The following is a 144,179-nucleotide window of genomic DNA, read 5'->3' on the forward strand; positions in this document are numbered from 1 at the left end:
CAGATGTCCCATTTTAATCAGATTAAGTCTGGGGAAAGTTGATTAATTTTATTTAATTTTTTGTACAGTATGTTCAAAATGTTCTAGTTTAACCTAATATCAATTAATGATGATTAAACAAATTTTCTTTCAAATCTCAGGCATATTAAATTGCTGAAGATATTTTTAATTTAAAAATTTTGGGCCGAGCCTGGTGGCTCCTGCCTGTAATCCCAGCACTTTGGGAGGCCAAGGCAGGCGGATCACTTGAGATCAGGAGTTCAAGACCAGCCTGGCCAGCATGGTGGAACCCTGACTCTACTAAAAATACAAAAATTTAGCCAGGCATGGTAGCATGCACCTGTAATCCCAGCTACTCAAGAGTCTGAGGCACAAGAATTGCTTGAACTCAGGAGGTGGAGGCTGTGGTGAGCTGAGATTGTGCCACTGGACTCCAGGCTGGGCGACAGAGTAAGACTCTGTCTCAAAAAAAAAAAAAAGTCTTTAATGTTGTTTAAAGGGACTTAGGTCTACTCTAATCTGCTCAACCTGTGAATCAGTGTCAGGTGCCAAATTCCAATTTATTTTCAGGGTGCCTGCAAGACTTTTCTCTGCATAGTCTTTGAATTAAATTTCCATTAATAAGGACAGATTTCAGTACATTTAACCAGTTGCTTTTAGTACCTCCAAAGGTAGTATACAAAGAATTCTCATGTTACTGTCTAAGAAAACAGATTCTACTGTAACCTAAGAAATCAACTGGAAGGCATTTGTATAACCTTGCACCACATAAAAAAAATGCAATGTAGTACTAATAAATGCAGACTACATCACATAAAAAATGGTAATCAAGAATATCACTTTCAATATTTAAGTATTTGAAATTTTGGTAAAAAGTGTGGCAAAGTATAACTTTTAGTAAGCTTTGTGTAGCTAAACATCAGCATAAAGTAGGAAAAGATCTTTAAAAATGAAAACAAATGAAAACTGACACCAAAAAAAACTAACATCCACCATTGCATACATATTGATCTCTGTTTCAAAAAAGTCTGAAGCAGAACATTTGGTAAACTTCATACAATTATTTTCATTATGTTGGAATACTGATAAAATCATTTATATTTAATTTGAGTAAAGCATGTTCACATCTTAAAAACACTGCTTTGTAGCTGGGCATGGTGACTCATGTCTGTAATCCCAGCACTTTGGGAGGCTGAGGTGGGCAGATTATGAGGTCAAGAGTTCAAGACCAGCCTGGCCAACATAGTGAAACCCATCTCTACTAAAAATGCAAAAATTAGTCATGCGTGGTGGCTTGTGCCTGTAGTCCCAGCTACTCAGGAGGCTGAGTCAGGAGAATTGCTTGAACCCAGGAGGTGGAGGTTGCAATGAGCCAAGATCTCGCCACTGCACTCCAGCCTGGGTGACAGAATGAGACCCCATATTAAAAAAAAAAAAAATACTGCTTTGTACTATGAATAATAAATGTAAAGTCTTTTTATTTACTTATTTATTTTTAATTTATTTTGAGACAGTCTCGCTCTGTAGCCCAGGGTGGAGTGCAGTGGCAGTGATCTCGGCTCACTGCAACCTCTGCCTCAGCCTCCTGAGCAGCTGGGACTACACGTGCATACAACCACGCCCAGCTAATTTTTGTATTTTTAGTAGAGACGGGTTTCACCATGTTGGTCAGGTTGGTGTCAAACTCCTGACCTCCTAATCCACCTGCCTCAGCCTCCCAAAGTCCTGGAATTATAGGTGTGAGCCACCGTGCCTGGCTGTCAAGTCTTTATACTCAAGAGAATCCTGATTCTCAACTCAACATATATGGGCAACCCATTCCTCTGGTGTCTTTAAACGCAAGCCTCATTACGGCTCAAATATGGAGTGAAAGGGACTCAATAACAGCATTTGAAACAAAAAGGATGAGGTAGGATGGTCAGCTCTGAGGCTCAGGGGTTGCCTGGGGGACTCCAATATGATGTAACTATGAAGTTTACTGCGTACAGGTAAACATTAACAGCTGAAAACACCATGGCTTGAAATTGGTGAGATAGAATCTCTGAAGTCATAAACAGTTGCGCCAAAAAGATTGAGCCAGAATGACAAGTATCTAAGGATTACTAAGGGGGAATGTTTACAAGCACATAAGTTTTTGTTCCAAATCTTATTACGGTAGCAATATGCTTTTCTTTAATGTCAGCTTCCCCAAGCTACAGATGCTATAGACAAACTACAAGTGCCTAATATGTTGTTTGCAGTCAGTGTCTAAATTTAGAAAACTTTCAATAATTTCATGAATTTCATTAAACTCTGTTTCATGTATAAATCTCACTGAAAGGCATTATTCAGTAGCTATTTCCCTCAGTATTTTGGGGAATTTTCTATTGCTTGATTTCAAACCAACTTTATTTGAATCCTAGTCATTTCTAAAGCCCCAGATGTAATAGCACAAGGACAGCAGAAATGATGCCAAGTTACTCCAAACAGTTCACGTCTAATATATTTGGTTCCCCAAATGAACCAGAAACCACACAAGCTAAACAACAGTGGATCTGAAATTCAACCTAAATTCAATAGTAACAGTCAAAGCCCTATGCAAATATTAGTGCAGTCACAATGTAGAAACCCTTAGTCTTTTATTCCAAAGAAAATAAAAAAATTCTTACTTTGGCATTTTCTAGAAAGGATAAATACATTAAACATGACAAAATATAGCAACTTACATAATATCTTTGAAATATGAATTTATTCTTAAATATTTACTATAATATTTAGACAAGACTTTCAGTGAAAAATACTTATAGCTACCATGTGTTAATTAAAACAGCCCTGAGTGATATAGTACTTTTTATTAATAATGAAGATTGAAGCTTCAGAAATGTAAAATAATTTATCCTGGGCACACAGCTAGAGGAAGGTAACAAAGTATTTGAAAGATGTTCTCTAAGACTCTAAAATTATTTTGTTTTAGTTTGTATAAAAAATGTTTAAGCATTTTTAATTTTCAAAAAATTTAAGTGCATTCTGTCAGGATTTTCTGAAGAATTTAAATAGAATAGAGTAAAATTATACTTATCAAAAGGTAAACTTTTCTATTAATAGAGCAGTTTAATTTTCACACCCTAAGAGTAAAATCTTACATAATTTTATGCCAATTTAATCAGAAACTTCTATCTCACACTGGGAGAGATGACACAAAGATGCAGCTTTCATGTTGGGTGAGAGAGGAAATGATTACCAGGGGCTAGATAATTTTTGTTTCACTAATCAATATTGATTTTTATTGCTATTTTGTCTCAAATTATGTTAATAATTAAGTACTGGTCTTGATCCAAGAATTTTTTTTTTTTTTGAGATGGAGTCTCACTCTGCCGCCCAAGCTGGAGTGCAGTGGCGTGATCTCTGCTCACTGCATTCTCCACCTCCCGGGTTCAAGCGATTCTCCTGCTTCAGCCTCCCTAGTAGCTGGGACTATAGACGCATGGTATCACGCCCGGCTAATTTTCTGTATTTTTAGTAGAGACAGGGTTTCACCATGTTAGCCAAGATGGTCTCAATCTCCCGACCTCGTGATCCACCCGCCTCCGCTTCCCAAAGTGCTGGATTACAGGCGTGAGCTACCGCGCCTGGCCCCCAAGAACTTTTTTTAAAATTTATTTTTAAAATTAGCCAAAATATTATCCATAAGGCAGAAACATGAAGATATTTAACAGTCATAATTTGTATTTTAAATTAAAATACTTTTAGAAGTAAAAAAGAAAAAAGATATAAAAATCAAATGAAAGAGAGGGAAGGAAGTAGGTTACTCACAATAGCTAAGATAGAGAATCAACCTAAGTGTCCATCAACAGGTGAATGGATGAAGAAAATTTCGTGTATTTACACAATGGACTGCTATTCAGCCCTTAAAAATAAAGAAATCTTGTTATTTGCAACAACATTGATGAATCTGGAGGACATTAGGCTAAGTAAAAAGAGCCGGCACAAAGAAAAAAGGAAAACAAAAACATACCACATGATCTCGTTTCTTTTTTCTCAAAAAAGTTTCAATTTTATTTAGCTTTCTGACTCTGTACTTGTGCCTTCAACACTTTCACAACGATTTTCTGCTCCTCGATAAGGAAAGCACGCTTGATCCTGCCACGAACATATTTAGCACACATGGAGCCACCATAGGCCCTGCTGACATGTTTCTTTCTTTTTGACAATTTCATAAGAACTTTAGGTCTTACAGCACGAACCCCTCAAAGTCTGCCTGGGCACATGCCACTTGCAGATCTTGGTGCTTTCCCAAACTTCTTGGTATAAAGGTAAACAACTCTATTACCAGGGGTTCGGGACAGCCTAGTTTTGTTAGACGCTGTATTGTAGGAAAGCCTACGTTCGTAGTATGTCAAACGCTGGACCATTCTGAGTGCCTACAGACAACGTCACTGGAAGAGCCACATGATCTCATTTCTCTGTAAAGTAGAAAAAAATTCTAATTTGGCCGGGCGCAGTGGCTCACCTGTAATCCCAGCACTTTGGGAGGGTGAGGTGGGTGGATCGTCTGAGGTCAGGAGTTCAAGAACAGTCTGGCCAACATGGTGAAACCCTGTCTCTACTAAAAATACAAAAATTAGCTGGGCGGGGTGGTGGGCGCCTGTAGCTCCAGCTACTTGGGAGGCTGAGGCAAGAGAATCCCTTGAACCAGGGAGGCGGAGGTTGTGGTGAGCGGAGATCACTCAATTGCACTCCAGCCTGGGCAACAGAGCTAAACTCCTTCCCCCCGTTCCCCCCACCCCCGCAAGAAAAGGCCGGGCATGGTGGCTCACGACTGTAATCCCAGCACTTTGGGAGGCCAAGGCGGGCAGATCACCTGAGGTTGGGGGTTTGAGACCAGCCTGACCAACATGGAGAAACCCCATCTCTTCTAAAAATACAAAATTAGCCAGGCGTGGTGGCACATGACTGTAATCCCAGCTACTCGGGAGGCTGAGGCAGGCGAATAGCTTGAACCCAGGAGGCGGAGGTTGCCGTGAGCTGAGATCACCCCATTGCACTCCAGCCTGGGCGACCAGAGCAAAACTCCATCTTGAAAAAAAATAAAAAATTTAACTCATAGAAGCAGAGAATAGAATGATGATTGACTGGGGATGGGGATATTGGTTAAAGGTAATGGATCTTTCCTATATCTCTTACTTTAATAAATAAGTTATTCTTTTCTCAGTTTTGATTCACCAGGGAATTGTGTCATATCCTGAAGAATCAAAATGGGAGGAATAATATATTCATTAAAGCAATGCAAGTTGTATACTAAAATTTCAGAGGCTTAGTAAAATAATATATTTTATGGTCACATAACAATTTTTTTCTCATTAAGAGGACTTCTATATGATCTTTCAGGGATCATATCTTCTTTCATCTTTTTTCTGGGTCTTTCTCTTTCTTCAGCCAATGGATGAAAAAATAGATGCAGAGAAGACACATTTGGTTCCTATTCACACTTCACTTCCACTCACTATTAGTGTGGATAGAGCTGAGAATAGCAGTTTCCTGGCAGGACAGCCACTTCTCAGCAATAAACAACACACTGAAAGAAAAATATATATCTTTCATCAAAAGCTAATGGATTTTAAGCAAAATAAGCATATGCATCAATAATAAAATGCTTGTGGCAAAATAAAGATGAATTTTATTGATTTCTATTGAGTTCCGGTAATATTTGACCAAAAGCTAGCAAATATACAGCAAAAAAAGGAATATTATTTGAAATAAGAATATTGTGAATTAAGTTATCCTGTCAACAGAAGTAAATTATGGCATCATACTAATAATTTCATCTACAGTTGTACAACATCAAATGCTTTTTATTAAAAACTGTATTTTATATAAATATTCCATTTATATCACCCTCATTCACTATTTCAATGCCGTCTCCACTTTATATCAGTGGAAACAGGTCAGCCTGCTCACGGAGAGCATGTGGTGCCATTGCTATGTTAATGACGATGATGAGGAGCACTTGTTTGGGTGGTGCTCTCATGCCAAACACTGTTATTTGGCACAAAGTACTGGTTTTCTGTTTTTCTCTACATTTACGAATAAAATAAAATTCTTAGCTAAAAAGACTCTATCTCATTGAAATATGTTTTATGAAATTTGGTTGACATTTAAGTGCTGCTGATTTACCTGGAATATTGAAATTTTTATGAATCCAAATTGAGTACTATAAGCAATCTTTTACTAAAAGCCTTTTGTGAGTCAGAATAAGATTCATTTTTTTGTTTGTTTTTTTTTTTTGGAGATGGCGTCTGGCTCTGTCACCAGGCTGGAGTGCAGTGACACAATCTCAGCTCACTGCAAACTCTGCCTCTCGGTTTCAAGCGATTCTCCTGCCTCAGCCTCCCAAGTAGCTGGGACTACAGGTGCGCACCACCATGCCCAGCTAATTTTTCTATTTTTAGTGGAGACGGGGTTTCACCTTGTTGGCCAGGATGGTCTCCATCTCTTGACATCATGATCTGCCTGTCTAGGCCTCCCAAAGTGCTGGGATCACTGCAAGCTCCACCTCCCGGGTTCACGCCATTCTCCTGCCTCAGCCTCCTGAGTAGCTGGGACTACAGGCATGTGCCATCACGCCCAGCTAATTTTTTGTATTTTTTTTTAGTAGAGACTGGGTTTCACCATGTTGGCCAGGATGGTCTCGATCTCTTGACCTCATGATCAGCCCGCCTTGGCCTCCCAAAGTGCTGGGATTACAAGCCTGAGCCACCGCACCTGGCTCAAATGTTTTTTCTAATTGTTACTTTTATCATGTTAATCTAAGAGAAACTATATGCATACTGATTATGCATTCAAGACATATTAATATTAAAGATCTGCCCACCTAGGCCTCCCAAAGTGCTAGGATTACAGGCGTGAGCCACCGTGCCAGACCAATCATGAAATTTTTATAATATGAAAGAAATGTGTTAATCATGTTCCTAGTAATCACTTTGAACACAGCATTATCAGTTCACAGTATTCACCCTGAGTCACTCAGGGGAAATTGTATTAAACAATTAATATTAAAGTGTTTAAAGTTTAACATTATATGACAGCATAGAATCCTCTAAAATGAGTTCATTATTAATAAATTCATTATGTTTTCGAGGTTTTTCAATTGTGAAAACAAATAATAAGATATGCTTTTTCATGATAAGCTCAATTCTATGAAGTTACCCACTGGTCTCCACGTTATTTCTGTAACGTGTAGCATAACACCGGGCCACCAGAATGGTGTAGATATGCTGATTTAATGAGAATAAAAATGAGTTCAGCCTCCCTGGCTGACTATTGCTATCCCAGAGGCTGATCATTCACTACGAATTAGTAAATGCTGCTCCAACATGCCAGTGAGCCCTTTCAACCAGGTTGCCCTTTTCCTCCCATTGATTTGCTCATGTTGTGGTCTCTTCTCTTTATCTTAAGCTATCCCAGATGAGAGGTGATTATTTCTTGAATGAAGGATATCCTCTTTTTATCTCTGTCATGAGATCCTCTCTTCCTCCCCACTGGAAGCAACATGTGGGAGGCAGGAATGATGATAATATACAAATATATTTTCTTCCATGTGGTCACCATAAGCAGCTTACATGTTCCACCCAGAAGTCACTCACCTCCAGGCCAGCAGAGGGGTTTTTCTAAGATGTGTCTCTTTCTCATAAAAGCACCTCTGATTAAGTTTAGCCCAATCAGGATAATCTTCCTTTTGATGAACAGAACATACTAGCAGCCTAATTTCATGAGTGATTTTCCCCCACAGTAAGTCACATTTTTTTTACACTCCAAAGGAGAGGATTACACAGCAGGTGTGCAACAGATTGGGAATCCTGGCAATCATCTTAGAATTTTTTCTACCCACCTGAATAGACTATTAAAGTAGTCTTGTAGTTTCTTTTGTTATCTAAGTAAACAAAGATATCATTTAAATAATAATTAACTACCTTCCCATTTTATTACAAATGTTAACATCTTTTTTCTGGCTTCTTTTTCATGTACATTTTATACATTTACACACATATATAACAATGAAATGTATTCAATTATTCAATGTGCTAAATTTTATTAAAAATGATTGTTAGGCTGGGTGCAGTGGCCCATGCCTGTAATGCCAGCACTTTGGGAGGCCAAGGTGGGTGCATCATCTGAGATCAGGAGTTCAAGACCAGCCTGGCCAAAATGGGGAAACGATGTTTCTACTAAAAAATAGAAAAATTAGCTGGGCATGGTGGCGGGCACCTGTAGTCCCAGCTACTTGGGATGTTGAGGCAGGAGAATCACTTGAACCTGGGAGGCAGAGGTTGCAGTGAGTTGAGATCATGCCACTGCACTCCAGTCTGGGTGAGAGTGAGTCTCAAAAAAAAAAAAAAAAGTATAAATACACAATGGAATACTATTCAGCCATCAAAAGGGATAAATCCAGCCCTTTAAAACAATATAGATAAATTTGGAAGACATTATGTTAGCTGAAATAAGACTGACACAAAAAGACAAATACTGCATGATCTCATTTACATCTAGAATTTAATAAATTCTAACTCAAAAAAGTAGAAAGTGGAATAATAGTTACTGGAAGCTGGGTGTGGTGGGAAGGAAATAGGAAGTTGTTGATCAAAGGGTACAAGGTTTTAAATAGGATAAGTAGATTTCCAGATTTATCGCACAGCAGGATGATGACAGTAAACTATAAAGTTTTCTTTCTCTCTTTTTCTTTCTTCTTTCTTTTTATTTTCTTTCCCTTCCTTTCTTTTCTTTTTCTTTTTCTTTTTTTTTTTTTTGACGGAGTTTCGCTCTTGTTGCCCAGGCTAGAGTGCAATGGCACGATCTCGGCTCACTGTAACCTCCACCTCCTGGGTTCAATCGATTCTCCTGCTGTAGCCTCCCGAGTAGCTGTAATTACAGGCATGCGCCACCATGTCTGGCTAATTTTGTATTTTTAGTAGAGACAGGGTTTCTCCATGTTGGTCAGGCTGAGTCTTTAACTCCCAACCTCAGGTGATCTGCCTGACCCCCTCAGCCTCTCAAAGTGCTGGGATTACAGGCATGAGCCACGGCACCTGGTCAAGTACTGTATTTCAAAATAACTAAATTTCAAATGTATCACCACAAAAAAATGATTGGTAAGCAAGTTGATATGTTATTAAACTCGACTTATATTATATATATGCGTATATTGAAACATCACATTTTACCCCATAAATTATACAACTGTGATTTGCCAATCAAAAATACTATTAATATTGGGTTTTTTTTAAATGAGAGAAACTTTAAGAAATTGCACCAGAGAAAAAAGTGTTCATTCATCTTATAATTTCAGAAAACATATACATATTTTATTTCAATGGCTTGCTCAGTTAGTGATGTAAGTTAGTAAACTTTTAAAACTATGAATAGTCTGAACCAACCAACACTCAAATAAAATATGTTGATTTTTAATGTTCAAAATAATATAATACCTTAAAAGACAGACTCTAAACAACTGTTTGGAGTAAAACCTCTCTAAATTTGTAAATAATTTTTTTTCACTTGTTAGAGAAAAAAAGTTATTTAAATATATATTTTAAATACATTTAGGCCGAGTGCAGTGGTTCACGTCTGTAATCGCAGCACTTTGGGAGGCCGAGGTGGGTGGATAGCCTGAGGTCAGGAGTTTGAGACCAGCCTGGCCAACATGGTGAAACCCTGTCTCTACTAAAAATACAAAAATTAGCCAGGTATGTTGGCAGGCACCTGTAATCCCAGCTATTCAGGAGGCTGAGGCAGGAGAATTGCTTGAACCTGGGAGGTGGAGGTTGCAGTGTGTTGAAATCACACCACTGCACTCCAGCCTGGGTGACAGGGCAAGACTCTGTCTCTAAATAAATAAATGAATAAATAAATAAATAAATTTAACCAAATAAACATAAATCACAAGTTTATTAAACAAGTTATAAAACAATTTGCTTCATTCTCTAATTATAAAACTGACACTCAGCATTTAAGTGGTTGTATATCTAGTGTTACTAGTGTCCTAGACAGCAGTTCTCAATGAGACATTTTTTCATAATATTTATATCCATGCTGTATGTGAATATATGGGAATTTGCCAAGGATAGTGTTAGAAACATTCAACTACTATTATAGCCACAGATGGAAGAATTAGAATGAACATGGGTTACAAGCCAGTGGTATGGCCATCTTGTTTTCAGGCTTAACATTTGTCATGATCTAACAGAATCAACAAATAAGAGCTAATAAATTTCCTGTACACTAGCTATGTGCTGGGCATTTTTAGGGCTCCTTTATTTGCATTAACTGCTTTAATTTTACCAAAACCCTAGGATTTAGGCCCTATTATCCTCACTGTACAGCTGAAGAGTCATGCACAGAGAGGCAAGAAACTATGTTTAGGTCATACAACCGTTAAGTGGCCGAACTGGGATGCAATCAGGCACAACCAAACACTGAGTTTCAATTTTAACCATTATGCTCAACCCCATCTCAACCAATGTTTGTTTTTATTCTTGACCTAATATTTTGGCTTTAAATTTTAAATTTAATAGAAATACATAGGAACTTAAAAACCACTTCTTTTTACCATATTTTACCTGGGCAGGAGAATTGCTTGAGCCCAGGAGGTGGAGAATGCGGTGAGCTGAGATACCGCCACTGCACTCCAGCCTGGGAAACAAAGCGAGACTCCATCTCAAAAAAAAAAAAAAAAAGAAAAGAAAAGAAAAAGTACCCATTGCTAAGCTTAACACACTTTGGTAAATAGATACTAACAATGGTTTTCCTCTCATGATTTCTAGGAGCCACCAATTTTACTTTTGAAATATATTGAATTTTTATATTAAAGGCAAGAATGAGCCTATTATATAATTTGTGGTATCCATGTACATTATTATATATTGAGTGATCTACAGTTTCTGAAAGTGTATCTTTTTTTGATTGAATAAGAATATTGTCTTCTCAGTGAATAGATTGAAATTACTGACTAGTCACTTATAATGCGGCATTATATGTTATTTAATAAATACGTGAAGCTTTTTAAACTCATTTTAACAACTTACTTCTATTGCTGTTTCACTTTTATTAGAAAGAAATATTAACTTTACATCACTTACAGGCCTATGAATTTTATTCAAATCTAAACATAGTGCTAATTTTAGGAGATCTGTATGATTAGGATTACGGAAAGCCTTTCCTTTATTTACACGTAGAAGATAAATAACTGCTTTCCAGTAAACACAAAGAAGCAAATTTGATTCACAATTAAAAGCTATTAAAATATTAATACTATCATCTAGATGAAACTTTTAGCTATCTGCATTTTCAAGTTGTTTAACATATAACAATTCAGAAACTAGTTTTTATGAAATATAAATAACTAAAAATATAAAGTTATCAATTTTTTTTCAGTTTTGAAATACTGTCATTATTTCCAGTTGACATAACATTATATTTCAGAGCTGTGGCGTTGAAACTAGAAAGTCATGGTTGACTCTGCTTTACTTGCTGCCTTCTTATTTCACACAAACACAGCAGCCCAAAGATCAGAAATGTTACACCTTTATTGTAAACACAGCAGTCGCTTTCTATGGAGAATATATATGTGTGCACATGTTAACTTGAAATTCACGGCTTCTTTTGTCGAAGTACAGACTTCTATATGAAAAATAATGGGCTGGGCGCAGTGGATCATGCCTGTAATCCCAGTAATTTGGGAAGCCGAGGCATGTGGATCACCTGAAGTCAGGAGTTCGAGACCAGCCTGAACAACATGGTGAAACCCCGTCTCTACTGAAAATACAAAAATTAGCCGGGTGTGGTGGTGAGGAACTGTAATCCTAGCTACTTGGGAGGCTGATGCAGGAGAATTGCTTGAACCCAGTAGGTGGAGGTTGCAGTGAGCTGAGATCATGTTATTGCACTCCAACCTGGGTGACAAGAGCGAAATTCCATCTCATAAAGAGAAAAAAGAAAAAGAATGAAGCAAATATAGAATCAAAAAACTTCTAAAAATTCCTTCTGACCCATTATTGTTTTTTCCTGAGAATGATTGTGATGGAATGGTTGCAGCAGTGTGGTTTTAACACACAATCTCTGTTTCATCATTCTTCGGCTATGGTCATAAGACTTCTATGCTTTTTTTAAGAAAAATATTTTCTCTTGTTAACTCAGTAATTTAGCATGATCTTCACAGCCTCATATTTTCAAAAATGGTTCATTCTTTAAAAAAAGAAGTGACTAAATCACCTACCACTTTTCCTCAAAAAGAGTAACAAATTATATAGTCTAGTGTATAGTTAATACATAAAAAATACAGATGTAGAGTCATCTTTTTTTAAAATTATACTTCAAGTTCTATGGTACGTGTGCACAACGTGCATGTTTGTTACATATGTATACATGTGCCATGTTGGTGTGCTGCACCCATTAACTTGTCATTTACATTAGGTATATCTCCTAATGCTATACCTCCCCCTTCCCCACACCCCACAACAGGCCCCAGTGTGTGATGGTCCCCACTCTGTGTCCAGGTGTTCTCATTCTTCAATTCCCACCTATGAGTGAGAACATGTGGTGCTTGGTTTTCTGTCCTGTGATTGTTTGCTCAGAATGATGGTTTCCAGCTTCATCCATGTCCCTACAATGGACATGAACTCATCCTTTTCTACGGCTGCACAGTATTTCATGGTGTATATGTGCCACATTTTCTTAATTCAGTCTATCATTGATGGACATCTGGATTGGTTCCAACTCTTTGCTATTGTGAATAGTGCTGCAGTAAACACACTTGTGCATGTGTCTTTATAGCAGCATGATTTATAATCCTTTGGGTATATACCCAGTAATGGGATGGCTGGGTCAAATGGTAATTGAGGAATCGCAACACTGTCTTCTGCAATGGGTGAACTAGTTTACACTCCCACCAACGGTGTAAAAGTGTTCCTATTTCTCCACATCCTCTCCAGCACCTGTTTTTTCCTGACTTTTTAATGATTGCCATTCTAACTGATGTGAGATGGTATCTCATTGTGGTTTTGATTTGCATTTCTCTGATGGCTAGTGATGATGAGCATTTTTTCACGTGTCTGTTGGCTGCATAAATGTCTTCTTTTGAAAAGCGTCTGTTCATATCCTTCACCCACTTTTTGATGTGGTTGTTGGATTTTTTCTTGTAAATTTAAGTTCTTTGTAGATTCTGGATATTAGCCCTTTGTCAGATGAGTAGATTGTAAAAATTTTCTCCCATTCTGTAGGTTGCCTGTTCACTCTGATGGTGTTTTCTTTTGCTATGAAGAAGCTCTTTAGTTTAATTAGATCCCATTTGTCAGTTTTGGCTTTTGTTGCCATTGCTTTTGGTGTTTTAGTCATGAAGTCCTTGCCCAAGCCCATGTCCTGAATGGTATTACCTAGGTTTTCCTCTAGGGTTTTTATGGTTTTAGCTCTAACATTTAAGTCTTTAATCCAACTTGAATTAATTTTTGTATAAGGTGTAAGGAAGGGATCCAGTTTCAGCTTTCTACATATGGCTAGCCAGTTTTCCCAGCACCGTTTATTAAATAGGGACAGGTTTGTCAAAGATCAGATTCTTGTAGATGTGTGGTATTATTTCTGAGGGCTCTGTTCTGTTCCATTGATCTATATCTCTGTTTTGGTACTAGTATCATGTTGTTTTGGTTACTGTAGCCTTGTAGTATAGTTTGAAGTCAGGTAGCGTGATGCCTCCAGCTTTGTTCTTTTGGCTTAGGATTGTCTTGGCAATGCAGTCTCTTTTTTGGTTCCATATGAACTTTAAAGTAGTTTTTTCCAATTCTGTGCAGACAGTCATTGGTAGCTTGATGGGTATGGCATTGAGTCTATAAATTACTTTGGGCAGTATGGCCATTTTCATGATATTGATCTTCCTATCCATGAGCATGGAATGTTCTTACATTTGTTTGTGTCCTCTTTTATTTTGTTGAGCAGTGGTTTGTAGTTTTCCTAGAAGAGGTCCTTCACATCCCTTGTAAGTTGGATTCCTAGGTATTTTATTCCCTTTGAAGCAATTGTGAATGAGATTTCACTCATGATTTGGCTGTTTGTCTGTTAATGGTGTATAGGAATGCTTGTGATTTCTGCACATTAGTATCCTGAGACTTTGCTGAAGTTGCTTATCAGCTGAAGGAGATTTTGGGCTGAGACCAATATACCATCATGTCATCTGCAAACAGGGACAATTTGACTTCCTTGTTTCCTATTTGAATACACACTATTTCTTTCTCTTGCCTGATTGCCCAGGCCAGAACTTCCAACATTATGTTGAATAAGAGTGGTGAGAAAGGGCATTCCTCTCTTGTGCCAGTTTTCAAAGGGAATGCTTCCAGTTTTTGCCCATTCAGTATGATATTGGCTGTGGGTTTGTCATAAATAGCTCTTATTATTTTGAGATACGTCCCATCAATACCTAGTTGATTGAGAGTTTTTAGCATGAAGGGCTATTGAATTTTGTCAAAAGTCTTTTCTGCATGTATTGAGATAATCATGTGGTTTTTGTCTTTGGTTCTGTTTATATGATGGATTACATTTATTGATTTATGTATGGTGAACCAGCCTTGCATCCCAGGGATGAAACTAACTTGATCGTGGTGGATAAGCTTTTTGATGCACTGCTGGATTCATTTAGCCAGTATTTTATTGAGGATTTTTGCATCGATGTTCATCAGGGATATTGGTCTAAATTCTCTTTTTTCTGCTGTGTCTCTGCCAAGATTTGGTATCAGGATGATGCTGGCCTCATAAAATGAGTTAGGGAGGATTTCCTCTTTTTCTATTGAGTGGAACAGTTTCAGAAGGAATGGTACCAGCTCCTCTTTGTACCTCTGGTAGAATTTGGCTGTGAATCCATCTGGTCCTGGACTTTTTTTAGTTGGTAGGCTATTAATTATTGCCTCAATTTCAGAGCCAGTTATTGGTCTATTCAGGGATTCAACTTCTTCCTGGTTTAGTCTTGGGAGGGTGCATGTGTCCAGGAACTTATCCATTTCTTCTAGATTTTCTAGTTTATTTGTGTAGAGGTGTTCATAGTATTCTCTGATGGTAGTTTGTATTTCTGTGGGATCTGTGGTGATATCCCCTTTATCATCTTTTATTGCGTCTACTCTCTTTTCTTATTAGTCTTGCTAGCGGTCTATCAATTTTGTTGATCTTTTCAAAAAACCAGCTCCTGGATTCATTGATTTTTTTAAAGGGTTTTTTATGTCTCTATCTCCTTTAATTTTGCTCTGATCTTAGTTCTTTCTTGATTTCTGCTAACTTTTGAATGTGTTTGCTCTTGCTTCTCTAGTTTTTTTTTTTTGTTTTTTTTTTTTTTTTGAGATGGAGTCTTACTCTGTCGCCAAGGTTGGAGTGCAGTGGCACGATCTCAGCTCACTGCAAGCTCCACCTCCCAGGTTCACACCATTCTCCTGCCTCAGCCTCCCGAGTAGCTGGGACTACAGGCGCCTGCCACCACGTGCGGCTAATTTTTTTTTTTTTTTTTTTTTTTTAAGTAGAGACGGGGTTTCACCGTGTTAGCCAGGATGGTCTCGATCTCCTGACCTCGTGATCTGCCCGCTTCGGCCTCCCAAAGTGCTGGGATTACAGTCGTGAGCCACTGTGCCTGGCCACTTCTCTAGTTCTTTTAATTGTGATGTTAGGGTGTCAATTTTAGATCTTTCCTGCTTTCTCTTGTGGGCATTTAGTTCTATAAATTTCCCTCTAAACACTGCTTTAAATGTGACCCAGAGATTCTGGTATGTTGTGTCTTTGTTCTCATTTGTTTCAAAGAACATCTTTATTTCTGCCTTCATTTTGTTATGTACCCAGTAGTCATTCAGGAGCAGGTTGTTCAGTCTCCATGTAGTTGAGTGGTTTTAAGTGAGTTTCTTAATCCTGAGTTCTAGTTTGATTGCACTGTGGTCTGAGAGACAGTTTGTTATAATTTCTGTTCTTTTACATTTGCTGAGGAGTGCTTTACTTCCAACTATGTGGTCAATTTTGGAATAAGTGCGATGTAGTGTTGAGAAGAATGTATATTCCATTGATTTGGGGCGGAGAGTTCTGTAGATGTCTATTAGGTACACTTGGTGGAGAGCTGAGTTCAATTCCTGGATATCCTTGTTAACTTTCTGTCTCATTGATCAGTCTAATGTCAACAGCAGGGTGTTAAAGATTCCCATTATTGTGTGGGAGTCTAAGTCTCTTTGTAGGTCTCTAAGGACTTGCTTTATGAATATGGGTGCTCCTGTATTGGGTGCATATATATTTAGGATAGTTAGCTCTTCTAATTGCATTGATCCCTTTACCATTATGTAATGGCCTTCTTCGTCTCTATTGATCTTTGTTGGTTTAAAGTCTGTTTCATCAGAGACTAGGATTGCAACCCCTGCTTTTTTTTTTTCCCATTTGCTTGGTAGATCTTCCTCCATCCCTTTATTTTGAGCCTATGTGTGTCTCTGCAGGTGAGATGGGTCTCCTGAATACAGCACACTGATGGGTCTTGACTCTTTATCCAATTTGCCAGTCTGTGTCTTTTAATTGGGGCATTTATCCCATTTATATTTAAGGTTAATATTGTAATTTGGTCCTGTCATTATGATGTTAGCTGGTTATTTTGCTCATTAGTTGATGCAGTTTCTGCCTAGCATTGATGGTCTTTACAATTTGGCATGTCTTTGCAGTGGCTGATACCAGTTGTTCCTTTCCATGTTTAGTGCTTCCTTCAGGAGCTCTTGTAAGGCAGGCCTGGTGGTGACAAAATCTCTCAGCATTTTGTTTGTCTGTAAAGGATTTTATTTCTCCTTCACTTATGAAGCTTAGCTTGGCTGGATATGAAATTCTGGGCTGAAAATCTTTTAAGAATGTTGAGTTGGGCGTGGTGGCTCATGCCTGTAATCCCAGCACTATGGGAGGCTGAGGTGGGTGGATCACGAGGTCAAGAGATCGAGACCATTCTGGCTAACACAGTGAAACCCCATCTCTACTAAAAATACAAAAAATTAGCTGGGCATGGTGGCAGGCGCCTGCAGTCCCAGCTACTCAGGAGGCTGAGGCAGAAGAACGGTGTGAACCCGGGAGGCAGATATTGCAGTGAGCCGACATCGCACCACTGCACTAAAGCCTGGGCAATAGAGCAAGACTCTGTCTCAAAATAAAATAAAATAAAATAAGAATGTTGAATATTGGCCCCCAGTCTCTTCTGGCTTGTAGAGTTTCTGCCAAGAGATCCACTGTTAGTCTGATGGGCTTCCCTTTGTGGGTAACCCGACCTTTCTCTCTGGCTGCCCTTAACATTTTTTCCTTCATTTCAACTTTGGCAAACCTGACAATTATTTGTCTTGGAGTTGCTCTTCTCGAGGAGTATCTTTCTGGTATTCTCTGTATTTCCTGAACTTGAATGTTGGCCTGCCTTGCTAGGTTGAGGAAGTTCTCCTGGATAATATCCTGGAGAGTGTTTTCCAACTTGGTTCCATTCTCTCCATCACTTTCAGGTACACCAATCAGATGTAGATTTGGTCTTTTCACATAGTCCTTATTTCTTGGAGGCTTTGTTCATTTCTTTTTACTCTTTTTTCTCTAAACTTCTTTTCTCACTTCATTTCATTCATTTGATCTTTGATCACTGATACTCATTCTCCCACTTGATCAAATCAGCTACTGAAGCTTGTGCATGCGTCACATAGTTCTCTTGCCGTGGTTTTCAGCTCCATCAGGTCATTTAAGGTCTTCTCTATGATGTTTATTCTAGTTAGCCATTCGTCTAATCTTTTTTCAAGGTTTTTAGCTTCTTTGTGATGGGTTGGAACATCCTCCTTTAGCTCGAAGAAGTTTATTATTATCCATCGTCTGAAGTCTTCTTCTCTCAACTCGTGAATGTCATTCACCATCCAACTTTGTTCCGTTGCTGGCAAGGAGCTGCTTTCCTTTGGAGGAGAAGAGGCACTCTGGTTTTTAGAATTTTCAGCTTTTCTGCTCTGGTTTCTCCCCATCTTTGTGGGTTTTATCTACCTTTGGTCTTTGATGATAGTGACGTACAGATTGGGTTTTGGTGTGGATGTCCTTTCTGTTTGTTAGTTTTCCTTCTAACAGTCAGGACCCTCAGTTGCAGGTCTGTTGGAGTTTGCCTGGGTATCACCAGCGGAGGCTGCAGAGCAGCAAATATTGCAGAATAGCAAATGTTGCTGCCTGATCTTTCCTCTGGAAGCTTCGTCTCCGAGGGGCACCCAGCCATATGAGGTGTCAGTCAGTCCCTACTGGGAGGTGTTGCCTAGTTAGGCTACTTGGGGGTCAGGGACCCACTTGAGAAGGCAGTCTGTCCATTCTCAGATCTCAAACTGTGCTGGGAGAACCACTACTCTCTTCAAAGCTGTCAGACAGGGGCATTTAAGTCTGCAGAAGTTTGTGCTGCCTTTTGTTTGGCTATGCCTTGGCCCCAGAGGTGGGAGTCTACAGAGGCAGGCAGGCCTCCTTGAGCTGTGGTGGGCTCCACCCAGTTTGAGCTTCCCAGCCACTTTGTCTACCTACTGAAGCCTCAGCAACGATGGACGCCCCTTCCCCAGCCTCGCTGCAGCCTTGCAGTTTGATCTCAGACTTCTGTGCTAGCAGTGAGTGAGGCTTCGTGGGCATGGGACCCTCCGAGCCAGGCACGGGATATAATCTCCTGGTGTGCCGTTTGCTAAGACCATTGGAAAAGCACAGTATTAGGGTAGGAGTGTCCGATTTTCCACCTACAATCTGTCATGGCTTCCCTCAGCTAGGAAAGGGAATTCCCCAACCCCTTGCACTACCTGGGTGAGGTGATGCCCCGCCCTGCTTCGGCTCACTCTCCGTGGGCTGCACCCACTGTCCAACAAGCCCCAGTGAGATGAACCCAGTACCTCAGTTGGAAATGCAGAAAATCACCCATCTTCTGTGTCGCTCACGCTGGGAGCTGTACACTGGAGCTGTTCCTACTTGACCATCTTGGAACCTCCCTTAAATCCAGAGTCAACTATTTTAACTGCACACTTGGGAATAAAAGACATCTTGGGCTATAGGCCAAGAGCTTTCAGAGAAGATAGCTTGCAAAATGTGGGGAGACTGGGTATAGAAACATTTAATCCTCTGTCTTAAGGAGTAAATAATTCTGTCTTTCACTGCTAAGTCCAACTATTAACTTCGAACTACAGAAATATAACATTTCATTATACCACAAAACATCTTGTTATTTCTATTTTAGATTCAGGGAATACACCTGCAGATTGGTAGCATAGGTATACTGCATGGTGTTGAAGTTTGGACACTTTTAACTATCCCATTGCCCAAGCAGAGTACACTACACCTGATAAGTAGTTTTTCAGCGTTTGTCTCCCTTTCTTCTTCCATCTTTTTGGAATTCTGTGTTTATTGTTTTCATCTTTGTTTCCATGTGCACCCAATGTTTACCTCCCACACACAAGTGAGAACATGTGGTATTTGTTTTACTGATCTGTTAATTTGCTTACATTAATGGCCTTCTGCTGCATTCATGTTGCCACAAGGGACATTATTTCATTCTTTTCTGTGACTGCATAGTATTGCAGTCTCTAAGTACCTCATTTTTCTTATCCAAAGATTTATAGGCACCTGTTTCTCCTGAAGTCGGGATGAAGTTGAAACAGAAAGCTGTTTCTCCACATCTTCAACATGTTATTTTTTGACTTATGATAACAGCCATTCTAACTGGTGTGAAATGGTATCATATTGTCATTTTGATTTACATCTCTGATGATTACAGATGTTAAGCATTTTTTTTGAATGTTTATTGGCAACGCTTATTTCTTTGAGAAGTGTTGATATTTTCTGCTTTGTCAAATTAAATTTCTTATAGATTCGATATATTAATCAGTTGTATGCACTTTGCAAACATTTTATTTCATATTGTAGGGTGTCTGTTTCCTTTGTTGATAGTTTCTTTGGCTGTGCAGAAGCTCTTTAGTTTAATTAGATGCAAATTTTTGATTTTTATTGTTGTTGCACTTTTAAGATGCTATTCATAAATTCATTCCAGAGGCCAGTGTCCAGAACAGTCCTTTCTAAATGTTCTTCTAGGATTTGTGTAGCTTGAAAACTCACAGATAAGTCCTTAATCTATCTTGACTTTTATTTTCTATATGGAAAGAGGTAGGAGTCCACTTTTTTCTGCATATAACCAGTTTTCCCTGTACCATTTATTATTATTATTATAATATTACTTTTGAAACAAAGACTCACTCTGTCGCACAGGCTGGAGTGCAGTGGCGCCATCTTGGCTCACTGCAACCTCCACCTCCCAGGTTCAAGTGATTCTTCTGCCTCAGCCTCCCGAGTAGCTGGGACTACAGGTGCCTGCTACCACACCTGGCTGATTTTTGTATTTTAGTAGACAGGGTTTCACCCTGTTGGCCAGGCTGGCCTCGAACTCTTGACCTCATGATCCACCAGCCTCAGCCTCCCAAAGTTCTGGGATTACAGGTGTGAGCCACTGCATCCAGCCCCCACTTATTAAATAGGGAGTTATTTTCCCTTTGTTAATTTCTGTGGGCTTTGTGAAAATTAACTTGGTTGTAAAAGTGTAGATTTCAGGGCTTTCTCTTCTCCATTGATCTAAATGTATATTTTCATACCAGAACCATGTAATACTGATTACTGTAGCTTGTAGTACAATTTTAAATCAGGTAATAGGAGGCCTCTGGGTTTTTTTTTCTGAATTTGCCTTGACTATTTGGGCTCTTTCATTCTTTCATATAAATTAGTTTTCTTTGCTGGGCGCAGTGGCTCATGCCTGTAATCCCAGCACTTTGGGAGGCTGAGGCTGGCGGATCACGAGGAGTTCGAGACCAGCCTGGCCAACATGGTGAAACTCTATCTCCACAAAAATACAAAAATTAGCCAGGCATGATGGCGGGTGCCCACAATCCCCGCTATTTGGGAGGCTGAGGCAGAATTGCTTGAACCTGGAATATGTAGGTTGCAGTGAGCCCAGATTGTGACACTGTACTCCAGTCTGGGTGACAGTGAGGCTCTGTCTTAAAAAATAATAATTTAATATGGTTCACTTACCATAAACTCTCTAAAATTCTAATTTCTATATTTTCTAGGAAATTTTATATTTGTCACACTTTGGGTAAGAATCTAGTAAGACTCTTTTTCTAACAATATTTTTTATTTTTACAAAGAAAGAAGCACAACACTAACTGATTTAATCCTCTCGCCTGTGGACATGTATGCCTTTTATCTTAATTAACTGATCTGAAAGTTATATTGATAAGCAAACTCTCCAGTTAAAACCATTTTTTCAGTCCATTAAAAAATAAGAAAGTTCTCATCAAAACCCACAAAATACCATGTGAGATGACATGGCATGAAAAAAACAGTGGGAAAACTGCAGCCATTAACACAGAAAAAGAAGAAGGGCTATGATGTATACATGGGTGGAATACACATAAAAAGACAAAGCTTAAGATAATCAGAAAATAAATGAAGCAGAATTTCTTTTTAAATTCAGCAAAATTCAGCTTTGCAGCCTGAAAAAAATGTCCTCTCCACATGAAGAATCAATGTTATTTGTTTACCTTTGATATTTTCCACCTGACTTGAAGTTTGCAACTTTCACAGGAGTATTTATGCCTTATCATGGAGCATGTTATACAGCAAGCACTGTCATGTTTGCTACATTTATGTATAAAAACATTCTCATGACTTATGAAGCTTCCCTAGTACTTAACAAATTGCCTAATGAATAAATTTACTTATATCCATCACAAAAAGTGAAAACAAAAATAACATAAGAAAAGTAGGCTTATATAGCGTTCTCCAATTAAAAGAAATGGAATGTTCCAACTAAATAAAATATAATTTAATGAACTAATTTTAGAATTACAGCTAAAAATTATTTTGTGTACATGAATAAACTTATTTTATTTTGAGATGGAGTCTTGCTCTGTTGCCCAGGCTGGAGAGCAGTGGCACAATCTTGGCTCACTGTGACCTCTGTCTCCCGGGTTAAAGCTATTCTCCTGCCTCAGCCTCCCAGTAGCTGAGATTACAGGAGCATGCCACCATGCCTGGCTAATTTTTGTATTTTTGGTAGAGATGAGGTTTCACCATATTGGCCAGGTTGATCTTGAACTCCTGACCTCAAGTGATCCACTGCACCCAGCCCATAACTAAATTTCATTAAAATCATTATTATAATCACAGAGCAGCTCACAAAATGAATACCTCATTAACTATAAAACAACAAATATATATCAGAAACAAGGAAGTTATGGGTCTAGCATGAGTACCAGGCAAGTGAAAACAAGAGAATTTGAATGGCAAGATTCTGAAGCATAAGCCGTAAGATTGTACAGTAAAATTCAATACAAAGCAGAGTATAGATTTGCATTCATTTTTGAGGATTTTTGTTTTCTAGAAAAGTAGACACCTGACCAGGTGTGGTGGCTCATGCCTGTAATCCCAGTACTTTGGAAGATTGAGGCGGGTGGATCACCTGAGGTCAGGAGTTCAAGATTAGCCTGACCAAAATGGTGAAACCCCATCTGTATTAAAAACACAAAAATTATCTGGGCATGGTGGCCTGCGCCTGTAGTCCGAGCTACTAGGGAGGCTGAAACAGGAGAACTGCTTGAACCCAGGAGGCAGAGTTACAGTGAGCGGAGGTCGCGCCACTGCACTCCAGCCTAGGCAACAGAGTGAGATTCTGTCTCAAAAAAAAAAGAAAAGAAAAAGAAAAGAAAATTAGACACCTTATTAAAATGATGTCTTGTTCCAATATTATTCTTAAAATAGTTACAAACTCATACTCAAACACATTTAATCCATAATCTTCTTACATCTAAGGTTTATATTTAGACTAATAGATGTGTATATTTAACACTATGTAAATCAAAACTAAAAGCCTGTATGTGTTTGCAAGCAGAGAGGCCACATATTCAAAGAAAAATATACAAGAAATTATTTTTAAGTATTTATTCAGGACTCAGAAATGTGTAAATTTTATACTTGTATATAATTATTATAAAAATAACCCTGTAGTCAATAACAATCGTGTATTTTAAAAAAACTAAAACTGTACAATTGAACTGTTCATAATACAAAAAATAAATTCTAAAGGTGATGGATACCTCATTTATCCTAATGTGATTATTATATATTGTATGCCTCTTATCAGAATATGCCACATATAACATAAATATTATGTGCCTGAAATAACTAACAAAAGTAAATTTAAATGGGAAAAAATAAATAAAAATTTTACCTACAGAAACAACATTCCTTATTTGTAGTTTGAAGTCACTGGGAAAAAGATTAGTACTACAGATGTTAGTGCATTCTTTTACCAAATAGTGTATTGTTACCACCATTTATTTTATTTATTTATCTTTTGAGAGGGAGTCTCACTTTGTCACCCAGGCTGGAGTGCCATGGCATGATCTCGGCTCACCACAACCTCTGCCTCCCGGGTTCAAGTGATTCTCCTGCCTCAGCCTCCCGAGTAGCTGGGATTACAGGCATGCGCCACCATGCCTGGCTAATTTTGTATTTTTAGTAGAGATGGCGTTTCTCCATGTTGGTCAGGCTGGTCTTGAACTCCCGACATCAGGTGATCCGCCCGCCTTGGCCTCCCAAAGTGCTGGGATTACAGGCGTGAGCCACCGCGCCCAGCCTTGTTAAAACCTTTTACCTACACCCTTGAGTAAGGTGGACTAGGTTAAAGTAAGTGGAATAATGTGACTTGATTGAATGCACAATATTTAAACTGTTAAAAATGTTGAATTAAGAAATTAAGTTCACACATAATCTAAAATTTTTAACATGTACTGCATTTTTTTCATAAAAGTACAATTAGTAAAATGTACTATTTTTAATTTTAACTAAAACTAAAAATTTGTCTCTCAATATAACACAGAATATTACTCTGAACACCTACCTCATGCATCACTCAATACTGTAAGTGAATCACAAAGAACCTCTTTAGATTTTCATCATGCATTTTAATGTCCTTACTCTTTCATAAAAGAGGTCATAAATGCTCACCCAATAAAAAATAATCTCTCATATCTTTTGGTCACATGCTTTCACATATGAATACAATAGGAATAAAGAAACAGCATGAGCCAGGCGCAGTGGCTAACACCTGTAATTCCAGCATTGTGGGAGGCCAAGCTGGGCAGATCACCTAAAGTCTTGAGTTCGAGACCAGCCTGGCCAACATGGCAAAACCCTGGCTCTATTAAAAATACAAAATTTAGCCAGGCATGGTGGTGTGCACCTGTAATCCCAGCTACTTGGGAGGCTGAGGCAGGAGAATCACTTGAACCCTGGAGATGGAGGTTGCAGTGAGCTGAGATCGTGCCACTGTACTCCAGCCTGGGGGGCGACAGAGCAAGACTCCATCTCAAAAAAAAAAGAAAAAGAAAAACTAATTTCTTTAGCATGAAGTAATTTGAGAGTTAATTACAACATTAACATGAAGTAATTTGAGTTAATTACAACATTATTTGTATCAAGTAATTTGAGTTACTTTTAAAAAAATCTGTAATCTTTCTAAAAAAAGTATACTTGTAACTCTCCAAAAAATCTTCTACTCTTTTAAAGTTATAAACAAATAATTTTTCTACCAAGTTTAGTTTTGGATTATTTTCTAAACTCAGAACTCTGATTCACTGTAAAGTCTGAAGTGTCAGTGCCTTATATATTTCTAATGTAAATTCTCTGATATTTACATAGACTTACCATTGAATTAAATATTTTTTTCTATTTACTGTATATGCAAAAATATTTTAATATGAACTCTGGAGTTTTCTAACCTGTAGTTTTTGAATAAATGTTTTTTTCTAAATTTATTACATTTACAGGGTTTTTCTTTGATATAAATTCTCTGATGTTGAACAAAGTTTGAGCAATTGCCTCAGTGTTTGCCTCTAATACAGAATGAATACAACAAGATCTGTGTTACAAGTAAAGTTACCACAACTTTGTTTATATTTGTAATGTTTGTCTTAAAAATAAATCCTCTTCAGCACTTTAAATGCTTATATTTTCTGAACTCTTTTGACAGTAATTGCACTTTTAATGCTATTAAGTATAAACTCTCTGATGTTGAATAAGATGTGCGCAGGTATTAATCACTTTTTTACTTTCTTTATATTTGTACATTTGTTCTCCAGTATAAAGGCTTTCCTGTGCAATAAGGTTTGAGCATTGTGTAAGTTTTGCCACACTGTTCACACCTGTAGAAGTTTTCTCCAGAATGAATTACCTTACCTACAATCCAGTGTGATAACCATTTAAAGGCTTTGTCACATTCATATTTCTATGATTTCTCACCAGCACAATTTCTTTTATGTTTGGAAATGTTTGCAATGTTGTCACAAGCACTGTTACAACTTTCAGGTTTGTAGAGTTTCTCTCCAGTATGAATCATCTTATGTCTGTTAAGAATAGAGGAGTTGTTAAAGGCTTTGCCACATTCTTCACACTTGTAGGGTTTCTCTCCAGTATGAATCATCTTATGTGTAGTAAGGTGTGAGGACTGGTTAAAAGCTTTGCCACATTCTTCACATTTGTAGGGCTTCTCTCCAGTATGAATTACCTTATGTTTAGAAAGAGTTGAGGACTGGTTAAAAGCTTTGCCACATTCTTCACATTTGTAGGGTTTCTCTCCAGTATGAATTATCTTATGCGTAGTAAGTTGTGACGATAGGTTAAAAGCTTTGCCACATTCTTCACATTTGTAGGGCTTCTCTCCAGTATGAATTCTGTTATGTGTAGTAAGGTGTGAGAACCGGCTAAAGGCTTTGCTACATACTTCACATTTGTAGAATTTCTCTCCAGCATGAATTCTCTTATGTGTAGTAAGGGTTGAGGATTGTTTAAAAGTTTTGCCACATTCTTCACACTTGTAGGGTTTCTCTCCAGAATGAATTCTCTTATGTGTAGTAAGGTGTGATAACCGGCTAAAGGCCTTACCACATTCTTCACATTTGTAGAATTTCTCTCCAGTATGAATTATCTTATGTGTAGTAAGGGTTGAGGACTGGCTAAAAGCTTTGCCACATTCTTCACATTTGTAGGGTTTCTCTCCAGCATGAATTATCTTATGTGCAGTAAGGGTTGAGGACTGGCTAAAAGCTTTGCCACATTCTTCACATTTGTAGTGTTTCTCTCCAGTATGAATTCTCTTATGTGTAGTAAGGTTTGCAGATTGGTTAAAAGCTTTGCCACACTCCTCACATTTGTAGGGTTTCTTTCCAGTATGAATTATCTTATGTGTAGTAAGGTGTGAGAGCCGGTTAAAGGCTTTTCCACACTCTTCGCATTTGTAGGGTTTCTTTCCAGTATGAATTCTTTTATGTGTAGAAAGGTTTGAGGCCTCATTATAGGCTTTCCCACATTCTTTACATTTGTAGGGTTTCTCTCCACTATGAATTCTTTTATGTTGAGCTAAGTGTGAAGGCATGCAAAATGACTTTTCACATTCTTTACATTTGAAAGATTTCTTTCCAGTATGTCTTATCTTATGTCTGTTTGAATTTGAAAATTTATGAAAGACTTTCACATATTTGTCACATTGAAATATTTTGTTCTGGGTAGTTGTCAAACACTGGTTAAGTCCATTGTAACATTCTTTGTGCACCTTACACTCATCCATACTTTTACAGTACTTTCTTAACTGTAAATTTTCACGTCCACATTTTTTATATCTTCTCAGTATCACTTTTTGGAAATAATTTTTTATGCCCTGCTTTGGCCAAAGGTCTTGGGCAAAATAAGACCATACAACTGAAAGAAATAAAAATAATAAATTACTTCACTTACTAGACTCAGATGAATGTACTTTACAAATCTAACCTATAAAATTATACAAACTACATCACAAGATGGCACAGCAAAATATGACACGCTCTAACATTTTCACAGACATATAAAAGCATACAGAACAAATTACATTTCTGAAAAACTAAAGTAAGTGTTTGCAGTTTCCCAGGTGAGCCCAATGCAAAGAGCCACATAGAAGAAAGAAAAGTCTGTTACATTTACCCAATGCAGATCTTCCTGCTTCCCTATATAACATAGTGACTTTAGAAATAAATTGGCCAACTCCTCGTTTCATTTTTAAAAGACAAGTAAAATAATGGCTTAGACATCTTTATTTCTCAATGGCAGGTGCTTTTACAGACACTGGTTCCTGTGTCTCATTGCATAAAAGTTCTGAAAGAAATAGTGGTATTCTTTCAAATGACAGTTTGAGGCTGCTGAGATGAAAGGTAAGGTACCAAAACAGACATATAGACCAATGGAACAGAATAAAGACCTCAGAAATAACACCACACATCTACAACCATCTGATCTTTGACAAACCTGACAAAAACAAAATGGGGAAAGGATTCCCTGTTTAATAAATGGTACTGGGAAAACTGGCTAGCCATATGTAGAAAGCTGAAACTGGATCCCTTTCTTACACCTTATACAAAAATTAATTCAAGATGGATTAAAGACTTAAATATTAGACCTAAAACCATAAAAACCCTAGAGGAAAACCTAAGCGATACCATTCAGGACATAGGTATGGGCAAGGACTTCATGACTAAAACACCAAGAGCAATGGCAACAAAAGCCAAAATTGACAAATGGGATCTAATTAAACTAAAGAGCTTCTGCATGGCAAAAGAAACTACCAACAGAATGAACAGGCAACGTACAGAATGGGAGAAAATCTATGCAATCTACCCATCTGACAAAGGGCAAACATCCAGACTCTACAAAGAACTTAAGCAAATTTACAAGAAAAAAACAAACAACCCCATCAAAAAGTGAGCAAAGGATGTGAACAGACACTTCTCAAAAGAAGACATTTATGCAGCCAACAGACACATGGAAAAATGCTCATCATCACTGGCCATCTGAGAAATGCAAATCAAAACCATAATGAGATACTACCTCATGCCAGTTAGAATGGTGATCGTTAAAAAGTCAGGAGACAACAGGTGCTGGAGAGGATGTGGAGAAACAGAAACGCTTTTACACTGTTGGTGGGACTGTAACCTAGTTCAACCATTGTGGAAGACAGTGTTGCGATTCCTCAAGGATCTAGAACTAGAAATACCATTTGACCCAGCCATCCCATTACTGAGTATACACCCAAAGGATTATAAATCACGCTACTATAAGGACACAGGCATACGTGTATTTATTGCGGCACTATTCACAATAGCAAAGACTTGGAACCAACCCAAATGTCCATCAATGATAGAATGGATTAAGAAAATGTGGCACGTATATACTACAGAATACTATGCATTCATGAAAAAGGATGAGTTCATGTCCTTTGCAGGGACATGGATGAAGCTGGAAACCATCATTCTGAGCAAACTATCACAAGGACAGAAAACCAAACACCACATGTTCTCACTCATAAGTGGGAATTGAGCAATGAGAATACCTGCACACAGGGCGGGGAACATCACACAACGGGGCCTGTCGGGGTGTGGGGGGCTGGGGGAAGGATAGCATTAACCACCATGGCACATGTATACCTATGTAACATAACTGCACGTTGGGCACATGTACCCTAGGACTTAAAGTATAATGAAATAAATAAATACATAAGAAAGGTAAGTTTTATAGCAGCAAAAAGACTGTGGTACTACAGACAGGAAACAATTATAGCAAGTGATTATTGGTTATTAAGAAGGAGTTTGGTGGCTCAAACCTGTAATCCTAGCACTTTGGGAGGCCAAGGTGGGAGGACCACCTGAGGTCAGGAGTTTGAGACCAAGCCTGGGCAACATAGTGAAACCCTGTCTCTACTAAAAATACAAAAGTAGCTGAGCATGGGGTCACATGCCTGTAATCCCAGCTAAGTGGGAAGCTGCGACCAGATAATCACTTGAACCGGAGAAGTGGAGGCTGCAGTGAGCTAAGACCATGCCATTGCACTGCAGCCTGGGTGACAGGAGCAAAACTCTGTTTCAAAAAAAAAAAAAAAGAAAACAAACACGAATAAACTCCTCTGACTAAAAACTAAACACAAAATTTTAGACAAGGCTCATCCTAAGAACATGTTGGAGAGACTCCCAGAATCTCTAGCCAAGATAATTGTTTTCAGACTATTTCAGAAAACAAAAAAACATTTTAAAGACTGTGACAGGTAGCTATTTTTAATGTCCAAATCTCATTCCAAGATTACAATGTATACAAAACAGGGCAATATAATTTCATTAAAAATACCATATAAACTTCAGAAATAAACCATAAAAAAGATGTACACATTTTAAACACTAATAAGTTGAATAATATCCAATAAGTGAAACAGGAACACAGTCCACTATAGAAAATCACAAAAATGAGAATAAAACAAGAATATCAAAATATTTAAAAAAAAAACAATTTGGTGGTAAAAAATAGGAAAATAAACAACTGGATAATCCTAAAAGAAAAATGATGTAAAAATGACGTTCAACAAACAAATTAGGATACACACACAGATATTTATAACAAATACATATTAAGCACATTTTCAAAATTCACAGACAAGAAGAAAGTCTTAGGAGCTGCAAGATAAAAGTAATGTGTCATTTACAAACATAGTCTTATGATATAACCAGTGAAGTATCAACAAAAATTTTGCAGATCAGAAAGATACCGTGTGACACAAAGTCCTGGGGGAAACAAAAAAAAGAAAAAAAAGCTATCAAGTAAGAATAATACCATCAACAAATCTGTCCTGCCACATAAAAAAAAAACCTTCCAAAACAACCAAATTCTGAAAAAGTATATTAGCACTGCATATGCCCTACATATAAAAGATGATGAAAGCAGTTCCTTAAACTGAAAGTAAAAGGATTAAAAAAAAAAACACATAATCATATAAAAATACATTATTTTCCAGGAAAGATATGCATACATAAAAACAGAACCTTGTGGCATTATCATAAGGTGCAGAAAACATTTTAAATTATTCTCTAAATTTTGAAAAATAAAAGCACAGAAATTATAAACATATGTTAATGAATATACAATGTAAAAACATAATTAGCAACATCAAAGACAAATTTCAGGGCAGATGTAATGAGGAAGAATTTTTTATTCAACTGAGGTTTATTTTATACCAAATTAAAAATATACTATTGTTTCTTATAGAAGTTTTATGGAACCCCCAAGGCGCCACACAAAAAAAAATCTGTACAAATATACAAAAGCGAATTAGAAACAAGTAAAAGCATATCAATACAAAAATTAAAAAGACACAAAGAGAGAAAATGAGAAACAAAGATGCAAGAATCAAATAAAATAATTAAAAACGTAACAGTCAGTCATCAATTATTTAAATGTATATATAAAATTAACTTTCAAATCGAGACATACTTTCAACAGATTAAAAATTTTAAAAACCAAGATCCAACTTTTTTTTCTACAAGAGTCAGTAGAGATCTAATGACAAAAAACACTAAAAGGGGCAAGATGGAAGAATACATTTCATGCAAATATTAATCAAATGAGAGCAGAAGAAATCAAGATAGTATTATGCAAGCTATATCTTAAGTCAAAAACTGTCATATTTTACAAAATGTACTTGAAGTTAAAACTCCAAGGAGACAAAAAAGGACATTAAAACTTACAGATTTAGGCTGGGCATGGTGGCTCACGCCTGTAATCCCAGCACTTTGGGAGGCTGAGGCGGGTGGATCACTTGAGGTCAGGAGTTCGAGACTGGCCTGGCCAACATGGTGAAACCCTGACTCTACTAAAAATACAAAAATTAGCCGGGCATGGTGGCGGGCACCTGTAATCCTAGGTACTCAGGAGGCTGAGGCAGGAGAATCACTTGAACCTAGGAGGCAGAGGTTGCAGTGAGCCGAGATCACACCACTCACTGCACTCCAGCCTGGGACACAGAGTGAGACTCTGTCTCAAAAAAAATAAAAATTAAAAAAAACACACTTCAGATTTACTCACTGGAAACCTACGACAAATCTGTATATGCGTCTCTGTGTATGTGTGTGTGTGTGTGTGTGTGTATCTCACATTAGGGATCCAAACATATAAAGCAAACATTGACAGAATAACAGAGACACATAGAGAGCAACATAATTATAGCAGGATATTTTGACACTGCACTTTCCGTAATAAAAATTAAATGAGAATATTAGTAAGGGAATAGAAGACTTCCAGGCAGTGTAAGACAATTATTTCTAACAGAGGTATAGAAAATACTTCTCAACACCAGGACACACATGGTTCTCAATAGCTAATACAACATTTTCCTTGATAGACCTCCTCTTACTACAAAAAAAAGAAAATTAAGTCTTACCAAATTTTTTAAAACTGAAATTTTATAAATTACTTTCTATCACCAAAATGAAATGAGTATACAAGAGAAAAAAAACCTGAAAAATTAACAAATATACAGAAATTAAACAACACACTCTTAAGCATGCTCTTCTGAAAGGCTGAAAAAGGTAATACTGTAAAGATGTCCATCCTGCTCAATGCAATCTACAGATTTAATGCAATGTTTTTCAAATTTCTCATTGCATTTTTGAAGAAACAGAAACAGAAATCCCTTGAGTATACAGAATCTCTACAGACAATAAAGTACTCAAAAATATTAAAAACAAAACAAAACAATGTTGGAGGCATTACAGTTCCTGATTTCAAAACACATTACAAAGCTACAGAATTAAAACAATTTGGTATGAGTATAAAGGTGAAAAGGTAGACTAATAAAATAGAATGCAGCACATATATAAACTCTCACATATATGGTCACATGAAGAGTCATTTGCATACCCACATTTATTTTAGCATTGTTACTAAAAGCCAGTAGGTAAAAGCAAGGCAAATTTCAGTCACCAAATCATTCAGCAGATATAATTTGAAATACAAAAATGCCAAAATATTACTCAGTTTGAAAAAAAGCAGGAAATATTCTAACTATAAAGGTAAATCTTGATGACTTTATGCAAAATAAAATGAGCCAGCCACAAACAGATTTTATGAGATATATAAAGCAGTTATACTCTTAGAAACAGAAAACAAAATGGTATTTGAAAAGTGCCAGGAAATGGGAAAAATTGGTAGTTGTTTAATGTGTATTGTAAAATTTCTAGAAATCTTTTATAAAATAATGTAAATATACTTAACATGCCTGAAATGTACAGTGTTTTTGAGTCAGGGTCTTACTCTGTCACCCAAGCTGGGGTGCATGGCACAATTATGGCTCACTGCAGCCTCAAACTTCCAGGTTCAAGTAATCCTCCCTCCTCAATCTCCCAAGTAGACAAGACCACTTCACCATGTCTGGCTATGTTTTAAAATGCTTTACAGAGATGAGGTTCCCATATGTCTTCCAGGATGTTCTCAAGCTTTTGGGCTCAGTCTTCCTGCCTTGGCCTCCCAAAATCCAGGGATTACAGACGTGAACCACCACCATGACTGGCCATGAAATGTACATTTAAATAGATTTAAGACGGTAAATTTTAGGTTATATGTTTGTACAATTGTTTTTTAGAAGAATAACTGAAGAAGATCCAGAATTATAAATCTTTCCAAAAATTACCTTCAAGTCACAAAAGTGTTTCCCTCACACATAGGAAATATGTTTATTATTAAACACAAGGTGAAAATAAGACTATTTCCATGACTACTCATTTAGACAAGATAAGGCCACCATTAAAAATCAGCTAAGAAAAAATATATACAAGATTAGCCATAACAAAAACTGGGGCCATATTTATAGATAAAAACACACACACATATAATCAGATTGTAATAGAGATAAGGCTGATATATCTCTTAAACCCCACACCGACTTACATGTAAAAACACAATTGCAAATTGTCTAAAATTGTAAAACCAAAAAACACAATAAACTTATGTGAAGAAACCTACCCTGAAAAAACACATTAATATGAAACTACAAAATAATAATAAATGTTTACTCATAAAATCTGGTATGTAACTTGATGTAGCATTAACAAAGAATTTATGTAGATAACTGGAATATTTTACTGTAACTGTGTACTCATTGAAGGTGGCTATTTTGAATCATTGGCATGCACTGTAATGCAGTAAAAGTTTCAGATAAAATGCAGTGTAATCATAAACAGAAGATTCTAATGACAAACTGATAAATAAGCATTTTAATAAATAAGATCATTTCTAAGTTTTAAATATATGCTATTCTTACACAAAATAGAACTGCTGTAATCCAAATTTAGAAGCAAAAATAGCCTTACATTGCTAAATAAAGAAAAAATATATCTATTTTGCAGAATATGGTCAGGGCCTCTGATACATAAAACAAATATTTGGGAACAAATTATGTCATATTTTAGGTACTGGCTGACAAAAGTGAGTGAAAATCCTGTAATCTTTTTTTGCCTGTCTATATTTCCTTTTTTTCTGTCTACTAATTATCTAATTCACTTCAGACATGACATGTAAATTTTAGTATATTGTCCTAAATGTCTAAATCTAAAACTACTGACAAAATTGAAATAGAAAATAGAAAGTAAAAATGTACAGGAAGAGTGACATCACTAAGATGGAAAAATAAATGGTGCCTTATTTGCTTATTTTCTGACAGCAAGAAAATTCATCAGCCTGACAAAAATGCCTTTATGAGAGAAAAAGGAATCATGACTCAAACCTGTAATGAGAAATGCTTTAGGACAGAACTTCAAGATCAACCTGGGTTATGTAGCAAGAACCCACCTCCAAAATAAGTGCCCTTAAAGAGCTTTGAGATCTATGGAGGGAGTTGTGAAACTCTGCTAATGCCCAAGATTGAGGAATATTCTTTTCAGAAGGCAGGCTTTCATTCAGGTGGCAAACTACAGGACCCCTGTTCTTGGCTACAGACCAGAAAATGGCCCACCAAACTTGGTCCCACTGAGAATTCTGAACTTACCCTGCAATCATCCCAAACTCCTCCCAGCCACAGTCTGGGAGAGGTCTTGCCCTTTCAGAGGCCTGGAGAGAGACACCCCTTTATAGCCATGCAGCAGGCCTGCAGACCTTGGCCATTACTGTGGTCCCTGAAGCAGTTCCATGACTCAGTTTTATCACCCTGAGCCAAAGTTCATGGCAAGTTCTGCCTATGTAGAAACCCACACAGTGACCTTGGGAAATCCTCTCTGGTACTCAGTGAAAGCCAAACTCATCTACATCCTAATATAAAGCCTACCATATGCAGACCCAAGTGCAGAAATCTGCCCTAGCGTCTGCCCTACAGAGCAAAGTCCTGAAGGATATTCACTCTGTCCAAAAATAAAATGGGAATTACAACTACCTAAGCCCCTTGTAACAAGCCAACTAAAGGTGGACCCTAATGCAGACCCAGCAGCCTTTGTAAACAAGCTACTACCCCTCTCCACTACAAACCCATAGGACATCCCATCACCCTGGGGGCTCAACAAAAGATCTTCACTTTCTGAAACCAATTTATTAAAACTTGAAGAGGGCCAGACGCGGTGGCTCACGTCTGTAAAACCAGAACTTTGGGAGGCCAAGGCGGGTGGATCACCAGGTCAGGAGTTCAAGACCAGCCTGGCCAACATGGTGAAACCCCATCTCTACTAAAAATATAAAAATTAGCCAGGCATGGTGGCACACACCTGTAGTCCCAGCTACTCAGGAGGCAGAGGCAGGAGAATCACTTGAACCTGGGAGGTGGAGGTTGCAGTGAGCAGAGATCACGCCACTGCACTCCAGTCTCAGCAACAGAGTGAGACCCTGTCTCAAAAAAAAAAAAAAAAACAAGAAAAACTTTAAGAGGTGTTTGCTCCTTCAAACTCACAGACACCAATGCAAAAGTTTATTATGCCCATTATCAATGCTTCTATTTTAACACAGCACTGGAAGTATGTGGAATAAGTAAAAAAAGAAAAAAAAAAAAAAAATTTAAGTCACTGAAATTGAAGACAAATAAGTAAAAAGTTGCTTTTTGTAGATCATTTGATCTTGTATATAGAAAACCATAAACAGTACATTAAAACCTAATTACAGTAATAATAACACTCAATAAGTTAGCAAAATAGAAAATTAACATACAAGTGTAAGTTATGGTTCCATATACTTTAAACAAACTATCTGACAAAAGAGAAAGAGAAAGCAATCTTATTTACAATAGCACTAAAATAATAAATTTCTGAGAACAAATTTAACCAAGGAGCTTAAATATCTTTCAAATAAAAGATACATCAATAAAAAAAAATTTGAGAAGACAAAAATAAATTTAAAAACATTTCATGTCTACTGATTGACAGAATTTTTTTTTTTTTTGAGATGGAGTTTCACTCTTGTTGCCCACACTGGAGTGTAGTGGTACACTCTCAGCTCACTGCAACCTCTGCCTAACCAGGTTCAAGCGATTCTTCCGCCTCAGCCTCCCAAGTAGCTGGGATTACAGGCGCCTGTCACCACACCTGACTAATTTTTTGTATTTTTAGTAGAGACAGGGTTTCATCACGTTGGCCAGGCTGGTCTCAAACTCCTGACCTCAGGTGATCCGCCTGCCTCGGCCTCCCAAAGTGCAGGGATTACAGGCGTAAGCCACCATGCCCGGCTGAAAGAATATTATTGAAGTGCCGTGTTATCTACAGTGATCTCTAGATTCAATAAATTCCCTATCAAAATTCCAGTATTTTTTTTTACAGTAATAGAAAACATAATTCTCAGTCAGGCACGGTGGCTCACGCCTGTAATCCTAGCACTTTGGGAGGCCGAGGCAGGCGGATCACGAGGTCTAGGAGTTCCAGACCAGCCTGGCCAATATGGTGACACCCCGTCTCTACTAAAAATACAAAAATTAGCCAGGCATGGTGGCTCGTGCCTGTATTCCCAGCTACTCAGGAGGCTGAGGCAGAAGAATCGCTTGAACCCAGGAGGCAGAGGTTGCAGTTAGCCGAGATGATGCCACTGCACTCCAGCCTGGGTGACAGAGACAGACGCTGTCTCAAAAAAAAAAAAGAAAGAGAAAAAGAAAATATAATTCTCACATAGACTTACAATAAACTTTGAATAGCCAAAGCAATCTTGGAAAAAAAAGGACAAAGCAGAAGAACTTCATACTTTATAATTTCAAACTATACTTCAAGACTATAATAAGATAGAATGCAATGTGCAGAAAAATTAGCAATAAAAAACCAATGGAACAGAAACCACTGCTCTCACACATTTAGGACATGATGTAAAAACAGAACTTGAAAAACAGTTTAACACAGAGTTTCTCAAAATTATGCAGATTATCTATGTGTTTTCAAAAACAATGAAAAAGCAGTCAGATTTCACAGTCTCTTATGTGCCATGAAGAGGACTGTATTGGCTGTCACTGTAAACTTGAAGATCACCAAAGGGAAAGTAAAATCTTTAGAGATTTTAAAAAGATAAGACAGAAGATGCTTCTACGTGAAAGCAAAATTTAAAAAATTCAGGCTTCCCAGAAACTATTTCCTTTGGAACACAGATTTCAAATCATTTTAAGGACTGGCTTTTTTTTTTCTACTTTGGAGCTCTCATCTGTGTCGTCTGTTGTATTCACTTTCACTCTCACCTACCTGGGGGTTCAGCTACCATCTCATGTCTCTTCACATTCCAAGGTTCTTTTCCTTGCTCCAGACAGGTGATCAGGTCTGGCTTAGAGGCAGCAATACCTGTTTTATTACAAATAACATGAATCTTGCTCATATTCTCCAATTACCAACTTAGTAGTGTGTTCAGTAAAAAGGATGAATAGAATATTCTAGTAAATTAATTCCAAAATACTAATACACAACAAAAAATTTTAAATATTTAGCAAATATTTTAATTTTCTAAGTTCTTAATTTCACTACCTGATACTACTAAATCAAAAATTGGTAGTGGCAATTAGATTTTAAGATGTGGGCAACAGTATGTTATGCCACTAAATTTCTAAAATTAACACTAATCTAGAGTGAAGGACACAGATCAGCTCAGGAGTGTGGAAAGTTCAGATCAAAATGAAACATCTTGAAATTCTTTTCTACATAGACAAATCTTGAAGTTAAAAAAAAAACAAAAAACAAAAACAGAGATCTGAAAGCACAAATTACCAAAAACCATTCTACAAAAAAGAGAAATAAAATTTATAGGGTATATTAGGGAATTGTATATTGAAGTTATCCTCACCCACGAAGACCAGGTTTCTGTAGTTCTCTAACATCATATTCCTATATAAATTCTGCTGTGCAGTGTCCAGGCATTGCCACTCCTCCAGAGAGAATTCTATGGCCACATCCCTAAATGTCAACACTTCCTGAAAAACATACACAAACACACACACATATTTACCAAGTGGCCATGAACAGAATTTTTAATTTGACTCAAGGTAAAACAAGAGTAAAGAGAACTGGTTCTTACTTATAGGAGTGACTGATATATTTAATAAATAACTTTCAGCACAGAAGTATTCTCTAATGTATTCTCTAACTCTGAGAAAAGAGAGTGGCATAAGATCCACAACATCAAGGTATAGATGATACTTTTTTGGATGATGAAGTATAAAACTGAGGGCATTAACACTAACATGTACATTTTTGAGTGCTATATTTACATCATACAGAATAAGTTGTGTAAATTTTTCAGATGGAAAAGACATATTCAGGTAGAAAATACTGCTCACATGTTAATGTGTACGATAAACTGGAGATCTTGTTAATGCAGATTATTTTTTCAGAAAATCTGGGCTGGGCGCGATGGCTCACGCCTGTAATCCCAGCACTTTGGGAGGCTAAGGCGGGCGGATCACGAGGTCAGGAGACCGAGACTATCCTAGCTAACACGGTGAAACCCTGTCTCTACTAAAAATACAAAAAATTAGCCGGGCGTGGAGGCAAGAGCCTGTAGTCCCAGCTACTCAGTAGGCTGAGGCAGGAGAATGGCATGAACCCCAGAGGCGGAGCTTGCAGTGAGCTGAAATCGTACCACTGCACTACAGCCTGGGTGACAGAGCGAGACTCCGTCTCAAAAAAAAAAGAAAAAGAAAATTTGGAATAAAATCTGAGTTTCTGAATCTCTAACAAGCTCACCAGTAATGCCAATGTTTTTGGTCCAAGAAAACTATTTTGTCAAACATCCAGTAAGTGGAAGAGCCTGTGTGTTTTTCAGTTTTTCTGGCCTGTAAACAAAGATGAGAGCTTTCATTTTCCAAAGACAGATAAATGCAAAGAAAACCTAACAAAGGTCAGCTGCCAGATTAAATGTGATTGTTTATGCATATCTGCTGAATAAAGATACTCAATAATGAAGAGAAAAATAATGAACTCTATAGAAAAAACAAAATCTGTCACAGAGTTCATTAACCAAGTTCTGCATAGAGTTAATGGAGAACAGAGATGGAACCTCAACATTACATGCTCTCCATCTTTACTAAGGACTCCAGCTTTTCCCCAATAGGAATATTAAGTATCCACCCTTTCCATGTTCCACAGCCAGGAAAGAAACATTCTCAATATTGCAGTTCATAAATTCATGGTGAGAATTCTTTATGACATGTAAGAAGCCATGATGTTGACAATGTAAAGAAGACTCTGGTATATAGGAAAGAAATATTTTTCAGACACCCTTGACTATTATAAGAACTAAAAAGTAGTTAAAACAAACTCATTAGGAAGAAAAAGCACAAGTAGAAAAGTAAAGCTTTGCAAGTACTGAACACATGGCATTCCAGGACGCAGAGTGGACACAGCTCTTCATCTGAGACATGCTTAGCTTAAAAAAAAAACAAACATTTTTTAGGGGCAGGGCAAAGATGGCCAACTAGAAGCAGCAGCGATCAGAGGTTCCCACCGAAAAGAACCATAATGGCCTGTGAATCCTGCAGTGGCACCTGAGGTATCCAGGTTCTCTCATCAGAACTGACTAGGCAGCTGGCATGACCCACGGAGAGGAAGAAAGAGCAGTGTGGTGCAGCAACCCACCTGAGAGCCACACGGGGCAGGGGAGCCCCCACCCCCCAGCCAAGGGAGGCGGTGAATGAACGTGCTACTTAGCCGACAAAACCATGCTTTTTCCATGGAACTGTGCAACCCATAGACTGAAAGATTTCACTCGTGAACCCATGCCACCGGGGCCTAGGGTCCCAACCCCAGAGCTGTTCAGATTCTCAACAACCTCTCAGCTAAAATCTGTTTAAGCCTGCTGAGTTCCCAGGGGAGGGGTGACCAGCAGACAAATGGCTGCCTGTTGTCTAAGCCATTTGAGCTCCCTGGGGAGGGGCAGCAACCAGCACTGGGACTGATAGCTGCCTAACACACTAGGCTCCCTGGGCAGGGGAAGGGCGGCAGCCATCTCTACAGCTCCTGGTCGGCTTGGTTCCAAGAAGTGTCCCTCACAGCCCAACACACAGGCTGTGCCAGACTACAGCTACAGCACCTCTTCAGGCCTGACCCTGACCCATCCCTCCTCACTTTGTGGGGCCATCCTGCAGGAACTCCAACAACTCCAGCCCTGCGCCTGAGTCCCTAAGGGGAGAGGTGATCGCAGTCTCTGTGGACCAGCAGACTTAGCTTTTCCTCCTGCTAGTTCTAAGGAATCCAAGCAGCCCAGAGGAGTGGTTTTAACCCCAGTGAAGCATACCCCCTCCACCAAGGGACAATAAAAGTGCTTCATTAAATGGGTTCTGTTCCTCGTGTCACCCAAATGGGTGAAATACTCCAACTGGGGTTGTCAGACACCCTATACAGGAGTGTTCCTACTGGCACCAGATTGGTGTTCCTTGAGGTCAGACACCCCAGAGGAAGGAGAAGGCATCCGTCTCTGCTGTTCTCCAGCCTCCTTGAGTATTATCTCCAGGTGCAGGAGTGAACCACACAAATAGGGCCTGAAGTGAACCCCCAGCAAATCACAGCAACCATACAGAAGAGGGACCTGACCACTGAAAAAAAACAGAAATGAACAAAAGCAACAAAGAAATCCCCACACTAACCTCATCCAAGAGTCAGAAGCCTCAAAGATCAAAACTAGACAAACTCATGAAGATGAGAAAGAATCAATGAAAAAAATGCTGAAGCCGGGTGCGGTGGCTCATGCCTGTAATCCCAGCACTTTGGGAGGCCGAGGTGGGCAGATCATGAGGTCAAGAAATTGAGACCATCCTGGCTAACACGGTGAAACCCCGTCTCTACTAAAAATACAAAAAAATTAGCCGGGCATGGTAGTGAGCACCTGTAGTCCCACTTACTCACTCGGGAGGCTGAGGCAGGAGAATGACATGAACCTGGGAGGCGGAGCTTGCAGTGAGCCGAGATCGCGCCACTGCACTCCAGCCTGGGGGACAGAGCAAGACTCCGTCTCAAAAAAAAAAGAAAAAAGAAAACGATACTGAAAACCCAAAAGGCAAGAGTGCCTCTTCTCCAAATGATTGCAATGCCTCTCTAGCAAGGGTGCAGAACTGGATGGAGAATAAGATAGACAAACTGACAGAAGTAGCCTTCAGAAGATGGGTAATAACAAACTCCACTGAGCTAAAGAAGCATGTTCTAACTGAATGCAAAGAAGCTAAGAACCTTGATAAAAAGTTAGAGAGAGGAGCTGCTAACTAGAATAACCAGTTAGATAGAGTCTCACTCTGTCGCCCAGGCTGGAGTGCAGTGGCGCGATCTTGGCTCACTGCAACCTCTGCCTCCCGGGTTCAAGCGATTCTGCTGTCTCAGCCTCTGGAGTAGCTGGGATTACAGGCGCATGCCACCATGACCAGCTAATTTTTGTATGTTTAGTAGAGATAGGGTTTCATCTTCTTGGCCAGGTTGGTTTCGAACTCTTGACCTCAGGTGATCCCCCTGCCTTGGCTTCCCAAAGTGCTGGGATTACAGGCGTGAGCCACCGTGCCCAGTCCTATTTTGTTAATTTTTTCAAAAAACAGCTCCTGGATTCATTGATTTTTCTTTTGGAGGGTTTTTCATTTCTCGGCTGGGCACGGTGGCTCATGCCTGTAATCCCAGCACTTTGGGAGGCCAAGGCGGATGGATCACAAGGTCAGGAGTTCAAGACTAACCTGGCCAACATGGTGAAATGCTCTCTCTACTAAAAATCCAAAATTTAGCCGGGTGTGGTGGCTCACACCTGTAGTCCCAGCTACTCAGGAGGCTGAGGCAGAAGAATTGCTTGAACCCAGGAGGCGGACGTTGCAATGAGCCGAGATAGTGCCACTATACTCCAACCTGGATGACAGAGTGAGACTCTGTCTCAAAAAAATAAAAATAAAAACAAAAACAGAAACAAAACAAAACTGGCAAACCAAATCCAGCAGCACATCAAAAAACATACACCAGGTCGGGCGCGGTAGCTCACGCCTGTAATCCACCACTTTGGGAGGCCGAGGCGGGCAGACCACGTGAGAACAGGAGTTCGAGACCAGCCTGACCAACATGGAGAAACCCCGTCTCTACTAAAAATACAAAAAATTAGCCAGGCGTGGTGGCGCATGCCTATAATCCCAGCTACTAGAGAGGCTGAGGCAGGAGAATCACTTAAACCCAGGAGGCGGAGGTTGCAGTGAGCCGAGATCATGCCACTGCACTGGGCAACAAATGTGAAACTCTGTCTCAAAACAAAACAAAAAAAAAAAACTGATCCACCACGATCAAGTCGGCTTCATCCCTGGGATGCAGGGCTGGTTCAACATATGCAAATCAATAAACGTAATTCATAACATAAACAGAACTAAAGACAAAAACCACATATTATCTCAATAGATGCAGAAAAGGCCTTTGATAAAATTCAACTTTCTTTCATGTTAAGAACTCTCAATAAACCAGGTGTTGATGGAACATATCTCAAAATAATAAGTGCGTTTATGACTAACCCACAGTCAATGTCATATTGAATGGGAAAATGCTGGAAGCATTCTCTGAAAACCAGTACAAGACAAGGATGCCCTTTCTCACCATTCCTATTGAACACAGTATTGAAAGTTATGGCCAGGGCAATCAGGCAAGGGAAAGAAATTAAGAGTATTCAAATAAAAAAAGAGGAAGTCAAATTGTCACTGTTTGCAGATGACATTATTCTATATTTAGAAAATTCTGTCATCTCAGCCCAAAAACTCCTTAAGCTGATAAGTAACTTCAGCAAAATCTCAGGATACAAAATCAATGTGCAAAAATCACAAGCATTCCTATAAGCCAACAATAGACCATCACAGAGCCAAATCATAAACATCACAATTGCTACAAAAAGTAAAATATATAAAAATACAGCTAACAAGGAATATGAAGGACCTGTTCAAGGAAAACTACAAACCACTGCTCAAGGAAGTAAGAGAGCACACAACCAAATGGAAAAACATCCCATCCTTATGGATAGAAGGAATCAACATCATGAAAATGGCCATACTGCCCAAAGTAATTTATGGACTCAATGTTATTCCCATCAAAGTACCATTGACATTCTTCACAGAATTAGAAAAAACAATGACTTTAAATTTCATATGGAACCAAAAAAGAGCCCATATAGCCAAGACAATCCTAAGCAAAAAGAACAAAGAGGCATCACACTACCTGACTTCAAGCTATACTACAAGACTACAGTAAGCAAAACAACATGGTACTGGTCCAAAAACAGACATACAGACCAATGGAACAGAAAAGAGACCTCAGAAATAACACCACACATCTACAACCATCTGATATTCAACAAACGTGACAAAAACAAGCAACGGGGAAAGGATTTTCTGTTCAATAAATGGTCCTGAGAAAACTGGCTAGCCATATGCAGAAAACTGAAACTGGACCTCTTCCTTACATCTTATACAAAAATTTACTCAAGATGGATTAAAGACTTAAATGTAAAACCCAAAACCATAAAAACCCTGGAAGAAAACCTAGGCAATACCATTCAGGACATAGGCATGGGCAAAGACTTCATGACGAAAACGCCAAAAGCAACTGCAACAAAAGCCAAAATTGAAGAATAAGATGTAATTAAACTAAAGAGATTCTACACAGAAAAAGAAACTACCATCAGAGTGAACCGGCAATCTACAGAATAGGAGAAAATTTTTGCAATCTACCCATCTCACAAAGGTCTAATATCCAGAATTTACAAGAAACTTTAAAAAATTTATAAGAAAAAAACAAACAATTCTATCAAAAACTGGACAAAAGCTGGACGTGGTGGCTCACACCTGTCATCCCACCACTTTCGGAGGCCAAGATGGGTAGATCATTTGAGGCCAGGAGTTCTAGACCAGCCTGGCCAATATGGTGAAACCCTGCCTCTACTAAAAATATAATAATTAGCTGGGCATGGTAGTGGACGTCTGTAGTCCCACCCACTTGGGAGGCTGAGGCAGGAGAATGGCTTGAACCCAGGAGGTAGAGGTTGCAGTGAGCAGAGATCACGCCACTGCACTCCAGCCTGGGAGACAGAACGAGACTCTATCTCACAAAAAAAAAAAAAAAAAAAAAAAAAAAAAGTGGGCAAAAGATGAACAAACACTTCTCAGAAGAAGGCATTTATGCAGCCAACAAATATATGAAAAGATGCTCAATACCACTGATCATTAGAGAAATATAAATCAAAACCACAATGAGACACCATCTCACACCGGTCAGAATGGTGATTATTAAAAAGCCAGAAACAATAGATGCTGGTGAGGCTGCGAAAAAACAGAAACGCTTTTACACTGTTAGTGAGAATGTATTAGTTCAACCATCGTGGAAGACAGTGTGGTGATTCCTCAAGGATCTAGAACCAGAAATATCGTTTGACCCAGCAATCCCATTACTGGGTATATACTCAAAGAAATATAAATCATTCTGCTATAAAGACACATGCACACGTATGTTTATTGCAGCACTAATTACAATGGCAAAGACATGGAACCAACCCAAATGCCCATCAATGACAGACTTGACAAAATATGGTATATACAAGCCATGGAATACTATGCAGCCATACAAAGAAATGAGATCACGTCCTTTGCAGGAACATGGATTAAGCTGGAAGTCATCATCCTCAGCAAACTAACACAGGGATAGAAAACCAAAAACTGCACGTTCTCACTCATAAGTGGTAGTTGAACAATGAGAACACATGGACACAGGGAGGGGAATAACACACACCAGGGCCTGTTGTGAAGTGGGGGGCAAGGGGAGGGCACCCAGAAGGGTCAATACGTGCTACAAACCACCGTACCACACATATACCTATGTAATAAACCTGCACATTAACTAAGCACTGCCTCTCAAGCTTTAATGAGCTTATAAATCACTTGGTAATGTTGGTCTCACTCTATGTAATGTGATTCTGCAGGTATGGAAAGGGTCCATGAGTGGGTGTTTTAAATAAGTCCCCTGTCAAGGCTGATGTTGCTCCCCCTAGGCTCATTATTAGCATTAGTTAGAGAAAGCAGGCACAGCACAGAGTCTCTTACACTTGGCACTCTTGTCACAACACAATTACTTCTGGAACAAATGAAGACAACCAATCTCCATCTTAAAGTATCATAATCTTTGTTGGCTTTTTAAAGTTTACACAGAAAACAGAAAGCAGCAATATCTGACTGAGTCTGCATTTATTTTTATTTATTTACTTATTGAGTCTCGCTCTGTTGCCCAGGCTAGAGTGCAGTGGTGAGATCTGCACTTACTGCAACCTCTGCCTCCCAGGTTCAAGCTGTTCTTCTGCCTCAGCCTCCCAAGTAGCTGGAACTACAGGCATGCGCCACCATGCCTGGCTAATTTTTTTTTTTTTTTTTTTTGTATTTTTTGTAGAGCCAGGATCTCACCATGTTGGTCAGACTGGTCTCCAACTCCTGACCTCAAACGATCTGCCCATCTCAGACTCCCAAAGCGCTGGGATTATAGGTGTGAGCCACCGCGCCCAGCCCTTGCTTTTGCATTGTAAGTACTTCAGCCTGCAAATAATTACCTTGGATAATCAAGTTTCTGTCAAAGGAACTTACTCTGTATCTTTTAGTCTTTATCATTCTGTATTGCTAAATTTAATTCTACCTTTGTGTCCAACTTTCATGTGCTCTTAAAATGAGCTTTACTCTGAACAAATCTGTGCGTACTTTTAATGACCGAAAATTAAAAAAATAAACCTTTGCCAAAGCAAAAACAAAGCAATGAAATCTCAGGTTACAAATAAAGACAATCCTGAGTCAAAAAGAATGACAAAAGGTTTATTTAGCTGTTAATATAATTTACATATATTTCAAAAAAGCAGAGAAAAATATCTACGTATAATCTAAATGCTTTAATAAAACAGAGATAAACAGAATATCCTCCTTTATTTTCACATATGTGAATAAATCCTCTTATTTTTAATTTGCATTTTCTCCTAAAACAACCAGGTCACTGGACATGTTCTTGAACTCTTGGACATCTGAATTGTGAACTTGAAAGAATGTTTATGGTAAAAAAGCAGAAGAGAGAAAGGTGTTATAATAAATTGATGGGTACACACAAATAAATCAAGTTGTTAGAGACCTATGAAGAGAATAAGATACTGACACAATAATAGTGAGAAACTACAACACCCATGGGCACTAATAGACACATTATTGAGGCAGAAAATTAACAAAGATATTAAGACCTAAACTCAACACCTGACTAAACAGTCCTAATAGATTTCTACAGAACTCTCCATCTAAGAAGAACATAGTATACAGTCTTCTCATCATTACGTGGCACATACTCTAAAACTGACCACACAGTCAGAAGCAAAACAATCCTCAACGAATTTAAAAATTCCAAAATTATATGAACCACACACAGAGGCCACAGCTTGATAAAAGTAATTCAATACAAAGAAAATCACTTGAATCATACAATTACATGGAAATTAAACAACCTGCACTTGAATTACTTTTGAGTAAATAATGAAATTAAGGCAAGAACCAAGAAGTTCTTTGAAAAAAATGAGAACAAAGATACAACATACCTGAATTTTTGCAACACAGCTAAGGCAGTGTTAGGAGAAAAATTTATGGCATGAAATGCTCACATTGAAAAGTTAGACTTCAGTTTAACAACCTGACATAAATAAGAGACTGAGAGAAGCAAGAGCCAATCAACCCCTAAGCTAGCAGAAGACAAGAAATGACCAAAATCACTTCTGAACGGAAGGAGATTTTCACATGAAAAACTATACAAAAGATCAAGAATTGCAGGAGTAAAATCTTAAAAAAAAAAAAAAAAAAAAAAGATAAATTCTCAACAAAATATTGGCAAACCAAATTGGGCAGGACATCAAAAACCTAACCGACTATGATCAAGTAGGGTTTATTTCTGGGATGGAAGGTTAATTCAACATACACGAGGTGGGGCACGGTGGCTCACACCTATAATCCCAGCACTTTGGGAGGACGAGGCGGGTAGATCACCTGAGGTCAGGAGTTCAAGACCAGCCTGGCCAACATGGTGAAACCCCATCTCTACTAAAAATACAATAATTAGCTGGGAGTGGTAGCTGGCACCTGTAGCTGCTTGGGAGGCTGAGGCAGGAAAATCACTTGAACCCGGGAGGCGGAGGTTGCAGTGAGCTGAGATGGTGCCATTGCACTCCAGCCTGGGCAACAGAACGAGAGTCCATCTCAAAGAAAAAAAAAGAAAAAAGAAAAATCACAGGTGAATTAAAAATGTGATTCATCACATAAACTGAACTAAAGACAGAAAGCACAAAATTATGTCAACAGATGCAGAAAAGGCTTTCAATAAAATTTAACATTTTTATGTTAAAAAGCCTCAACAAACTAGGCATGGAAGGTGCATACTTCAAAATAATGAGTTATCGGCCGGGCGCGGTGGCTCACGCCTGTAATCCCAGCACTTTGGGAGGCCGAGGCGGGAGTATCACGAGGTCAGGAGATCCAGACTATCCTGGCTAACATGGTGAAACCTCGTCTCTACTAAAAATACAAAAAAATTAGCCAGGCGTGGTGGCGGCTGCCTATAATCCCAGCTACCCGGGAGGCTGAGGCAGGAAAATGGCGTGAACCCAGGAGGGGGAGCTTGCAGTGAGCCGAAATCGCACCACTGCACTCCAGCCTGGGTGACAGAGCGAGACTCCGTCTCAAAAAAATAAATAAATAAATAAATAAATAAATAAATAAATAATAATAATAATGAGTTATCCATCACAAACCCACAGCCAACATACTGAACACACATAACTTGGAATCATTTTTCTTTGAAAACTGGCACAAGACAAGGATGCCTCCTCTCAACACTCCTATTCAACATAAAACTGGAAGTCCTGGCCAGAGCAATTAGGCAAGATAAAAAAATAAAAGGCATACAAACAGGAAGAGAGGATGTCAAAACCTATTTCTGTTTACAGATGACATAATGCTGTATCTGAAAACCCCTATAATCTCGGCAGAAAAGCTTTTCAAACTGACAAAAAACTTCAGTAAAATTTCAGAATACAAAATAAATGTACAAAAATTAGTAGCATCCCTGTAAATCAAAAACATGCATGCCAAAAGCCAAATCAAAAATGGAATCCAATTCACAATCACTACAAAAAGAATAAAATATCTAGGACTATAGCTAACCAGGGAGGTGAAAGATCTTTATGACAACACTGTGAAAACACTGCTTGAAGAGGTCAGAGATGGGCCAGGCGCGATGGCTTACACCTTTAATCCCAGCACTTTGGGAGGCCGAGGCAGGCGGATCACCTGAGGTTGGGAGTTCAAGACCAGCCTGACCAACATAGAGAAACCGCGTCTCTACTAAAAACACAAAATTAGCCGGGGTGGTGGCACATGCCTGTAATCTCAACTACTCAGGAGGCTGAGGCAGGAGAATCGCTGACAGCAGTAAACAAAGCAACATGGTACTGGTACAAAAACAAACTCATAGACCAATACAACAGAATAAACAGCCCATAATAATACCACACACCTACAACCATCTGGTCTTTGGCAAAGCTAACAAGAGGAATCTGGAAAGAATTCCCTGTTTAACAAATGATACTGGAATAACTAGCTAGCACTATGTAGAAGATTGAAACTGGACCCTTCCATTACACCATATACAAAAATCAACTAAAGATAAATTAAATTAAAGATTTAAATGTAAAACTTCAAATTATATATTTAAAAACATCCATGAAATACCATTCTAGACATAGAAGCTGACAAAAATTTTAAAATAAAGATACCAGAAGCAATTGCAACAAAAGCACTAATTGACAAATGGAACCTAATTAAGCTAAAAAGCTTCTTTACAGCAAAGGAAACCATCAACACAGTAAACAAACAACACACAGAATAAAAGAAAATATTTGCAAACTATGCTTTTGACAAAGGTCCAATACCCATAATTTATAAGAAACTTAAACAAGTTTAGAGAAAAAAAAAAAAAGACCTCACTAAATGGTAGACAAAAAACATGAAAAAGATGTTTTTTTCAAAGAAGACATACATGTGGCTAACAAGCATATAAAAAATGCTCATCACTAATCATTACAGAAATTCAAAGAAAAACCGTAATGAAATATCATCTCACACCAGTGAGAATGGCTAGTATTAGTCAAAAGATAACAGATGCTGGCAAGGTTACAGGAATGCTTATACCAGTGGGAGTGTAAATTAGTTCATTATAAAAAGCAGTGTGACGATTCCTCACAGAACTAAAACAGAATTACCTTTTGACCCAGCAACCTCATAATCAGGCATATACCCAGTAAAATACAAATTATTCTATTATAAAGACATATGCATGTTCATTACAGTACTATTCACAATAGCAAAGACATGGAATCAACCTAAATGCTTCTCAATTGTATACTGGATAAAGAAAATATGGTATGGCTGGCCATGGTGGCTCACACATGTAATCTCAGCACTTTGGGAGGCCGAGGCAGGTAAATTGCCTGAGCTCAAAAGTTTGAGGCCACCCAGTGGAACATGGCAAGACCCCATCTCTACAAAAAATACAAAAAAAAAAAAAAAAAAAAAAAAAAAAATTAGCCCAGGTCTGGTGGTGTGTGCCTGCAGTCTCAGCTATGTGGGGGGCTAAAGTAAAAGAAGATTGCTTGAGCCTGGGAGGCTGAAGCTGCAGTGAGCTGAGATCATGCCACTGCACTCCAGTATGGACAACAGAGTGAGAACCTGTCTTCAAAAAGAAAATAAAATAAAAGGCTTAGGCCAGGCACAGTGGCTTACGCCTGTAATCCCAGCACTTTGGTAGGCCAAGACAGGCGGATCACAAGGTCAGGAGTTCGAGACCAGCCTGACCAACATGGTGAAACCCCGTTTCTACTTAAAAAAAAGAAACCACACACACACACACACACAGAATTAGCTGGGTGTGGTGGCAGGTGCCTGTAATCCCAGCTACTCGGGAGGCTGAGGCAGGAGAATAGCTTCAACCCGGGAGGCGGAAGTTGCAGTGAGCCAAAACCGTGCCACTGCACTCCAGCGTGGGCAACAGAGCAAGACTCCGTCCCAAAAAAACAAAACAAAACAAAAAATTTAATAAAAATAAAGTATGGGCTGGGCGTGGTGGCTCACACCTGTAACCCCAGCACTTTGGAAGGCCAAGGCGGGCGGATCATGAGGTCAGGAGATCGAGACCATCCTCGCTAACACGGTGAAACCCCATCTCTATGAAAAATACAAAAAATTAGCCGGGTGTGGTGGCAGGCATCTGTAGTCCCAGCTACTGGGGAGGCTGAGGCAGGAGAATGGCGTGAACCCGGGAGGCAGAACTTGCAGTAGCTGAGATCGCGCCACTGCACTCCAGCCTGGGCAACAGAGCAAGACTCTGTCTCAAAAAAAAAAAAAAAAGTATGGGGTCCGGGTACAGTGGCTCATGCCTGTAATCCCAGCACTTTGGGAGGCCGAGGTGGGTGGATCACTTGAGGTCAGGAGTTCAAGACCCTGTCTCTACTAAAAATACAAAAATTAGCCAGGCGTGGTGGCGTGCGCCTGTAATCCCAGCTACTTGGAGGCTGAGGCAGGAGAATCACTTGAACCCAAGAGGCAAAGGTTGCAGTGAGCCAAGATCGCACCATTGCACTCTAGCCTGGGCGACAAGAGAGAAGCTCCATCTCAAATAAATAAAATATGGCACATAAATATTATAAAATACTGTTTGGCCATTAAAACACACACACACACACACACACACACACACACACACACACACACACACACACACACACACACACACACACACACACACACACACACACACACACACACACACACACACACACACACACACACACACACACGATCGTGTCCTTTGAAGCAACATGGATTAAGCTGGAGACCATTACTCTTAGAAAACTAACACAGCAGCAGCAAACCAAATGCATGTTATTTCTAAGTAATAGCTGAGGCTGGGCGCAGTGGCTCACGCCTGTAATCCCAACACTTTGGGAAGCCAAGGCGGGAAGATCACCTGAGGTCAGGAGTTCGAGAGCAGCCTGACCAACATGGAGAAACCCCATCTCTATTAAAAATACAAAATTAGCCAGGCGTGGTGGCACATGCCTGTAATTCCAGCTACTCAGGAGGCTGAGGCAGAAGAATTACTTGAACCTAGGAAGCGGAGGTTGCGGTGAGCCAAGATCGCGCCATCGCACTCCAGCCTGGGCAGTAAGAGCAAAACTCCATCCCAAAAAAAAAAAAAAAAAAAAAAAAAAAAATTAAGTAAGAGCTGAATAATAAGAACACATAAAAACAAAGAGGGAACAACAGACACTGAGGCTTAGTTGAGGTTGGAGAATGGGAGGACAAAGAGGATCAGAAAAAGTACCTGTTTGGTGCTATGCTTAGTACCTCAGTGACAAAATAATCTGCACACCAAACCCCCATGACACAAATTTAGCTGTATAACAAACCTGCATGTGTACCCCTGAACCAAAAATAAAAGTGAAAAGAATAAAAATCTATGAGTGGGAAACAGTGCAATGTAGGTGGAAGAACTGGTTTGTGCTACAGATAGCGGCTCAGGTAGAGGTATATTCTGATGGATTTTTGTGTTTATGCAGGCAGATGAGATTATGAACAGGTTGTCCAGAACCCTCAGTTGGTGGGGAAAACAGTTTGCTGTTGCAGATTCAGTGTCTGGGGGTTGGGATATGCCAGGAGACTTGTAGACACTTTTGTAGGTTTTTGCCAGGAAACACTAGAATCAAAAATGCTGTTGTAAAATTTCTCAGCGTGGTGCCTAGTCCTGGGAGAGCTCTGGACACATTAGTATCTAGTGGATATGCTTGTGAGTGAGTGGGAATCCTGTGGTGACAGCTGTGGGAAAAGGGGGTCTGCTGTCAGAGTTTCTTTCCTCTAAGTTTGGATCCTCTCTCATCCTGGGAGACCTGGAATCACAGGACAATGGGCAGTGTGACAGCCTGTGTACAGGAGAGCAGAGCTTCCCATTCCCAGACACCCAGAGTTTTATTCCAGGCCAGGCCTCTGTGGTATCTTTTTTCTTGTACCAAATCTGTAGAGTTTGCTGAACATCAAGACGTTCTCCAACACCAACTCATTGTCTAACATTTGAATTTGAATTCTGACACCACCCAGAGTCAGCATAGACCCTGATTCATGGCTCATTTTCACAATATTGTCCTAATTGCAGATGCCAGTCACAAACCCCACAGGCCCATCTATGCTTCTGAGCTACTGTTTAAAAATTATGGACTCCTGTAACCTCCCTCAAGTTTCATAATTTGATAGAGCTACTCCTCACAGAACTCAGCAAAACACTGTAGTTACATTTACCAGCTTATAAAAAATATAACCCCCAAAAAAGTCAAATGTAAGAAATGTATAAGACAAAGAAAAAAAATGGGGAAAGATGAAGCACACAGATAATCCTGGTAAATAGCTGTGATTAATAAAATTATCTATCCTTTGTGTTCTCCAGAAACAGTTTATGGAAAGAAACATGCTTTCCATTATGACTTAGTGGGTGCTCTTTTTTCTTACCTATCACATAACCAGACAAAGACTCTGCACATTTTCTTCTTCTTCTCATTTTAAAAAATCAGCTGGCCAGGAGCGGTGGCTCACGCCTGTAATCCCAGCACTTTGGGAGGCTGAGGCGGGTGGATCACCTGAGGTCAGGAGTTCGAGAGCAGCCTGGCCAACATGGTGAAACCCCGCCTCTACTAAAAACACAAAAAAAATTAGCCAGGCATTTTGGTAGGTGCCTGTAATCCCACCTTCTTGGGAAGCTGAGGCAGGAGAATCGCTTGAACCCAAGACGCGGAGGTTGCAGTGAGTGATCGCACCACTGCACTGCAGCCTGGGGAACAGAGTGAGACTCTGTCTCCAAAAAAAAAAAAAAAAAAAAGCTGAATTTTTCTTCAGTGGTCAAAATAAAACACTTTTTAATCAAACTTCACTTAAGTTTATTTCCTCCCCACAGGCTCCTTAACATTCGGCTACACTCAATCTGAGTCAAAATACAACCCCATTTTATGTCCTTCCTAAGGACATGCTGACTTCAGGGTAAAACATCAATCTAGAATCTAACTTTTTCACCCTCCATTTGCCATTTCCCTCCCACCTTCGTTCTAATCTTGTTTGTTCCTTCCTTGTCTGCCTGAACTTGCAATTTTTAAAGATCTTATAGTAGATATTTTCTTCTGTTACAATACTCCTTTGGAATTTAATTTTTACATTAATCTAACTTTGGTTTATTTTAAATAGTCTAGAAACTGCTTCAAAACAATAACTTCATCTTCACAAGAATCCTGCCAGTTCTTTTCCTTCTTAACCTTAACCGCATCTGTCTGTGGGTCCCCAGTTTTCCAGGGCTCTGTAGCTTCTCTCACTATAAAGGTTTCTTCCATGGCTGGGGTGAGCAGGCTGGGACATCTGCGAGAGAGTTTCTTCAGAAAAAAACTAATTGGGCCGTTAATAACCTTCTTTTGCAGGCTCAATGTTAATTAGCCTTAGCTTGGAGTCACTAGGCTCATGCTTTGATTTCCATTATCAGAGTTATTAACTTGGTTTTCAAAACTACGTGTGTGAAAAATTCAGTAACATTACTCAAACACAATGTTCACATAAGGGGATGAAATTATAAGGCGCTTTAATTTTATACCTCAATGAGAAAAGCAAAAGTATCAATTCCTTTCAGACAATACATGTCTTATTGTACTATTTACATTAAAAATCATGTAGTACACAATTAGTCATATGGGACCATTTCTAGGAGGTACCAAGTTTTATCTCATAAAATTAAGCATGAAACTCAGAAGATAACAGGATACAGAACAGAGATATTCATTGTCACAAATTTACCCTGCAATAAAAGGAAGTGATATTTTACGAATCTATGTAACGTAACTCACCAATTATCTATCAAATTTTCTTGTGGGAATGTATTCTGTTTTTTGTTTTTTTAAGACGGAGTTTTGCTCTTTCACCCAGGCTGGAATGAAGTGGCATGATCTTGGCTCACCACAACCTCCGCTCCCTGGGTTCAAGCGATTCTCCTGCCTCAGCCTCCTCAGTAGCTGGTATTATAGACGCCCACCACCACGTCCAGCTAATTTTTGTATTTTTAGTAGAGATGGGGTTTCACCACGTTAGCCAGGCTGGTCTTGAACTCCCAACCTCAGGTGATCCACCGGCCTCGGCCTCCCAAAGTGCTAGGATTACAGGCATGAGCTACCACGCCTGACTGGAACGTATTCATTTTCTACAGCCAAAATGCAGGAGAGATTTTCCATATTGTTTTTCTTGGTAGCATTTTAAAAGCAAAGCCTTGGAATTCTGCTTGAAATTACCCAGTCATAAAATCACACCTGAAAAAATTCCTAAACTCACTTTGGAAAAGAAAAGATAAACAATAATTTTTAACAAATGGAATACATAATTTTTTTCTGATCACAACTTTTATGCCGTATGAAAATACTATAAGTATTTTCTTACCTTTTAAACTCTACTAATAAAATGGAATTTACAGTTAAAAAACTAAAGTCAATATAAGCGAACAAATCTTTTCAAGGTGAAAAACCCAGGGAGTGGCAGCGCTGATTAGAAAACAGATGTGTAGGCTGGGCACGGTGGCTCAGCCTGTAGTCCCAGCACTTTGGGAGAACGAGACAGGCAGATCACCAGGTCAGGAGTTCGAGACCAACCAGGCCAACATGGTGAAACCCGTCTCCACTAAAAATACCAAAAAAAAAAATTAGCCGGGTGTGGTGGTGCATGCCTGTAGTCCCAGCTACTTGGGAGACTGAGGCAGGAGAATCACTTGAACGTGGGAGGCGGAGGTTGCAGTGGGCCAAGATCGCGCCACTGCACTCCAGCCTGGGTGACAGAGCTAGACTCCGTCTCAAAAAGAAAAAAAGAAAGAAAACAGATGTGTCTGACTCATGTGTCAATTCAGATCATCCAATCTACTTGAAAGATTCTCCCACTCCAACCTGCTCACTTAAGTGCTCAGTGACCACTCTCTTAGGAGACAGTGCACTATGCTCAAGTGAGTGCCCCAAGTGTATTTTACTTTGCAAGTTTTTGTACCATCTCACTGAAGTCAGGTTTTTTTCTTTGTCTTTGGGGATACTATTTTTTCTTTCACAAACCTTAGAGCATTTTAGGGGGCAGAAATTATTTCTGTTTTCCCCTCAATATCAGCATGTGATTGGTGGACCAGCAATCTGTCTCCAAGAAATGGAAGCTGGGTTGGGTGAAGACAATTTTAATGTCTCAAGGGGTTAGCTTTACAAAGGAAGAGTACACCAAGAGATTCCATCTTTTCCCCAGGGTATCCACTGGGGAGGCTGCACTCCCTACCTCAGGTTGTCCTATGAAAGAAAACGATTTAGGAGCTGATATTCACTAGATACTCTAGCAGACATAGCCACAGCAGTTATCTTGGTTTATTCAGAGACAGTACTAAAACCCAGGACCAAGAAAAAACGACAGGGTTGCTGAGGACAAATCACCCCATAACGTTTGCAAAATAAAAACATCTTGACACTAAAACATTATCATAAGACCTTTGTGCCTAGGGAAGACAAAAGAAAAAGAAGCACAGAGACTTTTTACAATTCACTATCAGGGGATTATTCTTTGCTTTCTTCTCATAGGAAATATTTACAAACAGAAAACATTCTTTTTCTTTTTCTTTTTTTTTTTCAATTTTAAATAGTTTTATTTAAGACATTGCATTTTCCACTTACAATACAGTGTTTATAAAGTGCAATACTATTTCCTTCCCCGGTGCATATGTTCCATATTCAAATACTGAGAATGCCCAGTAACTTACTATAGCAGCTTAACTTTTTAAAACTGCCACAGAATTTGCTACAAATTTAGGTCCTTCAAATGAGAAAACATCTTTTTCAATATGCCATCTAATGTTTTGTCAAAAAATGATTAAAATACGGTATATAAAATGTACACTAAAAAAATAAATAATAAATAATGTAAATTAGGGAGAGGAAGTTGGCATTTGAGATTTTCAGAAGAAACCGAAAATTCAGTATTTTACTGCAAGCCAGAGTTAGGCTGGAGAAATGGGGTGTGGGGGGTTGCCTTGAGACCCTGCTTGGGACCCATGTGAAACATGCAAAGGAAAATCAGTCCCATGTGGCGGCAAACAGACTGAGGTGGCTCCAATCCCTGGATTCCTGATTTTAAAAAATCTAACTCAAATGCATTTTTTTTTTTTGTATAGAAATTACTACATTGGGGGAAACAAAATTCAGGCTTAAAAAACGATAAACTGCCAAGTAAGCTCTGATTACACAACCAGGAAATTTGTAGGCTCAAGGTGAAAATTAAGAAACTACGTAAATGTACCTGACCTATTACTGAATTTGGGTATTTTCATCATGCATCTTTCCTTCAAGATCTTTTCATGGCTCACAAACTACAACCCATAGCTGGGAGCTCTACAATTTTTGAACCGCTCCTTGTTTAAATTCGTAAGTATTTTCGCGATAATTCCCATACATTTTTAATAGGCGAAAAGAGGAACTAGGAAACCCATAAACCAAACAAAAGCTCTTTCCATTCATGAACCCTCACCCCCAGCACCCCGAGTCAGGATTCTCCCCCGACGACCCTCCCGTGGTCCCTGCACAATCCGGGAGAGACGCGGCACTGCGGGTGCAGAGCTGCCCAGAGAGGGATCCAGGTCAGGGCACAGTCACTGGGCAGGGAAGAGACAGGACGCCCGGAGCCTGGCTGTCAGCGCAGCCGCCATCTTATCGCTGAAGGGGACTGAGGCCGAGCTAGGCAAGGAGAACTCGGGGCACGGGTTGTGGAGCTGACTGCGGGGAGGCCTGAGTCCCGCCACAGCCTCTTCCCACCGGTTCCAACCAGCCCCTTCTCCTCTCTAGGGATGTTGCACTCGGTACTCTCACCATTTCTAGGCTTCCAAGGGGTCCTGGCATCTTAGCTGTGGATTCCCAATACCTGCAGGTCACAAGGCCACAGAGGCTAGGCCTCTACCAGCAAAGGACACAGAACCGCGAAGACGAGACCAGGAACTCCCGCTGCAGCGAGAGACAAAGACTCCGCCACATCCCGGAAGCCGCCCTTTCCGCTCCAGCCGCGTGCCTGATTGGACAGTTCCCAGGCCAGCGTCGCTGACTGGATAACGTTTAAGACCCCGCGCCCTCACGCCCTGAGTGACAGAAGATGTGACCAAATGCTGGGCTGAATGAAGAAAGAGTGACAGCCGAAGGTGCAGCCTTTTCAGGCAGGGCTTCCTCCCTGAGGTGAGCTAAGCACACCCAGAGGGTGTTTGCGTTAAACCTTGTATATAAGGTCTCATGTATTTGTAAATAATATACTATATGGCTGCTCACACATGAAAAGAATAGAATAACAATTATTTTTAAATTTCTGCTTTTTTTTTTTTTTTTTTGAGACGGAATCTCGCTGTGTCGCCCAGGCTGTAGTGCAGTGGCGCCACCTCAGCTCACTGCAACCTCCACCTCTCGGGTTCAAGCGATTCTTCTGCCTCAGCCTCCTGAGTAGCTGAAATTACAGGCGCGCGCCACCACGCCCTGCTAATTTTTGTATTTTTAGTAGAGACGGGGTTTTCACCATGTTGGTCAGGGTGGTCTACGGTCTCCTGACCTCGTGATCCGCCCGCCTCGGCCTCCCAAAGTGCTGGGATTACAGGCGTGAGCCACCGCGCCTAGCCTGAATTTCGGCTTTTATAACCTTCCTGTCTCTGGTCCTTTGAACAGGCAGCCTGAGATAGTTTTGTTTTGTGTTAAGATGGAGTCTTGCTCTGTCGCCCAGGCTGGAGTGCAATGGCGCGATCTTGGCTCACTGTAACCTCTGCCTCCCGGGTTCCAGTGATTTTCCTGCCTCAGCCTCCCGAGTAGCAGGGATTACAGTCATGCGCCACCATGCCCGGCTAATTTTTTTGTATTTTTATTAGAGACCAGGTTTCACCATGTTGGCCAGGCTGAACTCCCAGATGATCCGCCCGCTTTGGCCTCGCAAAGTGCTGGGATTACAGGCGTGAGCCACCGCGCCCAACTAACCTGAGATTTTTAAAAGGACACAATCCTTCTAAGTAAAATGTGAGCCACATGTGAATTTTAAATTTCCTATTAGCCAAACTTTAAAAACAAGAAACACACGGGGCATGGTGGCTCACGCCTGTAATTCCAGCACTTTGGGAGGCCAAGGCGGGCGGATCACGAGGTCAGGTGTTCGAGATCAGCCTGCCCAACATGGTGAAACTCCGTCTCTACTAAAAATACAAAAATTAGCGCGGTGTGGTGGCGGGCCCCTGTAATCCCAGCTACTCGGGAGGCTGAGGCGGGAGAATGGTTTGAACCTGGGAGGCAGAGGTCGCAGCGAGCTGAGATTGTACCACTGTACTCCAGCCTGCATGACAGAGTGAGACTGTCTCAATAAAATAAAAATAAAAGTACTTTGGCCGGGCGCGGTGGCTCACACCTGTAATCCCAGCACTTTGGGAGGCTGAGGCGGGTGGATCACGAGGTCAGGACATGGAGACCATCCTGGCCAATATGGTGAAACCGCGTCTCTACTAAAAATACAAAAATTATGTGCGTGGTGGTGTGTGCCTGTAATCCCAGCTACTCAGGAGGCTGAGGCAGGAGAATCAATTGAACAAGGGAGTTGGAGGTTGCAGTGAGCCAAGATCGCGCCACTGCACTCCAGCCTGGGCGACAGAGTGAGACTCCATCTCAGTAAAAAAAAATAATAAAAACGCTTTTTGATATGTGTGGGCTATTTATGATTTTCAACACTGATTAAAAGTACTGTGCGTGAACCAGCCTCTTACCTTGAAATCAAGTGACTAGAGACAGATCTGTTAGGAAGACATTTCATTTCTTTCTTACTTTTTTTTTTTATTTTTTTAGAGTCTGGCAGTGGCGTGATCTTGGCTCACTGCCACCTCAACCTCCTGGCTTGAAGCCATTGTGGTGTCTCAGCATCTCGAGTAGCTGAGAATTCAGGCGTGCACCACCATGCCCAGCTGATTTTTCTATTTTTAGTAGAGATGGGGTTTTGCCATGTTTGCAAGGCTGGTCTCAAACTCCTGACCTCAGGTGATCCACTTGCCTTGGCCTCCCAAAGTGCTGGGATTACAGGCGTGAGCCACCCCGCCTGGCCTGTATTTTGATTTTTAAAATAGCAGAGCTGCTGTTGAAGATTTCAAAGTCAGAAGCAGCCATGGGACAAATCTCAGAAGCACGCGTGGAAATCACACACAGTGAATGCATCCCTCACCCTGAACCAATTGTTTTCACCCAAGTCTGCATGTAAAAATCACTTGGTGGGGGGAGTCTTTAAAAATCCCCCAAACACAAGTTGCCACACCCCAACTAAATCAGGATTCCTGGAGTGGAAACTGGGCAACAGTTTAGTTTAATTACCTCTAGGTGATGACAGTGCAGCCAAGCTCAAATGCCTCTGCTGTAAACCAACACTTTTAGATGACCTAGTTGCAAATTATTTCTCAAATGAATGAAAAAATGTTTGTCCCTAAGTCATGGCCTTTCAGTCTTGCCAATATTACGAAATTATTGTTCTTTGCAGAACCAACTTTACTATTGGTTTTGTTCCTGAATCAACCCAGTTCCATATACATTGAATGCACCCTATGTGCAAGGCACTGTGCTAGGTGCCCTGGCATTGGTGATCCTTACTGTGGGGGAAGAATTTTCTGGAATAAAGGTTGCATTCCCCCAAAATTAAAAACATGCCATGAACCGAACTGGGGCTAAAATAAAAAGACCTATGGTCTCATTTAAGAGTTAGGGCTTGTTCGGGTGCGGTGGCTCAGGGCTGTAATCCCAGCACTTTGGGAGGCCGAGGCAGGTGGATCATGAGGTCAGGAGATTGAGACCATCCTGGCTAACACGGTGAACCCCTGTCTCTACTAAAAGTACAAAAAAATTAGCAGGATGTGGTGGCACGTGCCTGTAGTCCCAGCTACTCAGGAGGCTGAGGCAGGAGAATCGCTTGAACCAGGGAGGTGGAGGCAGCAGAGAGCTGAGATCGCCCCGTTGCACTCCATCTGGGCAACAAGAGCAAAACTCCGTCTCAAAAAAAAAAAGTTGGAGTGGAGACTGTCAGAAGTTTGCACCTTATGCAAAGGACACAATGACACACCTAGTCCTGACTGGTTTGTCGCACCTTATGTAAATGAAGCACCTCTCCCGATCAGCTTATTTATAAAATCCCTTGGGCTTTTCACTTTAAAATGGCAATCCTTTTTCCTGGGAGTCCTCTCTGTGCTGGAGAGCTTTCTTCCTTTCACTTATTAAAATTCTGCTCTAACCTCACCTTTGGAGTGTCTGCACCCTTGATTTCATTGGCTCTGAGACCAAGAACTTCATGTGACATCCCAGATAATGAGGACAGTTTCAGTGCCTTCTCAATAGTGTCCCACCAGTGACCCTCACAGCCAAAGCACATATGGGGCAGAAACACCAATCACCTGCCTGGGATGGCCAGGTGGGCAGGAGCAAGCAGGGACTCAGTGAGAAAACCAGAATGTGTGTTCAAGGGCAGGGGCCGAGGGTTCAGCTGAGATAGAAAATTCAGATTCTCTTTCAGAATGTGCTCCTCTCCTGGGATCTGCTTATCTCCTGGAATCTGAGACACAACACAGAGCAACCCCCAGGCCAGCCATGACTGGAGCCTCCCAAGGTGCAGGGAAGGGCCCTGTGCTAGGCCAAGAACCTATCCTTGACCAGTTCACCCACCCTGTCCACTAGGTGGAGGCAGAGGCCAGGGACCCCAACTTCAGACAGAGGTTGGCAGCAGGGTCACTGCCTCCTGCAATACCATGCTGGGGATTACAGGGTCCCTGGGGAGACCTGTGGCTGAGTTGAGAGATTCAGGCAGGGGGATCCCAGGCGAAAAAATAAGGGACTGGGCATGTGTGGGGACTAAGAGAGAAGGGTGTGGCTCTCCCTGGAGAAGTGACAGCAAGGCACAGACAAGCTGAGTACCCAGATGCCACACCCAACTGTCAGGTACACAAGCCCCAGAATCCCCTAAGCAGCCCCAGGAAGGGTTTTATTTAATCAAGAAAAAAGGGGTCCCACCTCCACTCACACAGGCACTGGTCCTTACATACATTAGAGAACAGAACTCTTGCTCTACTCAAGGCCAGGGAAAGGGGGGACAATGTCTCTCTACCCCATGGGTCATAGACCTTGTCCTGCCAGCACACCCACCCTCGCCCCCAGAAAGGTACAGATGACAACCAGGGTGCACATGCCAACCACTGGTGCAACCCCAAAGGGGTTGAGTCCTGTAGGGACTTTGGGCCTGGGGAGTGTTTCCCAGTCACAGAGTCTTTCTAATTGTTTCACTCACTGGCTTTGCGCCTCAGTTTCCCCCACTGTGGCAAAAAGTCAAAATTCCATCCTGCAGGCTAGGGGACCCTGAGAGGTCACCACAGCCCATTAAATGGCTGCCTCATGTGAAAGTGGGGGGCGGTGAGAGGCCTCCCTGCCCTGGGTCTTTTGCCCTAGGACTGATTTTTATCAGGCCAAGGTCAGGCCAGCCTGCTGAGGAAGGCAATATGCCCTGCCTGGGAAACCTTGCTCCCAATTCCAGGTCACTACATTTAAGGACTCCAATGCACTAGGGCAGGAAAAGGGGTGGAATGGGGATAGAGCAACACTTCATCATAAAGGTCTTGGGTCAACCAATTGTTTTCTCAATTGAGAAAAACAATTCAGACTCCTGTCTGAAGCTGACCACTCAAAGAGATTTCGATTTTCGGATAAGAAAAGGCCCTTGGGTCAGAAAACAAGATCTTCTGGTTGTAGACTCTGCAGCTGTCTTGGGTAGGGGACTTTTGCCAGCTTTGTGCTTTCATTGAGCCTAAGGGGGTTGCGGGGGGGGCACGCGGAAGGGACTCTGAAGCCAAGGGTGAGAGTCCTGCCTTCCTGCCTCCCCAGCCCACTTTCCAAGAGCAGACATTGGGCAGCAAAGTTTCTTAACAAAGTCAGAAAAAATAATATCCAGACCAGGCAGGCTAATAAACGTTTACCAGGATTATCCGGCCTAATCATCAAAACAGCCCTGCCATATTCGTCCTCTGGGACAGGTGAGGAAACTGAGGTTGGAGGAGGACACCGGGAGCCTGGCCGGGCCACTGGCAGCCTGGAGCCCCAGAGGTCCAGGCATTCACAGCCCTCCAACCCCCTCTCTCCCTCCCTCCCGGCCCCAGGTGACTTCATTCCCAACTCATTCACTTGTCAATAATTCAGGCCCGCGGGGCCACCAGCCCTCCCTCAAGCCCCCCCTCACTCATCTGGTGACGACCTCCCTGTGTGTGGCTGCCAGGCTGGGGGTGGGGGTGTCTGTGCTTCCGTCGCCCAATCTGCGAGTGGCCTGTTCCCAGCGGGCGGGCTTCCTCTTTGTTTGGCAGCCAGGAGTCTGGAGCGCAGGTGCCGGGCAGGCAGCACTCGGAGCGCTCGGCGACTTGGTTGGAGGCCGAAAGTGCCGCCCCTTGGGGGCCAGAGCGTCTTTGCAAGGTGGGCTCGGCGCACACTGTCCTACCCTTCTGTGGCCCCCGGGCCCCTCCTAGAAGACCGTCCTCATCTCCGAGGACCTTGACCGCCAGCAGCCCCACACCCGCTCCCTCTGCCTGGCGTTGGGTGCGCACTTCTAGGGGCAGACGGATCTAAGGAGCCCAGCGGGCTTGACAGGCAGTGGGGCCTCCAGAGACTGTCATCGCGTTATGCTGGCTACTGCCGGGCAGGGGCTGGTCTTAGCTGACACCCTCACCTCCGCCCTCCAGATTCCAGCCTCTGACTCTGGCCAATCTGGCCAGGACCTGGGGTCTGGGGCCGAGACTGTGGACGCCCCTGGGCCGGGCTCCCCGCTGGTGCCTCGCACTTGAATGGGGACCCTGAGGCTCCAGGCGCCGCACACACCAGTGCGCCCTCTCTGGCCGTGAATTTCGGGGAGGGGCGGCAGCAGAGCCCGCGGGCTGGCCTGGTGGGGACGATCACCCGCCAGCGCCTTTTCCCACCCAGGCGCCCTTTCTAGACCCCGCGTCGCCTGCAGGGCCGCCCCTCCTCCTCCCGCTGGTCCCTCCCCACCCGCAGCTCTCCAGTCCCGCGCGGCTCGGTGGCCAGGGCTCCAAGGCGGGGCCGCCCACGACGGCCACTGGCAGGGACAGAAGGGGCAAATTTCCCAGAGCGAGAAGCCTGCTCCAGCCGGCCCCACGGCAAAGACGGCTCTGAATCCGAGCCCCCGACACCCGGCTCAACCCACTCCTACAGCACCCTGCGTGGCTGGCTGCCAGCCCGTCCGGTACCTGCTCGGTCCCTCGAGCTGGGGGCCCCGGCAGGGCGGGCGCGATCCAAGGCCACCGCGCGGGGCCAGAGCCCAAACCCCAATCCCAGACCGCAGGGACCCCGCCCTCCGGGTACCGGGACAGGACGGCCTGGCAGGTGGCTAGGGACCGGGGTGTGTACCTGTGGGGGATCAAACAACTGGTCAAAAGTGGCTTTTTGATTTCCCAGAGGTAAAGCCTCCTTCGTAATTATGTTTTTTTTTTCTTATTTACTTAAAACGGATATAATCCAGTTAGATTTACCCATAATTCTGTCAGTAAATTTGAGCACACTTTTATTAATTTTTCTCAGTTTAACTAGTTCTTTTGTTTGTTTCTATGTTAAGAATTTTAAATTCTCCCTGTAATTAGTAGTGTGAATTCCAACGTATCTGAGACAGGTCTCAATTTAGAAAGTTTATTTTGCCATGGTTAAGGACACACCTGTGACACAGCCTCAGGAGGTCCTGACAACATGTGACCAAGGTGGTTGGGGCACAGCTTGGTTTTATACATTTTAGGGAGACAGGAGTGATCAATCAATATATGTAACATGTACATTGTCCAGAAAGGTGGGACAACATGAACCTAGGTGGTAGCTTCCAGGTCATAGGTAGCTAAAGGACAAATGGCTGTTTTTTTTTGGTTTGGTTTGGTTTTTTGTTTTTTTTTTTCTTTTTTTTTTAGTTTCTGATTAGCCTTTCCCTGAATATGCAATTTACAGGGATAGTCACTTATGCGTTAGTCTGGCTTAGTGAAACAATGGGGCAAAGAAAGCAATCAGATATGCATTTGTCTCAGGTGAGCAGAGGGGTAATTTTTGAGTTCTGTCTGTCGTTTGTACACAGGGACTTTTTTTGTGGGCAAATTGTGAGGGTTGTATGTAGCCTTTTTACCTTTGTAGTCATCTTATTTGGAAATAGAATGGGAGGCAAGTTCCCAGACTGGCTTTTCCTTTTGGCTTGGTGATTTGGGGATCCAGAGATTCATTTTCCTTTCATATTTCTTCCCTTTTCTTTTTAAAATCTTTCAGGGAAAGCATTTTAGAAAAAAATAAGTCATTGGTTTCAGATTTTGCCTGATCTCTTATGGCTAGAACAGTTTATTCTGAGAAGGGTAGGTACCACATTATTATGAAAGATCATTTTTAGCAGGTTGTGAAGTCTCACATCCTTCAAAGAGAAGCAGGAAAAGGAAGAAAGAAAAACAATAAAAACAAAAAAAAAAGAATAATTTTGGAAAATCAATATAGGTCATATTACTCTGAAGTCTTTACATCAATAGGCAGGTATAAAGGTAGTTTGTATGTTTAAATAAGTTGTTTTCTTTTTTTTTGAAGTTTAAGTTTGTCTAGCTTCAGTTTGCAGGGCTTTAAGAAAGCACAACTTAGGTTTTAGTTATTTGAAATCAGAAAAAAAAATGAAAAAAGAAATAAAAAAAGGAAAAAAACATTTTTGAGATTTGTAGCCAGGGACATTTTAGAATTTAGTCCAAACTGTAAAAAATAATAAAAATTGAAAAAAAAATCAGGTAAGACCAGAAACTAATTACAGGTGTACTAGAGTTTATTCTGACATAGAATTTTTCTCTCTTTAGTCCCATTTTCACTAAAGACAAATCATAGGACGAACTCATTTGCAAAATAAGTTTTAGTCTTATCATACTTAACCAGAGAATTTGAATCAAGTCAGCAAGAATTATTATTTCCCTTATAGGCTCCACTTTTTTTCTTATATTGGCCTTGCTGGAACTTTATTTTATTACGGAAGCTCAGATTCAACTTTAATGTCTTAAGCCCATCGTGTGCCTGCAAATACCTGTATCAGTGGGGTGAATATCTCACCTCATTTAAAGAATTTAAAATTGTATTAGTCTTCTTCAGGCTTCAGAAGCAATGCTAGGCTTCTGACCAATACATAAACTCATGTGGGCTAAGCACCTACATGGAGAGTAAACACCCATCAGTCATGAGAAACTTCAAATAAGACAGGGCGTATGCTATAGAACTTCTCAAAACTTGGGAATCTGACCAATTCTCTGTGTTTCAGAACATCCTGAGAGATACAAACTAAAAGATTAAGCATTATTGACTAAACCTTAAAGGCTGCACATTTGCATGCTAGCTGACAATGTCAGCTACTGGCCCGATAATGTAAGCTGGGAGCCTCCGACTGCTCTCTTGAAGTCTCACCTGTAGAGTAGATGCACTACCCAGGGATTCTTCTAACTGGAACTCCAGATGGCTTTTCTGGAACTTCCCAGCACTGCTTGATCTGGATGTAGGTATCCTCCCAAATTTGGTGAATATATATGCGTATATACCTACATATTTTCCTTTTCTCCCACTTTAGGCTTTGCTAAGTTTACCATTATACTCTTTTGCTACATTAATCATTAAAATTTTCTCTTAACTGCATTTGAGTGTAATATCGTGGTTTCTTTTGCTCATAAATCATCGAACCTATGATGAAGGTAAATCTTTCAGCAAAACACCCCCAGATTACAAAAAACTTGGGCTCCTCGGCCTGTCAGAAAGTAGAATTCTTTACTCACCACAGGTAAGGAACCTACATGGGAACTGTGTAGAAGAGGTGTAAGGCCAGCTTGTTCAAAGAGCTTATATTATTTCTATAAGCCAACTATGATACCTTAAAGGGGTCTGCATCTGAAAGCATGCCATTCTAGCCAATACCTTGGTAAAACAACCAGTGTCTCCAATTGTGTTCTGTTACAAAAAAAAAAAAATAGATTTTTTTTTTGAGACAGTGTCTTGCTTTGTCACCCTGGCTGGAGTGCAGTGGTGCAGTCTCAGCTCACTGCAACTTCTGGTTCCTGCATTCAGATGATTCTCCCACCTCAGCCTCCCAAGTAGCTGGGACTACAGGTGAGTGCCATCATGCCTGGCAAATTTTTATATATTTTTTGGTAGACAGGGGGCGTCTCATAATGTTACCCAGACTGGTCTTGAACTCCTGGGCTCAAGCAATTCACCCACCTCAGCCTTTCAAAGGGCTGGGATTACAGTTGTGAGCCACTGCACCCAGTAAGAAAATAGATTTTTTATTGCACTTATACAAATAACTATATTGTTATAAGTTAAGAATATTCACGACAGGGCACGGTGGCTCATGCCTGTAATTCCAGCACTTTGGGAGGCCGAGGTGGGTGGATCACAAGGTCAGGAGATTGAGACCATCCTGACCAGCATGGTGAAACTCTGTCTCTACTAAAAATAGAAAAATTAGCTGGGCGTGGTGGCACATGTCTGTTATCCCAGCTACTCAGGAGGCTGAGATAGGAGAATCACTTGAACCAGGGAGGCAGAGATTGCAGTGAACCAAGATTGCACCACTGCACTCCAGCCTAGTGACAATGTGAGGCTCCACCTCAAAAAAAAAAAAAAAGGAATACTCACAACTAGTTTTCAAATTTTGGAGAAATCAGGTGGAGAGAATTATGCTCCAAATTTTGTTTCTAATAGTATATTTTACTCAATCTAATTCTCTGTTCAAGTTGCCAAGAACCTGGACACCCTCCACTAGTAACACTTCCTCTATGCTACATAACTTTTGTAGCACAGAGTTGTATATCTTTTAAATAATCTACATTATCTGACTTTTTCCATGATACATTTTGTATTTTGTATCCAGTTTGAAAAACATTTTTATTATCTGTACAAATAAATATATTCTCACTTATTTTCAGCTGTTAACCTTAGCCACATATTTTTAAAGTATTTTTTAATTATCTGTAAGACAATATAATAATCTTACTTTATATGTTCTGAGTGAACATGTAAGTATCTGGACACTATGTAATCAACTAACTTTTATAGTACATTTCAAATGCTTCTTTTATCAGACACTCTACTTATTTTAAATGCATCCTTTTAAAATACATTCTATGAATGGAGAAAGAATGACTAGGCAGATGTCATAAATATATGCGAAGGTAAATGTAGATGCAAATACACATCTGTTTAGACAATGCTGCTTTCAAAATCACAGAGAATGGCCACTTTTTAATCTTTTATTGTAATTAAATAAAATAACAGATTTTCCATCTTTTTTTTTTTTTTTTTTTTTGAGATAGAGTTTCTCTCTGTCACTCAGCCTGGAGTGCAATGGTGAGATCTCGGCCCACTGCAACCTCCCCCTCCCAGGTTCAAGTGATTCTCCCGCCTCAGCCTCCCAAGTAGCTGGGATTATAGATACCCACCACCACGCCCAGATAATTTTTGTATTTTTAGTAGAGACGAGGTTTCACCATGTTGGCCAGGCTGGTCTTGAACTCCTGAACTCAGGTGATCTGCCTGCCTCGGTCTCCTGAGTGCCGGGTTTACAGGCATGAGCTGCGGCATCCAACATGTTTGGGGGTTTTAAAAAGCCCCCCAGGTGATTTTTACATGCAGGCTGGGGTGAAAACAATTGGTTCAGGGTGGGGGATGCATTCACTGTGTGTGATTTCCATGTGTGCTGCAGAGATTTGTCCCATGGCAGCTTCTGACTTTGGGATCTTGAAAAGCAGCTCTAGCATTTTAAAAGTCAAAAGACAGGATGGGTGTAGTGGTTTACGCCTGTAATCCCAGCACTTTGGGAGGCTGAGGCGGGCAGATCACCTGAGGTTAGGAGTTTGAGATCAGCCTGACCAACATGGTGAAACCCCATCTCTACTTAAAATACGAAAATTAGCTTAGCCTCAGCTACTCGGGAGGCTGAGGCTGGAGAATCACTTGAACCTGGGAGAGGGAGGTTGCAGTGAGCCGAGATTGGGCCACTACACTCCAGCCTGGGTGACAGAGCGAGACCCTGTCTATAGTCACTTGATTTCAAGTTAAGAGGTTGTTTCAGGCAAAGTACTTTTAGTAAGTGTTGAAAATCATAAATACCCCACAAATATCAAAACTGTTTTAACTTTTCTTTTTTTTTTTTTTTCAAGATGAAGTCTCGCTCTGTCACCCAGGCTGGAGTGCAGCGGCACCATCTCAGCTCACTGCAATCTCCAGCTACTGAGTTTGAGCGATTCTCCCGCCTCAGCATCCCGAGTAGGTGGGATTACAATCGCCCACCACCACGCCCGGCTAATTTTTTTTATATTTTAGTAGGGACGGGGTTTCACCATGTTGGTCAGGCTGGTCTAGAACTCCTGACTTCAGGTAATCCAGCCATGGCCTCCCAAAGTGCTGGGATTACAGGCGTGAACCACCGGGCCCAGCCTATTTTGAGTTTTTGTTTTTTTTTCAGACAGAGTCTCTCTCTGTTGCCCAGGCTGGAGTTCAATGGTGAGATCTGGGCTCACTGCAACCTCCGACTCCCTGGTTCAATCAGTTCCCCTGCCTCAGTCTCCTAGGTAGCTGGGATTACAGGCACATGCCACCAGGCCCAGCTAGTTTTTGTATTTTTAGTAGAGATGGCGTTTCACCATGTTGGCCAGGATGGTCTCGATCTCCTGACCTCGTGATCCACCCGCCTCGGCCTCCCAAAGTGCTGGGATTACAGGCGTGAGCCACTGCGCCCGGCCCTACTTTGAGCTTTTGACATAATTGCCAGGCTTCCCGAAATCAAATTTCAGCTTAAAAATTGTCTTCTTTTTGACCCCTAACTTTTGGATGCTACAGAGTGCCAACACAGCATCCAAAAGAATGATAAATGGAATTACTTGATATGTTTAATTACATGGGAAGCATTGTCAAATTAAAAACAACTTTTGGGTCAGGTGTGGTGGCTCATGCCTGTAATCCTAACACTTTGGGAGGCTGAGGCAGGTGGATCACTTGAGGTCAGGAGTTTGAGACCAGCCTGGATAACGTGGTGAAACCCTGTCTCTACTAAAAATACCAAAATTAGCTGGGTGTGGTTGCCCGCTCCTGTAATCCCAGCTACTCGGGAGGCTGAGGCAGGAGAATCGCTTGAACTCAGTAGCTGGAAGTTGCAGTGAGCTGAAATTTTCCCACTGCACTCCAGCCTGGGTGACAGAGCTAGAGTTCCTCTAAAAAAAAAAAAAAAAAAAAACCCCAAGAATTAAATAAAAATGATAGTTGACCTTCAACTTATATTTTAATAAATATGTGATTAATACTTATATCAAAATTGTATGAAATTTCAAAAATTTTATATATCTGAGTATATTCTAGTAGTCATAATTATGGTGATTTTGATAAATTATTGCAGGCCACAGATATAATCAATTTTTATTTGTTTCTTTATAACCATTTTAAGTTATTTCCACAGTTAATGGTTTAATTCTGATGTAATTTCTAAAAACCTCAAAAGCTTGCAAAATCCTAGAGTATTATGTCTTTAAGGAGGTTCATGAAAAGTTGGAAAGGGCCCACACAAATTGAGTACAGGTTTCTGACCATTTTAGGATCATATTGTTTATTCTGCGTAAGGCTTGTGGGAATTCTAATAAACAGAGTAACTCTTATAAAACTGCTAACCTAGGCAAATCAAAATTATTTGAATATTAGGAAAATACTCTGTGTAATCTAATGTGGCAGAGTATTTTAAGATGCTATGCTAAAACAACCTGTACAAAAATTTTTTAGATATACCGTTATAGTAAACTCTGTGGTCTAAGTCAAACTACCTATGATAACCCCTCAGTTATCAGTGCTATGCTCCTAAATTGGAGAAACAAACCTAGTATTTAAGAGGACATAAATTTAATAAGTGTGGACTCATTAAAAACCTAGACAACCAACAGCCACTTATTCATTCCTAAGTTATTAAAGCTTCCATTATTAACAGCTCTGCATTCCATTACTCATCACAGAAGAGATAAAATAATCTAAATTGAATATAAATTAAGTGTGTGTGTGGTGATTATTCTATAATAAATTACCAAAATAGGTTAAGACCAATGTTTTCTCATCACACATTTAATCCTGAGAAGACAATCAAAACTTCATGTACATTTCTGCTACCTGATGGGCTATTTAATCATGGATACAAAAATTTTATTCAATTATCATTTTTAATACATATTTTCTGGTAATATAAAAGCTTTCTTATGCAAGAAAACTGATGTTATAACAGTAGCTAAAAGGATATAAAGAAACATATTTTTCTCATGGAACATTTCTGAAAAAGCCTCCAATGATAAAGATACTTATTTCACTAGAGAAGTTGTAAAACTGTTAAATAAGGAATTACAGATACAATAGTATTGTGCAAAGCTAACTACATTGACTGGCTTGCTTTTGTAATTGCAGATTGATGACAATCAGATCCACTGAGAGAGGAAAAATATGTTGGCCTGGAGGGTGTGGTTGCTCATGCCCGCAATACCGGCACTCTGGGAGGCCAAGGTGCGTGGATCAGGTTAGGAGTTCGAGACCAGCCTGGCTAATACGGTGAAACCCTGTCTATACTAAAAATACAGAAATTAGCCAGGCATGGTGGCACGCACCTGTAGTCCCAGTTATTTGGGAGGCTGAGGCAGAACAATCGCTTGAACCCGGGAGGCAGAGGTTGCAGTGAGCCAAGATCGTGCCACTGCACTCCAGCCTGAGTGACAGAGTGAGACTGCATCTCAAAAAAAAAAAAGTTGGCCCATATCATATACTCATTGGAAGGCCTATGCAACTATTAAAAGCTCATGTATCTTCTGCTACTGAAGTCCAGTGTTTATTTATTTATTTTTTTAATTTACTTTAAGTTCTGGGATACATGTGCAGAATGTGCAGGTTTGTTACATAGGTATATGTGTGCCATGGTGGTCTGCTGCACCTACTGACCCATCTTCTAAGTTTTGCACCCTTGCCCCCCACCTCCCAACAGGCCTTGGTGTGTGTTGTTCCCCTTCCTGTGTCCACGTGTTCTCATTGTTAAACTCTCACTTATGAATGAGAACATGAGGTGTTTGGTTTTCTCTTCCTGTGTTAGTTTGCTGAGGATGATGGCTTCCAGCTTCATCCATGTCCCTGTAAAGGACATGATCTCATTCTTTTTTATGGCTGTGTAGTGTTCCATGGTGTATATGTACCACATTTTCTTTATCCAGTCTATCATTGATGGGCATTTGGGTTTTCCATGAAAGTCTAATATTTCTTTTTTGTTTTAGACAGAGTTTCACTCTTGTTGCCCAGGCTGGAGTGTAATGGCATAATCTCAGCTCCCTGCAACCTTGGCCTCCTGGGTTCAACAGATTCTCTTGCCTCAGCCTCTCAAGTAGCTGGGATTACAGACGCCCACCACAATGCCAAGCTAATTTTTTGTATTTTTAGGAGAGATGGGGTTTCACCATGTGGGCCAGGCTGGTCTCAAACTCCTGACCTCAGGTGGTCCACTCACCTTGGCCTCCCAAAGTGCTAGGATTACAGGCGTGAGCCACTGCTCCTGGCCAGAAGTCTAATATAGCATATTTTCACCAAGTAAAGAAAGTCTTGAAGAGTCTATTGACTGAGGATAGTAGAACCCTTTATAATCTAGAATCCAGAGACTGAATCTTACTGCCATCTACCCTGAAGCAAGACTTCAAGACCTTGAACATTGGGTTCATAGTCTCACAGCTTAGAAGGGCCTCTCCAAACTCTTTCAACTGTAAACCCATAGGAGATCTTAAGCAAAGGCAAGCAGGAAAGTTTCTCTTCAAAAGAAGATAGCAATCTTGATCTAGGCAGCTTTCTTTACAATATCAAAAATCAAGGCCAGGCGCGGTGGCTCACGCCTGTAATACCAGCACTTTGGGAGGCCGAGGTGGGTGGATTACGAGGTCAGGAGTTGAAGACCAGCCTGGCCAACATGGTGAAACCCTGTCTCTACTAAAAATACAAAAATTAGCAATTAGCCGGGTGTAGTGGTGTGCGCCTGTAATCCCAGCTACTCAGGAGGCTGAGGCAGGAGAATCGCTTGAACCCGGGAGGCAGAGGTTGCAGTGAGCCAAGATTGCACCACTGCACTCCAGCCTGGGCAACAGAGCAAGACTCCATCTCAAAAAATAAAATAAAATAAAAAGTATAAAAATTAGCTGGACATTGTGACATGTGCCTATAATCCCAGCTACTCAGGAGGCTGAGGCAGGAGAATTGCTTGAATCGGGACCCGGGAGGCAGAGTTTGCAGTGAGCCGAGATTGCACCACTGCACTCCAGCGTGGGCTACAGAGCGAGACTCCATCTCAAAAGAAAAAAATAAAAATAAAAAATCAAGACATCTCTGCTATCATAGCAGAGTTTGTTCACAGTTTTCTAATGGCTCTACAAACAACAGAAATAAAAAAGGAATCTCTTGTATGCACTCATGGGGTATACTCATAGGTAGAGAATTTTGCTGACAACATTATATATAACAAAACTTTTGCCTTGATAGGTAAAAGATGAAGGGCTAATGTGGGTGAGAAGTTTTAATGAAACATTTGTTGCCTCATAATTTCAGAAACAGAATATTGATCCACTGCTTTAAACTTACTTCATAAGTTAAAAATAACTTCTTCAGAATGGGTTAAAGAGCATTGCCAGCAGGCCATTACTCTTCTGAATGGGCATCATTTATTAGATCATTTTTTCCATGGCTTAGCATAAATGAAGCAATGGTAAGAAATTTATCCCTGAAAATAGGGCTCTATAGCAGATTCTAATGTAAAGACTATGGTTACGCAACAGGTGTTAAGTGTTGTTACTAAAGTTGTGCTAAATAATAAAATTTCTTCTGATTACTTACTGGATAAACAGAGAACTACCTGTGCCGTTGCTGACACCTGTAGTTGCACATGGTAGAATACATTGGGTATTACAAAGATGCAATTGTAGGGGAGTAGTGAACAGGCTGCTTGGTTGAAATGAGATCATTTATCTAGCTAATTATTTAATCTATTGAATTTTAGTTGGTTGTTCATGGGGACCCTGGCTAACAAGCATGGTTTCAACTTTTTTTTTTTTCCTGAGACAAAGTCACACTCTGTAGTCCAGGCTGGAGTGCAGTGGCATAATCTCGACTCACCACAACCTCCACTTCCTGGGTTCAAGTGATTCTCCTGCCTCAGCCTCCCGAGTGGCTGGGATTACAGGTGCACACCACTGCACCTGGCTAATTTTTAGTATTTTTAGTAGAGACAGGGTTTCACCATGTTGGCCAGGGTGATCCTGAACTCCTGACCTCAGGTAATCTGCCCTCCTCGGCCTCCCAAAGTGCTAGGATTACAGGCATGAGCCACTATGCCCGGCTGGTTTCAACTCTTGGTATTATCCTCCTGAAAATCAAAATAGTAGTCTCCCTACTGCACCGTATTCTCTCAAAAGTTATAAAGGTTTGCATGCAGTCATCTCTAGAATGTCAAATAGTGTCTTTTTAACGGGAATGACAGAAACTCAAAGACATATGTGACTATGAAGACACCATAACCTGTGAATAACATTATAAGGACAAAAACCCTAAATAATGGAAATTGAGAGTGGCACTAAGGCCCTGAGTTTTAGTCACACTCTGACCTACGTAAGAACTTTACCAAAAAGGGAGAGTTTTAAAAACAAAGTTGGCTCAGCGCAGTGGCTCACACCTGTAATCTCAGCACTTTGTGGGCCAAGGCAGGCAGATCACAAGGTCAGGAGATTGAGACCATCCTAGCCAACAGGGTGAAACCCTGTCTCTACCAAAAATAGAAAAATTAGCTGGGTGTGGTGGCGCGTGCCTGTAATCCCAGCTACTCGGGAGGCTGAGGCAGGAGAATGGCTTGAACCCACGAGGCAGAGGTTTCAATGAGCCGAGATCACGCCACTGCACTCCAGCCTGGCGACAGAGCGAGACTGCGTCTCAAAACAAAAAGTTATTGGAGTCCATCATTCTAAACTGAGCTTGTGCACTAGTTCCAAACAGACCAAACCAAACTGAACCAAAACAAGTCACTTGTGCTAAATGTGACATAATCAAACCGAAAATTCAAGAAAATAGGTAGATCCTAAAACAGGCCAGATTTATATTTTTCTTCTGGAAACGCAGATTTCAACACAAGGAAGCCCCTTCTAACCTTTTAAAAATAAATAATAGGCCTGGCGCAATGGCTCATGCCTGTACTCCCAGTACTTTGGGAGGCTGAGGCAGGCGGATCACCTGAGGTCAGGAGTTCGAGACTAGTCTGGCCAACATGGTGAAACTCTGTCTCTACCAAAAATACAAAAATTAGCCAGCAGTGGTGGCAGGCACTTGTAATCACAGCTACTTGGGAGGCCCAGGCAGGAGAATTGCCTGAAGCCAGGAGGCGGAAGTTGCAGTGAGCCAAGATCACACCATTGCACTCCAGCCTGGGTGACAGAGCGAAACTTCATCTCAAAAAATAAAAATATAAATAAAATAAAATAACCTGAATCCATGTTTCCACTTAAAAAAAACCCCACAGTTCTGCTTTTTTACAGTAGGATTTGACACTAAATAAGTAAATTTTTATTTTTATTTTTTGAAACAGTCTTGCTTTGTCGCCCAGGTTGGAGTGCAGTGGTGCGATCGCAGCTCATTATAACCTCCGCCTCCCCAGTTCAAGCGATTCTCCAGCCTCAGCCTCCCAAGTAGCTGGGATTATAGGCACCTGCCATCATGCTCGGCTAATTTTTGTATTTTTGTAGAGACAGGGTTTCACCATGTGAGCCAGCCTGGTCTTGAACGCTGACCTTAGGTGATCTGCCTGCCTCGACCTCCCAAAGTGCTGAGATTACACGCATGAGCCACCATGCCAGGCCAATAAGTACATTTTTGATGGTGACGGAGTGATATGAATATCTAAAGTTTTTTTTTTTTTTTGAGATAGAGTTTTGCTCTTGTTGCCCAGGCTGGAGTGCAATGGCGCGATCTCAGCTCACCACAACTTCTGCCTCCTGAGTTCAAGCAATTCTCCTGCCTCAGCCTCTCTAGTAGCTGAAATTACAGGAATGCACCACCATGCCCAGCTAATTTGTATTTTTAGTAGAGACAGGGTTTCTCCATGTTGGTTAGGTTGGTCTTGAACTCCAGCTCAAAAAAAAAAAAAAAATTATGGGAGTCACCACAAAAATATTAAAGAATTTAATCAAAGAGAGTCGTTCAAAAATTACAGAGCACCCCTATGGGTTGTAGTTTGTGGTCCATTACAGGGGCTTTAAGAAAAGACTTTTATAAGGTGCATGATGAAAAAATCCAAATTCAGTAATCAGGTATAATTACGTAGTTTCCTAATTTCCACCTTGAGCCTACAAATTTCCTGGTTATGCAATCAAAGTTTAATTGGCAGATTATAGTTGGTTAAACTTGAATTTTGTTTCCTCTAATGTAGTAATTTATAAAAAATAAACTCATTTGAGTTCGATTTTTTTTTAAGTAGGAATCCTTGTTTTCTCTTCTCTTCTCTCTTCTTTCTCTTCTCTTCTCTTCTTTGCTTCTCCCTCCCTTCCTTCTTTCTTTCTTTCTTTTTTTTTTGTTTTTGAGACAGAGTTTCGTTATTGTTGCCCAGGCTGGAGTGCAGTGGCGCGATCTCGGCTAACTGCAACCTCCGCCTCCCGGGTTCAAGCGATTCTCCTGCTTCAGCCTCCCTAGTAGCTGGGATTACAGGCACCCGCCACCATGCTCGGCTATTTACATGTTTTTCAAGCAGGGTCTCGAATGTACCCCCCAATAACTTTTTTTTTTTTTTTTTTTTTGAGATGGATTCTCCCTCTGTTGTCCAGGCTGGAGTGCTGTGGCTCACCGTAACCTCCACCTCTCGGGTTCAAGCAGTTCTCCTGTCTAGCCTCAGGAGTAGCTGGGATTACAGGCACCCGCCACCATGCCCGGCTAATTTTTTTTTTTTTTCAGATGGAGTCTTGCTCTTGTTGCCCAGGCTGGAGTGCAACGGTGCGATCTTGGCTCACTGCAACCTCCAACTCCCGGGTTCAAGCGATTCTCCTGACTCAGACTCCTGAGTAGCTGGGATTACAGGCATGCGCCACCATGCCCGGCTAATTTTTGTATTTTTAGTAGAGGAGTTTTACCATGTTGGTCAGGCTGGTCTTGAACTCCTGACCTCAGATGATCCACCCGCCTCAGCCTCCCAAAGTGTTGGGATTATAGGTGTAAGCCACTGAGCCCAGCCTTTCTTTCTTTTTTTTTTTTTTTTTTGAGATGGAGTCTCTCTCTGTTTCCCAGGCTAGAGTGCAGTGGCATAATCTCAGCTTTGCCTCCCCAGGTTCAAGCAATTCTCTTGCCTCAGCCTCCCCAGCAGCTGGCACTACAGGCGCGTGACACCACATCCAGCTAATTTTTTTGTTTTTGTTTTTGCTTTTGTGTTTTTTTTGAGTTGGAGTTTTGCTCTTGTTGCCCAGGCTGGAGTGCAATGGTGCGATCTCAGCTCACCACAACCTTTGAATCCCGGGTTCAAGGGCTTCTCCTGCCTCAGCCTCCTGAGGAGCTGGGATTACAGCCATGCACCCCTATGCCCGGCTAATTTTGTATTTTTAGTAGAGATGGAGTTTCTCCATGTTGGTCAGGCTGGTCTCGATCTCCTGACCTCAGGTAATCTGCCTACCTCGGCCTTCCAAAGTATTGGGATTATAGGCATGAGCCATCGTGCCCGGCTTTTTTTTTGTATTTTAGTAGAGATGGGTTTTCACCATGTTGGGCAGGCTAGTCTCGAACTTCTGACCTCAGGTGATTTGCCTGTGTTGGCCTCCTGTTTTTAATATTTTCATCATAAAATCTTTGTCAGTTTCTATGTCTAGAATGGTATTTCCTAGGTTATTTTCCAGGGCTTTTTTTCCTTATAATTTTAAATTTTACATTTAAGTCTTGAATTCATCTTGAGTTTATTTTTGTATGTGGTGTAAGGATGGGGTGCAGTTTCAATCTTCTACATAGTATTTGCTAGTTATTTCAGCATCACTTATTAAATAGGGAATCATTCCCACATTCCTCTTGTCAGCCTTGTCAAAAATCAGATGGTTGTAAGTGTGAGGCATTCTTTCTGGGCTCTCTGTCCTGTTGCATTGGTCTATGAGTCTGCTTTTGTACTAGTACCACGCTGCTTTGATGTCTATAGCCCTGTAATATAGTTTGAAGTTGGGTTGTAGTGCCTCTAGCTTTATTCTTTTTGCTTAGGATTACCTTGGCTGTTTGGGCTCTTTTTTGGTTCTATATGAATTTTAAAATAGTGTTTTTTAGTTCTATTAAGAATGTTGCTGGGTGCGGTGGCTCACGCCTGTAATCCCAGCACTTTGGGAGGCCAAGGTGGGTGGATCACAAGGTCAGGAGATTGAGACCGACCTGGCTAACACAGTGAAACCTCGTCTCTACTAAAAATACAAAAAATTAGCCAGGTGTGGTGGCATGCGCCTGTAGTCCCAGCTACTTGGGAGGCTGAGGCACGAGAATCACTTGAACCTGGGAAGCGGAGGTTGCAGTGAGCCAAGACCACAACACTGTACTTCAGCCTGGGTGACAGAGTAAGACTCTGTCTCAAAAAAAAAAAAAAAAAAAAAAGAAAAGCAAAAAGAAAAGAATGTCTTGGTAGTTTAATAGAAATAGCACTAAATCTGTAAAAAATTTTTAGGCAGTATGGCTTTTTTTTTTTTTTTTGAGACTGGGTCTCACTCTGTGGTCAGGCTGGAGTACAGTGGTGCTGACTTGGCTCATGGCAACCTCTCTCTCCTAGGTTCAAGTGATTCTCCCACCTAAGCCTTCCCAGTACCTGGGACTACAGGTGTGTGCCACCACATCATCTAATTTTTGTATTTTTTTGTAGAAACAGGGTTTCACCATGTTGACCAGCCTGGTCTCAAACTCCTGACCTCAGGTGATCCAGCCACCTCAGCCTTCCAGGCTATGAAACAGTTTTCCATTTGTTTATGTCATCTCTGACTTCTTAGCAGTGCCCTGTAATTTTCGTCTTAGAGATCTTTCACCTCCCTGGTTAGCTATATTCCTAGATATTTTATTCTTTTTGTGGCGGTTGTGAATGGGATTATGTTTTTGATTTGGCTTTTGGCTTGGATGTTGTTTATGTACAGGGATGCTACTGATTTCTTTACATTTATTTTTCATCCTGAAACTTTGCTGAAGTTGTCAGTTTAAGAAGCTTTTCCAGGCCAGGCATGGTAGCTCACACCTGTAATCCCAGCACCTTGGGAGGCCAAGGCAGGTGGATCACCTGAGGTCAGGAGTTCGAGATCAGCCTGGCCAACATTGTGAAACCCCCGTCTCTGCTAAAAATACAAAAATTAGCTGGGCGTGGTGGTGCATGCCTATAATTCCAGCTACTCGGGAGGCTGAGGCAGGAGAATCACTTGAACCCAGGAGGCAGAGGTTGCAGTGAGCCAAGATCATGCCATTGCACTCCAGCCTGGGTGACAGAGCAAAACTCTGTCTCAACCAAAAAAAAAAAAAAAAAGCTTTTCTGCAAAGATTATAGGGTTTTCTAGATATAGAATCATGCCATCTGAAAACAAGGATAATTTGATTTTTTTTTTCTTTTTGGATGCCTTTTATTTCTTTCTCTTGCTTGATTGCTCTGGCCAAGACTTCCAATTCTATGTTGAATACAAGTGGTGAGAGAAGGCATCCTTGTCTGGTGCCAGTTTTCAAAAAGGAATGCTTGCAGCTTGTGTCCATTCAGTGTGGTATCTATGGATTTCTGATAAATAACTCATTATTTTGAAATATGCGCTTTTAAGGCTTTTAGTTTTTTGAGGGTTCTAAACGTGAAGGATGCTAGATTTTATTGAAATATTTTTCTGCATCTATTGAAATAATCGTGTGATTCTTGTCTTTAGTTCTGTTTATGTGATGAATCAGATTTATTAATTTGTGTACACTGAACCAACCTTGCATCCCAGGACTAAAGCCTAATTGATCATAGTGCATTAGCTTTTTAATTTGCTGTTGGATTTGCTTTGCCAGTATTTTGTTGAGGATTTTTGAAGCAATGTTCGTCAATGATATTGGCCTGAAGTTTTCTTTTTTGTTTTGTTTCTGTCAGGTTTTGGTGTCAGAATGATGTTGTTCTTACATAATGAGTTAAGGAGGAGTCCCTTCTTTTCAATTTTTTGTAATAGTTATAGAAGGTATAATATCAGCTTTTCTTCATATATCTGCTAAAATTCAGCTGTGAATCTGGTCTTTTTTTCCCCCTGTTTTTTGTTGGTAGGCTATTTACTACTGATTCAATTTTGAAGCTTGTTATTGGTCTATTCGGGCCCGCAATTTAGTATTTTTTTAGTCTTGGGATAGTTTATTTGTCCAGGAATTTATTCACTTCTTTCAGATTTTCTACTTTGTGTGCATAGTGGTGTTCATAGTAGACTTATAGTTATTTGTATTTTTGTGGGACTCAATGGTAATATCCCTTTTGTCATTTCTAATTGTGTTTATTTGGATCTTCTTTCTTCACAAATCTTGCTGTGGTTCATCTCATTATTTTTTCCAAAAGATTTAACTCCTGGATTTGCTGAAACTTTGTATAACTTTTCATGTCTAAATCTCGTTCAGTGCAGAGCTGATTTTGGTTATTTCTTGTCTTCTGCTAGCTTAGGGGTTGGTTTTCTCTTGCTTCTCTCATTCTTTTATTTATGATGTTAGGCTTTAAAATTTATTTTTAACTTTTTGATTTGAGTTTTTAGTGCTATAAATTTTTTTCTTAAGACTGCCTTAGCTGTGTTGCAGAGATTCTGGTAGGTTGTATCTTCCTTGTCATTTGTTTCAAAGAAATTCTTGATTTTTGCCTTAATTTCATTATTTTCCCAAAAGTCATCCAGGTTCAGATTGTTTAATTTCCATGTAATTATGTGGTTTCAGGTGGTTTCCTATATATTGAATTATATCTTTGTCAAGCTGTGGTCTGTTTGTGTTTTTGGTTTGATTTTGGGAAGACTGAATTTGCTGAGAATTGCTTTATTTCTGATTGTGTGGTCAATTTTAGAGTATGTGACACATGGTGATGAGAAGAATGAATACAATGTTGGTTTTAGATGGACACTTCTATAGATGCCTAGTAGGACTATTTGATCAAGTGTTGAGTTTAGGTTTTAAAATCTTTGTTAATTTTCTGCCTAATAATCTGTCTAATAGAGTTTGTGGGGTGTTGTAGTCTCCCACTATTATTTTTTCAGAATCTAACTCTCTTCATAGGTCTCTAAGAAATTGCTTTATTCATATACACCCATGCATTTTTTAGAACACCTTTCTCTCTTCTGCTTTCTTGTTTTTGAGTTGGAATCTTGCTCTGTCATCCAGGCTGGAGTGCAGCGGTGCGTTCTCGGCTCACTGCAACCTCTGCCTCCTGGATTCAAGTGATTCTCCTGCCTTAGCCTCCTGAGTAGCTGGGACTACAGGCGTGTGCTACCACGCCCAGCTAATTTTTTGTGTTTTTAGTAGAGACAAGGTATCACCGCGTTAGCCAGGATGGTCTCGATCTCCTGACCTCTTGATCCACCTGACTCGGCCTCCCAAAGTGCTGGGATTACAGGCGTGAGCCACCACGCCCGGCTATAAGCATTCTTTCAAGTGCACACTAGGCACTGTAGGCACTATAGTCCTACTAGGCATCTATAGAAGTGTCCATCTAAGGAGTATGCCCCAGGCTGCTCCTTAGATGTCTGAATACAGTGTCGAATTAAATTCAGATGTCCAAGAGTTTCAGAACATGTCCAGAGACTTGGCTGTTGTAGGAGAAAATATAAATTAGAAATAAGAAGCTTTATTTTGTTAACTGAAAATAAGGGAGGATATTGTGTTTCTCTCTTTTCTTAAAGCATTTAGATTATATGTAGATATTTTTCTCTGCTTTTAAAAAAAATTTGTAAATCTTTTTTTGTTGTTGTTTGTTTTGTTTTGTTTTTTGAAATGGAGTCTTGCTCTGTTGCCCAGGCTGGGGTGCAGTGGCATGATCTCAGTTCACTGCAGCCAATCTCTGTCTCCCGGGTTCAATCAATTCTCTGCTTCAGCCTCCCAGTACCTGGAATTACAGGCGTGTGCCACCACGCCTGGCTAATTGTTTTGTATTTTTAGTAGAGACAGGGTTTCACCATCTTGGCCAGGCTGGTCTTGAACTCCTGACCTTGTGATCCACCGGCCTTGGCCTCCCAAAGTGCTGGGATTACAGGCGTGAGCCACCGCACCTGGCCAGTATTTGTAAATCATATTTACAGCTAGATCAACTTTGTGGTTTTTTTTTTTTTAACTCACAATTGTCTTAATCAAGAACCACAGAACCATTGCTTTGTTTTTGCTTTGGCAAAGGTATATATATTTTTTTTAGTCTTTTAAAGTAGACATAGATTTGTTTATATTAAAGCTCATTTTAAGAGCACACAAAAATTGCACACAAAGATAGGATTACATTTAGCACTACAGAATGATAAAGATTAAAAGATGCTGAGTAAGGTTCTCTGACAGAAAATTTATAATCCAAGGTAATTATCTAATATTTGCAGGCTGAAGTACTTACACTGCAAAATCAAAAACTGTTCAGTGTATAAACTGAACAGTGGAGTCTGTAGTTGTATTTGGTTTCTATTTGTTACTTCAGAACAATTAGCATGGTTATTTGTAGTGTTTGTAGACAACTTGCATTCATATAAATTATGCAGTATTTTCTACAATAGTATGAATATAAGACACAATATTTAGTTAATTCTTTTTTTTTTTTGAGATGGAGTCTCACTCTGTTGCCCAGGCTGGAGTGCAGTGGTACCATTTTGGCTCAGTACAACCTCTGCCTCCTCGGTTCAAGCAGTTTTCCTGCCTCAGCCTCCTGGGTAGCTGGGATTATAGGAGCATGCCACCATGCCTGGCTAATTTTTGTATTTTTAGACGGGGTTTCACCAAGTTGGCCAGGCTGGTCTCAGGCTCCTGCCTCCCAAAGTGCTGGGATTTCAGATGTGAGCCACCGCACCTGGCCACAATATTTACTTTCAATTAATTTCCTTTTTTTTTTGGAAGCAGAGTCTCGCTCTGTCTCCCAAGCTGGAGTGCAGTGGCGCAATCACGGCTCCTTGCAACCTCTGCCTCCCAGGTACAAGCGATTCTCCTGCCTCAGCTTCCCCAGTAGCTGGGATTACAGGCACGCACCACCATGCCCAGCTAGAATTTCTTAAATAGTTATTTTAATATTGTTATTCATACTTTTTAAATATAAAATGTTTTAACTGAATTATGGTTACAAGTAATTTTTAATAATTCTACATTATGACTAGTACATTAAAATTATTTATCCTTAGATATTTATATCTAATATCCAAAGAAAATTCACTACAAAATTGTTATAGTAGATATGAGTCTGACATGCTTATTAGTTTATCCAATAGGGATAATTATAGGTAAGCATGATTTTAATGTCTTTTATGTCACTAAATTTGAATGCTGCTATTACAGGACAAGCAAACATGACAAGTGATGTGGCCATGCAAAAATTGTAATAGCTCTTCAGTTAGCTATGCTGCTGCAAGCTCAAATATATTCCAGTATGTAAACAAAGCCAGATTCAAATTCTTCATCTAATGTCCTGGTGGAAATTGTCAGATGTGTTTCAATATAGCTCCCCCATTTAATGGTTAGGAGATGAGACAGCAGCAGAGATGAAAGAGAAACCTTATAAAATTTTGCTGAGAATTTGTCCCCCCTGCTTTTTTTTTTTTTGAGACAGAGTCTTGCTCTGTTGCCCAGGCTGGAGTGCAGTGGCACGATCTTGGCTCACGGCAACCTCCACTTCCCAGGTTCAAGCGATTCTTTTGCCTCAGCCCCCCTGGTAGCTGGGATTACAGGCACGCAACACCAGGCCTGGCCAATTTTTGTATTTTTAGTAGAGACAGGGTTTTACCATGTTGGCCAGGCAGATCTTAAACTCCTGTCCTCAGGTGATCCGCCCTCCTCAGCTTCCCAAAGTGCTGGGATTACAGGCATGAGCCACCACGCCTGGCCCGTCCCCTTTTTAAATAATGTTCATGTTGCTCATGCTGAGAATAGTTGTGCACTTTGGGTATTTAAAGAGAAATTTTTAACTTTTTATTTTCTCTCAATATAATCTTGCTCAGATAGAGAGCTGTTTTTTGCTCGAATCCTTTGGGTATCTGTTTCAGAAGCCCTGTTAGTATCCCATGGTGTCTGTGAATGAGGTGGGCTGTCACAGGGAGAACTCTTAGACCTATCTCTATCCGGACTCATGCTGGAAATCCAGCAGTATTTTTTTCATGTCACCATTATAAATAGAAGCTGAGGCTGAAACACTGCTCCCATTCCCATTATCATGAAGGTGCAATTTCACTCAGGAGGCCTGCAGGCTCTCCTCCTGCAGCTCAGGCTTCACTGTCTGATGGGACACTGGAGTGCTGCTGTGGCAACTGGGGTTCATGTAAGATGTGAGCTGCCAGCTACGAGCTTTATGTTGTGGGCTCTGCGTCAGTGGCAGATGGTAGGCATCAAGAGAGGACACTGGCCATCAGGAGAGGGCAGGCAGGGTGCTCTAGCCCAGTTGTAAAGGAGTAAAGAGCCATTGCTTTAAAATATAAATAGCCAAAAAGATAACACCCTATTCAACCATTTCTGTAGGAGAGTGAGAGCCTACCTTCAGCAGGCACCTGGCTTCAAGTTGCAAAATTACCTCCTGTTATGAAGATGTGAAAAGTTTATTTTGTCATTGAATATAACCAATTAGCATACACGGATGGCCTTGCCAATTAGCAGGTGAATTTAGGATGAACTACGTATGACATGGTGCTGTAAATTTTTCTACTTGTGGACTAACTGTGGTGACTGTCTTTCTGTCTTTGCAATCTGTTGAGCAGATTGACTGTGATGCGTGTCACATTCAGGTTAAATTGTGTAATAGAACAGTTTTCTTTCTATTCTATCATTTCGGAGATTTTCTGGGGCTGGAGAAAATTTTTCTGTTAATTATATTTTCCACACACTGTCTAGAATTAGCAGACATGATATAAACACATAAGATGCAAACCAAGCTTTACTCTAGAGAGGATTTTTCCTCTCAGGCTTCCAGTCAGCTCATAGATTTCTACAAACTTCACAGGATGGCAATCAACCATTTCACCTCTTTCAGTGACTCTTGTATCTTCAGACCTGAAACTGATTCAGAGATCGGGGGCCCAGAAACCCAATCAGAGTAACATGTGAGTGTTAAGTAGACATGTAGACATGAGAATCTCCACTTTCCCTTTCCTCCTATTGCTAAAATACCCACAAATATGCAAGTAACACCTGCTGCAGCTCCAAATTCTAAATCTAGGTCTTGAGATTTGGGAAACAAAACAAAAAAACAAACAAAAAACCTTTCATCTAAGGAATGCAAGTTCTTTTAGTTGTCAAACTCAGAGAGACATTAAAATGACAACACAATTTTGTCTTTTTCCCATCTTTAAATTATGGTTTTTTTTGTTTTTGTTTTTGTTTTGAGACAGTCTTGCTGTGTCACCAAGGCTAAGGTATAGTGGCACAATCTCTGCTCACTGCAACCTCCGCCTCCTGGGTTCAAGTGATTCTCCTGCCTCAGCTTCCCAAGTAGCTGGGATTACAGGCATGTGCCCTGACTAATTTTTGTATTTTTAGTAGAGACAGGGTTTCACCCTGTTGGCCAGGCTGGTCTTGAACTCCTGACCTCAAGTGATCCACCTCCCTCGGCTTCCCAAAGTGCTGGAAAATTACAGGCTTGAGCCACTGTGCCCGGCCCTGAATTATGTATTTATCTCTTAAAACTGTTAGCTACTGCCACCAGTAGCTATAAATTAAACTAATAATGCCACACTGGACACTATAACCACACTCTAAATTTTAACGATGTATATCCAATCAATAATCAATGTCATTTCTGTAAATTAATGAAAATTTCTGATAAACAATTTTATATCAGCCACCTCTCTGTCCTTCTCTTTTTGCCTTTTCACATCGACTTATAACTGCTCCTAATCAAAGTGTAGATGACCTGCAACTTGAAGGTTTGCTCCCAGGTTACAGTCCTCAAGCTTTGCCTCAATAAACTGTCTACTTATATTCATGTTGCCTTAGCTTTATTTCTTTTAGGTAGACATATCATTTAGAACGTGCTAAAGCAGCCTCTATAAAGGGATCTTCCTTTGATTGTACTCTGCTTGCTGTAACACCCAAGAATGAAAAGCCAGGTTGATCCCACCTAGAATCTGTAAATAAGGTCTGTCGTCTTCCTGGAATTTACAAGATAAGGCCAGACTTTGAATTGAGAACGTAGAAAAAACTGACAAGAGACATTTTCTGCATTGTCAGATGTCAACATAGACATCTTAAAGTTCCCCTTTGAGAATGTGATTCTTTCAGCTTCTCAGATCTTGTCCGGTGACATGCTACAGTTATGTGACGGGCATCAGGTGTAAATAGAATCTGATGGCAGAATATGTAAGTGTGAACAAGCATCTTCAGAGTTATAGAAAGGTGATAATGTATCCAGAGCCATAACCAAAACTATACCTACCTGTAAAATGTGGGACTGGAGTAGAATATTCCTGTTCTTCCTCTTACCTAAGAGCTAGATAATCAGGACGGGTGATCCAGGTTCTGGAGCTTCTCCAGGGCAGTTTAATTTTTATTTAGAATTAGCCTGAGTTGGCCAAGTGCAGTGGCTCACACCTGTAATTCCAGCTCTTTGGGAGGCCGAGGTGGGCAGATCACCTAAGGTCAGGAGACCAGCCTGGCCAACATGGTGAAACCCCGTCTCTACTAAAAGTACAAAAATTAGCCTGACATGGTGGCATGTGTCTGTAATCCCAGCTACTCAAGAGGCTGAGGCAGGAGAATTGCTTGAACATGGGAGGTGGAGGTTGCAGTGAGCCGAGATTGTGTCACTGCACTCTAGCCTGGGAGACAGAGCGAGGCTCCGTCTCAAAGAAAAAAAAAAAAGAATTAGCTAATTAGCTTGAGTCTCTCCTGCCTGGCTTATCATTGGGCCATCAGCCCAGCATCACTGGGAACTCTTACAATCAGCTGGGTGTCTGTAAGACATTTGAGCATGTCTAGAGCAGAATTGTGCCAGGTTAACAAAAGCGGTTAATTCTGCTTCCGTCTCAGTGTAAAAAATTGAGTCATCCTGTGTTTGCTCCTCCCCTTACACAAGAGATGACTTTGGTGGGTACCCAGATAAGAGTTTCTCCAGTTTTCTGGTACTTGGGTGAAAAACAATCAGGATGTCTGGAGACTCAAACGAATAAACTAATTGCTTTTATTTCATATGGCCATTAGAAAAATCAGTGAAGCAGTCATGGTTCCTACCATCCAGGAACTTTTAGTCTAGACTAGCACCTGAATAAAGGGTTAAACTAAGCATCATATGGTTGATACAGTGAACAGATGTGTGCAAAAAACCTTGGGCTTTATTTGGGCCCCTTTCTTTATCTTGTAGTGACTTCTTATGTCATCAACTAAAGGGATATTTATGAAAAAATGAGTTGTTATTATTACACGCATTTCTATTACCTGCTAAGAATATATATTTATCTTCTAATAATTACCCTAGAAAGCCTTAGGACATTTATTTAAATTGCTTATTAGTATGCATTATGTAATTGACAGGGCAGTGGCTAAAAAAAATTATATGAACCCTGAGATATAAATTTCTCTTAGGCAAGCTTAGGGAAACACAACTGGAAATACCCCAGTGACACAGAGAACAGAATTCTACATAAGTTCCACTCCCTGCCCCAGTTCTGTTCAGATTCACTCTATTTGGGGGTCTTATTTAGATCTGGCCCCACTCTGGAGTCTTGCCTCACAGAACTGATTGGAAGAGATCAGAGTTTTGGCTGGTGAATCCTGCTGCCTTTCTAAAGCTGGTACTCACAATTTTCTGCACCCCAAAGGAGATAAAGGGAAAAATAAAGTATGTATTTTAAGGTCTTCATTTTTAAATTTTCTATTAAATCAGTGCTTGCAGAGACATTCCATTTAGCAACTTGTTTTCTATTCCTGCAGATTCAGTAGTTGCTCCACAAGTCACAAAAAAGTAAATATAAACCACAATAAAAGTTTCTCTAAACTGCATTAAACTTTTCTGTATTCCAGTCATCTGTCTACATTTAGCTTTTATTTTCTTTAAAAAAACCAAGAACAGAAACAGAAGATGAAATACATATGCTAGGCCCTTAACCTAATGCTGGGAATTATTAAACACTTAGTACCAACTCCCAGTGTGTTATGAAGATTAAATCACATAATGTGTTATTTCTAGCGCAGTGCTCTGCAACATACTCTTGCTCACATAGTACCTGCTTAGTAAACATTGCATTAGTCCATGTGTACATGTTGTTTTCCAAATGTAGGCTTATTCAGACACTGATACCTTTTGTTGCCTCTGTAAACTTTAAAGAGCCAGCAAAGATTTTGATACTTTAGGATGGAGATTGGTTGTCTTCATTTGTTCCAGAAGTATTTGTGTTGTGACAAGAGTGCCAAGTGTAAGGGACTATGTGCTGTGCCTGCTTTCTCTAACTAATGCTAATAATGAGCCTAGGGGGAGCATCATCCACCATTGACAGGGGACTTATTTAAAACACACCTTCATGTACCCTTTGAAAACCTGCAGAATCACATTACATAGAGAGAAATTAAAATTACCGAGTGATTTATAAGTTCATTAAAGCTTGAGAGGCAATGCTTAGCTAAGTGATTATAAATCCAGGGTTCTATTAGTTTGGTGCAAGAGTTACTACGGTTTTTGCCATTCTAAGTAATGTGGATTACTTAGATGTGGATACTCAAATTACATTGCCAATTCACAGAAATATCTTTGCTCATGCCCTTTCCATGGGTTCTTTTTATTGTTGGACACCTCCATGTTGTTTTAATTAAGTGCCTCATGTGACTCTAAGGTGAGGCCAGAATCAAGTATGAGGGGTTGAAGATACACTCATGAGAGTTCAGTTTCACCTGTTTACTACAGGGTGATCATAGGGCCTGTTCTGTTTGGTTTTGGTATGGACAGGGCAGTGTGGCCCATATTTTCATTATTGTAGCAGAGATTGTTGGTATCTGTGGCAGGGAAGGGCACCTAAGACAGGAAAGGAGAAACACATATTTCTATCATCATGGAACAACTAATTGTTCCTGAATTTTTCATGTTATAAAGGACAGAAATGGATGGACTTTTTCAGCGGGTCTTGGTACTTCTGCCTGTGGGTGTGGTGGTAGCAGGTAAACAAGTGGTGCTGACACCTTTAAAGGCATATTCTCAAGATGCAGGTCTAATTTGTCCGGAGAATCTCAACTGAAAAGGAATCTCAGAGAAGGAGGAGATACGGAAAAATATGCCTTTTTTTAAGCTAAACACATCTCAGATCAAGAGCTGTGTCCACTCTGCCTCCTGGAATTCCATGCGTTTAGTACTTGCAAACCTTTACTTCTCTTCTTGTGTTTTTCCTCCCTAATGAGTTTAACTATTTTTTAAAAATTTTATTGATAGTTAAGGGTCTCTGAAAAATATTTCTTTTTATTTATTTATTATTTTTATTTATTTTTATTTTTTTTTGAGACGGAGTCTCGCTCTGTCGCCCAGGCTAGAGTGCAGTGGCACGATCTCGGCTCACTGCAAGCTCCGCCTCCCGGGTTCACGCCATTCTCCTGCCTCAGCCTCCCGAGCAGCTGGGACTACAAGCGCCTGCCACCACGCCTGGCTAATTTTTGTATTTTTAGTAGAGACAAGGTTTCACCATTTTGGCCAGGCTGGTCCTGAACTCCTGACCTCAGGTGATCTACCCACCTCGGCCTCCGAAAGTGTTGAGATTACAGGTGTGAGCCACCACACACAGCCCATAGTCGATTAACTTTTTGATGTGCTTCTGGATTTGGTTTGTCAGTATTTTGTTGAGAATTTTTTATCAGTGTTTATTAAGAATATTGGCCTGAGGTTTTCTTTGTTTTGTTTTGTCTCTGCTAGGTTTTGGTATCAGAATGATGCTGTTCTTATACAACGAGTTGGGGAGGAGTCCCTTCTCAATTATTTGGAATAGTTTTAGTAGGAATAATAGCAGCTTTTCTTTGTACATCTGGTAGAATCAGCTGTAAGTCTGTCTGGTCCTGGGCTTTTTTTGGTTGGTAGGCTGTTTATTACTAATTAAATTTTGGAGCTTTTTATTGTTCTATTAAGGGATTCAATTTTTGTTGTTGTTGTTGTTCAATCTTGGGAAGATGTATTTGTCCGGGAATTCATTCATTTCTTCTAGATTTTCTAGTTTGTGTGCATAGAAATATTCATTGTGGACTTTAATCATTATTGGTATTTTTGTTGGATATTGTCTGTTTTGTCATTTCTAATTGTGTTTCTTCATTAATCTAGCTAGTGGCTTATTTATTCTTTCTTCATTAATCTAGCTAGTGGTTTATATTATTAATTTTTTCAAAAAATTTACTCTTCGATTTCTCCATCTTTTTTGTAGTTTTTTATGTTTAAATCTTCTTCAGTTCAGATGTGATTTTTGTTATATCTTGTCTTCTGCTAGCTTAAGGGTTGATTTGTTCTTGCTTCTCTCATTCTTCTCTTTATGACATCAGGTTGTTAAATGGAGATTTTTCTAACTTTTTGATGTGAGCACTTAGTTTATAGCACTGCCTTAGCTGTGTTGCAGTGATTCTGCTGTGTTGTATTTTTGTTCTCATGTATTTCAAAGAACTTCTCAATTTCATTTTAGTTATTCCAGTGTAGGTTATTTAATTTTTTATGTGTCTGGTTTCAAGTGGTTTTATTTGTATTGAATTATATTTTATCAAGCTGCAGTCTGAGTGTGTTGTTGATATGATTTGGGGATTTTTGAATTTGCTGAGGATTGCTTAAGTTTTAAATGTGTGGTCAGTTTTAAAGTATGTGCTTTGTGGTAATGAGAACAATGTATATTATGTTGTCTTTAGATGGAGAGTTCTGTAGGTGTCTGTTAGGACAATTTGGTCAAGTGTTGAGTTCAGGTCCTAATATCTTTGTGTTTTTTTTCCTCAGTAATCCATTTATTAGTGTCTGTGGTGTGTTGTAGTTTCCTACTATTATTGTGTCAGAGTCTAACTGTCTTCATAAGTCACTAAGAACTTGCTTTATTTATTTGCACCCATAAACTTATATAACACATTTTTCTCTTCTGCTTTTTTCCCCATAAACATTTTTTTCCAGTGCACACAGTGTGCCCAAGGCTATTCCACAGGTGTCTGAATTCAGTGTCTACTGAAATTCCAATGTCTTGACAGTTCAACATGTTCCAGGACGTGGCTGTTGTAGGAAAAAATATGAATTAGAAATAAGAGGGTTTATTCACATACCTTAAAATAAAGGAGAATATTTTGCTCATCTCTCTTTTCTTATAGCATTTATATTATATGTAGACAATTTGCTCTGTTTTTTTTGAAATATATGTAAGTCATATTAACAGGTAAATAAACCTTTTGGCATTCTTTTTGACTCGGGATTGTCTTTATCTAGGACCTTAGATTCATTGCTTGTTTTTGCTTTGGCAAACGTTTATATTTTTTGTTATTAGCCTTCTAAAGTAGACACAGATTTGTTTAGATTAATGTCATTTTAAGTGCACACAAAAGTTTGGCCCCAAGACAGGATTAAATTTAGCAATACAGGATGATTAAGGCCAAGAGATACTGAGTAAGTTCCTTTGACAGAAAACTGATTATCTGAGATAATGATCTAATATTTGCAGGTTGAAGTACTTACACTGCAAAACAAGAATAGTTCAGTGTATAAACTGTGATGTATGTAGTTACACTTTGCTTTCTATTTTATACTTCAGAATAATTAGCATAGTTATGTGTACTGTTAGCAGACAACCTGCATTTATATAAATTAAACAGTATTTTCTACAATAGTATTCATACAATAGTAGGAATATAAGGGCAAAATATTTACTTTGAATGATTGTTTTAAATAGTCATTTTAATATTGTTCTTCATACTGTTGAAATGAAGTTTTTTAACTGAACTATGGCTACAGACACTTTTTAAATATTTTACATACATTATGACTATTACATTTATACTTATTTATAATATCCAAAAAATTGCTACTAAATTGTTACAGTAAATATTTGTCTAACATGCTTATTAATTTATCCCATATGGGTAGTTACAGATAAGCATAACTTCAGTGTCTTTCATTTCACTAAATTGGAATGCTGCTATTACAGGACAAATAAACACTGGTGATGTGGTCACTGAGAAACCGTAATAGCTGTTAATTTAGCTATGTTGCAAGGTCAAATGTATTTCACTATGTAAACAAAGTCAGATTTCAATTTTTCATCTACAAGTGCTTATGAAAATTGTCAGGTTTATTCCATTGTAGATCTCCCATTCATTGGCTAGGAGATAAGAGAGCAGCAGAGATAGAAGAGAAACCTTATAAAATTCTGCTGAGAATATTTTTTCCTTTTTCATAATGCTCATGTTTCTCATGCTGAGAGTACCTATGCACTTTGGGTTTTTTTTTTTGTTTGTTTTTTGAGACGGAGTCTCGCTCTGTCACCCAGGCTGGAGTGCATTGGCGTGATCTTTGCTCACTGCAACCTCCGCCTCCCAGGCTCAAGTGATTCTCCTGCCTCAGCCTCCTGAGTGGCTGGGATCACAGGCACACGCCACCAAGTCCAGCTGATTTTTGTATTTTTAGTAGAGATGGGGGTTTCACTATGTTGGCCAGATTGGTCTTGAACTCCTGGCCACAAGTGATCTGCCTGCCTCGGCCTCCCAAAGTGCTGGGATTACAGGCATGAGACACCACACCCAGCAGCACTTTGGGGTTTTAGAGATAAACTCCTTTAAGGAGAATATTTTCTGGCTGATTTGATCAAGTTTATATCTAATCAAAGTGTTCTTCTTAAGATGCCTTTAACTTTTTTTTCTCCATATAATCTTGCTGAGACTGAGAGCTGTTTTTCTCTCCAGTGCTTTGTGTGGCTGTTTCAGGGATCCTATTAGTATCCCATGGTGTCTGTGAATAAGGTGGGCTGTCACAGTGAGAACTCTTAGACCTATCTCTAGCTGGACTCATGCTGGAAATCCAGCAGTATTTTTTTCATGTCACCATTATAAATAGAAACTGAGGCTGAAACACTGCTTTCATTTCCATTATCATGAAGGTGCAGTTCTACCCAGGAGGCCTGCAGGCTCTCCTCCTGCTGCTCAGGCTTCACTCTCTGATGTGGCACTCAAGTGCTGCTGTGGTAACTGGGGTTCATGTAAGATGTGAGCTGCCAGCTGTATGCCCTGTGCTGTAGGCTGTACCTCAGTGGCAGATGATAGGGTTCAAGAGAGGACACTAGCCATCAGGAGAGTGCAAGCAGGATTGCTATAACCCAGTGCCCAGGGAGTAGAGAGCCATTGCTTTAAAATGTAAATAGCCAAAAAGATAGCACCCTAATCAACCGTTTGTGTAGCAGAGTGAGCCTACTTTCAGCAGGCACCTGGCTTCAAGTTGCAAAACTACCTTATATCATGAAGATGGGAAAAGTTTATTTTAGCACTGAATATAACCAATTAGCATACATGAATGGCCTCTCCAGTTACCAGGTGAATTCAGGATAAACTATGTATGACATGGTGCTATATATTCTTCTACTTGTGGACTAATTATGGTGACCATCTTTCTGTCTTTGCAATCTGTTAAGCAGATTGACTGGGAGCATGACACATTCTCAATTAATTGTGTAATAAAACATAATTCTTACTGTTCTGTCATTGTGGTGTTTCTCTGGGGATGGAGAAAATTTTTCTTTTAATTATATTTTTCAAACACTGTCTAGAATGATCAGATATGATAAAAACATATAAAGTGCCAACCAGAATTTACTACAGAGAGGACTTTCCCTCTCAGGCTTCCAGTCAACTAACAAATTTGCTGCAAAGTGCCTGCTTTCTCTTAAATATGCAGGCAGAATTGTGTCTCTGCCTGTTAGATACCTGTAGTTTTCTGTGGTCACTTCTAGAGAGACTAGACCAGGTTTCTATAAACTTGACAGGGAAGCAATCAACCATTTTACCTCTTTCTATGACACTTGTATCTTCAGTCCTGAAACTGATTCACAGACCATGGAGCCCAGGTACCCAATCAGAGTAACGTGTGTACTGAGTAGACATGTAGAAATGAGAGTCTCCACTTTTCCCTTTCTCCTCTTGCTAAAATGCCCACAAATGTGCAGGTATCACCTGCTGCTACTCTATCCATCCAGAGCCTAAATCTGCAGCTCCAAATTCTGAATCCAGGTCTTGAGATTTGGAAAATAAAAAAAACTTTTCTCTGAGGAATGCAAGTATTTTTAGTTGTCAGACTCAGAGAGAGATTAAAATGAGAGCACATTTATGTCCTTCTCCCCTTTTTGAATAATGTACTTATCTCTTGAAAGCATTTGCTATCGCCACCGGTAGCTATAACTTAAACTAATAATGCCGATCTAGACACTATAATTCATACTGTCAACCTTAATGATGTATATCAAATCAATAATCAATGTTATTTCTGTAAATAAAGAAAAATTTCTGATAAATTTGTACCAGCCCCATCTCTGTCCATCTTTTTTTGGCTTTACAAATCCACTTGTAACTGTTGCTAAACAAAGTTTAGATTTCAGGCAACTTGAATCTTTGCTCCCAGGTTATAATCCTCAAGCTTGGCCCAAATAAACTGTCTGCTTATATTCATGTTACCTCAGCTTATTTCTTTTAGGTAGGCATATTATTTAGAATGTACTAGTGCAGCCTCTATGAGGGGATTTCTCATTTGATTGTACTCCACTTGCTGTCACACCCGATAACGCAAAGCCAGGTTGATCTGACATAGAATCTGCATATAAGATCTGACCTCTGCCTGGGATTCACAAGGCAAGGCCAGGCTTTGGATTTAGAATGTACAGAAAACAAACAAGAGACATTTTCTGCATGGTGAGATGTCAACATAGATGTCTTGAAGTTCCCATTTGAGAATGTGGCTCTTTGAGCTTTTCAGGTCTTGTCTAGTGACCTGCTACAGTTATGTGAGAGGCTCAAGGTGTAAATAGAATCTGACGTCAGAATCTATACGTGTAAACAAGCATCTTCAGAGTAAGAGATTAAGGCCACAAAGTATCCAGAGCCTCCACCAAACTACACCTATGTGTTAAATGTGATACTGGAGTAGAGTATTCTTGTCCTTTGTTTGTTTGTTTGTTTTTAACCCAAAAGCTAGCTAATCAGGATGGGGGACTAAAGTTCTGGAGCTTCACCAGGGCAGTTCAATTTTGCATTTAGCCTGAGTGTCTCCTCCCTGGCTTATCAATGGGCCATCAGCTCAGAAGCACTGGGAACCTCTCACAATCACCAGGACCTCTATTAACAATTTGAAAATGTCCAAAACAGAATTGTGTCGAGCTGACAAGAGTGTATAATTCTGCTTCTGCTCAGTTTGAGTAAAATAATTCATTCTGTGTTTTCCTCCCCTCATACACGAAATGTCTTTTGTTAGTACCCAGACGAGAGTTTCTCCAGTTTCCTGGTACTTAAGTGAAAAACAAGGAGGATGTCTGGAGACTCAAACAGATAAACAAATAGCTTCCATTTCATATGACCATTAGAAAAATAGATGAAGCAGTTATGGCCCCTACCATCTAGGAACTTTTAGTCTAGGCCAGCAACTAGAGGAAATGGCTAAACTGAGCATCATATGGTAGGTACAATGAACAGATGTGTGCAATGAAACTTGGGCTTTATTTGGGTCCCTTTCTTTATATTGTTGTGACTTCTGATGTTATCACCTAAAGGGATATTTATGGACAGAAGAGTTATTATTTCTGCTCTTTTTACCTTGCTAGGAATACATATTTATCTTCTAATAAAATTATCCTAGAAAACTTTAAGATATTTGTTTAAATTGCTTCTTAGTATGTGTTATAAAATTAACAGTACAGTGGCTAAAAAAGATTAAAGTTACACAAACTCTGGGATTTAAGTTTCCCTTAGGTAAGTTTACAAAAACAGAACTCAAAATACCCAGTGTCATAGAGAACAGAATTCTACTGAGGATCCTCTCCCTGTCCCAGTTCTGTTTAGATTCACCCTCTATGAAGGCCTTACTAAAGTCTGGCCCAACCCTGGAGTTTTGCCTCACAGAACTGATAAGAAGAGATGAGAATTTTGAATCCTTTTGCCTTTCTAGAGCTGATGCTCAAAATTTTTTAAAAATCCAAAAGCAGATGAATGGGATAAATAATGTATTTTAGGGTCTTAATTTATTATTATTATTATGATTATTATTATTATTATTATTATTATTGAGATAGTATTTCACTCTTGTTGCCCAGGCTGGAGTGTAGTGGCGCAATCTCGGCTCACTGCAACCTCCACCTCCAGAGTTCAAGCGATTCTTGTGCCTCAGCCTCCAAAGTAGCTGGGATTACAGGCGCCTGCCACCATGCCTGGCTAATTTTTTGTATTTTTAGTAGAGGTGGGGTTTCATCATGTTGCCCAGGCTGGTGTCCAACGCCTGACCTCAGGTGATCCACCCACCTCAGCCTCCCAAAATGCAGGGATTACAGGTGTGAGCCACCATGCCTGGCCTTTTTTTTTTTCTTTTTTCTTTTTTCTTTTTTAACGGTGCTAGTAGAGACAGTCCAAGTACTACTTGTTCTCCATTTCTGCAGATCCAGTAGTTGTTCCACAAGTCACAAAAAAAGTAAATATAAACACAATACAAATTCTGCTAAACTATACAAACTCTTTCTATATCCCTTTTATCTGTCTATATTTAGGTTTTATTCTATACATTTTTTAAAAAAATCAGTGACAGATAACCAGAAAGAGACATAAAAATGCTAGGCCCCCCTGTCTAAAATCTGGGAATTATTAAAGACAGTACCAGCTCCCAGGGAGTTATGAGGATTAAATCACACAGTATGTTATACCCAGCACAGTGCTCTGTAACATACTCTGGAGCACATAGTACCTGCTTAATAAACATTGGATTAGTACATGTGCACATGTTGGTTTCCAAATGTAAACTTATTCAAACATTTCTGCCTTCTGTTTGTTCTGTAAACTTTAAAGAACCAGCAAAGAATAAGGAAATTGGTTGTCTTCATTTGTCCTAGAAGTACGTCTGTTGTGACGAGGTTGTTGAGTGTAAGGGACTCTTTGCTGTGCCTGCTTTCTCTAACTACTGCTAATGATGAGCCCAGGGGAAGCAACATCAGCATTAACAGGGAACTTGTGTAAAATACCCACTCAAGGACCCTTTCCAAACCTGTGGGATTATATCACACAGAGTGGGGTCGAAATTGCCAAGTGATTTTTAAGCTTATTAAAGCTTGAGGAGCAATGCTTAGCTAAATGGTTATCAGCCCATGTTTCTAGTTAGGATTACATGGCTAATTTGCTGAAATCTCTTTACTTATGCCTTTTTTTTTTAGAGGTTCTATTTATTATTCTGAGTAGAAGCATCTATGTTGTTTAAATTAAGTGCCTTATGTGACTCTTAGGTGAGGCCAGAATCAAGTATGACAGGTTCAAGATACATTTATGAGGGTTAAGTTCCACCTTTGAACTAAAAGGTGGTCACAGGGCCTGTTCTGTTTGGATTTGGTAGTGACAGGAAAGTGTGGCTCATATTTTCATTACTGTAGCAGAAATTGATGGAGTCTGTTAAAAGGGAGGTCACCCGAGGACAGGAAAGAAGAAGCTTTTACTTTTATTTCCATGGAGCAGCTCATCATTCCTGAGTCTTTTTTTTTTAATATAAAAAACAGAAATGGGTGGACTTTTTTTGCAGCTCTGGGTCCTTCTGCCTGTGGGTGTGGTGGCAGCAGGTAAACATGTGGTGCTGATGCTTTTAAAGGCATATTCTCCAGATACAGGTGTAATTTGTCCAGAGAATCTCGTCTGAAGTGAATTTCCAGAGAAGGAGTAGAAAGAGGAAAAAATGACATTTTTTCAGCTAAACATGTCTCAGATAAAGAGCTGTGTCCACTCTGCCTCCTGGAATGCCATGCTTTCAGTACTTGCAAACCTTAATCTCTCTACTTGTGTTTTTTCTCCCTAATAAGTTTGTTTTAAGTATGTTTTAAATTTTTTATGGTAGTCAAAATTCTCTGAAAAATATTTCCTTCCTATATACCAGAACTTTCTCTACATTCTCTACATCATGGCTTCTTATATGCCATGCAAAATTCTCACCAGTAATTTATGGTCTGCAATATTAAAAATGTTCCCTTTGTGGTGTTGAACATGGGAAGGTGTGGATACCCAAGATTCCTATTGGGAAAAGCTGGGGTCTTTAGTAAAGATGAAGAACATCTAATGTTGACATTTCATCTGAGTTCTCCATTAGCTCTATGCAGAACACTGTTTAGAAAATGCTGATTTAAACAAGATGGCATTTATTACACAAAAACTTCTAAAAAATTTATTAGAAGGTACTTGCTATTAGGGTGTTAAAGACAGACTATTTAAAATCACTACTAAAAATGACAAATTTTCAGGGTAACTCGTAACTCAACATATCTTTTCCATCTGAAACATATACATAAATGATTCTATATGATGCAAATAGAGCACTGAAAAGTGCACACATTTGTGTTTATGCCCTTAATTTTCTACTTTATCATCCAGAAAAGTATTATAGATACACTGGTGTTGTGGATCTTATGCCATTCTCTTTTCTCAGAATTAGAGACATTAGGAAATATTTCTGTGTAAATAAATATTTTATTGGATAATTTCAGTCACTCCTGTAAGTCAGAACCAGTTCTTTTTACTCTCTCATTTTGCCTTTAGTCAAGTGATAAATTTTGCTGGCTACCTGGTAAGTGTGTGTGTGTGTGTGTGTGTGTGTCTACGTGTGTGTGTTTGTGTTTTTCAGGGACTGTTGACATTTGCAGATGTGGCCATAGAATTCTCTGTGACGGAGTGGCAATTCTTGAACACTGCACAGCGGAATTTATATAGGAAAGTGATGTTAGAGAACTACAGGAATCTGGTCTTCCTGGCTGATGATGACTTCAACACACAATTCCAAACATACCCTAATGGTTTCATTTCTCTTTTTTGTAGAATGTGTTTTGGTAATTTATGCTTTGCATAAATGAGTTTCAGATCCATGTTTTCAAGAAAATCTTGGGGATTTGTCCATATATAAAATAATTTTTTCAGGATGTTTCATCTTGACCTGAACTTTCCACATTCCTGAGCTGATCTGTGTCCTTTACTCTAGATTAGCAGTAATTTCATTAATTTGCTGACATAAAATATTGTTGTCCATACCTTAAAATCTAATTGCCAACACCAAGTTTTGACTCAGTATTACTGGATAGTGAAATTAATAACCTACATATTTAAAATATTTAAAATTCCCTGTAGAAATCAGTATTTTGGGATTACTTTATGAAAATATTTTATTACACCCTCTTTACTGAACACATAACTAGGTTGGTAACTGGAGAATATGAGCAAAATTTACGTTATTTATTTGTAATGAAATAAGTATTGCTGTCTCTAAGCCAGACCTGATCACCTGTCTGGAGCAAGAAAAAGAGCCCTGGAATATGAAGAGACATGAGATGGTGGATGAACACCCAGGTAGGTGAGAGTGAAGGTGAATACAATGGTTGACACAAATGAGAGGTCTAAAAGTTAAGGAGAAAGCCAGTTGTTAAAATATGAGTTGGAAAGCTGTGTTTTATAGGAAATAGTTTCTGGGAAGCCTAAGAGTTTTTTGTTTGTTTGTTTTGTTTTGTTTTATCTCAAATTTGGACATCTTCTGTTTTATGCTTTTAAATTTTCTAAGGATTCTGTTTCTTTTTGGTGATCTTCTTTCAAGTTTTCAGTGAGAGCCACTATCCTCTTCATGGCATATAAAAAAACTGCACAGTCTGACTGCTTTTACGGAACACACAAATCTGCATAATTTTAAGAAACTCTGTGTTAAACAATTTTTTAAGTTTTCTTTCTGTATCATGTAAAATGTGAGTCGTAGTTTCTGTTCCTTTTTTTTTGTTCATTTTTCTGCACATTTCATCTTGTTTATATTACTATAGTCTTCAAATATAGTTTGAAGTTAAAAAGTATGATGCCACTGTGCTTTGTTCTTTATTTTTAAGATTGCTTTGACTATTCAAAGTTTATTGTAGATTCATGGAAATTCTAAAATTGTATTTTCCATTACTTAAAAAAATTGCCACTGAAATTTTGATAGAGAGTTTATCGAATCTATAGATCACTTTGGATAACATGGCACTTTAACAGTATTTATTTTTTAAATGCATAGACATGAAATATTTTTAAATTTATTTATGTCTTTTCTAATTTCTATTACTGATGTATCATTATGAAGACTTTTTACCTCCTTTGTTAAATTTGTTCTCAGAAATTTATCATTTTAATGCTATTGTAAATAGGATTGTTTTCTTCCTGTATTTTATCAGAGAGCTTGTCTTAAGTGTATGGAACCCTAACTGGTATGTTAATTTTATATTTTTCTAATTTACTGATCGTATTCAGTAGTTTAGACAGGTTTTAATGTACTGTTTATGATTTTATATATATAGGATCATATGATATACAACCAGCAACTTTTTACTTGTTTTTCATTTGAATGGCTCTTTTTTATTTTTTGACTAATTCTTCTGCCACATACTTTCAATGCTATGTTAAAATAGAAGCATTGACAATGGGCACAATATAGTTTTGCCTTGGTGTATGTGAATTTGAAGGAGCAAAGACTTCTTCAAGTTTTTTAAACTGCTTTAAGGAGGTAAAGATCACAGGGTGATGGGATGCCCTCTGGGTTTGTAGTAAAGAGGCATTGCAGCTTGGTCACCAGGCTGCTGGGTCTGCACTAGGGTCCACCTTTAGTTGGCTTGTTACAAGGGGATTTGGTAGTTGTAATTCCCATTTTATATTTTGGATAGATTGAATTTCTTTTGGTACTTTGCTCTGTAGAGCAGACACTAGTGCAGGTTTCTGCAGTCAAGTCTGCATAAGGTGGGCCTTATGTCAAAATGTGGATGAGTACAGCTTTCACTGAGTACCAGAAAGAATTTTTCCAGGTCACTGTGTGGGTTCCTAGGTAGGCAGAACTGGCCATTAACTGTGGCTCAGGGAGCTGAAACTGAGTCATTGAACTGCTTCAAGAACCATGGTAAAGGCCAAGGTCTGCAGGCCTGCCTGCATGGCTATAAATGAATGTCTTCCTCCAGGCCTCTGGAAGGGCAGGACCTCTCTCAGATTGTGGCTGGAAGAAGTTTGAGATGGTTACACAGTAAGTTCAGAATTTTCTGTTGTGCCAAGCTAGGTAGGCCACTTCCTAGTCTGTTGTTAAGAACAGGGATCCTGTAGTTTGCCACCTGAATGAGGGCCTGCCTTCTGAAAAGAAGACTTTTCAATCTTGGGCTTTATCAGATCTTCACAACCCCCTCTCTGGATCTCAAAGCTCTCTTAAAGGCACTTATTTTTGAGACGAAGTCTTGCTGCACAGTCCAGGCTGATCTTGAAATCCTGGCCTGAAGCAATTCTCTAACCTGAATATACCATGTAGCTGTCATTACAGGTTTGAGCCACGAGGCCTGCCTCTCTCATGAAGGTATTTTTGTCAGAGATGGCTGACAAATTGTCTTGCTGTGCAGGGAGTAAGAAAATAGGGTACCTTTCCTTCTTCCATCTTACTGATTTCACTCTCTTCATACATTTTTATTCTTTATTTTCTATTACAAATTTGTAATTTTAGATTCAGAGATTTAGAACAATATTCTAGAATTTACATGTTATGCCTGAAGTAAATTAGATAATTAGTAGACACTCCATATTTACTAAAACAGTTACTTATAAATTTAAGTTTGCTGTAGGCAAAAAGGAATTATACTCACGCCTGTAATCCCAGCACTTTGGGAGGCCGAGGCGGGCGGATCACAAGGTCACGAGATCGAGACCATCCTGGCAAACACAGTGAAACACTGTCTCTACTAAAAATACAAAAAATTAGCTGGGCGAGGTGGTGGGCACCTGTAGTCCCAACTACTCGGGAGGCTGAGGCAGGAGAATGGCGTGAACCCGGGAGGCGGAGCTTGCAGTGAGCAGAGAGAGCACCACTGCACTCCAGCCTGGGCAAAAGAGTGAGACTCCGTCTCAAAAAAAAAAAAAAAAAAAGGAATTATAGGATTTGCACCCACTTTTTCAGCCTATATCTAAATAATCACATAATTTTTTCCCATATATTTGTTTTATATATCGTAGGCTCTAACCATATTCTGCTTACATTTAGCAATGTGAGGCTATTCTTTGCTTCTAAAGTTGGATTACAGCAGTTTTATTTTGTGTAAGAATAGCATATATTTAAAAGATAAAAATTATTTCTAGTTTTAAAAAATGTTTAAAGTTTCTCATGAGAATCTTTTATTTATGACTATACTGCAGTTTCTCTGAAATTTCACAGCCATATAGTGCATGTCAATGATTTAAAATACCTGCCTTCCATGAGTACACAGTTAGTCAAATATTGTAGTTAGCTAGACAAATCTTTTCTTAATAGTACCTCAATATTGCAAACCAGAATTTATGAATAAACTTTTCTCTTATTAATATTGTTTTCCAGTCTATATTGGTGTTTTATAGTGTTGGTTTCTTAACATCAGTTTATTGTGGGTTTTGATTTTACTTATGTACTATAATATTAGACAATTTGCAATTCTATTTGTACACCTTAAGTCAATGTGGGGTTTAATTATAAATCAGTTGTATGTCTATCACAATCAGATTATATATGTGTGGGTGTATCTATAAGTATAACCCTAATTTTTGTTATGGCTTATCTTGTTTACATTCTCTCTTAGCTGAATGGTGATTTTTTCTTTTCTAAGTGAATAGTCAAGGAAATAGTCTTATTTTCACCATGTGTTTAATGATGAATATATATTTCCTTTGTGTGAGAGAGACACTTTTGTGATTTGAAGGTAATTTTTGAAAAAAATTATAATTCTGTATTTTTTCAGTTTTTCTTTGAAAAACATTGTTGTAAAAACATAAAATTTACCATCTTAAATCTATTGAAGGGTACATTTCAGGGCCAGGCATGGTGGTGGCTCACATTTGTCATCCCAGGATTTTGGGAGGTGAAGACAGAAGAATCGCTTGAGCCCAAAAGTTTGAGAGCAGCCTGGAAAACATATGGAGATTCTCTCTATACAAAAAAAATTATAAAAATAGCCAGGCGTGGTAGTGTGCACCTGTAGTCTCAGCTCTTTAGGAGATTGATGGTGGAGGATTACTTGAGCCTGGGAGCTTGAGACTACAGTAAGCTATAATTTTACCACTGCACTCAAGCTTGGGGGACAGAGTGAGACCCTGTCTCAAAAAAATAAGCTGTACATTTTAGGATTGTTTAGTATATTCATATTATATAAAAGACTTCTATAAATTTTTCATTTTGAGAAACTAAAACTCAATACCCATTAAGTAACAACTGCCCATTTTACCCTCTCCCCAGCCCTTGACAAATGCCCTTCCATATTTTGTTTCTGTGTGTGTGACTAATTAAGATATCTCATATAAGTGGAATCATATAGTATCCATCATTTTGTTACTGGCTTATTTCAGGTAACATAGTATTATCACAGTTTATCTTAAAATACGACAAGATTTACTTAAGGCTGAGTAATATTCTATTGTGTGTGTGTGTGTGTACGTGTGTGTGTGTGTATAACATGGTTTTTCATGTGTTTATGAGTCAAGGAATATCTAAGTTGCTTCAGCCTCTTAGCTTTTGGGAGTACTGGTACAATAAACATGGATGTTCAAATATGTCTTTCAGGTCCTGTGTTGCATATTTTGGATATAAATTCATAAATGAGATTGCTGTATTTGATGATACTTTTATTTTAATAACTTGAGGAACATTTATAAGTTTTGAAATAATGACTGCATCCTTGTTTTCCACCCACAATCAACACGACTGTCATTTTTATTGCATCATCAACAGATTTGATATTTCTAAAAAATTGATAGTTGCCATTCTATTAAGTATAAGGTAATATTGTTTTTCAATGTAATTTTTATTCATTTCTTTACAAATGGTAATTCTGCATGTTTTTTCAAAGCATTTTCCCATTTCTGTATCATTTTTGATAAGAATTTAGTTCAATTATTTCTAAATCAAGTTATTCAACTTCATTGTTCAGTTTTAAGAGTTGCTTATATATTTTTAATATTAACTCCTATCATATGTGATTTGCAAATATTTTCACCCACTTTCTGAAAGGCATTGTCACTCTATTGAATGTTTTCATTGACATGCAGAAATTTTGGAGTATAGTGTAGTTAAATTTTTCTTTTTTTTCTTTGTTGCTCATCCATTTAATGTCATATCTAAGAAAATGGTGCCAAGACCAATGTCATGTCTTCTCCCTATACTTTTTTCTAAGAGATTTGTTAGTTTTTTAATGTCTAAGTATTTAAGTATTTTATTTAAAATACTTTTCATATTTGGTTCAAGGAAATGATCTAACTTTATTTTATCAGTGTTGATATCTAGTTTTCAACATTATGTTTTGAAGAGATTAGCTTCTCTCTATTGTGTGCTCATGGCAACTTTGTGGAAAATCATTTAATTATATGCAGAAGGGTTTATTTCTGGGCTATTATCTTTCACCTGTTTATCTGTGTGTCAGTACCACGTTGTTTGTCTTATTTAGCTTTTAATATGTTTGGAAATCAGGAAATATAATGCCTCCTTGTTTTTTAATGGGTGTTTGGCTATAGTTTAACATTAAATAAAAAAATTTTAAATAATATGTTTGTAAAAAATTGTGCTATTCAGATTTTTATAGCGATTATAATAAATCTGTTCACAACTCTAGGCTGTATTGACATCTTTGAAGGATTAAATTTTTTTACCCTTAAGCCAAGAATATGTTAAAGAGTGTGTTTTATTTTCATATATATTTGGATTTGCCAGTTTTACTTTTGCTCTTAATTTCTTGTGTTATTCAGTTCTGGTCAGAAAACACATATGATTTTGGTCTTCTTAAATTTATGTCTTGTTGTTGTTTGAGGCAGGATCTTACTCTGTCACTCAGGCTGTAGTGCAGTGGAATAATTTTGGCTCACTGCAACCATAACCTCCCAGGCTCAAGTGATCATTTCACCTCAATCTCCCAAGTAGCTGACACTATAGCAATGCATTACCCTGCCTCACTAATTTTGTGATTATTTGTAAGGACAGGGTTTCACTGTGTTGCCCAGGCTGGTCTCAAATTTCTGGCTCCACATGTTTCTCCCATCTCAGTCTTCCAAAATGTTGAGATTATAGGCATGAGCCACTGCACCCAGCTGGTATTCTCAAATTTAATAAGACTCGGTATGTGTTCTAACAGAATATACCAGGCACAAATAAGAATATTGTGTATTCTCTTGCTTTTGATTAAAAAGATTTGTATATTCCTGTTAAGCCTAATTGGCCTGCAATATTGTTTAGATTTCCATGTTCTCCAAACCTTATGCTGCAATGTAATCCTCAGTGTTTAATGTGGAACCTGGTGGGAGGTGTTTTTGTCATGGGAGCAAATTCCTCATGAATGGCTTGACACTATCTTGTTAATCAAAGTGTTTACACTCTGTTAATTCAAAGATTGGTTCATTAAAAGAACCTGGCACTCACACTTGCTCTTTCTCTTACCATCTAATATGTCCTGTTACTCTTTGCCTTTCACCTAATTGTAAGCTTCCTGAGATTCTCACCAGAAGCAGATGCTGGCACACACTTTTTCTACAGTCTGCGCCAAAAAACCTCTTTGCTTGATGAATTATCCACTCTCAGATATTCCTCTCTGCAAAACAATTGAAGTTGGCAATTTACTTCTAGAGGCATTATGTTATATTAGGGAGCAGAAAAAGCTGTGTTGGGTAAATATAACAGACTTTTCTTTTTCTTCTGTGAGTTTCTTTATATTGTGCTCACCTGGGACACTGCCCACACTTAACTCATTTATAAATTTTCCACAAAAGTATTTTGGTCAGTATGATTTTGTTAACTTTATATGTCTAGGAAGAAATTATGGTCTGTGGTATTGTGCTTTGTCATCTTGCTTATGCAGTTTGTGTAATTTTATAGATTAGACTTAGAAAGCATATTAGAGTCTAGCAATTAAAGTAATGTGTTATTTTTATTTCTTTCAGTAATGTGTTCTCATTTTACCCAAGACTTTTTGCCAGAGAAGAACATAAAAGAGTCTTTCCAAAAAGTAACACTGAGAAGATATGAAAAATGTGGACATTAAGAAATTTCTGTTAAAAGAAGGCTATAAAAGTATGGATGAGTGTAGGGTGCACAAAGAAGGTTTAATGAACTTAACCAATGTTTCCCAACTACCCAGAGCAAAATATTTCAATGTGATAAATATGTGAAAGTCTTTCATAAATTTTCACATTTAAAAGCACATAAGATAAGACATACTGATAAGAAACCTTTCAAATGTAAAGGATGTGGCAAATCATTTTGCATGCCGGTTACACCTGACTCAACATAAAATAATTCGTGCTACAGTGAAGTTTTACAAATGTGAAAAATGTAGAAAAGCCTATAACAGATCCTCAACCTTTACTACACATAACAGAATTCATGCTGGAGAGAAACCTTACAAATGTGAAGAGTGTGGCAAAGCTTTTAACCATCCCTCAAACCTTACTGCACGTAAGAAAATTCATATTTGAGAGAAACCCTACAAATGTGAAGAATGTGGCAAAGCTTTTAACCAGTCCTCAATACTTTCTAAACATAAGAAAACTCATACTGGAGAGAAACCCTACAAATATAAAGAATGTGGCAAAGCTTTTAATCGATCCTCAAACCTTACTACACATAAGATAATTCATACTGGTGAGAAACCCTACAAATGTGAAGAATGTGGCAAAGCTTTTAACCAATCCTCAAAACTTGCTAAACATAAGAAAAGTCATACTGGAGAGAAACCCTTCAAATGTGAAGACTGTTGCAGAGATTTACAGACTCTGCAACCCTTACTAGACATAAGAGAATTCGTACTGGAGAAAAACCATACAAATATGAAGACTGTGGCAAAGCTTTTACAAATTCTACAACCCTTACTAGACATAAGATAATTCATATTGGAGAAAAACCATATAAATGTGAAGACTGTGGCAAAGCTTTCAACGAATCCTCAATGCTTACTACACACAAGAAAATTCACCGTGGAGAGAAACCATACAAATCTGAAGAATGTGGCAAAGCTTTTACAGACTCTGCAACCCTTACTAGACATAAGAGAATTCATACTGGAGAAAAACCATACAAATATGAAGACTGTGGCAAAGCTTTTACAGACTCTGCAATCCTTACTAGATGTAAGATAATTCATACTGGAGAAAAACCATACAAATATGAAGACTGTGGCAAAGCTTTTACAGACTCTGCAATCCTTACTAGACATAAGAGAATTCATACTGGAGAAAAACCATACAAATGTGAAGAATGTGGCAAAGCTTTTACCGACTCTGCAACCCTTACTAGACATAAGAGAATTCATACTGGAGAAAAACCATACAAATATGAAGACTGTGGCAAAGCTTTTACAGACTCTGCAATCCTTACTAGATGTAAGAGAATTCATACTGGAGAAAAACCATACAAATATGAAGACTGTGGCAAAGCTTTTACAGACTCCGCAATCCTCACTAGACACAAGAGAATTCATACTGGAGAAAAACCATACAGATGTGAAGAGTGTAGCAAGGCTTTTACAGACTCTGCAACCCTTCCTAGACATAAGAGAATTCATACTGGAGAAAAAGCATACAAATGTGAAGACTGTGGCAAAGCTTTTAATGAATCCTCAACACTTACTGCACACAAGAGAATTCATACTGGAGAGACACCTTACAAATGTGAAGAATGTGGCAAAGCTTCTAACCATTCCTCACACCTTACTACTACACATAAGAGAATTCATACTGGAGAGAAACCATACAAATGTGAAGAATATGGCAAAGCTTTTAGCCAGTCTTCATCACTTACTAAACATAAGGTAATTTATACTGGGGAGCAACCTTACAAAGTGAAGAATGTGATAAAGCTTTTAACCTATCTGCAAGCCTTATTAAGCATAAGAAAATTCATACTAGGGAGAAACTCTACAAAACCAGAAAGTGACCATGATTTTGACAACACCTCAAACCTTTTCTAAATATAAAAGAAATTGTACTGGTGACAAATCCTAGAAATGTGAAGAATGTGACAAAACCTTTAAAAGATTGTCCCACTTATTTTTAGGTAAGATAATTTTTACTGGAGAAAACACCTACAAGGGTGAACAATATTGTGAAATTTCTAATTAATAGTCACAAGTTATTGCACAGGAAAGCACTTATACTTGAGAAAAATTGTACAAATACACATAATGTGAAATAACCATTAATATCTGCTCACATCTTACTCAACATTAGAGAGTTGGTAAATAATAAAAGCATTATAAATGCAATTACTGTAAAAAAAAGTAAGACTTTAAAGTGAAGAAGAGGCTGGTCATGGTGGCTCATGCCTGTAATCCCAGCACTTTGGGAGTGCTCAGGTGGGTAGATCATGGGGTCAGTAGTTTGAGACCAACATGGCCATAGAAACCCCATCTCTACTAAAAATACAAAAATTAGCCAGGCATGTTGGTACACACCTATAACCCTAGCTACTAAAGAGGCTGAGGCAGGAGAATTCCTTGAACCTGGGAGGTGGAGATTGCAGTGAGCTGAGATCACACCACTGCACTCCAGCTTGGGTGACAGAGCAAGACTCCATCTCGTAAAAGAAAGTGAGGAAGAGTATTCATTTTGAAGACAAAGATTACAAACATAAAGAGGGTTGTAGTACCCTTACTTGTATCACAGATTTTATTGTACACATTTTGTACTACAAAAAATCTCTGAAGCAGTTTCTCAAATTTGGCTCAACATCAGGAAATTTATGTTGGGAAAACAATCTTGCAAATGTAATAAATTTGGAGAAAAATTGTTTCAATAACTATTTCTTAGAAAACACCAGAGGTTTCATACTAAAATATATTTTTGCAGATGTAGTAAATAGGAAACAATGTTTAATCCAAAATGAAATCAATGTAAATATCAGAAAATTCACAGTAGAAGTACCCAAGGCACTGAAGCTACAGACATTACACTAAATCAGAGTGCTAAGTATAGAAAATAATCTAGAACTAAAGTTGCTAAATAAATTATTTGTATGTCACTTTAAAAGAAGTAGAGAATTTTTTAAATGTTTTAATTACATTACAAGTATACTTTGGTCCTTAAAATTAGATATTTTAAACAAGAATAATGATGCAATTCTACTCTCAAAATACTTCATGCTCTATTTTCCTTCCTACTGTATTCACCTGTGAAAGCATGTTACTAATTGCTGCATCAAAAATATAAGGTTTTTTTTTTATTAGGTGGGCATTATTTATGACCTTTTCTATGGAAGAGAAAAGGCATTAAAATGTAAGACATGTGATGAAATTGTAAGTGGAGAGACTCTTTTTAGTTAACACGTAGTATTAAGTAACGCATGAGTTAGATGTTCAGAGTAATATTCTACATTATAGTGATAACATTTTTAATTTTAGTTAATTAAAATTTATTAGTAGTATATCATTTTACTAATAGTACTTTTATATAATAGAATATGGTACATTATTAAATTTTTATAGATTAAGTGTGAACTTATTTTTTTTTTGAGATGGAGTTTCCCTCTTGTTGCCCAGGCTGGAGTGCAGTGGCATGATCTCAGCTCACTGCAACCTGTGCCTCCCGGGTTCAAGTAATTCTCCTGCCTCAGCCTCCTGAGTAGCTGGGATTACAGGTGCCCATGACCATGCTGGCTAATTTTTTGTATTTTTAGTAGAGACAGGGTTTCTCCATGTTGGTCAGGCTGGTCTCAAACTCCTGACCTCAGGTGATCCACCTGCCTCAGCCTCCCAAAGTGCTGGGATTACAGGCATAAGCCACCACATCTGGCCATGTGAACTTAATTTTTTAAAGTTTGTTAAAACCATTGTGCATTCAATAAAGTGTTATTATGCCACTAACTTTAATCTATTCAACCTTACTCAAGGATGTAGGTAAAAGATGTTAACAATATGCTATTTGGTAACACAATGGACTAACATTTCTAGTAATCTCTTTTGCCAGTGACTTTAAAGTGCAAAGAAGTTAAAGAATATTGTTTCCATAGGTTAAATATTTACTCGTTTTTTCTTATTTTAGCTTATTTTTCTTAATTTTTGTGAGTACATAGTATGTGTAGGTATTTTTGCTATATATAGCCTATTTGGATACAGGAATAAAATAGGTAATAATCATATCAGGGTGAATTAAGTATCCATCATCTCCAGGATTTATCCTTTGTATTAGAAACCAATTCTACGCTTTTCGATATTTTAAAATGTACAATTAAATTGTTATTCACTACAAGGTCAGGTTTATGGTCATAATAAAATTTATGTACAATTATAAATAAAATTCATACATTTCTGAGTCCAGAATAAACATTAAAAATTGCTACATATTTTTCTTTGAATATATGCCATCTCTGCCTGCAAACACATACAGATTTTTAGTTTTGATTTACATAGAGTTAAATATACACATACGTTACTCTAAAGATAAACCTTAAGTTTAAGAAAATTATGGAGTAAGTAAGCATGTTTGAATGCGTTTGTACCTATTTTCAGAAGAAAAAAGCAATATTGGTACAAAATGAATCATTTTAATAAGGTGACTAGAAGACTAAAAACCTCAAAAATGCTAAAAGCAAATTGATACCCTCTGCTCTTTATTGAATTGATTACTGTAAAATCTTACAGCTAATGGATCAGAATCTCCTTATGCAAATGTTTTGTCTTTATTTGTCTGGTACTCATGTTAGACCCATAATTTTCTTGTTTCTCATAATTTTTCCCTTTTATAGCTTATGAGATCTTCATTATGTGAGCTGGTCAAGGATTGTATGAATGATTTTTATACAATTTAGTAGTGCACAGAATATAATTTCTAGATGTAATTCCACAATTAGTTTATTAAGTTATATTTTATTGAGTTAGAACATTCCATTTAGTTCTTTTAACTGGTGAACCCTATAGAAGCCTACTTTTTTTTAGTTATTGTTCCTTTCACTTTTTATAATTGACAGAAGTAAAATTGACTTATCGATTCAGCCAGTTTGTTCAGCTAAGTACTAGGGAAGTTTTGTAAGTCATGAGGATGTTTATATATATAAATATAGCAAACAAACATGACAGTGTAACTGATGCTCCATAGTAAGACAGAAATGTTCCTATGAAAGTTAGTTTCAACTTCATGTAAGATATAGAAAATAGCAATGGTGAACAAATAACTAATTCTTCATGTGAAGAGTCATTTTTTTTTCAGGCTGCAAAGCTGGATCTTGCTAAATTTAAAGAGGAACTTTGCTTCTTTTATATTCTAATTATCTTTAGTTTTCTCTGTCTAATTCTGTGTTTTTCAACTATGTGTGCATCACAGCCCTTCTTTTTCTTTCTCTGTTTTATGGCTACAATTTTCTCATAATCATTTTCATGCCGTGTCATTTAGCATAGTAATTTGTTGGTTTTGATGAGAAAGTTGGTATTTTTAATGCACTTTAAAAAATGGTTTTAACTGGAGAGTTTGCTTATGAGTATAGCTTTCAAATGAGTTAATTAAGATAAAAGGCACACACTGTTCACAGGTAAGAGAATTAAATCAGCGTCATTTTTCTCTGTGCACAGAAAATCTCATTAAATTCTTACAAAGTTTGGCAAATATAAAATGTGCTAAAATATATATCTTAGAATTTAAATTTTTAAGAGCTAATAAGTGAATTGTAAATTTAATTTTCTATGATATACTTGTAGAACAATGTACATTTCCATGCAGAATCTTCTATTTTTAAGTGTGAATGTTAAACATTTCAAAGTAATAAAATGACCTCTGTAGATTTGAAATTTGGAATAATATTTTTTGCATATTGATATTACAATTTGGAGGAATTTCTCACTTGGTGGGTGAAGTTTACAGTTTTTGTTCTTAATCATCTAATGGTAGTCAACTTTTTGATCATTTTCTCAGGAAAACATTTGGAGATCTTGGAAGATTTTGGATTAAAACTTTTTTTATTATTATGTACGCAAAGTTGTTTACTGTGTTCAGAGTGGCCGGTCATGAGACCATAAGCAACACCTGCCCTCTTAGTGTCTTTCGTACCATCTGTAATGAATAAATGTAAATTTATTCTGTAAAACATGACATTTTGAAGTATGTATATACATTGTCAAATGCTTAATTCTAGGTAATTAATGCTTTACCTCATATAGTTAGTTAACACTTTTGTGGTGAGAGCACATAATATTATCTTAGAATTAAAAAAAATGCAAATACATTATTATGAACTATAGTCACTGTGCAGTAGAAGAAAATTTTTGAACTTATTTCTCCTGTCCAACTATAATTATGTATTCTTTGACAGACATCTTTCCAAACCCCTCTTTCTTCTAAATACTTTGAATCTGTTGGTCATAATTTTACTCTCTACTTCAATGAGATTTAGTTATTCAGAAGCCATGTATAAGTAAAATGAAATAATAATCTTTCTGTCTCTTATTTCAATTAATATTTACTCTAGGTCAATCCATGTAATTGAAAATAATACAATTTGCTTTTTTTTTTTTTTTTTTTTTTTTGAGACGGAGTCTCACTCTGTCGCCCAGGCTGGAGTGCAGTGGCATGATCTGGGCTCACTGCAAGCTCCACCTCCTGGGTTCACGCCATTCTCCTGCCTCAGCTTCCCAAGTAGCTGGGACTACAGGCGCCCACCACCATGCCCGGCTAATTTTTTTGTGTGTTTTTAGTAGAGACCGCGTTAGCCAGGGTGGTTTTGATCTGACCTTGTGATCCACCCCGCCTCGGCCTCCCAAAGTGCTGGGATTACAGGTGTGAGCCACCACACCCGGCCTAAAATTTGCTTTTAAAAAGATGAATAGTATTCTCTTGTGTATATACACCACATTTTTTTTTGTTGTTGTTGTTTTTTGTTTTTTTTTAAATGGAGTCTCGCTCTGTCACCCAGGCTGGAGTATAATGGCACAGTTTTGGCTCACTGAAACCTCTGCCTCCCAGGTTCAAGCGATTCTCCTGCCTCAGCCTCCTGAGTAGCTGGAATTACAGGCGCATGCCCCCACACCTGGCTAATTTTTGTATTTTTATTAGAAATGGATTTCACCAAGTTGGTCAGGCTGGTCTCGAACTCCTGACCTCACGATCTGCCCTCCTCAGCCTCCCAAAGTGCTGAGATTACAGGCAAAAGCCACTGCACCCAGCCTACCACATTGTCTTGATGTACTCATTAGATACTGAACAATTGATACTATATTTTGGCCATTGTGAAGAGTGTTGCAAACACAGAAGTACAAATGTTTCTTTATTTTAATTTTATTTGTTTGAGATGTATATCCAATGTTGCAATTGCTATATTGTAGTTTGATTTTAAACTTTTTGAGGTATCTGTATTTTGTTTTTCGTAACGGTTGTCCTCATTTACACTCAACCCAGAATGTGGAAGAATTTCCTTTTCTTCCTACCTTTGCTAAGACTTTTTTTTTTTTAATAAGAGTAATTCTAACAGGTGTGAGTTATTTCCTAGGTTTTTTTTCTTTCCCTTCCCTGATAATAATTGATATTGAGCTTTTTTTTTTTTTTTTTTTGAGACGGAGTCTCACTCTGTCGCCAAGGCTGGAGTACAATGGCATGGTCTTGGCTCACTGCAACCTCCGCCTCCCAAGTGATTCTCCTGTCTCAGCCTCTGGAGTAGCTGGGATTACGGCACCTGCCACCAAGCCTGGCTAATTTTTATATTTTTAGTAGAGACAGAGTTTCACCATGTTGGCCAGGCTGGCCTCGAACTGCTGACCTTGTGATCCACCTGCCTCGGCCTCCCAAAGTGCTGGGATTACAGGCATGAACCACTGTGCGCAGCCTATACTGAGCATTTTTTAAATACATCTCTTGGCCACATGTATGTCTTTTCTTGAAAATATTTACTTAAGACTTTTGCTCATTTTTATTTGTTTTTGTTGTATAGTCATTTGAGTTTCTTATATCTTTTTGATATTAACTCCTTGTTACATGTGTGATTTACACATATTATCTCCCTTTTTTTAGTTGTCTCATTTTGATGATTGTATCAGATTGTGTGCAGCATTTTAAAAATTTCAAGTAATCTAATCAGTTTTTGTTTGTTTTCTGGAGTTTGAAGATTAAATAAAAACAGTCACTGCCTGTTATGGGGCTTTCACTCTATTTTTTTTTTTTTGGTAGTAATTTTAGAGTTTCAAGCCTTACATTTAAGTATCTAATTTATTTGGGTTGATTTTTATATATGTCGTATGAGATGCAGATCTTGTTTTATTGTTCTGAATGTAGCTGTAAAGTTTTCTAAACATCATTTATTGAGGATATGTCCCTAAGAAATTGTCACCTATTTATATAATCAACTATTTATATATAACTGATATAATCAGTTAGCTGTAAATACATGGATATGTTTCTGCTCTCTCCCGTTTGCTCCATTAATCTATGTGTCCACTTTTATTCAAGTACTGTACATTTTTGTTATTATAGCTATGTAGCATATTTCAAAGTCAGCTAGGGTGATACCTTCAGCCTATTTTTTCTTGACTGTTTTGACTATTGTAGGTCTTTTTTGGTACTGTATAAATTTTAAATACATTTTTAAAAATTATATTTAGTGTGTTGCTGGTATTTTGATGGAGGTTGCATTATATCTGTAGATCATTTTGTGTAATGCAGATTTTTAACGTTATTAAAAATACCAATTCATGAATAATTTTTTTCATTTTGTATTAGTTTATTTTAACGTTCCTCAATTTATAATGTAAGGTGTTTCAACTTTTTGTTTAAATTTAATTCAAAGTATAGTTACTATACTTTATAACTAATTCAAAGTATAGTTATTATAGATGAGATTGTTTTTTATTTTATTTCGAAATAGTTAATCGTTAGTGTATTGAAAGTCTACTGACTTTTGTATGTTGATTTTATATACTGCCAGTTTAATAAATTTGTTTACTGGTTCTACTGGTTCTTAGTAAAGTGTTAGGCTTTTCTCTACTTAAAATTATATCATCTGCAAACAGCTGTAATTTAACTTTTTTTCCAATCTGGATGTCTTTGATTTTATTTTCTAATTTTTCTGTCTTGGACATTTAGTACCATGCTTAGTAAGACTGAAAAGCTTAAAACATTTCCGTGTTTAGTATGTTGTTAACTGTACAATTTTTGTTATAAGCGGCGTTTATTAACTTGAGGTGCATTTGTCCTATACCTAATTTTCTCAGAGATTTATCATGAGGAAATGTCACTTTTGTCAAACTTTTATTCTGCATGTATTTAAATATTATGGATGTGAAATCACAATTTATCCCACTTAAATACAAAACATCTTCAGAGACTACTATGAACATCTCTATGTATGCAAACTAGAAAATTTAGAGAAAATAAATATACTCTTGATATACAAAACTTCCCAAAATTGAATCAGGAAGAAACAAAAATCTTGGACAGAACAAAAATGTATAACAATATTGAATTAGTGATATAAAACCCACCAACCATAAACAGCCCTGGATCAGATGAATTTACAGCCAAATTTTACTACATATAATAAAGATGAACTGGTAATAATCCTACTAACTGTATTCCAAAAATCAAGGTGGAAATTATTCCTAACTTATTATATGAAACCAGCATCATTCTGATACCAAAATCTAGTAAAGATACAACAAAAAAAGACAACTATAGGTCAATATTGTTGGTGAACATGAAACAAAAATTCTCCATTAAATACTAGCAAGCTGAATTCATAAGCACATCAAAAAGTTATTTCTCCACAATCATGTGAGCTTTACTTCATGACTGCAAGAATGTTTCATCATGCGCAAGTCAATAAGTGTGATTCACCAGTAAAGATGATTAAAAGCAAAAACTTATTATCACAGTAAATGTGAAAAAGCATTCAAGAAAATTCAATATTCATTCATAAAAATATTCTTAACAAACCAGAAATTGAAGAAACATACCTCAAAATAAAAGCCATTTATGACAAAACTTTATTCAACATCATATTGAACAGGCAAAAGCTGGATGCATTCTCAATAAGAAGAAAAATAAGACAAAAACATCCTCTCTAAACACTTATTTAACATAGTTCTGGAAGTCCTAGCCAAAGCAATCCAACAAAATAGTGAAATAAAAGGCATCCAAATAGGAAAATAAGTCAAATTGTCTTCACAGAAGATATAATTCGCCACCTGGGAAACTTCAAAGATTTCCCCCAAAGATTCTTAAGACTAAAAAATGACTTCAGCAAATTCTCAAGATACAAAATTGACATACCCAAACGAGTAACATTTCTGTATACCAATAACATTAAAATCAAGAACACAGTTCTGTTTACAATAGCCACAATCAAAAAATAATATCTAGGACTACATTAAATCAAGGAGGTAAAATATCTCTACAAGGAGAACTACAATACACTGCTGAAAGATATCAGAAAACACAAATAAATGGAAAAGCATTCCATGCTCATGGATTTTGAAAACTCAATATAATTTAAATGTCCTAGAGCAGCTTACAGATGAAGTGCTATCGCTATCAAACTATCAATGCCATTTTTTATAAATTTAATAAAACTATTCTAAAATTTATATATATAACAAAAAAGCCTAAATAGCTAAAGCAACATTAAAAGGAATCAACCTGGAGGCCTCACGTTACCTGACTTCAAACTTTACAAGTTGCAATAATTCTGGTACAAAAATATACATGTAGACCAATGAAACAGATGAGAGATATCTGAAATAAAGCTACACTCCTGCAACCAACTTATTTTTGACAAAGTCAACAGAAATAAAAAGGAAATAAATCCCTATTTAATAAATAGTACTGGGAAAACTGGTTAGTCATATGCAGAGGAAAACTGGACCCTTACCTCTCATTATATAAAAAATATAACTTAAGATAGATTAAAGACTTAACTGTGAGACTTCAAGCTATATAAATGCTGAAAAAACACTTAGTACTCTAGACACTAGAAATAATTTATAACTAACGCTATAAAAATGAATGCAACAAAAATAAAAATAGAAAATTGGCACCTACTTAAACTAAAGAGCTGCACAGCAAAAGAAGCTATTGACAAAGTAAAGAGACATCCTACAGTATAAAATAAAATATTTGCAAATTGCAAACAACAAAGAATTAATAAATAATATCTATCAGAATTTATTAAAAAACAGACAAAGAATATGAATAGACATTTTTAAAAGGAAGACATAAAATCTGCCAATAAACATGCAAACAATGCTCAGCATTCCTAGTCATCACAGAAATGTAAATCAAAATGACAATGTGATACCATCTCACACCAGTTAGAATGACTTATTAAAAGTTAAAAACTGACAAATGTAAAAGTTGTGGAAAAAAGGGAATCTTTTTATACTGTTGGTGGAAATGCAAATTAATTCAGCCCCTGTGGAATACAGTTTGGAGATTTCTCAAAGAACTACAAATAGAATTGCCACTTGACCCATCAATACAATTACTGAGTATACATCCAAAATAAATTATTTGACACAAAAGTCCTGCACTCACATGTTTACTGCAGCACTATTCACGATAGCAAAGACATAGAATTAAACCAGGTACCTTTGAATCTTAGATCCATGTTGCTGCAAAGAACATTTTTTTTTTTTTTTTGTGGCTGCATAGTATTGCACGGTGTATAAGTACCTCAGATACCACCTGTTCTCACTTATAAGTGGGTGCTAAACATTGGGCAAACACAGAAACAAAGATGGAAATAATAAACACTGGAAGTTTTTTTTTTTAAAGAAAAGCATTGAAAAACTACTTATCAGGTATGATGTACACTACTTCGGCAATTTTTACTGAGTGCCCAAACCTTAACATCTTGCAGTATCCGTATGTTACAAATCTTTTTATGTACCCCTTGAATATAAAATAAAAATAATAAAATGTCCTGTGGTATAATGACATGTTACATTTCTCTAGTTCTGGGGTGGTAATTTAAATTAGAGGTGAAAGAAACAAAATTATGCTCTTTTTGGGCATAGGGCTGAATGTTTCTCCAGATCTGCCCACATCCTGAAAGCTAACATATCTGAAAGCTCTTGCCCTTTAACCCAAGAAGTGTTTTATTCCCAAGTGTGCAGCTAAAATAAATGACTACATCTTTATGTTTTATTTTAGGGCTATAGGGTTAACTTGTTACTCCACTCTTTTCGGGAAAATAATGGTAAGTTGTTTAATCACATGTCTTATTTTAGAATAAACCATTTTTGTAAGTGTGAGGCTGTGAAAATTATGTTACATTCCTGAATTAAAATAAAAACATTTTTCTAGTGAAAAAATGCATAAAAATCTTATGGCCATAGCCCAAGAACCATAAAACAGAGAGTGTTGGTTATTTAAGACCACACTCCTGAAACCATTTCATCACAGCCATACTGGTGAGTAAAGGAATAGTGGATGAGAAGGTTCTTTCAGAATACTTTTCTTATTCTATTGCAGTGCTAAATTTTTACTTGTCTTTATTATTTGCCATATAGAAGTCTGTACTTCTGAAAAAGATGCCATGAATTTCAAATTAATATGCTCACACATACATGCTCACCAGAGTCTCTACAAGTACTCTGGTGTGTTTGCAATCGAGGTGTGTCCTTTATGGCCTTTCTTGTGTTGCTTTGTTTTTGTAAAATAGGAAGGCAAGAAGTAAAGCAGAATCAACGAGGACATTTCTAGTTTCTACAGCAACAGCAGCTAGATTTTCAAGTTATGTCAACTAGAAATAATGATAGTATTCCAAAACCAAAAAAAACTGATACTTTATATTTTTGTGTCTTACAATTTATAGTATAAAATTTTTATAGTGTCTGAATTATAGAAGTTAAACAACTTGAACATAAACGTGTCATCTAGATAATAGTATTATTTCAATAGCTTATGATTGTGAGTCACAATTGCCCCGTTGGGTTTACTGGAAAACACTTGTTTATTTATTTATTTTTTGAGACTGAGTTTCACTGTTACTGCCCAGACCGGAGTGCAAGGGCATGATCTCGACTCACCGCAACCTCTGCCTCCTGAGTTCAAGCGATCCTCCTGCCTCAGCCTCCCAAGTAGCTGGAATTACAGGCATGTGCCACCACGCCTGGCTAATTTTGTATTTTTAGTAGAGACGGGGTTTCTCCATGTTGGTCAAGCTGGTCTTGAACTCCCGACCTCAGGTGATCTGCCTGCCTTGGCTTCCCAGAGTGCTGGCATTACAGGCATGAGCCATCATGCCCAGCCTGGAAAGCACTTATTTATCTTCAAAGTGTAAATAAAGAATAGGTTTTCCATAATCCTAAGCATACAGATCTTTTAAGATTAGCGGGTGAGCACAGTTGCTCATGCTATTGCAGGAAATTAAGGAACCAGAGAGACTGATCGGGATGCAGGAGAGCTTTTATTTTAGGTGTACACCAGCTCAGCGGACAAGTGTCCTGAAAGTCTGAGCCCTGAACAAAGAAAGCGAGCAACTTTTAAGTGTTTTGTGGTGGGAAAAACATGAAGCGGGAAGCAGGTTTACAGAAGTGAGAACAAAAGCAGTTAATCATTCATGCCACATCTTACAACTTAGGAGAAACATGAGTTGCAACTTTCACTTATCTAACTTGTGACCTTGCAGCTGCACAGCAAGAATAACAGGGACTTACAGAACTTACAAAATATGTGGGAAAGAGGTATGGTTAATGTTTCACAGACCCTTAGAGGCCTTTAGAGGAGCAGTTAATATTCTTTTTATACCTTTTCTTCAGAGGATTACTTCACGCCTATTCTAACCTAACCTAAAAGTGTACATTTAATTTCTTTTTAATTTTCTACTTCATCTCCCCCTTTTGGTGCTCTATATAAGAATAATGTTTAATAGAGAGCACTACAATTATGTAGTTCTCCTTGGGTTGGTATATATTCTTCTTGGGGCAAAGCCTGATACTTACCTAATGCCATTATTTGGGTAGTGGTGTGTGGCCCCGATTGCCTCTATAGTTGACTGAACACTTCTGATAAGAAAAGGCAGGAGACAGGGAGAATTAGGCAGGCACCTATGATAAGGAGGAACCCACCTATTAAGGTATTGAACCCATGAAAGGTCAAAAACCATCCTCTAAAAAGAGAATTTGGAGATCATCTTGACCAGGTTTGAACTGGAACATGGGCTAATGTCTGCATCCTGGCCGTAATTTCCACGACAGCTCACCTATTATCGTCTATTTCTAAACAGCAGTTTGTTAAGTTTAACTTTCCACATACTCCTTCTTCTGAGGCTAGGAAGTAATCTATTGCCAGCCTGTTTTGATATATGGCATTCTTTATCTGTGTAGCTTGTACAGACAGTAAGTTTAAAGCTCTTGATGTTTCATTGGTTATTATTTCGAGGACAGCTTGGAGTATTATGATACGGTTGAGCATGTAAATTGGGGTGCGGTACCCCCATGACCCGTCTTGTGCCCAGGAGGCTGGCCCATAGTATTTGACGATTTTTTCAGGAGGTCACTCATTATCTTCCTAGTCCTCTATGTCTACATCCTTTTGATGTTTGTGTCTATTCTTGTGATTATGCTTCCTTTAGTTCTTCCATTTCCATCGTAAACTGGTTATCTTAAGAGTTCCCCTTGCTTTAGAGGAATTAGAAAGAAGGATGGCTTGATTGTTCCTAATACACATGTCCCTGTCCATTTAGCTGGCAGTTGCTGATATGCCTGCACTCCGCAAATCCAATATAGGCCAGAGGGTGCTTTCTAAGCATTTGGAGCCTCTAGCTGATGCCAAGAATGGCTATTTCTAGACAGCAGTTTGTTAGTAGAGAATTGAGAGAAAAGATTTGGATCTGGTAAGTAGGAGTCATTCTGGGCATTTCTCCATAGAGTCTTATTTTTAGTCTCAACATAATACTGTTGCCCTAGGCAGGTAGCCTTATGGAAGGCTGCACCTTTGAACCTTGCTTGACAAATATTAAAGTACAAGGATAAGGTTCCTTTGTAGGTAGATGGGACCCAGGTTTTATTTAGAAGGGCTCCTTCTATTGACCCATCATGGATCTCAAACTAATCTCCAGGCAGAAGTTCAGGGTCATAGCATATGTAAGGCTGGCCATCTCCTGGGTCACAGACTGAGTAGGTGGTTTGGTTGTAAGTACAGAATCCTAAGAGAGTCCTGGAGCCCTGGTGCATTCATAGTATGTATGGTATAGTAAAGTTTCAACTACTGTGTTTCTATCCATGTGGTATGTATGCAATGTGGATATCTTTCTTTCAACTGTATTTCTTTTTGCTTAGCCTCAAGCACCACTATTAGTAAAACAAGCAAGCAAACAAACAAACAATATTTTTATACTAGACATGGGCAGGTAAGGTTTTTCCCTAGACAGAAAGACTGGCAATAATGATAGCATAGTAACACGGCAATCAACAACACTAAGATACCAATCAAACTTAAAATTTCTATCCACATTTACTTATCTGATGACAACTCCTTAAGCTTTGGCTGAGTGTAGACTACTCAGGTTCTGGTGTGACTAGAGCAGGGCTTGCTGTTTTCTCAAGCTTCCGCCATGTGTAGACTGGTCAGCTTCTGAAGTGACCAGAGCAGGGCTGTTGTCATCTCCACTGACAATGCGATCTTGTTGCAGGTTGGATGGTCTGGGTCCTGTTGGCTGGTCCACTGGTCCTGGGCTGCTGGTTTTAGCCAACTGTGGTGGATTTAAGGCATGATACCTGCAACTTTAACAGCAGTGGGAGTGGACAAAATTACAGTATGGGGCCCTTCCTATATGAGTCCCAGAGTAGTTGGATTTCACTTCTTAACCTAAGCAAAGTCCTCAGGTTTGAGAAAGTGTGCTGGGTCTGCCAGATTTATAGGCATTTTTTTTTTCTTGCACCTAACCATGAATCTTTTGCATAGCCAGCCCTAAGTCTTGCATCTGCCTTTTTAAAGTTAATTCCCTTAGTTCCTACAGGTCATCTTTAACCTGATTTATAATTGGAGGTGGCCAGCCGAACAAAATCTCATAGAGCAAATACCTAGTTTGTTCTGTGGGGCTGCACCTGACTCAGAGGAGGACCATGGGCAAGACCTGATTGTACCTTAGATGAGTTTCTTGACAAAACTTCTTCAACAGCTGCTTGAGTGTCCAGTTAATGCGCTCCACTTTTCCTGAGCTCTGCAGCTTGTGGGCTGTGTGTAACTTCCACTTTATTTTTGATAGCCAAGTTAAGTCCTGAACTATTTCAGCCACAAATGCTGGTTCATTGTCTGATCCTAGTGTTTGAGGCAGTTCAAATCTGGGGATAGTGTCTCTTAACAACACTTTGGTCACCTCTTGTGCTTTCTGCATCTGGGTGGGGAAGGCCTTGACCCATCCTGAAAAGGTGCAAATGAACACCAACATGTACCAATAACCCCCCGCTTGCAGCAATTTGGGGACTTCCATAAGCAGGTTTTCACAGGGCATGGCTCTTGTTTCTTCAATTATTGGTGGCCGGGTAGGCCCTTGATGAGGGTTGTTCTGAGCACAAGTCAAACACTGCTCACAAACAGTTTGAGTGATGGCAGTGAGCTATGGCACATAGACATGATGCTCTAATAATGTCTCTAGTGCTGTCTTTCTTACGTGAGTTCCTTAGTGGAACTATTTCACAAATCTGGGGGCTACCATCTCAGGTATGGCTAGTTTTCTATTGGAGAACTTCCACCATCCTCCTTCAATGTAATTCCCATTTTCCTGGGCAAACCAATCCCTTTTATTAGTAGTGTTGCTTGGGGTCTCTAGGAGGGGGATCTCCAGGAGGAGAAGCATAGCTAAAGCTTCCTCTTTAGAAGGTGGATATGTCATTGCAGCTCACTTTGCCTTTTTGTCTGCCTTTCTGGTTTTTGTTTGTTTGTTTGTTTTTGGTGTCTAATGTTCCTGCCTTCTGGTGCCCCTTGCAGTGCATTACTGCTACTTGTTTTGGGGCTCATACAGCGTCTAAGAGCTGTAGAATTTTTCCTTATATTTTATTTCTTTACTTTCAGCAGTTAAGAGTCCTCTTTCTTTGTAAATAGCCCCATGAACATGCAAAGTAGTAAAAGCATATTTGGAATCTGTGTAAATATTTGCCTTCTGGTCTTTCACTAGCCACAGAGCTCTTGTTAGAGCTATTAGCTTTGCCTTTTGAGCAGAAGTTCCCGTAGACAAAGACTGCACCTCTACTACTGAGTCAAAAGTCATCACTGCATACCTTGCTCGGTGGACCCCCTGTAGTATGAAGCTGCTTCCATCAGTGAAATATTTAACGTCCAGGTCCCTGAGGGGCAGATCTGTCAAGTTTCTCCAGCCTGAGAACACTTCATTTGCCACATCCACACAGCAATGAAGGGGGGCCTCCTGACAATGACTTGATGTGAAGCAAGGTAACTGGGTTTAGGGTATTTACAGTTTCTAAAGTTATGCAGGGACTTTTACATAAGAGCCCTTGGTATTGGGTTATTTTTGGATTTGATAACTAATGGTGCCCCCTTAAGTCCATTAAAATTGTAACTCCCATAACCCAGTGTGGTACCCGGATTGTTAGTTGTTGTCTTAAAGTCAGTTTATTAGCTTCCTGTGCCAGCAGGAAAGTAGTTAATTATTATTTGCAGATGATATCTTCGTTTACTTAGATAACAAAAGCAACTAAAAGACTGTTTTAAAAGTCTATTGAGACAGGTAGGCAAAATTCTAAGATAATCCCCAGGACTCCCAGTCTGTTGCACACCTGCTGTGTAATTCTTTTTGAGTGTAAAAATATGTGTGAATGTGGTGGGAAATCTCTCATAAAATTTGGTTACTCGTGTGTTGACTTTGTGTTTATCAAAAAAGACGTTATCCTGATTGGGCTGAAATTAATCAGAGATGTTTTTTAGAGAAAGAGGCACATCATAGAAAAACACTCCTGCTGACCTGGAAGTGAATTCTAATTGGGCCTTGTTGTAAGCTACTTATAGTGGCCACACGACAGAAAATATGTTTGTGTATTGTCATCATTCCTGCCTCTTGCATGTTGCTTCTAGTAGAGAGGGCAGGAGGATTCCATGGCAGAGGAATAAAAGAGGTTCTTATTCATGCGAGAAATAATTGCTTCTCATCTGCGATAGCTTAAGATAAACAGAGAAGATGACAACATGACTATATCAATGGCAGGAGAAAGAAAATCTGGCTGAAAGAGCTCACTGGCATTATGGAGCAATATTTAGTAAGCCATAGTGAATGATCAGCCTCTCAGATATCAATAGTCCACCAAGAAGGCTGAGCTCATTCTTATTCTGATTAAATCAGCATGTGTGCCCTATTCTGGTTGCCCAGTTTTACCACCATTGCAGAAATTACCATGGAGACCAGTGGGTACCCTCCTAGAATTAACATTATCATGAAAAAGCATACCTAAATATTTGTTTTTACAGTTGAAAAATATTGAAAGCCTAATATATTTATTAATAATGAACGTATCTTCTGATAATTTTAGAGGAATTCTACTATACTGTAATAAAATCCTGAGCTTTAAACACCTATATACATATGTATATATATTTCTTTTCTTTTTTTTTTCTTTTGGAAATAGAGTCTCACTCTGTTGCCCAGGCTGGAGTGCAGTTGCATGATCTCAGCTCACTGCAACCTCCACCTTCTAGGTTCAAGTGATTCTTCTGCTTCAGCCTCCAGAGTGGCTGGGACTACAGGTACACACCACTACACCCGGCTAACTTTTGTATTTTTAGTAGAGATGCAGTTTTACCATGTTGGCCAGCCCGGTTTCAAACTTCTGACCTCAAGTGATCCACCCACCTCAGCCTCCCAAAGTACTGGGATTACAGGTGTGAGCCACTGCACCTGGCTATAATATAAATGTTTCTTAGCTGCATGACCAAATATGTAGGTGGTTTCCCTTAGATTAACATGATAAAGTAACAATTAGAGAAATCATTTGAAATTAGATAAAATTAAAAGCACATTTTTTCAGTGGCTTGGAATAATTGCCCTGCTTTTTGAAATGGCCAGATTACTAACTAGAAGCAAAGACAAGATTTTGGCTTTGCTCAATTATTAAGTTCTTGACCTTTTAAAATCTAAAATCATGGCTAATGGATTTGTATGGAGTATTTTTTAGATGTCTTCCTAGGATTTCCAAGGCAATACAAAAAGAATTTTAATAGGCAGAAAAATGCACTCAACATACACACATTGCTTTTTTCTGATTTACTTTATTATTGAAAAGTTGAAGATTGCAAATCTAGTCTATTAATTTAGAGTTAATAACAAAAGATTTTTCAGCCAAGCAAATAATTGTGTAAAACTAATGGGTAATAGATGCTCTTAGCTGCCAAATAATAGTATGGCTAGATTCAGTCAGTATCTAGCCATGCAAATGACAGCCCAATTAAATTAAGACCCTAATAGGTGCATGTGGAAAGCATTGATGTGCAATATGGTGCACCTTCACTCAGCACCTTTATCTGCCTGTTTACAGAAATACTAGTTTCCCCCGAATGACTCAGGGTAAACGCTAAACCATATCGAAAACATGGTTAACGCTTTTCTTCTATATTATAAAGAAATTTCATGAATTTTACTCTGCCTCAGAAAGGCTTTTAGTAAAAGAGTATTCGTTTATAGTACTCTTTGGATGCATTAAAAATTTCAATATTCCAGGTAAGTCAGAGACATTTAAATGTCAACAAAATTCCATAAAACATATTTCAATGAGCTCAAGTCTTCCTAGCTAAAATTTTTATTTTATCGTAAATTTAGAGAAAAATAGAAAATCAGTACTTTGGGTCAAATAACAGTGTTTGGCATGTGAGTATTACCCAGACAAATGCTCTTAATCATTATCATTAAAGTAGCAATGGCACCACGTGCTTTCCTGGGACCTGCTAGTCTGTTTTCCACTGATATAAAGTGAAGAAGGCATTGAAATAGTGAAGGGGGGTGATATAAATTGAATACTTCTATAAAATACAACTTTTAATAGAAAGCATTTAATGTTGTACAAGTATAGATTGACTATTAGTATGAGGTCATAATATTTTTACTTCTATTGGCAGAATAACTTTATTCACAAAATCCTTATTTCAAGTAATATTGTTTTTTCTGCTGTATATTTGTGAGCTTTTAGTCAAATGTTATCTGAGCTCAATAGAAATCAACAAAATAAATCTTTATTTTTCCACAAGCATTTTATTCAGGCATATGCTTATTTTTCTTAAAATATGTTAGCTTTTAATGAATGATTTATACTTTTTTCAGTGTGTTGTTTATTGCTGAGAAGTGGCTGTCCTACCAGGAAACTGCTATTCTCAGCTCTGCCTACATTGACTAATAGTGAGAGGAAGTGATGTGTGGATAAGAAGCAAATGTGTCTTCACTGCATCTCTTTTTTAATTCGTTCACTGAAGAAAGAGGAGGACGCTAAAAGAAAATGAAAGAAGATATAAGCCCTGAAAGATCATGAAGAAGTCCTCTTAACCAGAAAAAAAACCCACAGGGGATGGTGATGTCAGCAGAAAATATATTACTTTGCTAGGGCTCTGAAATTTCAGTAAAATACCTGCATTGCTTTAACAAATATATTGTTTCTTCAGTTTTGATTCTTGAGGATATGATTCAATTCACTGGTGAATCAAAACTGAGAGGAGAATAACGTTATTTGTTAAGGTAAGTGATGTATGGAAGACCCATTATGTTAGACCAACATCTTCTCCACCCCAGCTGCAGACAATCATCATCCTACTCTCTGTTGCCATGAGCTTGAAAGTTTTTAACTTTACATAGAAATGAAATCATGTGTGTGTGTGTTTCCTGTGCTGGCTTATTTTACTTAGCATAATATCCTTCAGGTTTATCAATGTTGTTTCAAATAACAAGATTTCCTTTTTTTTTAAGGGCTGAATAGCATTCCAATGTGTAAATATACCACATTTTCTAGAAGTGTTTTAATTTTAAACTATAAACTATGACTGCTAAATACTTTTATTTTTATGCCTTCTTTTGATTCATATTTTGGCTGATTGACAAAATATGTTTTAAAAAAATTTCTTGGATCAAGGTTATTGATATGGGAGGGGTGCATGGAAGTGTTAGATAGAGAAGGGTGGGGTCCCTGGTGAGGACTCTGCCCTCAGGCCTGTGCCCACGGACCTAAGTGAGAACAGGCACTCTTGTTTTTGCACCCAAATGTTGCATTTTTCAAGACCACTCTGGCCCACCATGCCTCCATTGCTGTGCCCATACAAACCAAGACCTTAGTGGGCACACACACAAACAACTGAATGAGGAGAGCAGAAGAACACAGTGGCAGACAGCAGAAAAAAGTGGCAGAGAAAAAGGAAAGAGGCATCTGAATGTTGAGAGGAGTTCAGCTGAGAATGGCCAAACTCCAGGGGAAGATTATCTCCTCTCCCTCCACCTTCCCACTACAGCTCCCCATCCTGCTGAAAGTCACCTCCACTGCTCAATGAAGTCTCTGCATTTATCACCTTTCAAACAGTATGTGTGACCTGATTCATCCAGAATGCCAGACAAGAATCCAAGGCGGGGTGAACACTCAGCTGTTCCTGGATGGCAAGGCTAAAAGAGCACACTGTAACACACATCCACTGGGCTCTGGCATCTGCCTGTCTGCCTGCTCCTGCTTCCCTCAGGGGTTTGAGCTGTGGGGTGACTGAACAGGTGAGCCACACCCCTGTTGCACGTCCTTCAAGGGGAATCAAGGAACTCTCTTATTTCAGCCAAAGGCTCATCTGGGATAATCATCAGAAGAGTGATTTACAAATGTGAAATTGTTGGATGTGCCTCTTTTGTAAGACCCTGTCACCCCTCTCTTTTCTTGGGTAAAAGGCTTTGTTTCCCTTCACAGAGATCTAATTGGCACACAGGACTGGAGCAGAGACCTGGGGCAACTGAAGCCATCATTTGCTGGAAGACTCCGACACTGAACTTTGTCAGTCAGGACCCCCAGACTTCGCTTGGTGTCTTTTCTTTTCTCAGTTTACAGTGGCTCTTATCACTTCCTTTATAATGTTAAGGGTTTTGCTACAGGCTGCAGCAGTGATATTAAATAAAATGAGCATTTGGCTCAGCCATCAAAGGTACAAATCAGAGCAATGTGGTTTTCATTTGTTGTTAGAGGTGCCATCCTTACTCTCACCCTGGCAGCCAAAGGTGCACGTGGCACAGGACACCTCCTCTCTGTACCGCCTCCCCTCCCAGCTCAGGTGCCTGGTATGTCCACTGCATGCAAAAGCTGTGCCCAACGAACGTGAAGGGTGGAAGAAAACCACAGCTGCTTCTGGGACCCCACAGGGCTGGCTGGCCAGTGCTTCCTGCTCACCACACCAACAGAACTTTTTTTTTTACCCTGGCTAAGGAATACAAACAGTCTGAACCAAGAGAAAGATACAATGATCAAAGGGATCTATTTGCACTGTGCAAGGGCTTCCTCCTCTTTTGCCCCTTAAACTCTTTTCTCTTTTCTGTTCTTTTTTTTCAAGTGAGAGTGTTTCCCTCCTCAGCGCTCTGCTTCTGACAGGGAAGTTAACGGAGGAGTGACCCCTGCTGGTTGATAACTGTAAATTTGGCTCATTTGAAACGATCTGAACAGATCACTTCAGCCCCTTGAAATACTTTTTAGTCCCAAATTTGATTCCAAACTTCAGGTTGAGTCCCTAGAAAGAAAAATCAGATCTGAGGGACCCAAAGTCAGGCAGCAAGCACAATGTAAATGGGCAGGACAAACTTCTTCTGACTAAACCCCCGCCCCATGGAGGGAGGCCATGCCCCATGGCATAAATGAGACCCAGGGAACTCAAAGGTTGTCAACAGCAGGGGGAGATGGAGGCATAGGTGACGGCAGATCATTCTTTTTCTTTCTTTCTTTCTTCGTTTTTTTTGTTTGTTTGTTTGTTTTTGTTTGTTTGAGAGACAAAGTTTCGCTCTTGTTGCTCAGGCTGGAGTGCAATGGCACAATATTGGCTCACCCCAACCTCTGCCTCTTGGGTTCAAGTGATTCTCCTGCCTCAGCCTCCTGAGTAGCTGGGATCACAGGCATTTGCCACCACGCCTGGCTTTTTTTTTTGTAATTTACTAGTAGAGACGGGGTTTCTCCATGTTGGTCAGGCTGGTCTTGAATTCCTGACCTTAGGTGGTCTGCCCACCTCGGCCTCCCAAAGTGCTGGGATTACAGGTGTAAGTCACTGTGCCTGGCCTCAGATCATTCTTTTTCTATAGGCCTTCCCTGCTTCATAGATGCATGCCACATTTTCACTCATGGGTGGCACCTGCCAAGGTCACCAGGACTTGGGGATAAAAAGATGAAAGAGAAAGGGAAAATGCTTGCTTTCTCTCCCCATCACACCTTGAGTTTTCACTGAAAGAAGGAAGGGAAGTGAGGAATGCCTCTATTCCCTGTCTTTCAAAATGAGCAAGTAGCTCTCTTCACCACTCCTAGCTTATACTTCCTTGGAGCGTATCCTGAACCATTGCAACTGCCTTGACCCTCAGAATCTGGAGCAAAAATGCCTCATAGCCCTCTGTACACATGTTTGGCCAAATTATGACTTACAACAAAGACTAGCTTGGCCTTAGGAATGAACCATTCATTTTGATACCATTTGGCAATTAGACCTTTTCTGCAAACATGAGAACAAGTGGTCTGAGGCCCAATATGTGCAGGCTTTCTATATTTTTCAGGGCAATCCCAACCTTTGCCATCAGCGGGATTGATCCAGCCTTCCTGTATGCCATCTCAGGAGAGGCTGCCAGGGGCAATCTCAAGGAACTAAAGAAACAAACTCTAGAGGTTCCCCCAGCAGCGAAGCCAGTTCCCTCTAGCCCTGCTCATCCAGGTCCACCCTGACCTCCCAATTCAGCTTCAGCCTCTCACTTGCCCCCTCCTAGAAATTCTCACCCTAGACAAGCCCTGGTTTCACTCTTGCTCCTCCAACATATGCCTGGTAAATTTGGCCCCAGTAAGGTCCAGATCCCCTTCTCTCTACAGGGCTTGAAACATATTAAGGGGGATCTTTGAAACTTTTCAGATGACCCTGAAAGACATATAAAGGCTTTCCAGAATTTCATCCAAATATTTGAACTCTCCTGGAGAGATGTTATGTTACTTTTGAATTAGACCCTGATGGACACTGAGAAGCAAGCCCCTTTGCCAGTAGTAGAGAGATTTGGGGATGAGCTTTGTGTTACCTATAGCATGAGGAAAGGGGGCAAATGTTGTTAAACTGGAAGAGAAGCAGTACCAGTAAATGACCCTGGATGGTATTCCAATGATGAGATGGGAGACTGGATAGGGAGACAGTTTCAGGTGTGCATAAGGAGGGCTTATGTAAGGCCAGGACCAAACATCTCAATTATACTGTTATCCATGATGGACCAGGGATTTGATTAAAATCTCACTGCCTTTCTCGAAAGGCTAAGAGAGGCCTTGGTAAAGCACACCTCTCTATCTCCTGGTTCAGCCAAGGGACAACTAATCCTAAAAGATAAATTTATTACTCAGGCAGCCCCTGATATCAGGAGAAAGCTGCAGGAACAGGCCCTGGGACCAGACAGTATTTTAGAGAACCTCTTGAAAGTGACCATCTCGGCCTTTTAAAGTAAGTCACTGGAATAGATTCTTGAATTCATTATACCCAAGTGAAGACCTGGGAATCTGATGGAGCCACCTCCGTCAACCCAGAAGGGTACCCAAAGTACCAGTGTGAAGAGATCAGAGACCTCAAGCTAAAAATCACAAAAGGCAAGTGTTAATAATTAACCTTCCATGGATTTCCTCTTTATAGTCTTGTCTATGCTTGCTGTTCTTACCTTTGTTCTGATCTATAACCACAGGGCACAATAGTGTTTTTAGAATAATTAATATATTTCACTTTTTATTTCTGAAATCTTTGGCACTAAATTCTTTACTAGTATAATACACGTTTTACCCCTGCGTATATAACCTTATGGAAGTTTTTTTTCTTTCTCACACCTAGAGGCCATCAAACTCCAAAAAGGCAGGCAACCGAGGCCTCAGACAATGACTCCCCTTTGCCAGGAACCCTTAGGTAGACATCTGGGACGAAACTGACTGCTGTTTTTCTCAAAACAATGCCCCCTATCGGCAGGAAGTAGCTAATACCAGTGGTCATCTATATTCTAATGGCAGTTAGATGTGCCTCTTCAGAGGGGAAAATGATACGGGAGGGGACAGGCAAGTGCTGGGTAGAGAATAATAGGGTCCCTTGTGAGGGCTTCATCTTCAGGCCTGTGCTCGCAGATCTAAGTGAGAACAGGCCCTCCTGTTTTTGTACCCAAATGTTGCATTTTCCAAGACCACTCTGGCCTGCCATGCCCCCAATTATGTGCCCATATAAACCTGAGACCTTAGTGGGGACACACACATGTGGCTGAATGCCAAGTGGAGCAGAGGAACAGAGTGGTGGAGAATGGCAGAGTACAGCAGGGCAGCACAGCAGAGGAGGGAAAAGGTGTCTGAACGTCCAGAAGAGTTCAGCCAAGAATGGCCAAACTTCAGGGGAAGATTATCTCCCCTACCTCCACCTTCCCACTCCAGCTCCACATTCTGATGAAAGCCACCTCCACTGCTCAGTAAAGTCTCTGCATTCACCACCTTTCAAACAGTTCATGTGACCTGATTTATCCAGGACGCCGGACAAGGATCTGGCGGGGTTAACACTCAGTGGTTACTGAGCAGCAAGGCTAAAAAAGCACAGTAACACACACCCACTTAGGACCTAGCATCTGTCCATCGACATCCTCCCCCTTCTTTCAGGGGTTTGAGCTGTGGGGCAACCAAACAGGCGAGCCACGCACCTGTCGCACATCCTGCGAGGGGAATCAGAGAACCAAACAGGCGAGCCATGCACCTGTCGCACATCCTGCGAGGGGAATCAGAGAACCAATACTTCATCATCAGCATAATTCAATACAAAATGGTAATGAAAATCAACCTTGATTAGTGAAACAACAATTATCTATCCCCTGGTAATCATTTTCACTCCCACCCAACATGAAAGCTGCATCTCTGTGCCATCTCTGTGTCATTGATTAATTCTGATTAAATTAATCAGCACAAAATTTTCTGACTTTTTTGGTCTGAAAATTTAACTGATCTCTTACCAAAAAAGTTGATATTTTACATTTATTATTTTACTCTATTCTATTAAATTTTTTAGAAAACCGAATCTGACAAAGCATACATTTAAAAATTAAAAATACTTACGAAACATTCTTATAGAAACTAAAACTAAAAATAATTTTAGATTCTTAGAGAGCATCTCTCAAATACTTCAAGTTGTATGCCTCTAACAATAGATATTTATTTTTTATTTTGCTGTGATACAGTTTGGCTGTCCTTTGTGTCAAACGCCATCATTTCTATTCTATTTTGTTGTGCAGTATTTATGTTATGCATTTTATATATTTAAAAGTTGTAGTCCAGGCCAGGTACGGTGACTCAGGCCTGTAATCCCAGGACTTTGGGAGGCTGAGGCAGGCAGATCACTTGAGATCAGGAGTCTGAGACCAGCCTGGCCAACAGAGCAAAATCACATCTCTACTAAAAATACAAGAAAATTAGCTGGGCATGGTGGTGCACGCCTGTAATCCTAGGTACTCGGGAGGTTGAGCCACAAGAATCGCTTGAGCCTGAGAGGCAGAGGTTGCAGTAAACCAAGATTGCACCACTGCACTCCAGCCTGGGTGACAGAGTGAGACTCCATCTCAAAAAAAGAAAAAGACTAACTTGAAAATGAAGAAGCTTGGCAGCCACCACCTTAAGCAAGTGATCAAAGTGAGTATCATTAGAAATAGAATAAATCAAATTCTGCCCCATATAATAGAATACGATGAGTAGAAAATGGCATCGCTTCTGTTATTCCTGCCAACGATGCATATCTGAATCTAATGGAAAGGAAATGGACAAATGCAGATCAAGACACACACTACAAAACAACTGGCCTGTCACCTCAAACATGACATGGGTGTAAGTCACAGAAGCACCAAGGAACTCTTCCAGACTGAAGAAGACAGCAGACGCATGGCAACTAAACGCAATGCATGATTCTCAGCTGGGTTCTTTTGCTAGAAGGGACAATACTGAGACTACTGGTGAAACTTATATGGGACCTGAGGATTGCATGGCAGTAACACAACATCAATCCCCTGATTTAGTGGTTGCATTGTGGCTATGCAGGAGAACGTCCTCTTTGTAAGAACTGTACACCAAAGCTTTTAGGGGTGATGGGACATCAGGCTGGCAATTGACCCTCAAATGGGTCAAGAAAAAAGTTCTTTTTACTGTACCTGCAACCGTTCTATAAGCTGATTATTGTTTCAGAATGATTTATTGTAAACATTTATTTTAAAAAATTATTTTAAAAATGACATTTTGAATGTCAAAGGATGAGAAATTCTTGACAAAACTGATGAAATCTTAAAGTGCTTCTGCAAATCAGGCCTCAGAAATCATACTTGATAGAAGTGACATACACTGTGTATAAAAATCTCAAACACTGATTCCTGCTTGGTTTGTTTTACAAATTAGCACTCTTCCAATTAACAACAAACTTGGTTAGCTAAAAACACTAAAAACTGAGTGTCTTGTTCCATTTTGTGAATAAAATTCCAGCCAGAACATTTCTGTTTTTTACTAGGAAACATTAGTCCCCACTCTAAATTAAAGTACTATATGTGGCCTATGCCTGGGGTCAATTATCCTTGGAAAACAAGGACCTCCCATACATACTTGCTGCTAGTACTGCCAAGCACAGGCCTGCTATGCTACTGCAGAGGCTCCTGTCCCAGCCCAGATCCAACAGGACTGCCAGGAAGGTGTAGCCAGGTGGCTCACCATGAGAATGACATCATGATACCTACCTGACAAGGATCAATGAGAATTAAATGCAAGTCAGATTTTCACCTTGATACTAGCATTTGTGGAAGCATTACTTGTTTTTGTTTGTCTTGTTTTTGTTTGTTTATTTGTTTGAGACAGAGTCTTGCTCTGTCGCCCAGGCTGGAGTGCAGTGGCACGATCTCGGCTCACTGCAACCTCCACCTCCTGGGTTCAAGCAATTCTTCTGCCTAAGCCTCCTGAGTAGCTGGGACTACAGGTGTGCGCTACCATGCTTGGCTAATTTTTGTATTTTTAGTAGAGACAGGGTTTCACCATATTGGCCAGGCTGGTCTCGAACTCCTGATCTTGTGATTTGCCTGCCTCACCTCCCAAAGTGCTGGATTACAGGCGTGAGCCACCTCACCCAGCCGAAGCATTACTCTTATTAACTTAAATATCAGGTTTGAGATCTAGCTCACATCATTTCTTCACTCCTTTTTGTTCTGTTCTCAGTCATTCCATGACAGTTCATGTAGCAGCAACAGGATTTCTGTCTCCTATGGGTTGACTGGCCTGGGAAATCTTATATCTCAAGTGGTCAGAATGTGAAAATCTAGACTGAGCATATGTGCAAATGAATTCTTAGAACACAGTAATCAAATCAGAAACAAAAGCCAAGGCCACCCCCCACCCACCAGCCAGCAGGAAGCCTGTAAGACCTCAAATCGGAGCACAGCATTGGTGAGAGCTGAGTGAGAAAACTCAAAAACTCTGGCTGCAAACAGAGCCAGCATGCCTGTGGCTTACTATTGCTCACTAATCAATGTTGATTGCTCATGAGTCCAGAAAATTTGATGATATCTGTTCAAGTGAACATTGACATGACAGGTACTATGTCAGATAATTTGCTGACATGATGTCACTTGAAGTTAGTTATCTTATATACAAGGTAGGTACAATTATTATACTCATTCTTCAGACAGTAAAACTGAGGACTAGAGAAGTCAGTAGCTCATTCAAGGTCACACAGCTAGCAAGTGCTAAAACCAAGGTTTAAACCTCAGCAGTTGGTCTCCAGAGCCTACCCTCAACTGCTACTCTAAACTGCCTCTCGCCAACCATTATTTGTGACTCAACGGCACCCAGTCTCTTATATCACACATGTGACATGTTTGTCACAGCACACTTGCTTCGCATTCCCACACACCTTCCTTATTTCACCAGTAACTGTGTTGCAGTGTAAGATAGAGCATGAGGCCTCATTTGTGTAACACTAGTTCACAGCAAGGGCAAAAAGTCCTCCTTCTAGACTTGGAGAAGCATGCTGCTACTTCTGGGTGTCTCTTTAGTTGACAAAGTAATAAGAGCTGTTACAATAAACTTCTCTGTTATTTCATTTAAAATGTTGCCTTTTTTTGCCAGGCAAAAAAATAATTTAGTATAATCATGCTTGCATCTTTATGTATGGCAAGCTACTCACTTCTTTTCTCTGGAGATCACAGAGTCCGGAAAACCTTTTGATGGGTTAAATAGGGTCATTTAAGAGAGAAACTTAGATCTATACTGGGTGGTTCTGGAGGAGTTTCCCCTTCCCTGGAGCTGCTTACCCGTTAATTTAGGAACAAAATGGTCTCCCAACCTAGCAAATCCCACCACCCCACCCAGGGGTTTTCACAAAATTATCTTGTTTTAGTCATGTTTTAGCATGGAAAAATGACACATATCTCAAAGTATACATTTTGAGGTTTTTGATATGTATATGGCTAATTTAGAAAGGACTATTTTACCACACTCCTGGTTTGGGAGATAACTCCGGTCACAGATGTCACACTCTGGTGACAAGTGTGTGCCAGCTCACCACTGCCACCATCTGCCTAGGGCCTTTCCTCTTCATTCTTCAAGCTGAAAGCACAGCTGATTTGTTGGGTAATGTTTCTTGATAGCTCTCTAGCCAAAAATATATGTGGTTCAGAAGTGTTGTTACTATAGCGCTACTCAGCTGGGTCTCATTTCTGGAAACCATATTTAGTTGTCAAACAGTATAATGTGACAGAAAGATTTTGATGACTTAAACCAATATTTTTCAAAGTTTTAAACAGTAAGGTTTCATTTAAGTGATAAGGGCAATGCTTAAGTTATTATGGAGAGAAAACATTGTTCAATTGACTGTATTTTGTTCTATAATCTTAAAATGTTACACAATAGGCAACTGCATTAAAAATATTGTAGCATGGAACAGATTCTCTATTTTACAATGAACAAAGCACTTCTGTGACACAATTAACATGCAAAGAAGAACTAAAGTAGACACCTGCACATGTCCAAACACTGTGACCATACCACAACCCAACCATCCAGTTTGGCCAACAGGACAATCCACTCCCGCTATTGCAGAATGACATCTGTCTTCTGGTGTCAAGCTTGGAACCCACTTATTTGACCCATACTGCTATTATTTAAGTTTTTCTGCTCTGACCTCCATCTTGAGCTCCAGGCTCCATCATTCCTGAGCTCCATCTTGCTCTCAGCTTTCTCTTGCTCCAAGCTCCGTCTGCTTCGAACTCCATCTGGCTCGGAGCTCCATTTGGCTCGTAGTCTATATGCTCTGAGCTGCATCTTGATCTGAGCTCCACCTTGCTCGGATCTCCATTTGCTCTGAGCTCCATCTGCTCTCAACTCCATTTTGATTGGAGCTTTATCTTGCTCTGAGCTCCATCTGGCTTGGAGCTCCATCTGCTCTGAGCACCATCTTGCTCCAAAACCCTTTTACTCCTGGCTCCATCTTGCTTGAAGCTTGACTTTGCTCAGAGCTCCATCTGCTCCAATCTCCATCTGTTTGAGTTCCATCTGCTCGGAGTTCCATCTTGCTAAGAATTCAGAGCGCCTGCTCTGAGCTGCATCTTGCTCAGAACTCCATCTACTCATCTTGCACAGAGCTCCATCTGCTCAGAGCTCTGACTTGCTGGGAGCTCCATCTTGCTCGGAGCTGCATCTGCTCAGAGATCCAACTTGGTCGAAGCTCCATCTGTTCAGAACTCCATCTTCCTGAGAGTTCCACCTGCTCTGAGCTCCATCTTGCTAGCAGCTCCATCTTGCTCAAAGGTCCATCTTGCTGGAGTGCCATCTGCGCAGAGCTTCATCTTGCTCTGATCCAGCTACTCTGAGCTCCATCTGCTCCGAGCTCCCTCTTGCTCTGAACTCCATCTTGTTCAGGGTTCCATCTTGCTCAGAGTTCCATTTGCTCTAAACTGCATCTGCTCAGAGCTCCATCTGCTCTGAGCTCCCTCTTGCTCTGCTCTGAGTACCATCTTGCAGGAGCAGACAGGGAGTTCAAGTCTATTTGTAGGGTAGTGCCATACTACTAGGTTACTGCTGGGTAGTTTCCCCTGCCCTGCAGCATGAAAACCAAAAGGACGTTTCCAAGAAGGTCCATAGGATGGAATGGGTCAGAAAGAAAAACAAAGTTCCGATGAGCAGGACCTCCTACCACTAAGGCTGACAAATACAAGATGAACACACAGTGCGGGAGGCACCCATGCCCCCCTGGGCTTGGGAGGCCAACAACAGCTGCCCACACACCCATCACAAGTCATCACCCAGCTTAGGGGTGATTTGTTTTTAATCTGAAAGGTCAATGTTCTACAGCAGAGTGCAAAGCACAGATGTTTCCACTGAACTAAGAGACAGTGTGGGGGCAGAACTTAGCACTATGACTGGCACATTGCACTCAAAAATGTTGGCAGACATGGGGGTCCTTCTCCTCTGCTCGCCTCTGTCCTCATGAGCCTTGCCACCTGGCATGGCATGTGTCTGCCTGGTGCAAGCATAGCCCATCTGGCTGGGAACTTCCTGAGGCAGGAGCACACTTTGCACATCTCTGTATTCCTAAGAACCCAAAAGCAAATGCAACAAGAACAAAAATAAATAAAAGAGACCTAATTAAACTAAAAAGCTTCCACACAGCAAAAGAGATAATCATCAGAGTAAAGACAACTCACAGAATGGGAGAAAATATTTGCAAACTATGCATCCATTAAAGTACTAATATCCAAAATCTACAAGGAACTCAAATCAGCAAGAAAAAAAAGCAATGCCATCAAAAAGTGGGCAAATGACATGAATAGGATCTGAGCCCCCACCCAGCCCTCAGAGGTGTCATCTTTGGGAGCTCCAGGGAGAGGTCTTGGGGAAACCCTGGCCTTTGAGACAGGTGAAGTGCAGGGCCTTCTTGGGCATTGCTAGGTGGGCCTGGCTGGCTAGAGGGGTGCAGAAGACCCAGGACTAGCAGGAACCCTGGCTCGTCACCATCCTTCATTCTATCCATCCTCACCCCACCCTCACCCAGGACCCTCACTCAGGGCCTTTTCCTCCTCATTCACCTCTGGCCTTACAGGGACAGATTCCTCCTTCCAGCTGCTACATCATCCAAGCCTCACAGAACCATGCAGGGAGGCAGGTGAGGGAGTATGGTGCCCATTTCACAGCATGAACATTGAAGCTCAGGAGATCAAGTGGCTTGCCCAAGGTCACAGTAGCCAGGAGGTGGAAGAGCTGTTGCTTGAAGCCAGGGCTCTAGACTCCAAGTCCAGTGCTCCTCAGTTCCACCCTCGAGCTTCCCTTCCTTTCCTCTCCCCACTGCTACCCAGGCCCCTCTCTACAACCACCTCTTTCTGTCTTTCCTCTTTCTCTTTCTGTCTTTTGGTTCCACCAAACCCCTGTGGAGGTGAGGCAAGGAATGCCCTATGAGGAGAAAGGGAGGGGTGAGACTAGAGCAGAGAGCTGGAAAGTGGAGGTCAGGTTGCTGTGCTGCAATCCCAGGAGGTGGCCTCTGCACCATGGTTTATATGAATGGAGCCCCCTGGAGTTGTGCAATGCAGGGCCTGGGCAGCTGGATGCAGCAACCCTAGAGATAGGGAATGGTACTGAGCTTTGGAGTCAGGATGAAGCAAACTCCGGGGCAGTGGGAAACTTAGAATTGAATAGGATGAGTGGGCGAGGTCCTGGCCTTCTTGTTCCGGTCAGCTCCTTAGGAGAATCCAAGGCTTGGACACAGTCAGGCCAAGTGTCTAGATCTGCTCAGCCTGACCTCTCGACACATGTTAGCACAAGTGGTTTCCTACCCATCTTTGTTGTTGTTAAGCATCCATTGAGGGCTAAGTGCTGGGGTGAATGCCTCGCCTATATCACTCAACCTTCTCAGCCTATCTATGAAGCAGGGTTTTTGTTTGTTTTGTTTTGTTTTGTTTTGTTTTTTGTTTTTTTGAGATGGAGTTTCGTTCTTGTTACCCAGGCTGGAGTGCAGTGGTGCAATCTCGGCTCACTGCAACCTCCACCTCCTAGATTCAAGCGATTCTCCCGCCTCAACCTCCCGAGTAGCTGGGATTACAAGCATGTGCCACCACACTCAGCTAATTTTTGTATTTTTAGTAGACATGAGGTTTCACCATGTTGGCCAGGCTGGTTTCAAACTCCTGATCTCAGGTGATCTGCCCACCTTGGCCTCCCAAAGTGATGGGATTACAAGTGTGAGCCACCGTGCCCGGCCAAAGCAGGTATTTTATCATGACTCTGCAGACAAGGAAATAAAGGCTCAGAAATACTATGTCATATGCCTAAGATCACACAGCAGGACAGTGATGGGACAGAATCAGAACTCGGGACTGTCATCCTCAGGGCACACTCCCCCAGATCAGCACCCAAGTCAGACTATGCCCAGCCAACCCTGGACATCCAGGGCTCACCCCCTGCGGTCCACCACATCTCTGGGAAAGCTGCATGATGGGCTGCCTGGAGGCAGTGGCCAGGTCAGAATATCCCATGCCAGCATTCTTCCATCTCACTCTTCCCTAGACCAGCCTCCAGCACTGTCCTCGGGGTACCCTGCTGCCTTTGCCCTTTCCCATCCTGGAATCAGCACCACCAACCCAAGGGGCAATATGTTGATTCCAGAACAGGCAGATGCACTGATGAAGAGAGAGGCAGCTGCTAGGACTCTCCTACCTGCCACTGGGCCAGGTGTGGAAGGAGGGGCAGGGACCAGGGGAAAGCAGAGAAGCAGGGGGTTACACAACAGAGCTTTTGCAGGGGCGAGGGTCGCATATCTGGACTAGGAGCTCCCCAGAGCCCAATGTCTGTCCCATCCACCCAGGCCCTGGTGCTCCCGACTTGTTAGTGCCACCTCCTGGCCACGGGACAGCAAAACCTCAGGCAACATCTACTCATCCCTCAACCAAGCCATGTCACCTCTTGCCTGGGCCCAGCCCAATATCTTCAACGGCCTCCTGCCTCATCTCCTTCCCTCACCCCCTGCCGTTCAGCTAACTTCCTAAAACAAAGGTGGCAATTGTGCCACTCCCTTCCTTCCAACCTGCTGTGCCTTTCCCCCACCTGGCTGGGCAAACCCTTCCACCTTTCTCCGCCCACAAGTCTATTATCCACACCTCTCCAGTCACCCCATGTCTCCAGGCTCTTGCTCTTGCAGTTTTCTTAGCCAAGTGACCCTTCCCAACAGAGCAAAATTCTACTTACGTGAGAAGGCCCAGCTATCCCTTCCCTGAGGCTCCCCAGCAGATTCATGGCATCGTCCCTGAACCCACAGCTCAAAGTTCTGTGGACATCAAGCACAGTGTCTTGTTGGAGAACCACTTGTGTGGGATTCACTTGCCAGCCTCACGGAGCTTCCTGAGGGCAGGGCTAGGTCTGATTCATCTCTGGAGTATAGGTGTAGAGCAGAACCTGGCACAGAGAGGGAACCAGCACACTCTATTTCAACTGAGTGCCCAGTGAGCCTGGTCAGCAGACATTGGGTAGGCCATAGGGCTTGTCCACTTGAGCTTTCTAGGCAAAAAAACTGTCAGAGCTGGGGGTTCGTGCTTAGTTTGGCACAGCTCAGTATTAGAGGCTGAAGAACCCTTGGCAGAACTGCCAGCCCATCCATTTGTGGCAGCGCCACCCCACAGCATAGCAGGAGGCTACATTGGCAAGCCCTGACTCACCATTAATTGTAAGAACAGCCAGATGCCCACGGGGTGCTAGTGATGTTGAGTTCATCTATGACTCCAGTATTCTGGACATTCTGAGCTGCTCATCTGGTTCCACTAGACCCCCAGGCCCTCTCCCAACTAGGCAGCTTGAGGTCTATGGAAATGCCACATCCCCTGGGTATGGGGCTTGGAATCTTACCTCTTCAGCCATTCTGCTGACCCCTAACCCTGCCCTCTTAGCCCTCAAGGGCCTACAACTACAGCAGGAGAGCTGAGGGGTGGAAAGCACAGAAACAGCATGACATAAGCCCAAAAAGTGGCCAGAATCTGAATGGCTTGGGCTGACTGCACTGGCCCCAAATGGAGATGCAAAGAGGGATGACAAGAAGAGGAAGCAGCGGACCGAAGTCTGGCGGAAGCTAGGGACTCATAGTGGTATCGTCCACTGTATTTGCAAATCCTTGAGTAGCCGTGGGCAAGGAGAAGCAGACCCAGGCAAGTAGAAAGCCTGCAAATCGATTCCCAGGGCAGAAGTCCAGGCTAAATCTGGAAGGCGCTTCAAGCTCACAGGGGAGGGGCCTGCAGGGTCAGCTTGAGGATTTTCCCACCCTTTCCTCAGCAACCAAAACTACCCTCCCGAAAGAAACCCTGGCCCACTAGGTCCATCCATGGGGCAGAACCCCATGGAGGCTCCTAACCATGCCGGGTTGTCCTAGTGGATAGTGATGGAGCAAAGTTTGGGGGAGATGCTGTAGCTCTGGTGAAAAGCCACCCAGTCTCACCATAGGGCTCCACATGGAACTTGTAGGGATGGGGGTGAGGCGGCACTCACTACCACCCCAGCCAACAGCCCTGAGTACCCGGCAAAGGCCAGCAGTGTCAGGAGCAGTAACAGAGTCAGGCCCAGTAGTAACAGGTCCAACATGGTTCTGGACCCCTGCACAGCACCCCAAGGCAGCTGCAACAGAGAAAGAAGGGAGAGGAGGCTGGTAGCCATCTCTGACAATGTGCCCACCTGCCCGCCAACCAGTTCTGCCCCAAGCTCCTCAGCCCTGCCTTGGGTGCTTTGACGCAGGAGTTGGAGGGGCCAGAGGTGTCAGCACATAGTGACCTAGAAGAGAGCTATAAAGGATGACTGAAGCCACAAGCCTCTTTATTTCTTAATCACAGTAGGTGAGGATCTCAGAACAGCTCTGTCAGCTGGCAGCCCTGGTCACACCTGGGGAAACTGAGTCACAGAGGGGCACAGAAATGAGTCAGCCAGGGACATACTCCTGGCCTGGACAACTCTACGCCAAGATGTGCCAGATGCCAGCCAGCCTGCCTTTCCTCCACAGTACCACTTCTTTCCCACAGCAGAGCCACACTGCCAGCCCAGCCTCCTGAAGCCTCAGGGACTAATGCCAGAGGGAGGACAGACCAATACTAGCATCCAAACACCTATCAACAAACAGGGAACCCACAAGGAACAAAATGCCCTGGGAGGAAATGTGCGTAGGGAAGAGAATTTCATAGGAAACTCTCCTTTGCTAAGTAATCTGGCCTGCAGGGGCCTTGCTATCCAGCAAGCTCACCCATCCAGAACCAGAGGGAAGACCACAGCAAAATGGCCTGAGCAGCTGGAACAAAGTCCAGCATTAAGCTTCCCAGACTTGAACCACCCATGTTAACAAGCTTCATCTCAATTTTCCAGCCCATAGAAGAAACATTGAAGAGTAAGAGGAAAAGGCTGCCAGAAGGGGAGTCTCACAACAGGAAGAAGTAACAGTTACGCATAGAGGAAGGGAAGCTGTTCAAGAGCGGGCCCAGGAACACAACACAGAACCTCTGTGTGAGCTATTCCGGGCAGGCTGCCTAGGTCTCCAGGCAGCTCAGGACCAGAGACCTAACCCTCTTACACAGAGGCCTTGACCTGAGTTGTCTGGGGAGAGGGGAATTGTAGCCCAGAGAAGACTGTTTAAAGAGGAAGGGAAGCATGTGACCTATGGAGGAACATTCCCACCCCAATTATTTAAAAGTAATATTTAACATTTAAAAGGTTTTGAAGCTGAAAAGGCCACACTTCAACTTTGTGGAAAACTTAGCTCTTTGGAACTATTTGTTCCCTGTGGGTTCTGGGTGTTGATCTTACATTTAAAAAAATTATTTTTGGAGTTAATGAACACACAGTATTTGCTCACAAAGAGGCAAAGTAAATTTATTTCTTTTTTTTTTTTGAGATGGAGTTTTGCTCTAGTTGCCCAGGCTGGAGTGCAGTGGTGCGATCTTGGCTCACTGTAACCTCCACCTCCCTGGTTCAAGCAGTTCTCATACCTCAGCCTCCTGAGCAGCTGGGACTACAGGCACTTGCCACCACGCCAGGCTATTTTTGTATTTTTAGTAGAGATGGGTTTCACCATGTTGGCCAAGTTGGTCTCGAACTCCTGACCTCACGTGATCTGCCCGCCTCAGCCTCCCAAAGTGCTGGGATTACAGGCGTGAGCCATTGCACCCAGCAGAGGCAAAGTAAATTTCTAAACTTTTGGTGTCAGGATGCAGAGATGCTGCCCACTGGTCTCAGCCATCTGTGCTCCTACCATCAGTATCTCTCTCTCTTTTCTGCCTGTCCTACTCATCTTGTCTCCTGTTAGTTTCATTCCTGTTGTCTTTGATGATAATGATGAGAAATCTTCTACCGAGCACTTACCATATGCCAGGCACTAAGTGTTGAAACACAGCTGCTTCATTCATCCTCAAAGCAATCCGACAAGATAGGTATGGCTAAGGGTGCAAGTGGTTAGAGGTTAAGAGACTTGCACAAGGTCACACAGGTATTAAACAGAGCCACGTGGACCAAAATGCAGGCAACATGAACCCATACACTCAGACTCCAGGCCCCCATTTCCACTTCCTCGCTCCTCTCTGGTGACTGGCTTCCAGAAAGACTCAAGAAATTAATCTTTGTTGGACATCTCTGAGCCCAAAGCTGCAAAACTCTTAGTATCTAGGCCCCCACTTGAACACTTCCTGTCCCCTGAAGAGAACTTAGTATCCACCTTTCTCTTCCTCTCACCTCCCAAACTGTTTAGAAAGGGGAAAAAATGCACCTGCAAGCCGCAGGGCTTTGGTCAGCAGGGGGAGGGGTAATGTAAATTTTCCCTATATTCAAGAGAAAAGGTGCCCGGCACGGTGGCTCAGGACTGTAATCCCAGCACTTTGGGAGGCCAAGGTGGGCAGATCACCAGAGGTTGGGAGTTAAAAACCAGCCTGGCCAACATGGTGAAACCCGGTCTTTACTAAAAATATAAAAATTAGCAGGTGTGCTGGCGCGCGCTTGTAATCCCAGCTACTCGGGAGGCTGAGGCAGGAGAATCGCTTGAACCCCCAGAAAGCGGAGGCTGCAGTGAGCCGAGATCGCGCCGCTGCACTCCAGCCTGGGGGACAAAGTGAGACTCCATCTCAAAAAAATAAAAAGAAAAAGAAAAAAGAAAAGGAAGATGGGCTGGGAGCTCGCCTGAAACGCCAGGCTTACGTTAGTAACTCATGGCCTCCAGTGTGGCCGGGGCCAGTGCTTCAATGCCGGGAGCTGAAAGGAACAGTCACTCCGGAACAGGAAATAACCTCTGAGCCGAGCACCACGCCCTGACTTCCTTCCTCGGGGAAAGCCTCCCGGGTCCTCTGAAGCACCGTCGTCCCACTCTCAACCCCCTTGGGGGAAATCAGAAGCCAAACCTAGCTTCACAGTGTCAGGGATCTTCCCTAGAGTCTGGGTCACGCCTCTCTTCCTGGAGGGAAGGCACACCTGGCGCCCAGGAACTGCCGCCGACCGGGCGGCGCCCTCTCAAGCCTGGGTGTCCCCTCCGCTCAGAGGTCGGTGCGGGCGAGCGTCAAGGAAGGCTGTCCCCGCGGGCTTCCTGCTGCCGCCCCCGTGCGCGGGACCAGGGGGCCTGGTACTTTAGGGTCCCCGCCGCAGGCTGAACTTCAGTGCTGGAGGTGCAGGGGCCACCGCCTCGCGCTCTCGGATTCCAGCCCCTGCTCACCCTGTCCTCGCCTGTTAATTCACAGCCTTTCTTGTCTCCCACCTCCTTGTCGAGTCCCGCACATCTGTAACTTAAGCGACGCTGAAGTTTGCAGCCCGCGTGCGAGGCGCGGCCCTGCGGGGACAGGGCAGAGTTGGAACAAGACTCGTGCCTCCCTCCCCAGCTCCACAACCCCGGGCGTGCCCTGAGCCGGCGGCCTTGGCAGTGGGCCTGGAAGGGTGGGCGCTGCCCCAAGGTCGCATCCAGGCAGTCGGACCCTGCCGGGGCCAGCGGTGGGCGAGACGAGACGCCAAGAGCGGCCAGGCCGCTGGGGTCACTGGGGGTAGTCCTGAGGTCGTGCTGGGGAGGATGGGTGTCCCAGACCCACGATCCAGCGGGGACGCCCCGCCTCCGTACCGGCCCCGCCTCCGGTCTGGCCCCGCCTCCGGCCTAGCCCCGCCTAG

General features: G+C 40.2%; 1 protein-coding gene and 2 pseudogenes across 1 annotated transcript; 1 reads left to right on the forward strand and 2 right to left on the reverse strand.

The window, feature by feature from the left end:
- Positions 1 to 4,032: 4,032 nt before the first annotated feature.
- LOC129020623 (large ribosomal subunit protein eL34-like) lies at positions 4,033 to 4,391 on the reverse strand (annotated as a pseudogene).
- An 18,565-nt stretch (positions 4,392 to 22,956) lies between these two features.
- LOC129020613 (zinc finger protein 98) lies at positions 22,957 to 56,552 on the reverse strand. Its single transcript, XM_054465199.2, has 4 exons — positions 56,335 to 56,552; positions 37,168 to 37,294; positions 36,576 to 36,671; positions 22,957 to 26,796 (listed from the first exon to the last, which is right to left on the reverse strand). Exons 1-4 carry the CDS (start codon positions 56,362 to 56,364, stop codon positions 25,328 to 25,330), a joined length of 1,722 nt encoding a protein of 573 aa, XP_054321174.2. The 5' UTR covers positions 56,365 to 56,552; the 3' UTR covers positions 22,957 to 25,327.
- A 31,254-nt stretch (positions 56,553 to 87,806) lies between these two features.
- On the forward strand, positions 87,807 to 119,659 carry LOC129021044 (zinc finger protein 724-like; annotated as a pseudogene).
- Positions 119,660 to 144,179: the final 24,520 nt, after the last annotated feature.

Source organism: Pongo pygmaeus, chromosome 20 (assembly GCF_028885625.2).
Source record: "Pongo pygmaeus isolate AG05252 chromosome 20, NHGRI_mPonPyg2-v2.0_pri, whole genome shotgun sequence".
Taxonomy (NCBI): domain Eukaryota; kingdom Metazoa; phylum Chordata; class Mammalia; order Primates; family Hominidae; genus Pongo; species Pongo pygmaeus.

Bases quoted from the DNA above. Each gene is read 5' to 3' on its own strand.
- LOC129020613 (XM_054465199.2), bottom strand. From the start codon at position 56,364: ATGCCAGGACCCCTTGGAAGCCTAGAAATG. The intron at 36,672-37,167 runs GTGAGGATAACT...GTAATAAAACAG, and splicing joins CAGAAACCTGGTCTTCGTGG to GTATTGCTGCCTCTAAGCCA. The intron at 26,797-36,575 runs GTAGGTGAGAGT...TATTTCTTTCAG, and splicing joins GATGGTAGCTGAACCCCCAG to TTGTATGGTCTTATTTTGCC.